At 35.7% G+C, this 116,189-nt stretch overlaps 11 protein-coding genes and 2 pseudogenes across 13 annotated transcripts; 6 read left to right on the forward strand and 7 right to left on the reverse strand.

The window, feature by feature from the left end:
• The first annotated feature begins 13,484 nt into the window (after positions 1 to 13,484).
• On the forward strand, positions 13,485 to 24,497 carry LOC130717066 (rhodanese-like domain-containing protein 6). Its single transcript, XM_057567172.1, has 9 exons — positions 13,485 to 13,805; positions 13,895 to 14,059; positions 14,400 to 14,505; positions 14,665 to 14,845; positions 15,003 to 15,084; positions 15,384 to 15,466; positions 16,525 to 16,657; positions 23,092 to 23,257; positions 23,426 to 24,497. Exons 1-9 carry the CDS (start codon positions 13,629 to 13,631, stop codon positions 24,172 to 24,174), a joined length of 1,842 nt encoding a protein of 613 aa, XP_057423155.1. The 5' UTR covers positions 13,485 to 13,628; the 3' UTR covers positions 24,175 to 24,497.
• A 729-nt stretch (positions 24,498 to 25,226) lies between these two features.
• On the forward strand, positions 25,227 to 35,318 carry LOC130718415 (intermediate cleaving peptidase 55, mitochondrial). 2 transcript variants are annotated; one of them, XR_009012621.1, is made up of 14 exons: positions 25,227 to 25,381; positions 25,530 to 25,607; positions 26,223 to 26,486; positions 26,910 to 27,002; positions 27,238 to 27,444; positions 27,593 to 27,696; positions 27,873 to 27,939; positions 28,013 to 28,120; positions 29,143 to 29,235; positions 31,012 to 31,102; positions 31,250 to 31,315; positions 32,229 to 32,284; positions 33,456 to 33,516; positions 34,803 to 34,882. XR_009012621.1 is itself a non-coding variant. In XM_057568999.1 (14 exons), the coding sequence occupies exons 1-14, from the start codon at positions 25,331 to 25,333 to the stop codon at positions 34,914 to 34,916; spliced, it is 1,458 nt and encodes a 485-aa protein (XP_057424982.1). In that variant the 5' UTR covers positions 25,227 to 25,330; the 3' UTR covers positions 34,917 to 35,318. The 2 variants fall into 2 exon arrangements, 1 of the variants encoding a protein (XP_057424982.1); XM_057568999.1 differs by having other exon boundaries at positions 31,250 to 31,320; positions 34,803 to 35,318.
• A 6,877-nt stretch (positions 35,319 to 42,195) lies between these two features.
• On the forward strand, positions 42,196 to 43,015 carry LOC130720299 (uncharacterized). The gene has a single exon (XM_057570927.1). The coding sequence runs from the start codon at positions 42,205 to 42,207 to the stop codon at positions 42,811 to 42,813; it is 609 nt and encodes a 202-aa protein (XP_057426910.1). The 5' UTR covers positions 42,196 to 42,204; the 3' UTR covers positions 42,814 to 43,015.
• Positions 43,016 to 45,429: 2,414 nt separating this feature from the next.
• LOC130720680 (protein AGENET DOMAIN (AGD)-CONTAINING P1) lies at positions 45,430 to 49,278 on the reverse strand. 2 transcript variants are annotated; one of them, XM_057571359.1, is made up of 3 exons: positions 48,713 to 49,278; positions 47,969 to 48,583; positions 45,430 to 45,713 (listed from the first exon to the last, which is right to left on the reverse strand). In XM_057571359.1, the coding sequence occupies exons 1-3, from the start codon at positions 49,169 to 49,171 to the stop codon at positions 45,696 to 45,698; spliced, it is 1,092 nt and encodes a 363-aa protein (XP_057427342.1). In that variant the 5' UTR covers positions 49,172 to 49,278; the 3' UTR covers positions 45,430 to 45,695. The 2 variants fall into 2 exon arrangements, with proteins under 2 accessions (XP_057427342.1, XP_057427341.1); XM_057571358.1 differs by having other exon boundaries at positions 47,938 to 48,583.
• Positions 49,279 to 60,941: 11,663 nt separating this feature from the next.
• On the reverse strand, positions 60,942 to 62,399 carry LOC130718659 (uncharacterized). The gene is made up of 2 exons (XM_057569282.1): positions 61,755 to 62,399; positions 60,942 to 61,592 (listed from the first exon to the last, which is right to left on the reverse strand). Exons 1-2 carry the CDS (start codon positions 62,323 to 62,325, stop codon positions 61,447 to 61,449), a joined length of 717 nt encoding a protein of 238 aa, XP_057425265.1. The 5' UTR covers positions 62,326 to 62,399; the 3' UTR covers positions 60,942 to 61,446.
• An 11,281-nt stretch (positions 62,400 to 73,680) lies between these two features.
• LOC130720413 (putative pentatricopeptide repeat-containing protein At1g56570) lies at positions 73,681 to 76,901 on the reverse strand. Its single transcript, XM_057571055.1, has 2 exons — positions 75,600 to 76,901; positions 73,681 to 75,512 (listed from the first exon to the last, which is right to left on the reverse strand). The coding sequence occupies exons 1-2, from the start codon at positions 76,200 to 76,202 to the stop codon at positions 74,301 to 74,303; spliced, it is 1,815 nt and encodes a 604-aa protein (XP_057427038.1). The 5' UTR covers positions 76,203 to 76,901; the 3' UTR covers positions 73,681 to 74,300.
• On the forward strand, positions 76,236 to 77,383 carry LOC130719795 (sucrose transport protein-like; annotated as a pseudogene).
• Positions 77,384 to 77,452: 69 nt separating this feature from the next.
• LOC130720414 (sucrose transport protein SUC2-like) lies at positions 77,453 to 78,735 on the reverse strand (annotated as a pseudogene).
• A 5,788-nt stretch (positions 78,736 to 84,523) lies between these two features.
• LOC130718017 (alkaline/neutral invertase A, mitochondrial-like) lies at positions 84,524 to 88,708 on the reverse strand. The gene is made up of 6 exons (XM_057568448.1): positions 87,852 to 88,708; positions 87,036 to 87,195; positions 86,668 to 86,879; positions 85,855 to 86,348; positions 85,670 to 85,718; positions 84,524 to 85,233 (listed from the first exon to the last, which is right to left on the reverse strand). Exons 1-6 carry the CDS (start codon positions 88,470 to 88,472, stop codon positions 84,904 to 84,906), a joined length of 1,866 nt encoding a protein of 621 aa, XP_057424431.1. The 5' UTR covers positions 88,473 to 88,708; the 3' UTR covers positions 84,524 to 84,903.
• A 1,199-nt stretch (positions 88,709 to 89,907) lies between these two features.
• LOC130720343 (Golgi apparatus membrane protein-like protein ECHIDNA) lies at positions 89,908 to 93,660 on the reverse strand. The gene is made up of 6 exons (XM_057570968.1): positions 93,522 to 93,660; positions 93,234 to 93,290; positions 92,946 to 93,149; positions 92,775 to 92,834; positions 92,148 to 92,274; positions 89,908 to 90,328 (listed from the first exon to the last, which is right to left on the reverse strand). Exons 1-6 carry the CDS (start codon positions 93,534 to 93,536, stop codon positions 90,240 to 90,242), a joined length of 552 nt encoding a protein of 183 aa, XP_057426951.1. The 5' UTR covers positions 93,537 to 93,660; the 3' UTR covers positions 89,908 to 90,239.
• A 6,488-nt stretch (positions 93,661 to 100,148) lies between these two features.
• LOC130721105 (galactinol synthase 2-like) lies at positions 100,149 to 101,734 on the forward strand. The gene is made up of 4 exons (XM_057571841.1): positions 100,149 to 100,591; positions 100,696 to 101,016; positions 101,108 to 101,242; positions 101,319 to 101,734. Exons 1-4 carry the CDS (start codon positions 100,265 to 100,267, stop codon positions 101,514 to 101,516), a joined length of 981 nt encoding a protein of 326 aa, XP_057427824.1. The 5' UTR covers positions 100,149 to 100,264; the 3' UTR covers positions 101,517 to 101,734.
• Positions 101,735 to 103,379: 1,645 nt separating this feature from the next.
• On the forward strand, positions 103,380 to 106,661 carry LOC130718188 (ABC transporter I family member 20). Its single transcript, XM_057568704.1, has 7 exons — positions 103,380 to 103,738; positions 103,835 to 103,968; positions 104,932 to 105,051; positions 105,478 to 105,573; positions 105,705 to 105,857; positions 105,937 to 106,014; positions 106,267 to 106,661. Exons 1-7 carry the CDS (start codon positions 103,564 to 103,566, stop codon positions 106,504 to 106,506), a joined length of 996 nt encoding a protein of 331 aa, XP_057424687.1. The 5' UTR covers positions 103,380 to 103,563; the 3' UTR covers positions 106,507 to 106,661.
• Positions 106,662 to 106,807: 146 nt separating this feature from the next.
• LOC130718187 (WAT1-related protein At1g09380-like) lies at positions 106,808 to 110,330 on the reverse strand. Its single transcript, XM_057568703.1, has 7 exons — positions 109,910 to 110,330; positions 108,696 to 108,758; positions 108,351 to 108,467; positions 107,906 to 108,158; positions 107,641 to 107,799; positions 107,406 to 107,557; positions 106,808 to 107,287 (listed from the first exon to the last, which is right to left on the reverse strand). The coding sequence occupies exons 1-7, from the start codon at positions 110,086 to 110,088 to the stop codon at positions 107,119 to 107,121; spliced, it is 1,092 nt and encodes a 363-aa protein (XP_057424686.1). The 5' UTR covers positions 110,089 to 110,330; the 3' UTR covers positions 106,808 to 107,118.
• Positions 110,331 to 116,189: the final 5,859 nt, after the last annotated feature.

Raw genomic sequence — 116,189 nt, forward strand, 5'->3', positions numbered from 1 at the left:
AGTAGAAAACCTCATGTGCTATGGGGCGACAATGGAGCACACTATCGGGTACTTGATTCTTGAAATCCTCCATGAGGGGGCTCCTCCCTCCTCATTGAGGCTCTTTCCTCTATGTGAGCTTGTTTATCTCCCTATGTGGGATACTTTTCTACCCTATTTGAGTTCTTTCCTCTCCTATGTGAAACCTTTTCTATCCCATTTGTGGAGAAAAGCCAAACTTGGGGAACACATCCTCAACCCATATAACATCAGAGAAATTAAAAGCAAATTTTGAAAGAAAATCAATTGCTCTATTGCCGGCTTTTTTAACAAAATACAAATTAAAAGACTCCAATCAAGATGTTAAGATACGACAGTCACTTAAAACAACGTTAGAATAAAACACATTAATTCCAGATTTACGCCAAACATTGAACAAAACTTTGCAATCCATCTCAAAAGTCACCTTTCGGAAGAAAAGATCCAAAGCAATCCCAAGAGCCTAACGGAAATATAAGACCTCCGCCATGCGAAGGGGACGAGACACGAACCAGAGGACCACACCAAGCAACTATGGGGAGTCCTTCTCCATCCCGTGTAATCATAGCCAAACCCGCATCGCCATAGTCCCTTAACCTAAGTGACATGAATCTAATCATCTTAGTAAAAAAAATGCCCCATACCGCTTCCTTTGGATATAACTAACCCACTATCATTTGCTTCTACATTTTTGGTTTTATATATCATTATATATTGTTGTCGTAAACAACAACACCTTGCTTATACTACTAGGTAGTGCAAATCTAAATGATAAAACGTCATTAACAAAAAAAACTAGACTCATTTAAAGTACTTGGTAGTTGGTATCCACTTGTAAAACCATTTTTGCCCAAACATCAAGACTTCCACTATAGATGTATGGTAAATCCGTTATTGGATCATTTGTTATTTTATTCTCTACAATTAAACTGCAAGCACAATCAAAGTTATTTATATCATTTCATTTCAAAAAAAAAATTATTTATATTATATTTGTTGAAATTGCAAAGTTGAAGTATCACATTGATCACAAAATAAGGTAAAAAAAAATTTACAAGAAATATGACTCATAAACTCAATATCTTAAGGTTTTGGGTAAAATTGTGGTGTTGGATTCTCTTGGTGGTCTTCAATGTTGGCCAATTAATGCATACTCTCATGCTTTGAGCTCGCCATGTCTCCCCAACACAATAAATTTTCACTTCTTTTTTCTTCACACTACCGGACATGAAACTTGGAATTATATTAAGCGAAAATTCCAAACACACTTGTAGCATGTTTGGATGATTGGATATAATTTGGGTAGAATCAATTCCCCCTTACAAAAGTTGCTCTTTAATCGGTAAGTTTGGATAAGTTTTTTTTCTCACAAATCAATATTTCTGATCCCAAAACCTGCCCATATAAACTTCTCCAAAAATTGATTTTAACTTCAGCACTAATAACTTTTATTAGAATTACTTATTTCTACAAACATGAAAACATACCAATCTTCCAAACACACATTTACCTGAGCCTGATAGCATGTGCCTTGGAGGACCTACAAGATCAAGTGCCCCGAAACCTCGCATAGTGGCTTCTATATGTGACTATGAGAGTAGGGGAAACTAATACAGTTTCAAACTTTCATTTCACTTTGTTCTTCTTGAAATAGACACTTACACTATGTTTGGTAGAGAAGAGAGTGATAGAGAAGAGAGAGTAGAGAAGAGAGAAGTTGAGTAGAGAGAAATATGTGCGAAATAGAGTAAATTTATAGGTTGTTTGGTATGGTAGAGATAAAGGAGAGAGAGATGAGAAATAATGAGGTGGAGGAGAGAAAAAAATTTAATTTTTGATTAAAAAAACATTTTTTTCAGCTTTGCTAACTTTTCTGGCGGTTTTGTACAGATCCCTGGCAGTTATAAACCGCCAGTATATTATAAAATCTGGCAAAAAAAAAATTAAAGACTCACGGCTGCCCCATCTCTCCTCAATTTGAGGAGACTCTAAAAAGGTGATTTTTTCCACCTTGCAACTCCCTCTCTCTTCCTCCTCTCTCCCACCAAACAAGGGAGGTGACCTTTTCTCCTCTCTATCTCTCTCTCTTGCCCAACTCTCTTCAAACAAACATAGTGTTAATTAAGGGTCATACCACACTTTGTTTGGTAGGATAGACAGAGATAGAGAAGAGAGAGTAGAGAAGAGAGAAGTTGAGTAGAGAGAAATAGGTAAGAAATAATGTACACTCTGTTTGGTAGAGAAGAGAGAGATAGAGAAGAGAGAGTAGAGAAGAGAGAAGTTGAGTAGAAAGAAATATGTGAGAAATAAAGTAGACTTATAGGTTGTTTGGTGTGATAAATCAAACCTTCACTCATCTCTCTTCAATTTGGAGAGACCAAAAAAGTGTTAGGACCCACCACTTTTTCTCCCCTCTATCTCCCTCCTCTCACCTACCAAACACACATACTTTATCATTCCTCCCCCTAACTCTCTCTTCTCCATCTCTCTATCCAAACCTCTCTCTACCGAACAAAGTGTAAAGACAATAGAGTTGGGACCTACCTCACCTTAGTGGGTGAATTGAGCTACTTTTAAGGGATGCCTTTTCCCCATTAAAGGCTGACACGTGTGGAACCTTGACGTCAAGTTCCAGTTGACCATATATGGTGACATGTCCATGCGCAATTTCTTCACCATTAATTAACAATAGAGTTCATTAACAATATAAACTATACATATCTTATTTTTTCTAATTAGTTATAATTAAATAAATTTTATATGAATTCTAATAAAAATCATAAGATAATTTTTAAATGGACTTTACATGAAATATAATTATGTAATAAGGATTGTGATTAAAAGTTAAAAGATATGTCAAATAATATATCATGCACTATTAATTAAACACTTATTCTACTTAGTTTTTTTTTACCGATGTTGTTATCCCTTTGGAAAACAATTGTATATATGTAACTTCTCATTAAATATCTTTTCAAATTTAAACTTGTGTTCTCGTCATTACGAAATCTAAACATCCTAATATCACATTCACTTTTTATGCAACTCAGTTTTGTTATTTTTCTCTACTATCACTTTTTATACAACGCATTTTTTTTATTTTCCTCCGTTACTTATAATCTTATATGACCGCATCCCCAATCAAATATCATGGATCATTTTCTTTTATGTCACTATTCAACAGGTAAGACATGCCTCTTCTACGGCCACACTATAATTACCATAAATTGTTGTGTAAATAATTGTGAAGAAACAAATTAAAGATGGTAATACAATAAATAAAAAAATTACACCTTAAAATATACAAGTTTTACTTATATATTTTTTATTTTTATCAAGGTATCCACATAAGCGGTGGTCAGAAGATTAATTTATTGTCCTGCTACTAAACAATTGAATACCACTATTAAAAAAAAAAACAATAGAATACCAATTAATTGAGTTTTTTCATTTACAAAAATTAAGAATTAAAGTAGGAATAACTTTGTAACGTCAATTTACTCAATAGATGGTTTAGTTAGAAGGACCACCCACACGCATGATTTGTATTTTGTTGGCATGCCCATTTCAGCTTCCACGAAATCACATTATTTGTCGGTTTTTCTTTGTTCTTTTTCATTACTCCCTCCCATTAGTCACCACATTTCACATGCATCCATGTGCCTCCATTTAATAAGTGATGTCTCTCTTTCTCTCTCTACTTTTTTTTTTTCTTTCATCATCTTTATCTTCTTTAATTTCTTAGTTTTCTTGACAAAAGTTAAATTCATATTACAAACCCATATTCAAGCCACGGATTTATGGAAATTTGCTCAAAGGAAAATATTAAGATTTTTTATTTATAAATTTATTAGGATCAATATACATAAATAGGCGTCCATAATTTTTTTTTATAGGCAAATGTTAGTGGTTAGTTGTTAGTAAGTTAGAAATTCCCTTCAAAGTTCCCTTCCAGGATTCGAATCCTGGACCTTCCTCTCCCCACCCTTATGTCGCCTAACTCTTACCACTTGAGCTAACCCTCGGGGACGTAGTCCCTAATTGGATTTTTCATATGGGAAACACGTTCATTTTTTTTAGGGATGCACCCGCTTTTTACATTCAAACTGAGAGTGGTCCATTTAGCTAGAAACATAGTTAGCTACGTAAATTCGAGCATGTTCCATCAATGCATTCGAAGTTTGAGTTTACTTTAATTTATGCCATTTTGAGAGCTGGAATTAACTTCGTTCAACAAGGTAAATGGACCATAGCTTCTTTCTTGGATCTTCGTTGTGTTTCAAGTAGTTCACTTTTAATTTGTTGCACGTATGTTTATCCAATTTAGTGAAGTAATCATGTGTTTAGGGGGATGTAGTCCCTAATTGGATTTTCCATATGGGAAACACGTTCATTTTTTTTAGGGATGCACCCGCTTTTTACATTCAAACTGAGAGTGGTCCATTTAGCTAGAAACATAGTTAGCTACGTAAATTCGAACATGTTCCATCAATGCATTCGAAGTTTGAGTTTACTTTAATTTATGCCCTTTTGAGAGCTGGAATTAACTTCGTTCAACAAGGTAAATGGATCATAGCTTCTTTCTTGGATCTTCGTTGTGTTTCAAGTAGTTCACTTTTAATTTGTTGCACGTATGTTTATCCAATTTAGTGAAGTAATCATGTGTTTAGGGGAGCTTTGGGGCCTAAAGCATCATAATTCAATTTAGTATCCCCTTTGCAATTGAAATGTGTTCTTCTAGTTGTCAACTCGCAGGTCATAAATCATAATCTAACTTAATTTGATTTTTGGACCAAATTATTGAATATACATAGAGAAAGATAGACAATTAATGATTAATGATTATGACTCCAAAAAAATTGGAAACTCAGCCTCTCTTATCATAATATTTTTCTTTTTTTAATTGTTGAAGATAAATATGCAAACACGTGGTGACTGGTGTGCAGAAATGTCCTGTTTTGTGGCGTGTCATTTTCTGTTGAGAAATTCAGATGATGTACCTGAATCTGAAATTGCATAACTGGATCCATGTGCCGCCAAATGGCATATCACAGTTGAGTTCGCATATTCCTTGGTCATGAGCCAACCACAGAGGCAATAGTCTAGTGTAGTATATTTGTTACTCTTTTCCTTCCTCCTCCCTGTGGTCATATCAAAATTAAAGCAATTGGACAAAAATGAGAAGAAGAAAACAACAATCACCCTTTCAATTCAACGACCCAATAATTGAATGCATCTATTTGTGTCTTTTTTCTTTCGTGTCTGCTAGCAGTTCAATTTACCTATCTTGAAATTATTATTTTTTAAAGAAAAACTGTAGGGCTTAGAGAGGTACCTTGAGACCTAACAAATATCTAGGGGCGTCAATAACATACTAGAGATCTTCGGCATGAAAGAGTTGTCTCCTCTATTACCCATTTGAAAGCTAATAGTAGCTCATTCTAGTATGTGGCATGTTGGAGCGTCAAAGGATCTTTCAGAGTATAAATATATATCCACCAGCTTGGAGTTCTTGTGCGTAGGGAATTCAAACCCACATTCTTATCGTCCCGATACACAGTGTGTCGACCCATGCATAATGGCGAAGTTACATTTAGTGTAGTGTGAAATCTTCGATGTAGAAAGAGGTTCTAACCATACCATGGTACGTAATTCTTGATAAACAAAAAAGAATTTGTAGGCACTTAAAGGATACATACACTCCACGTACGCCTAAGTTTACCACTTTGTACCTTGTTCTTCTTAACATCGCATTACAATTATATTAATTGCTTCCTTTTGTCCTCTTACTTTCTCAATTTGAATGTCTACACATTTACCCAATATTTACAAACATAATACCTAAAACTGTACTCAAAAGTAACACCTTCGGGGGCAGCAAAATAAAATGATAAATGTTTTAAACTTATGACTTAACTTTTAATCAATCAATCTGAACCATTTAATGTAAAGATCAAGAGTCAATAATTTACTTCTAGGAATTGCGGAGGATCCATGTGCTGAAAAAATAGCGCAAATCGTCAATTAAAAACATCGTTGTTGTAAACTAAATATATTTGATTTATCGTAAACAAGAATCTGAGACTTGTGAATAGGAAAACAAAAATCAGCTCAAAGAACTAGTCTGATCGAAATATGAATTATAAACATTCTTGACACGAACAGTACTACATACCTTCATACCTTGTGTACACGAAGACTTTGGTGCTCAAAAAAATATCAATGGCAAATATCAATTATGCACTTGCAGCAGCAAACTAATAAGATTAGTTTGGTTTAGCAATAATGAGTAGTAGTTTAAGACTTTAAGTTAAGCCCAGCCTTTGCTTTGATTAGAATTTAGATTTAGATGGGGGAGGCGCAGAAGAACAGTACAACCAATAATAAACGATAATATAGTATAAGAATTACTTTTGAGTTGCCAGGGATATAAAATGACAACCCCCTTCCTCTTTTGGATCAAGTAAACGACAATGGTCGCATAGAGTTGGGTCCAAACCTAGTTATATGACAAAACCAGCTTCACCCATTTAATCATCTAATGATCATCGTGTCGAGGTTCTTGTGTTTGGCGCACTATTGCAAAATAATATCTATCAAAATAAATAATATCTATCAGTTTTTTTTATTTGAACCTAACCCGTTTGAGAAATTATAATTGCCTCTTCCAAGTTCTATGAATACAAAATTTAAACTTGCATTCTCAATCGTATAATGGTCTAACTTGCTTACTAATACATACTACCATGTTGATAATATAGGGTTAAATATATTTTTGTCCCCCTAAAATTGTGAACTATTAATTTTTTTTGCATGTTTTTTTACTCCTAAAAGAGTGAATTATTAATTTAAGTTCCTCTATCCATTTTTGTAGTGGTTTAAACCGCCACTAAAAAATTTATATCTGTTAAAAAAACATCACTAACTTAAACCGTCGCAAAATGTATTAGTAGCGGTTTAAATTGTCACTAAAATCGATGAAGGGTTCAAAATCAATAATTCACTATTTATGGGAACTAAAATCAATGAAAATTTTAAGGAGAGTAAGATCAATGGGTATATTTTTCTATAAGATTTTACATGCGAATATAAAAGTGATCATACGCATAATTCTGTTTGAAGTTTCACTATAACTACAAAGACAAAGGCTATTAATCATTGTAAAATAAATACAAAAAAGAAACAAAGCTTGTTGGGGGTGGTGGCTTTGGTTCAGTGGTGGTTATGGTGCTTGAGAAAAAGTCAAGAAAAACGATAGAAATCAATGGTAAAAGGGTTGCGGAACAGAAACAAACAACAACTACTACTATTTTCGGAACGGGGCCCTATAACTCTATAAGTGTCACTTAACACACGTGGACTTGGAGGATGGACAAAAATTATATAATGCAGGGGGTCCCCCTTGGCCACCCCTGTGGGGGCCCTATAGTCCTTCCTGATTTCTATCAAGTACTATCAACTATTATTTCATTTGTCACAACAGAGAAGGAGACTTTGCACAAAAAAATACAGATTCATATATGTTTTCACAGTACTTTATATACACTTACATTATGAGAGATACAGAAAGAAATATCAAAAGGAAATGAAAGATATAATCATATCTAAAGTCTAGACGTTTAGACGCATGCAGTATCAATCAATCATTGGATTAAAGGAGACGGTACGTATTTAATCTTTATCATTTAGATACAAATTCATGCTAAGCATATGAGTGTGTGAACATAATTGAATCGGCGAGGATTTGTGAATGCAATATTGTCGATTATGGCAAATCGAAATTCTGATGAATAACATGATAAAAAGAGAAAGATAAAAGAAAGTGATCGAGTGGAAATGAGATTGAAGAGAAAATTAAATGTGAATGAATAAATTTCGAAAAATAAAGAAATTCGGGCAATCCACAAACTATGTAGTCAATCTATGCTCGGAAGGGTGCTAGGGAAATCACCATCCAATAGAACGAGCAAATCATAAGTTAGTGTGTTTGGATACGAGTATATAGTCAACATGAAAACACATTCAAGTGTGAATCCATTTTTTCATTCATCTTATATTTTTTCATCACATTCTCGTATCGTCGTTAGATCTCCACAATAATGGAGCACATCATTTGACCACCATCACTGTGAGGAAGTCGATACGTGGAACCTTCACATCATGGTCACCATCTGCCTCTCATTAAGGTCATACTATATGATCTGATACCACTGCTAACACAACATGCAGACTATACAATCATTTTGTGCTCATGAGGGGCTAGCTAGGGAGATCACCATCCAAATAGGACTAAGAGTATATCACAAGTTAATTGGACATCATCCAAATTCTTACACCCAGGCCCGTGTATAGACATTTTTAGGCCTAAAGCAAAAATGTTAATGTAATTTTCTTTTCACAAAAATCTTAAAAAGACTTAATATATCTATAAATTATCAAATTTTATATTAATCTTAAAGAGACTTAATTTTTTTGTATAAACTCTGATATCAAGTATCTCTTTTAATAATTCACTTCAAGGTACGTAGAAACAATGAAAACAAAATAGAGAAGAAATAGTGATTTTCAATACTACATAAACATAAATATGATATAATTGCACTTTTCACTAATAACTTGCAAAATTGCACTTTTTCAGTTCTCACGTTGCAATTAATATGATATAATTTTTCATTGTTCCATCATTACCTCTCTCAAGTCTTAATAGTATATGTAAAATGTAAATAATAATTTTTTAGGGGCCTAAGGCAATTGCCTATTTGGCCTACCCCTCTCCATGACCCTGCTTACACCACAAAATCTTAGTGCTTAAGGCTATAGGTGAGTGAGCCGTTTCACTTATATGTTGCTCAACAATTGCATTTTCATCCAATGTGAGACTTTCTCATTCACACTTGGCACTCCAACAAGGGCTATTGGGCTTGGTATTTTCAACAAGGGCTATTGGGCTTTTTACATAAAAATCCATATCTTTATTAAAAAAAATTAAGTAAAAATAATTTGAAAGTGAACTATTTTTTTTCTTTTCATGGAGACTATTGAGTTTAGTCTTTTGAACCGAGACCTTAATTTTTATTTGAGTCATTCTTTACAAAAAAAAAAGGTTATTGAACTTATTACATGAATTAGAGAGGTCTTTATTACTTAGTAAATTTTTTTTTGGGGGACTAAAGCCCTTACTTGACCACATGGACCTTGAGCCGGCCCTGGGGCAAGGTATCCTCTTCTATTCTTATCGAATTTTAATTTATTCTCACTTTATTTTCTCTTTCATCATATTCAACTCAATTTTTCTTCATGTCTCTTTTATTTTCTATCACATGACTTATTATACTTTCATTTCTTTCTCATTGGCTCCGGTTGGAATTCCTATGGATGAATTGTTATTGATTTTTACTATCCCCACTTTGTCTATTTACATAATTGTGTAATTAACATTAACACCTTTCACCCGCTCACTTTCACTCAACATACTTCAAAATTTCCTTCCTCCCTACATCGAGTTTTCATGCCATGATATTTCCAAAAATCTTCCACGGCTAGGCATGCCAAACTTTTCCATGAAAAATGTGTAGAAACTAGGAAGCCACATAAGTGTATGTTTGGAGTGTAAACACTAACGTGATTTGACATATCTCAAAGTATCAACAAAGAATTTAGAATTTGTCATGTTGAATTTTATGTGGATCAAAAAAGCATAATTTTGGCCCATCGAGTTCTACGAAAAATTAAAGGATAAGGTTTAGTACCACTCTAAAACCACCTCCAACTCATGTGGATAAGAAGATAAAAGAGAAAAATAAGAGATATGATGAATGATGCGATAGATTAGTAAAAATGAGATGAAAGAAAAATTGAGATGTGAATAAATATAACTCAATTTAAAAACACTTGTAAAGAGTAAAGCGAAACTCGAATTAAGGCTATGAGACTTAAGGGATTTGGATCATCTCCATCCAGTCATGGGATGAAAACTTGCAATAGGGGTGTGCAAATCCACAAACCTCCCAATAATCATGTAGAACTCTTTTTTTTTTTGTCAAACTCTAAACCAAACTTGAAGAAAAACGGGCCTATACGAAAGGAGCAAAACGGCCCATAAGCAATGTAATAAGCCCATTTATAGTTTCTGTCCATACCCGACCGGATCCAACAGTGTTACAATCGGTTCGAACATAGACACACAATGTTGTCTCGCTGAGCTAAACGAATCTCAAAATCGAAATCGCCGCCTCCAAAATCCATCGCTCTCATCAATCAAATCGTTGAAAACACCAGAAAAGCTTGAGATCACAGTAGTAGCCAAAAAATTAACTTATATTTCATTACGAAATAAACAGAAACAGTTTAACAGGAACAAAATCCCCCAAGATGGAGAAATTACAACTTGAGAAGATGATGAGAAATACTACTACTAGTACTACATTTGGCTTTGGCAGATCAGATTCAGATGGTACAGCCATAGGACAAGAAGAAGAAGCAGAGCATGGAGACGACAGCCACGGATTCGAACGCCGTCACGATCCCCCACAGCAACTCGTCGACGATGGAGACAGTCATGAGCTCCGACCACCGCCGCATCAGCGATGAAGGGCCTGCGAACTTCAACATCACCCAGCGGAACACCGATGCCATGAATGTGGTTGGTTTGGGAAATTGAAATAGCAATTGCAGAAAATGATCACATGTGATGTGCTGCTTACAAAGTTTAGGACCTTTTGTTGTGTCCTTTGCTGATCTGAGAGTCTGTCTGAGACTGATTGGTAACAGTCATGGTAGATATATAATTCCAAGTGTACAGAATGGAGTGGGGTCCACTTCCATTTCAATAGCGGCAAAAACCAAAGAGCTTATATTTTTTTTAAATGTTTAAACTTTTGCTACAGCTGGTGACCATTACACTATGGGATTGGGAGGGAAGTAACTCAGATCCGGACATTCAGCATTAATCGGGGAAAGTTTTATTAATGCTCATTTTTAGGTTATGTTTCTAAATGCAATGGAAGAGAATAAAAATTATAATAGAATGGAAAACACAATTTTTCTTCTTATTTGGAAGGGAAATCTCAAATTTTAAACTGATTTGATTTCAATATGAATAATTGTTTGCTAAAACTCAAAATCAGATGGGGAAGAAACTTAAAAAGAGCAGTCATTGTCATGTGCCGATAAGGAAATCCTTTTAAAATATGTTGCTCAAGCTATGCAGACCAATTATTATCAGTTTGCTACAAAATTTCAAGTTTTGTATGTCATAAAGTGGAACTCGTGTGTGCCAATTTTAAGTGGGGGAAATTGATAATGAGAAGAAGATTGGATAAGTCAGAACAACTTATGTAAATCAAAGTCTTATGGTGGCTTATGTTTATGTGAGCTGGAGGATTTTAATTTGCCATTATTGACCAATTTTTTTTTTGAGAATGTTTGTGTATTGAGAAATCATTAATTTGGGCCTTTGTCCTAGTTATGCTTGGAGAAGAGTGTGGGCCGGTGAACAAATTGTTTTGGGTGGAATGAAATTACGTGTGGAAACTGGGAAGTGGATCTTCTATCAAATTTTAAGAAAATCATTGGCTACCAAGTTCTACAAATGGGAGAATTTTATCTGCCCCTAACTTGCTTTTTACTAATGTTGTTGCAGTTAATCTCTTATTGGTTAATCCTCTGCAATGGAATTTACAGTTTGTTAATGCTACATTCTCCTAACAAGAATCAAATTTTATCCTAATTATCCCCTTAAGCTGGCATGGTATGAAAGATGACTATGTGGAAATAGAGCAGATATTACAGGTTTACAGTCAAATCTACATGCCAAATACAACATCCTTTGTAGATTGGGTAATCAATCCAGCTCATTAGAAGGTCCTGGATACCCTTTGAAGCTTTGTGGAATCTATCCAATCGATCCAAAGTTAAACACTTTACCTTTCGAGTGATACCTAACACACTCGCATGCAAGCGCAATCACATGTGTAGGGGACTAAAATTTCCTTATGGTTGTGTTCTTTATGGGTGCGCTGCAGAGAAGATCCAGGAGCAAGTAATTGGTCTTGTTTATGTTTGTTTTCTTCTAGTTTGGGAATTCGCACAAATATTTTTAACTCCTGTAGAGATTGTTCGCTTCTGTTCTAAGAGACTCTAACAAGGAATGCAAACATAATTTTATGTTAGCATGGGCAGTATAAAACACATAAATGAAGATGTCTACGATAATCTAGGTGCTTATCTTTATGTCGCTTCTGAGTTTGTTGCAGTCCCATACAATTCAATAGTGGTAGGTTGCACACCACTACACCAGATTGGTATTGAAGAAGAGATATTTGAAAGAAATATGTGAATATATAGTAGATATTGTGTTTGTTATGATACTGAGAGGAAAAAAAAGTTAAGAAGGTGAAAATTTATTTTAAAAATACAAATTCATTTTTAGTGAATGATTCACATATTTACTCTATTTGCGTTGAAATTGTAACAAATTGGGGGTTGCACTTATGCCTCTTTTCAAACTCTAACTCTATCACATCTTGTGACAAATAGAGCTTCACTATTTGCCTTCACTCTTGGCCAATTGTTTGGATCAATAGGATATCATAATGTATTTCTAGGTAACACACACATATATATATATATATATGCTTGTTTCTTTCATCATAACATTCAAGCAAATAGACTTATTATTGACATCATATTTGGGGTGTAAATAAGCGTTTTATAATTTGATTTTACATGAATTTTTTTTGTCAATTCTACAAATTTCTTCTGAATTGTGAAACCATTATCACACTTGAAGATCATTAACAACCAATCTAATTACATGCACCTTCATAATAATGCACTGCTTCAATTTAGTGTTCCATTCATAATATTGAAAGTACACAGTCACCACGAGTTTGTATTCTGAAAGACTTGCAGAGTCGTATAGGGAGCTTGAAATCTTCATAGAAAAAGAGAAAGAAGATAAGACATTCAACAATCTATTTGAGTTGGATGTGTCTTGGAAGTTACCATTTTAATTATGAGTTTGATTTCGCTTATCTTGATTCATATTATGACTTTAGATCTTGGGGTGAACTACTTTGTATGTTTGCTTGTGATCATCTATCTGACTCTTTAGGTTAGAAATGACTGAAATGTACATAACCTACCCAAGAACCTATGGTTGGAGAAAAATTTGTATTACTTGCTTATGAGTTGCTTATATCATACATGATACTATATGTCCACATGAATACTGTTAAGAATCTAAAATAAGATCTCATGGATGAATTCTTAAAACTATTAATGTGAGACCAAAATATCACGTATGATATAAGCAACTCATAAGCAAGTGATGCATATTTTACTCAAATCACGAGTTCTTATTTTATACTTATATATTCATTGATGAATGAGGGCTGAAATATGAATTTTTTAATCTAAGAACTAAAAAAACATGTTTTTCATGAGACTCCCACAGTCCCACAGATTTAACCAATGGTTGGGGATGTAAACCGCGGTTAGGCTGTAGCACTGGGTAGCATTACCGTGCACCCGCAGTAGAGAAATATCGCCTCCCACTTTCACCGCGCAAACTGCGATTGAGCCGCCACAAACAAACCCTCACCACCACCATGGAAACCATGTCCGGCGACAAAACCATCGCGACGGAGCAATACGGTGTCCTCCTGTATTACAAGTACGCCGAGATCCCCAACCTGAACGACGTCGTCACATTCTACCGCTCCAACTGCTCCTCCCTCGGCCTCCTCGGCCGCGTTCGCATTTCTCCCCACGGCGTCAATGTCACCGTAATCCCCCCATTCCTCACTCGCTTCCGCTCCATAATCTCTCCATTTTTCACTCTCAACTCAACTCACCCCTCTCTGATTTTCTCTAGGTTGGTGGCAACTTACACTCTTTGGAGAAACACATTGAAGCCCTCAAGTCCAACCATGACTTATTTGAAGGAACTGATTTCAAGCTTGCAACCTGTCATCACCCTTCAAATGACAAGGTTGCTGAGGAATCTGGTTTCACTTCACTCTCCATTCGGATCGTCAAGGTCGGTTTCTATGCATTTATTTACTAACCCTTGTTTTTATTGTATATAAGTCCGTTTGGGAAAACAGCTTAATTAAGCGCTTATGCGCTTATTCATAAGCTATTTTAAAAAGTTTATTGAAATAAATTGAAAATAAGCTATATTTAAGCATAAGCTTTTTTTCATAAGCTATCCTGAATAGCTCATGAAAATAAGCTCAAAACAGCTTATGGTAGGACCATAAGCTGTTTGCATAAGCTCTCTCAAACACTGGCATAAGCGCTTATGCTATCAGATAAACTCAAATAAACTCTTCCAAACGGGGCCATAATGTTGTCTTATACTTCTTCTGTGTTAATAGGAACTGGTTACTCTTAGTTCTCATCCACTTTTGAAGTCGCCGGAAATATCAAATGCTGGAAAACATCTATCTGCCACTGAGTTCCATTCTTCACTTCACAATGCTAGTAAGCTGCAATAATTAAATACCATTGCTGTATATGTTATATTTTCCATTAGTTCAGTTTTGCTTGTTCTTGTTTATTTGTTCACATTTGTGTTTTAGTCTCTAGAGGGTTTGGTTATGTTTAGGGAATTTTTATTGAAATATGAATCTTCTTTTGTAGACAGTGAGAGTCCGGAAAAGAGCCTTGTTTTACTTGATGCGAGGAATCTGTATGAAACAAGAATTGGGAAATTTCAGGCACCGAATGTTGATACTTTGGACCCGCAAGTTAGGCAGTATAGTGATATGTCGTCATGGATAGATGCTAATGGTGAGCAGTTGAAAGGCAAAAATATCCTCATGTATGTTCTCCTTTTAAAACTCTTTGGGTTGGGGGGTTGAATTGAGGTTCATTGGTTGCATTCTTATACTAGTGTGATATAGTAAATATTGCTTTCATTTCTGTGTTTGAGTAACTTATAATTACCCTTTGTGTGTAATTTCACTTATTGGTTACAGGTATTGTACCGGTGGAATTAGGTGTGAAATGGCATCGGCATATATTAAGTCAAAAGGTGCTGGGTTTGAGAATGTGTTTCAGGTAAACTACTGAATTTCTCTTCTCACTACACATCCATCTTTTGGAAGGGAGAAGAAAATTTCAATAATATGTCATGGATTTGTATTATATTCATTAGTTTTTCCATATTGTTGCATCGGCAGAAAAGAACCTACTAAGTCAGGACCTTGGTATCAGTTTGCAATGAAATATGATGATCTTTGAGTTGGGAGATCTTGTGTTAGTCTATCCTTCTATAAGAAATAGTCATGAAATATGGTAAAGAACATCTAAATTATGATTTATTAATAGTATTTCTTGTAATTTTGTATTAATTTCAGCTATTTGGTGGTATACAACGGTATATGGAGCAATTCCCAGATGGTGGTTTCTTCAAAGGAAAGAATTTTGTTTTTGATCATCGGTGTGTCTTTGTTAATTCTCTCATTTCTTTCATGTATGAATTTATATAAATATCTTGTAATCTTGTCAGGATTGGAATATTGGTATTACATCAAATTCTTTTATTGCCATTCTTTGTCAATAAGAGTCATAATAATAATTTTTTTGAAAGTTTAAAGACAAGAAGACCTGCAAATGAAATTACTTAAGCTTCAGGACCCTCTAACCTTAACAGTTTGTATTTGGACTGATGGCATAATTAACTTTATAGGGTAAAATTGAATTTGTGATCTGGTCTTGGTCGGTTGGTTCTTTAGGTCCTTCACTATCAATCATGTTCTTTTTTTGCCCTTGATATTGATTCTCTTATGTTTTTATTATGAATGAATAGGTGATCTTGCTAGATTATTTCTTGTTAATTTTTTTTTTCTGATTTTGGTGTCTTGTAATTAATTACTCCCTCCGTTCCTATTTATAAGAACCAAATAGAAAGTGCACTTGGTCCTTTTTATAAGAACCAACTTGGTGTTTGTGGAGAATTAATTATTTTTAGACAAGAATGCCCTTATTTAATTGAATTTCTCTCTCTTTCCACTTGCTATAGCATTAATGATGCATAGAAATTAAGAATAATGGGTGGAGGGTAACTTTGAAAAGTTGATATAAATTGAGAACAAATTTAATGCAATTATCTAGATTAGCTAAATTTCTTAAAGGGTGTGAAGTGGTTGTTTGATTCTTATACTAAGGAACGGAGGGAGTACCTTGTAGGATTTACATCCAAATTTTCGTTTTCTTTGATATTGAAGTTTTTTGGCTTTTTTTGGGAAACTTTCATTGCTATTGTCATCAAGTCACCTTTATTCCTCTGTTTCTTATAGCTCACAATTTCCAGACTATTAAATTAGTTTGCTTATCTTATGTTAAATTTCATCGAATAACTTAATCTAAAATTTATCCATGTAAGTGTTAAATCCTCCCAGACAAGTATCTTGAAACCTGGTCAACATAATACATAGTATTACTAGTTACAACAATATAGTGAAATGTATCCTTATATCATTTCTTCTGTGGCTTTAGGATATCAGTTGGAAGTTCAGATGCTAATATTATTGGTACCTGCCTTATTTGTCACTGCTCATTTGATGATTACTCTTCACGCTGCCGATGTACGCATTGCAGAATGCTTGTCTTGGTTTGTCATGGTTGCCAGGTATAACATTTATAATATCTGTGCCTGTTGGAAACCCAACAATCTGGATTCAACAATGAGCAGAAAGAACTCAAAATAACCAAGAAATGCAGTTGATTGTTTATTGAAAGTAAATGGAAAAATACAGAGAGGGAGTAGTAATCCCAGATTCTGACCAGAGCTCAGCTCCTATAGGAAGCTCATTGCTTCCTATTCATTCTAATTCCTCGAATGATCAAAAGATACCCTCAACCTCTCACTCTATTCCTTAATATCTAGACGGTTACAACCAACTCTACTGTGGGGTCCTTAATTCTGATTGACCTTCCTACCCTTTCTGGAATATACCTTCCACACCTTAGGCCCAGCTGATCCATGTAGTGCTAATGGGCCTTCCACTGGATCGCAGGTCCTAACAACACCCCCTCCTAAAACAGCAACCTTGTCCTCAAGGTTGAATGCAGGAAACTGACTGCTGATTGTGAGTGTGTCTTCCCAAATAGCCTCCTCTTCAAGCTTTCCTTTCCAATGCACCAACACTTGGTGAACCTCAGCGCCCTGCTGTTGCACTGTACGCGTTGCCAGAATGTTGTCAGGTTCAATCAGATCAGAACTTTCTCCTTCCAATTGCGTAGGAAGTTCTTCCTCCTCTGTGTACTCCCCTACCGCTTTCTTAAGCAAAGAGACGTGGAATACTGGATGAACTCGGGAACCTTCTGGCAATTTCAACTTGTAAGCCACTGCTCCTATGCGTTCTATCACCGGATACGGCCCATAATATCGAGCAGCCAATTTCGCGTGAACTCGAGTCACCACCGATTGTTGCCGATGGGCTCTTAACTTAACGAAGACCCACTCCCCAATGGCAAACGAGCGGTCCACACGCTTAGCATCCACCTGCGACTTCATACGAGTTTGGGCTCGCAGGAGCTGAGTTTTAAGTTGCCGGAGAGCTTCGTCTCGATCAACCAGCTCCTGTTGGACAGTGGCGACGCGCGTTTCTCCCAATCCCCATCGCGCGAGAGCGGGAGGCTTGCGGCCATAAACAACTTCAAATGGGGTGAGCTGGGTCGCGGAATGGTACGTGGTGTTGAACCAGTACACCGCCCAGTGCATCCACATAGCCCAGGTCTTAGGTTGATCAGCGGAAAAACACCGAAGGTAGGTTTCAAGGCAACGGTTGGTCACCTCCGTTTGCCCATCCGATTCCGGATGATACGCTGAACTGAGCTTCAGTTGTGTCCCTTGGAGCTTGAAAAGCTCTTTCCAGAAGTGACTCATAAATATGGGGTCGCGATCGCTTACGATTGTGGACGGAATTCCATGTAAGCGTATAACTTCCTTGGTGAAAATTTCTGCAATGCTACGAGCTGTATAAGGGTGTTTCAGAGGAATGAAATGGCTGTATTTTGACAAGCGGTCGACGACGACAAGAATCGCCTCATAGCCCCTCGATTTTGGAAGTCCTGTGACAAAATCGATTGAGATGTCTTCCCAAATCCGCTCAGGAATCGGAAGAGGTTGCAGAAGGCCCCCTGGAGAAGTAGCAAGATACTTTTGTCGTTGGCAAATGTCACAACGTCGAACAAATTCCTGAATAACATTCTTCATTCCCACCCAGTACAAGTTGGCCGCTAACCTGCGATATGTTCGCAAAAAACCCGAATGCCCTCCCTGGGGAGAGTTATGGAACTCGTGGAGCATTTTTGGGATCATTTGAGAGTGCTTGGACAGGACCAAGCGGTCTTTGTAGAACAGAACACCCTGTTGGAGCCTGAACTCGGGGTGCGACATTAGGTCCTCTTGCTTCTCTTTAATTACTTGCTGTAAGTGTGGGTCAGCAAGGATCTCTTCTTGGACCTGACGTTGTTCATCCCAACTTGGGTAAGACAGCAGGGTCTGCAACTCCATTCCTTCTTGGATTCGTGAAAGAGCATCCGCTCCCCTGTTCAATTTTCCTGGCTTGTAGCGAATCTCGAAGTCATACCCAAGCAATTTAGCAGTCCAATTCTGTTGATCTCCTGTGGCCACTCGCTGCTGTAGTAGTTCCTTGAGACTCTTCTGGTCGGTAGTAACCACGAATCTCCTACCTAGAAGATAAGGCCGCCAATGTTGTATGGCCAACGCGATTGCCATCAGCTCCTTGTCATACGCTGATTTAGCCAAATTTCTCACCCCAAGTGCCTTGCTATAATATGCTATGGGATTCTTTCCCTGCATCAGGATTGCTCCTAATCCCGTGCCCGACGCGTCGCATTCGATTAAGAATTCCTTCTCAAAGTTAGGAAGTGTCAACACCGGAGCTGTGGTGAGTTTCTCCTTAAGAGTGTCAAATGCTAGCTGTGCATCAGAGTTCCAGCAGAAGGCATCTTTCTTTGTCAGGTCAGTGAGTGGTTTTGCTACCTTTCCGTAATCCTGAATGAATTTCCGGTAATAACCGGTCAATCCCAAGAACCCTCTCACTCCTTTCACAGTTTTTGGGGTTGGCCACTCACGCACGCTCACTATTTTGCTGGGATCAACCTCTACCCCTTGTGCTGAGATCAAATGCCCCAAGTACTCCACCTTGTCACGAGCGAATTGGCACTTCTTCTTATTTGCGGTCAGCTGATGTGTGCGCAAGGTTTCCAGCACTGTGCTCAAATGTTCCATGTGAGTAGTCCAATCCTTGCTATATACGAGTATGTCGTCGAAGAAAACAAGGACATACTTGCGGAGCATGGGCCTGAAAACTTCGTTCATCAGACTTTGGAAAGTTGACGGGGCGTTCATCAAGCCAAATGGCATGACGAGGAATTCGTAATGCCCTTCATGAGTGCGGAAAGCGGTCTTGTGTACATCCTCTGCTTTTACTCGCACTTGGTGATATCCAGATTTTAAATCAAGCTTTGAGAAGAAGCTTGCCCCATGTAACTCGTCTAACAATTCCTCAATAACTGGTATTGGGAATTTGTCAGGTACTGTCACCTTGTTCAAGGCCCTGTAGTCAACGCACATTCTCCATGTTTGATCCTTCTTCTTGACAAGAATGACAGGGCTGGAATATGCACTGGTGCTGTTGCGTATGATCCCAGATTCTAACATCTCCTTCACTTGCTTCTCGATTTCATTCTTGTGCAGGTATGGGTATCGGTATGGTCGCACACTAATTGGTCCATGTCCTTCCCTGATATTGATACAATGCTCTTTCCCTCTACTGGGTGGTAAACCAACCCGTTCAGTGAATATGTCAGCGTACCGTTCCAAGACACACTTCAACTCTGTGTGTAAGGCTACTGGCAGAATTGGCTCTTCTGGTTGTTCAATTCTGCAATTCCCCACTGTCCGCAATTCCCCTTGTTCAGTTCTAGGGACTCTCCTGACAATGCTTTGAAGGGCTACTGGAGCTTCTTGCCCTGCTTCGATTCCTAGTAGCGTGACCCAATGTGTTCCATCCCAGAACTTCATTGAGCGTTTGCTCCAATTGATTAAGGTATCTCCTAGAGTCTTCAACCACTCAATCCCCAGCACGAGATCCGGTCCTCCTAACTCGAAGAGATATGGAGTGCATTTGAGTGAGTATGACCCGAGCTCCAACTTCACCAATTTGCTCCTGCCCTGGGTGTGTGTTCGATATCCATCCCCGAGCTTGATCGACATCCTGGGAGTGTCTTCGGTTTCCCATCCCATCCTCTGAACTAATTTTTGCTCGATGAAGTTGTGAGTGGCCCCACTGTCCACTAGTACTAGCACCGGAACCCCATGAATCTTTCCTTGGAGCTTCATGGTTTGAGGATTGGCATCGGGCTCGTGAGAGAGGTTGAACAAGCCCATTATGCTCAGCTCTCCTTCCAGATCCCCTTCTTGTTCTTCCATCTCCATTGCCAAAAGCTTGCTATCTTCTGCATCATCGTCGCCGTCTTCAACAATAAGCACGCGGAGCTGCTTATCGGGGCACTGATGCATGGGATGGTAAGGCCCACCGCATTTGAAACATTTCCCTTTTTGCTTACGGTCCAGCAGTTCTTGGTAAGTGAGGTGGGAAAAACCACGATCCCTTGGCCCAACACGACGCGTTTCACCTTGGGCCTGCTGTTCAACCCTTGGCCCATTTTGTCCAGTTTTTGTTACTGCGGCCCCATTGTCTTTTGCCCCACGTACCCAGATCCAGTCACTCCCTCCCGGTTTACTTGACCCGTTCGCTCCGGGCCGAAAACCCGGTCCGTTCCCTCTGGATCCCCGAGAATAACCCGATCCACTATCCCCTTTCACCTCCTTCTCTACCACACGCGCAGCCATCAACAGCTTTGATCGACTCATACCCTCCATTATCGCCAAGCTTCGAACCTTTCCCCTAATTTCCTCCTTCAATCCATGAAGGAAATACCCCTGGAATTGCTTATCAGGCAAACGAGGGATCTGGGCTGTTAAATACTCGAACTCGGTGATGTATTCATCGATCGACCCACGCTGACGTAACTCTGTCAGCTGTTCGTACACGTCGCCCTCCCCATGGCCACCGTACCGCTCCAGAAGTGCGTCACGAAGCTTCTCCCACGACAGTGCAGCATCGGCTTCCAGTAGTGAATTGAAGAAGTGGATGGTTGGGCCCTCCATGCTCAACTGTGATAGACTCACCTTCACCGCCGGTGATGTACCTTGCACCCGGAAATAGACCTCAGCTCGTGAGATCCAACCGGCTGGGTCCTCTCCGTTGAACATCGGCAGCTCTACCTTCTTGGCAGAGTGTCGAAATTCCAGCAATGCATCTCCCTGCAACCCACTTGATTCTCCGGCGCTGGGTATAGCTCCCATCGGTTGTGGTGTTCCTCCGTTCCTTTGATTCACGCTCTCTTCTCCGATCTGTACTGATTTTCCCATCGATTTCTCCAGCATAGCAACCAGCGTTGCAGGTAAGTCCTTGACCGCGGTGGTCACCGCCGCGAGAGACGATCGCATCTCCGCGAGCTCACCCTCCAATGCATCGACCTTGGCCTCCATCTTCTGACCGGTGTGCTTGGTCTTCTTCGGTGGCATTCACTGATTTCGGAATGGGTATCCGGCAGGTCGGACCAGTTTGTTGGAAACCCAACAATCTGGATTCAACAATGAGCAGAAAGAACTCAAAATAACCAAGAAATGCAGTTGATTGTTTATTGAAAGTAAATGGAAAAATACAGAGAGGGAGTAGTAATCCCAGATTCTGACCAGAGCTCAGCTCCTATAGGAAGCTCATTGCTTCCTATTCATTCTAATTCCTCGAATGATCAAAAGATACCCTCAACCTCTCACTCTATTCCTTAATATCTAGACGGTTACAACCAACTCTACTGTGGGGTCCTTAATTCTGATTGACCTTCCTACCCTTTCTGGAATATACCTTCCACACCTTAGGCCCAGCTGATCCATGTAGTGCTAATGGGCCTTCCACTGGATCGCAGGTCCTAACAGTGCCACCAATTTTTGGTCGCATGTCTCTGAGTTTCGGGAAAGAAGTAGAAGAAGGAAGTAGTGTAAATGTATCTTAAGATTATCAACATGTTTGGATGCAAACCAAAAAACACTTATTGGAGCTTATCTAGTGCTTTTTCTAGAAGATAAGCTCCAATAAATCCGTATCCAAACAGACTCTATATACTGGAGCAGGATTGTCTCGTGTGGAGGACACCTGTGGTCTTTAGACCAAAAAGTTCATATACTAGATCTACCAGTCTCAAACATTCTGCTGGTTTGGACTTTGGAGAGCTAAACTAAACAGTTTTGGGCTGTAATATATGCTAGTTTTTCAAATGCCCATAAACATCTAATAAAACTTGGTTTTGATTGTGTTTGTTTATTAACTTAGCCTAACTGAAATGTTGCTTTTGAGCCGGTTTAGTTCTAACTGGTTCTAGACAAAAATAATAATGTGACTCACTTTTGGTCTAGAATTTAAGTTTGTTGTTGGGAAGAAAGTCGGGTTTTTTCTCAAATGAGATTCATGAGGATTGTGCAAATCCTCTAGCTATTACTGTGGTCATTAGACCTCAAAGTTGGCCTTCAATCTACTTGAATTTAAATAACATTTATGCTGAAGTCCTACAACTTAAGTTAACTACATTGCTGAATTGGTACTTCTGTACTTGTTAGAAGCATAATATAAAATCATTCTTCTTCACCCAACAGTTTATGTTTCTGTGATAGTTGTTCAGGACGTAGTGTTAAAGCTTCTTGGACCAAGTGGTCTAATAAAGTTCAAAAATGCAAATAGCTATTGTATGAGGGGGCGTTTACTAATATAATATAAAATCTTTTATTTGTCTTTACCGAACAGATCAAACTTTTAAACTTTGAAGTAGTTGGTTCATGATAGTATTCTAGAACATCTATCCCTTCTTCACCATTGTAATTTCTTGATTTAATTATTTTTCTATTTTGTTTTCTGGGTTTTTTTTTTTTCCTCATTTCCTGCTTCTGATGTTATTGTGGTCTACCAGAATGAATCTGCACTGTATGTTTGTGAGCTATGCCAAAGACAGGGAAAGACTGTCAGGTCAAAGCAGTTAATTGAAAATGGTGAACCAGAACCATCATTACCAGATCTTGAGATACATAATTTTTCTTCAGACACTATAGTCTTACCTCAAGTGCCTAGAGAAGATGGTAAGTTCTGTGATCCTGATTGCTCTGACAAGTGACAAACCTTACTTTCACATGCCTTTCAACAAATTGTCACAAACATTTTCAAGTCTTATAAAATATAAATTGTTGGCAGCATTTATAGTTTATCAGAAGTTGTAATCCCTAACATCCTAATGAATAATGTTTCAGATGTAAGGACCTCAAGAAAACTGAGAATCTTATGCTTGCACGGGTTTCGGCAGAATGCATCCAGTTTTAAAGGAAGAACAGCATCACTAGCCAAAAAACTAAAAAAAATGTCTGAATTTATTTTTATAGATGCCCCTCATGAATTGTCATTCATATATCAGACCCCCATGCCAGTGCCCGACATGAATTGTGCATCGCCATCGTTACCTCCTAGTCCCCCACCTTCGCAGAGTTGCAACAAGAAGTTTGCATGGTTTGTGGCACAAAATTTTGACAGAAGCAGCGGTGTTGATTGGAAGGTAGCAGATGGCCCATTTGATCCGCTTCAGTACCAGCAGCAAACTGCTGGATATGATATTTCACTATCACACTTGAAGAAAGTGTTCTCCCAAGAAGGGCCATTTGATGGAATCTTGGGATTTTCACAGGGAGCAGCAATGGCTGCCTTAGTCTCCGCACAACAGGAAAAGCTAAGAGGTGAAATGGATTTCAAATTCGTAGTCTTGTGCTCAGGCTTTGCTCTACAAGTGAAGGAGATGGAGTTTGGTCCTATAAAGTGCCCTTGTCTTCATATTTTCGGCAATGAACAAGGTAAAGACAGACAGATAGCCAACCAAGCTAGCAAGGAACTTGCTTCTCTATATGATGATAGTTGTTCTGTAATAGTTGAACATGATTGTGGTCATATAATTCCTACTCGATCTCCTTATATTGATGAGATCAAGGATTTCCTAGGCCGTTTTCTGTAATAGGCCAAGTGAAAAAAAAAAACAAATTTTTGATATCATGTCTTCTACTAGCCAAAATTTGCAACGTTCCTTGATATCATGTCTTCTACGTGCCACCTTGCCAATAAAATTGCGCAGTGCTTTAAGGTTGTGCAATTGTGTCATTGGATATTGCCTCATTCAAATGCAGTGAGCACTACTTTCAGACAATACTTGGTAGAGACTGACTGTTGGAAATGGGTGCTTTGCTTTTGTCCTTTGCTCTGTCCAATATGAATTGTAGCTCTTAAATAAAACAAAAATATAATTAATATTCTCATTTTATTTAAATTATATATTAGATATTCCATATTCTAAATTTTTATTGTGTATGGATAAATAATTTAATTTGGCTTATGTCAATAAGTATTTATAATATAAGTTTTTATTCATAACTTTTTTATGAACTTTTTTAAATAAGTTTAAAAGAGCTTATAGAAATTTATAAATGTTTGCTGATAAGTTTGAGCTTTTCAAATGAGTTGAAAGGATTAGGTCATACATTATTTGTACAAGTTAATCGAACATAAAACCCCAAGTGGTTGGTTAAGTTCAGCATGACAGAGTTATGATATCTGGTATCTGACGCGTTTTCGGACTCATACTCTTGGAGTGAGTAAAAGTAACTTTATTGTGAGTGTTATTTGAGTCTGATTGCTTTCTTTGCCTTTGACTGAGACAACAGTCCCCTCATCCTAAATTTTCATATAAAAAATTAATCAAACATACGTTTAAAAGTGTTTATAGGTCTTAATATACTCTTGCAAGTTGTATGTAGTAATATATATATCCGTTCAAGCATAAATTACTCATTACTCATTGATGGAAGGAATGAACACATTACCAACCATAAACTTCTATGTTCTCATGAATCTAACATTGTCACTTGAGTTATGACTTATGACCACATTTTTAGAAAAGAAAAAAAAAACATTTTTAGACTTATTTTTAAAGCATTTATTTTTTTTTTCTCAAGTTACCCATATGTTCAATGCTCCATATTTAACTTTCAAAAAAATAAAAATGCTCCATATTTCATTATCAAGCGATAGAAAAACTTGAGGCCTGTTCTTTCTCTTAAACCCTTAAAACCTCTGGTATTGAACAGAACACGAAACAAGTACCATCGAAATCGAAGATGCAGGGTGTTGTACTAAGAAAGCTACCCAGGGCATTTGCATACAAACAAGTATGTCTTCCTCGTATTCTAGTTCAACTGGTTTTTCTCACCGGAATTTATATGATTGATTCTATTCTTTATGTTTGTTTGGCTAAATCAAGTGAATAATCCACTTGAATTCCTCTAACTACTTGGCTTTTGCAATTTCCGCTCGCAGGTTCTAGGTTTTCGTTCCTATTGCACTGAAAATGTTGTTGTCGATATTGGACAACCAACCTCTGCTTCTCATCCTCAGGTAGTAACTCTCTCATGTTGTTACCTCTTTTTTCTTTTTTCAGAATTTGATTACATTCTGATTTAGCAATGAAATTTTAGAAATCACAACACAAGACATGATAAGACTGTGTTATAAGTTATGACATATAAAAATAAACAAATTTTGCATTAAAAGGGCAACCTGAAGCTACGAAGCTCGTCGGAAAGGGTTCGACTAATTATGGATATATTGTAGGCAGCCTTAGCTTGAATTTGCAAGAGACTAATTCCATCACGCAAACATGTGAACTCCTAGTCCTAGTCACATGGTAGCAAGTAGCAACTTCAACCGTTGTTCAAAGACTCTCTATCTAATAGTATAAAATTTGCATGAAAACTCGACTTTTTAAGCAAGGGAGATGATTAAATGTTTTTAAAAGTTATAGTTTATTTAATTATTATAGCATTAGCATTTCCATTTGTATATGTATAAAATTCAAAGCATAAAAAAATGGTAAAACGTAACTAGGGCTTTGAGTATCCCAAATATTTATTAAGTTTCTGATATTCGTGCAACTATGGTTTTTTAGATTTAACTAGGATACGTTTTTCCAAAGTCAATTAGCATTTTTTCTAATGTTATGTTGTGTTGTAGCTACTAAAAGATGGTGAGATTACACCGCACATATCTAGTGAGGAATACATTCTAAGAAGAAAAAAGTTGTTGGAACTTCTCCCAGAGAAGAGTTTGGCCATCATTGCCGCTGCTCCAGTAAAGATGATGACAGATGTCGTGCCTTATACATATCGACAAGATGCGGATTACTCGTATATCACAGGCTGTCAACAACCTGGTGGTGTGGCCGTTTTAGGACATGATTGTGGTTTATGCATGTTCATGCCAGAAGCTAAACCTTATGTGTGTCTGCTATGATATCTTATACTTCTTAAGTATAGAACTTTCTTTGTTGTTTTTACTGGAAAATGTTCTGCAATACTTATTTGCTGTAAATTTGACTTTTATTATCTTAGTTGCATAACTTTGTATTTCACATCTGCTATTTGTTTGTTAAATGAATATCTGCTATTTGTTTGCTATTCACATCTACTTGCGTAACTCCTAGTCCTAGTCACATCTGCTATTTGTTTGTTAAATAAATATCTGATAGTTCAGGTGATTATTAGTGTGCCATGTTTTGAAATCTATTTAGTATTTCAATTGTTTTTCATGTTAGATTCAATCATCCTTGAAGTTGGTCATCATGTGTGTTTTTCTAATGGGACTTCTTCTAGTTATAAGATAAAGAAATAACTAACTTAAAGCTAACATAACTTTGTCTAGGATGTGACTTGGCAAGGGCAAATAGCAGGGGTTGATGCAGCATTAGATACATTCAAGGCTGACAAGGCTTATCCAATGCGAAAATTGCGTGAGGTGAATCACAGTTATCAAATATTAAAAACTTCTACTTTTATAGCAATTATATACTCATCTATTTTGCTTTCCACACCTGAAATATGTCCATTGATGAGCCTGCTAGTGCTGGTAGCTGGCAGCCAATGTTGCCACAGCTTTGCTGTCTAAAATGGTTTTCATCTTTCGGGTCAAATAGTTATTTTTGTTCTTTATAATGGTGTTTTAGTTTTAATATTTTTGACTGCTGATTCAGATCCTTCCAGATATGATCGGGGGGTCCTCAAAATTGTTCCACAACGTTCAGACTGCAACTCCAGCATATATGGAACTGGAGGCTGTCAAAAAGCTAGTTTACTGTAGCAATGTCAGGGATCTGTCTGTTTATACCCATCAGCTCCGATTGATAAAGTCATCTTCTGAGCTCCAGCTGATGAAGGAATCTGCATCTATTGCTTGTCAGGTACAATCAAGTCTACAGAATGGCTAACTTGTCAATGAATAAAATTCCAGAACTCCCAGTGAGGCTGATGTATGGATATTTGGTTAGTTGTTCATAGATGCAAAGTGGTAAGAGCTTGGTGATTGTAACATTTTTTGGTTTCAAATAGGCTCTTTTGTTGACAATGCTGCATTCAAAGACATACCCTTTTGAAAATATGCTTGCTGCAAAGGTTGAATATGAATGCAAAATGAGAGGTGCCCAGCGAATGGGGTGAGTATTTCTTTATTGAAGGATTTGACCTCTTCAGCAATTGTCATTTCTTTCTTGTGTTTTGTCATTGATAATTTAAGAAACTTCCACAAGAGCAATGGAGAGGTTCATTAAGCATTACTTGTGTCCAGAATTTATGATGTAATTTTTTTTCCTTCTTTTTATCTCTGTATCAGATTCAATCCTGTGGTTGGTGGCGGGCCTAATGCAAGCGTAATACATTATGCTAGGAATGATCAGAAAGTAAACTCATTTACTAAATGCCATCTCCTAGTATGTATAGTTTCACATTTTTGATCTTTATCATGTTTGGCAGATTAAACATGGAGACCTTGTTTTGATGGATGTTGGATGTGAGTTACATGGTTATGCCAGTGATCTAACTCGTGCCTGGCCTCCTTGTGGTAGATTTTCTTCTGCTCAGGTATTCATGATTTAATTCCTCTTAGAAATTCTATCTAGGTAATTCAGGAGAGGATTTATTTTCATTTTATCCTAGGCACTAAATGTATGTTTATATTTCTTCTTGATTTTTCCTCTCACTCGATATCCAATTTATTGCTTAATTAATAGCAATCTGAGAGTAGAAGACTGCATAGTCTCAAATTTCATTGCAGAAATGATTCCATGATGGGGGTATGATTGTATGTGTATTAAAATTTCATTTATGATTGTATGTATATTCTTCTGGGTCAGGTTAGAGCAACATGGAAGTGATGGAAATATGAGTGGGAAACTGGGAATCAGTTTGGGAGAGTGTATTGTAATAACCTGCAAAGATGGCAGGTGGAGCATGAACCTGATTCTGTTAGTGAAATGCAATAACAATGAGTTTGGATAATTGGGTCCATGATTAAACTTTCCAGAATCACTTCTCCTCCCTCAAAAGCTACACCTGATAGCTTCTTCCAGAATCACTTCTCCCTCCAAAACTTACGGGTCTCCAAACACACAATAAGAAGAGAGGAAACAAGGGGGGGAGGGTAAGGAAAGGGAGAATTGACAACGGAGGAAGCAGACCTCTGGCCGCTTACAGTCTCCGTCCTTTTCCTTTTTTGTTTTTTGTTCATCTTTAGGATTCTGGACAAATCTTTATTTGATGAACTGGTACTGATACACCGGCAGAAGAAGGAACTCAACAAGGTTTCTTCTATGAAACCGAGTTCTACTTCCACTTTGTCAGGATGGGCATTCAATTTGGGATAGATTTCCCCTCCCCTCATGGCTCTTTATGTAGGGGACCTAATTGGCCTAAAGCTTGCATCTGCCAAAATAGGGGACGTTATTATGTAACATCAATGTAATATAAATGTTCAAAACCTAGTTTTTGCTATGGATTCATGCCAGTGAAATATGAAATAAAATGAAATTGCTCATTCTGTATGTTGCTTTGTTCTTCTATTCTTAACACTTTTCAGATAAATGTCATGGTTACTCATATTTCAGGAAGAACTTTATGAGCTTATACTGGAAACAAGTAAGCGTTGTGTGGAACTTTGTAAGCCTGGTGTCAGCATTCGACAAATACACAACCATTCGGTATCTCCTTTTTCTTATCCTTTTTTCAGTTTTCCAGGATACGATAAAGATATTTTCTTTCTTGAGACTTTGCCTAATAGCTTAAGTTTTTAGGAGAACATGTGATTGGCATGGTATATGTTGCCCCATGCCTCTAGATAAAATGATTTAGCTTAAGGTTGTATCATGTATGGGCCTGTGATTGCTCATATTTCAACATGTGGATTTGCGTTAGAGATATATTAAAGCCATTTATTAGTCAATATTATTAGAAACTGCGTCTGTCTTCTATTGCTCTTATATTTTCCTATTCCTTATGGGCTTGAAAGTAAATAACCAGTACTTTGTCAAGTGCCTTATCAACACTTTGAAATTGTTTAGGAAATATTTAACATGTGAAATGTTATGGCAACTAAATAAAAATAAACGTAACATTAACAGCTAACAATTTACATCAACATATACTTCATAGTTCATAATAACATAGGACGCACACCTGCTTATTTAAATAAGAAAAATTGGTTGAACAACATTTGCAGTTGTTTCTGTTCTAGTAGTAGAAACTAACACTAGATTATGGTTTACCTCAAAGTTGGGTCCTGGCCTAATGGCCTTTGCAGTTATATTATGTGGGTACAGAAACACAGAATTCGTTAGAATCTACTTTTCATTTGAAACACATAAATCTTCTAAACACTGTCGTTTGACTAAGTCTTATTTTATTCTATAATCAGTTGGGAAGATATGACAGGGAGAGCAGAGGGAGTTTATTTATCTCTGGTTTCTGTCATAGGCTTGTAGAAAATTGTTATGTTCCCTCGTATAGGATCTAGTTTCCTGTTTTTCTTGTATTCCAATCCTTATAAAATAAGGGGATTGTTGAATGAACGTTATCAATAAAGAATATTTTCCTAAGAACCCTAAGGTTTGAAGAGGCTCTGTCAAGGACGAGCCACTTCTTCTTTCTCCAGTCTGGGACGCAAGAAGAATTATCTTGTGTCTAGACCCGTGACCAGATCCTACGCGAGGGAACATAACAAAAATGTCCAATAATGTATCTATTGCCTGAAGGTGAATTCTGTGTCACGATATTAAATGTAACTCCATTATATATTATTTCTGGATTTGACAACTAGCTTATTTGATGTACAATTTTTTTCTTCCTGTGATTTGTATTACCCCCACCCCCACCACCACCCCAAACAAAAATGAAAAGAAAAAGAACGATATTCCATATTTGCTTCACTTCACGCTATGCATGATAAACAACCATTCCAGTGTGCTAGTGGCCTGAATACCAATTTGATAATGATAGAAACTGGATCAGATACAAGAAGAAGAAAGGGAAGAACGAACAGAGAAAGGGATTCTCTTAATGTGAAATTAAAATGTGTTTACAAGTTCTAGCTTTCGAGAGGCTAGTCTCTCCCAAACTGATCCAATTTCAGAATGGCTCTAAGCCTCTAACTACTAACTGACTTTCCTATTTATGAGGAAAGCTAACTTCCCAGCTGTTACAACTCCCTAACAAACTAATAGCTGGCCCTCTAACTGTTTCAGAATAACTATTGGGTCCAACAACAGACCCAACAACCAGGCCCATTAGCTGGCCTGGCCTAAATCTAACCCTCCTTGATAGGAGGCCTACATTTATTCTATCAGATAAACCCTTCTGTTTTTGTTGTGTCCTCATGCCTTTTCTCTCTTGAATGCTAAATTATTGTTTATTCAACTAGCTGCTTGAAGTTTCCTTGCATATAAAAAATGTGAAACGTGTGAAATGGTTTGGTTGCATAGGTTGAAATGCTGCAGAAAGGACTCAAAGAGATTGGAATTTTGAGAGGTGCTGGAAGCAGTTCATACCATAAGCTAAACCCAACTTCTATAGGTAGCTATGTGCACCAATCTTTTTGCCGACATGCACGTTATGCATTAAAAACATGATTTGTTAGAGAATTCATAAGCTAGTTTGAAACAAAAATATGGTGATGATACCTAATAGAAAAGATGTATTAATCATATTTTATTGGTCCAGGTCACTATCTAGGAATGGATATTCATGATTGTTCAACGGTCAGCCTTGACTGTCCTTTGAAGCCAGGTGTTGTAAGTTGTTTCCTTGACTGAGCAACAGTTTCATTTTCTTCAATCTATTTTCTATAAATTTGAGATAAATTCTACCACTGGCAGATAATATTTAATTGTCTTCCCATAAAATCATGATGCTGTTGTTTTTGTTAAGATTCATATCATGGATAAATTGAAATAAAAGTAATCGTAAATTTTAGAATTTTAAATTTTATTAAACAAGAAGTTATTAGGAAATGTGTTTGCGATTAGTGTGATTATGGTGAGCATTTTCTGTTAGTTAGTTCTGCATATTGTTAGTTTGTTAGTTCTAATGTTAATTAGTAAGTTGAGGTGCTATGTTGATTGCTATATAAATGCCCAATGCTTCTACTAATATCTACATCTTTGATTCAATAATGAAGCCACCAACCTTGGTTGTACTCTCCTTCTTTCTCTGATGGGAGCTTTTCTCCTCATATCTATTTTTACTGAGGTTTTTCGCAAACTATCTTTAGGATAGCAATTCCCCTCTTACGTTGCAGATGTTGACTGAAATTCCATCCCCAGAATATAATGCCATTATAAAAGACAGTCTACAATTCTTACATTCTCATAACCAGATCAGACAAATAAAATAATAAAATACATAGATGAAAATGTTATTTATAGAAAAAAGTTGCTATTAGTTTTCTAAAAGGAAGTAACATGATGGAGAGAATAAATGCATTTTGCACTTCTAGTTCTACCAAGTCTTTAATTCAAAACTGATTTTCACCTAAGGTATCTCTAATAGGTCTTTATGCAAGTTTAAAAGGCATATTCGTCCTAAAAGTGTTCAGTTCTTTCAGTGGATGAACACTGTCACGATATGCTTTCGCGATGCCTATGGATATCATGCATGCCCATATGAGCTGACAGCCTGTTCTTTTTTTATTTCTGAGCAGGTAATAACTATTGAACCGGGAGTATACATCCCATCTTCTTTTGATGGTCCAGAGAGGTAAATATTGAGGTTCATTAAAGAACTTGTTTTAATAAATTGATATTTAAGAATTGATAAATCCATTTCTTGCTCCTTTTATGCAACTTTCCTGCTTTACCAGCTATTTCTTCAAATTCATCAGTTTTCTTTCACTGACCAGTTTCATGAATTTTGTCTTTCATTTTCCTTCCCGGTATTTGGTTGCATATGTATGCTAAAGCCTGAACTGGGATTGGATAACCCTGATTGCTTCTAATTACCAAGGATATTTAGCACTGATTTCCCAGAATGTTAATTATCTTTCTGTACTGTAAGGTCTTGTTGGATTCAATCAAATGGGGTGATATGAATGAGTTATGAGAACGAGTTAAGAGTTTGTTTGGTTGGAATTTGGGAATGAGATTAGTCATTTCCAAAGGAGTTCTTATTTCATTGTAAGAGCCCAAGAGGGACTAGCAATTCCCTCCAAATGGAACTGTTTTTTTCATTCCATCAAGACTCGAGGAAATTACCTTTTTACCTTATATCTTTTCTGAAAGTGCTAAAAACATCATGTCCAATCAGTGCGCATCATCATGGCCCCTACCTTCATCACCTCCCCAACTGCCACTAAACCTTCCCCATCACTAGGGTAGTTTTGTCATACAAAATGTTATATTTGTACTATTTGATCTGGCAGACCATGCAAAGGAATGGAATGATAGTCATTTAATCATATTATACATCCTAATGGAAATGGCTATTCCATTTCATTCTCACCCGCATTCTTATTAAAATCATTCCATTGAACCCAATGGGACATGAAGTTTTGAAAGTTTATTGTTAAATTATTTATTCCTTCTGTATCCAGTTCTGGATCTTGAATTTTTACTTTGGGAGTTAGGAATATTTATAAGTTAATCTGTTTTAGTTGTTGAATGACAAGTTGTAGGGCTAAAGTAATATGAATCTATTTATTTCTCGTCTGTATTCTACTTTACTTGTCATATATCTTTCTAGTCATTCACTCTTCATAACTTCGGTTACATTATGGGTTGATTGATTGATTGATCTCAAACTCACGCTATTTCTTTACCATATATTGATTATATTCCATGTGAGCATTTAAGTTGGTCTTCAATCTTGGCATTACATGTTTCAGTTTCATGTGCGATTGTAATCAATTTTGGAGGGTGTGATAACCATGCAGGTACCGAGGCATTGGGGTAAGGATTGAGGATGAGGTGCTCATCACAGAAACTGGTTACGAGGTAGTACTAGTAACTTTCGATCTAAAAGTATTGCTATTAAAACTAGTGTATCAATGGTGACAACTAAACTTCTAAAGGAGATTTTCTGATTGCACTTCTTTTGCACATTAAAATAATGAAGGGAAGGGAATGGATTCTCTCATGTTAAATTTTTTCATGACCTTGACAAGTGTTCTCTCTCTTAATTACAAAATTTTACTAGACTCTGACTCCCACCTATTTAGTGTTACTAAAGAGAGACAAATGCACAAAATTTTCAGTACACAAGGTCATGTGAAGTTTAACATGAGAAGATCGATGTATTCCCACAAAGATTCAAGGATATTCTTTAACCTTAAAATGAAAAAACTAAGCACTTACTCTTTGAAATTATTGCTAGCTGTTAAAAAAGACGATGATTCCTTGCTCAGCATCAGCTATACTTTCAACTAGATTTTAGCTGGAAACAAGCATTTATCCTTAATTTCAAAGATTAGTTCAATTGTAATCCATCAATTATTATAATGTGGGCCAGGGCCATTGTTTTCTAACTAGAAACTAGTGACTTGACATCAAATTATGTGATTGGTACTATCGAAAATAATTAAGGTACCGAAGTAATCTGCATGTGTAATGCTCCGGTACCTTAATCTGCATGTGTAATAATTAAGATAGTATCAAAATCTACTATAGATCCGTTTATTGGAGACCACCCATATATGAGTCACCTGCAGATTTTCATTCCTGCAAATTTCACGTTAGATGTATAACACTTGCGTGAGGTTGAGAAGTCCCGCATTGATTGGAGATATGACCAAACATGTGTTTATAAATGGTAGAACACCCTCACCTCTAGGCTAACTTTTGGGTATAGTTAGGTCTAACCCGAATTTTAAGATTTCAAAACTAAATCTCTTGAATGTTTAAGGACTTGGATGAACCGGGTTTACTCAAGTATTTTCTCTAGAACCTAATTGCTTCCATGACTATCAAAATAAACAATAGAAGCAAAAATCTGACAGTGACTTTTTCTTGATGTGTATGTGTAAATTTATGGACAAAATTTGGATTAAGTTTCTAAGATGCTTGTGTTGATGTTCACTAATAAAAACATAACATGTACATTATATTTTACACCTCATCTACATCTTTGAAAAGTTCACAGAAGAGGATGTGGTGGCTAAAAAATGAGATGTTATATTGTAATTGCAAATATTTCCACAAACACCTAAATAACTTTGCCTAACTTTTGAAACACACACACTCCTTCCTGAAGTTGAATTATTAACTATTATTATGCAATACAGGTCCTAACAGCATCAATTCCTAAAGAAGTGAAGCAAATTGAGTCCTTGCTCAACAACTTCAGTCATGGAATGGGGATGGATGCCCAAAATAACTTGAGAGCTACATCCAGTTGATGTTGCCCATACACATTCAAGAACCAGGACAAAGAATCCTTGAGATGTGCATTGCATTGTCATAATTCTAGGTAACTCAGAGGTCTCCTGCATAATAACTTCAACCCTGGCAACATGAATTCTACAATCTTGAAAAAGGGAGAGGAAGGGGAAAATGTATTTACTATATTGCCATCACTTGCTTTGGCTTTGGTTTTGGTTTTGGTTTGTTCCCCCATTTATGGTGATTGGTTGATTGTGGTGTTTCTTGTACGCAATTGTTTCTCATTTCTTGCCTGGCATATCATTGCTGTAAATGATTGATGATATTATAAGATGGCCAGCTGCTGTAATTTTTTCAAGAAGTTGGAATGTAATCTTTTACACAAACTTTGTGACAAATATAATAATAATCTTTACAAATCGTCTATGAGAAGATTTTAATAAGTCAACCACTTCATATATTAAAACATTTGAAAGCCTAATATATACTCCCTCCGGTCCTTATTATAAGAAACATTTGACTTTTTTGGTTCATTATGTAATTGATGTATCTAGTCTATATCTATAAAAAGATACATTAATTATTCTATGAACCAAAAAAGTCAATTGTTTCTTGTAATAAGGACCAGAGGGAGTATATAAAAAGGAATCAATTAGGTCAGTTAGAAGATTAATCTGGATAAATCATCACCCAGAGTCTCTGAGAGTTTTAGGAGTTTTTCATGTATAATTGTCGGGGTAGTATCTGAATTTGAATTAATTTGAAAAATCAATTATTTAATTTTGTGATTCATTAAAAGTAAACTGATTAATTTATATTGTTCTAAGGCTCGTTTGGTACGTCGTATTAGGCATGAAGGTTATGTAGGTTATTAAGGATAAAATAGTTTATCTATTTCGAAACCATGAAATTCACAAAGTTTCAAACCAAACCATTTCTTATATATTAGCATTTACTTCATAAATCATTGTTTCATTGCAGAAACACATTGGCGTCTATAAAATAAAAAGAAAGATCAAAGGTGTCCGAACAATTAATGCAACAAATGCTTAGGCTAGTAGTATAGGTTTTGCTTAATCTGTAAGCAAAGGGCACCAACAAAATAAGGAAGCCCAGATGATAGGTACTCGCAGAAAATGATTAAGCGAGCCTAACTATATTTATTGAAATATGGTGTCATTACGACATTACCCTTTGTCTTGTTATGCGTTTGCTTTTATTAACTTCATTCTTGCCCCGTTCGTCGGTTTTTCTTTTGTTGTCGCACTAATAGTGGCTAATTCACTCGTCTTGATTTTTTTGAGTGTTTGCGTAAGATGATAAATAGTTGATTATAAAATATATTTCATTTCAAATGTCAGTGTTACTTCATTCTTAAGAAACAACGTGAGCAAGTATCACGCCACTCCTGCATAGAAATTGAAATATAACTAGCATATGGTTATACCTTCATTTCATCTATCAGGTTACAATATGTAATATGACTATGATATTAAAGAATGAGAAATGAAATTTAATATATAAGGGTAGATAAAATCAACCAAGTCAGTTAATAAATATGTTTTAAAAAATTATAATCATATATAGAACTTATAAATTATTGTCTCCGTTCTTTATTAACTATCTACTTTGAAAAAAAAATTATTCATATATATCTGCCCACTTAGCATTGCAAGAAAGTTTTAAATGATGTTTTTCCAAGTAATACCCTTAACGAGGAAAGATAAATACATTTTAGAGGGTAAAATAGGAAAACAAATAATACTTTTATGAAAATTAACAAGATTAATTATGTTCCTTAATATTAATATGAGTGTTTTTTCCTCTCTGTACAATTAAATAAGAACATAGGTAGGTTAGAGGGTAAAATAGGAAAACAAATAATACTTTTATGAAAATTAACAAGATTAATTATGTTCCTTAATACTCCCTCCGGTCCTATTTATAAGCATGAAAAAGAAGAAAAATCTTGGTCCTTTTTATAAGAACCAAATGAAAGTTTGAACTATATTAATTAATTTTTTCCAATGATGCCCTTATTAATTCTAACTTGTAAAATGTGTCTCATTAATTATTCTCTCTCTTTTCCACTTTCCAAAACTAATAACAAAGGGTAATTTTGGAAGTTCATTTTAATTTAAGACAAATTTAATGCATTTTATCTAGTTTAACTACATTTCTTAAACTATGTGAATTTTTTTTGTTACTTATAAATAGGACCGGAGGGAGTACTCATATGAGTGTTTTTTCCTCTCTGTACAATTAAATAAGAACATAGGTAGATTTGCTTAGTACTCGTGCAAGCCTCGGATTATTATCCTACTAGTATTATCAAAATAGTAGTAGTTGTGAATATGTGATAATAATTATGAGAAATGGACGGCAAGCAGCTAATGTTTGATGACAAAAATAAAGAAACTTATATTTTTTTAAAACTATATATCTTATAAATTCTTAAAAAAAATCTTACAAATAATTAGTCATGTATTTCTTATCTACTGACCGGCTGGTATATGTTATTTATTTCACTCTGAAAAATATTGAAGGATGATGATAAACTAAAAATAATTAAGACTTTTCAATTTTTAAAATGATAAATAATCCAAAATAAATAAATAGAACTAAAAAATGTAGCTATCCAAAATAGTAAGAATTAATTAAGTATGATGTGAGGGGTGAAGTGGTTAGGCATATAGAAGATGGACAGTGATTTATTGACCAGAAACGTATCATCCCAAAATAAATAATTCACCAGCTTCCCAACTACATTTCACGCCAATCACTGTCTCCAACTCAACCCTTCCCTCTTTATTATGCATTTAATTTTCAACCGTTGTACAATGAAAAGAATCTGTTCCAGAACTTTCGAACAAAAAAAGAAAAAAAAAAGAAAAAAAGAATTACTAAAAACGATAAAGATTTTGTGAATTGTAACTCTACTCCTTCTAATTCTGAATTCCGGGCTACAGTTCAATAAGTTTTGAAATAGAAAGGAAAAAAAAGTATTGTATATATATATATATATATATCTCTTTTCATGTGTATTAAAAATGTGAGCTCTTTAAATATTTATGATAAAAATTTATAATCACCTGACATACGAGGTCCTTTAATCACGAAGTCGGAGTTTGATCGTCGCTTATGAAAATAAAATATATTTTGTGACCAACCATTATCAGTATGTGAGAGATGCTTAATCACATTAATCAACGAGTAATGATTCATAGACATAGGAATAGTAGAAACACCCCAAACACCCCTTTTTCCTGCGGATTTGGCCAAATAATACACTGAACTAACCACCTAAATACACATGACTAACCATAAAGCACATAACCGTGTAAAGTTGAAATTCCTAAATTAGGGATTTGGCCAAATAATACACTGAACTAACCACCTAAATACACATGACTAACCATAAAGCACAGAACCGTGTAAAGTTAAAATTCCTAAATTAGGGATTTGGCCAAATAATGCACTGAACTAACCACCTAAATACACATGACTAACCATAAAGCACAGAACCGTGTAAAATTGAATTTAGGAATTTCAACTGAGTTTACACGGTTATGTGCTTTATGGTTAGTCATGTGTACTTAGGTGGTTAGTTCAGTGTATTATTTGGCCAAATCCGCAGGAAAAAGGGGTGTTTGGGGGTGTTTCTACTATTCCTATGTCTATGAATCATTATTCTTAATCAACGGTGCCTGGTCTAAACAAAACAAAAATAGGTTCTTTATCGCGTCTTGTAATTTATTTGTGCCCACATTGAAATTTTCACGTTACAAGGTGTTTATTAGTTTTTTTTTACTAAAAGGTTAAGAGAAAAAAATTATGTTCATGTTTAAATAAGAAAAAGTCAAATTCTGATTTTAAATAAAATTTAGTTTATCCCTGTAGGATAGCTCAAGTGGTAGGAACTGACGGATAATGAATAGGGTAGGGGGAGGTCCAGAGATCGATTCCAAGCGGGTGCAATTTATCTTTCCGATATACCAAAAATAAAATAAAATATAGTTTAGGTTTAAACCGTACTAGTGGTTAATTAAGATAGACCATGTAAGGATTGTAATTAAGATAGACCATGTGAATTTTCGGAAAAGATGTATAATTGTTAGGAAAAACATGTACGGTTTCCCGAACAGATGACGACCTCCGTAAAAAAATTGATAAATTATGTTATTTATAATTATGACTGTAAAATTTAAAGATCCATTTTTTTTAATACTCGGAAAGATTAATTGCATCATCCAGGGATCGATCCCTTGACCTTCCCCTTCCCAACTTATATGTTATCTCAATTCTTACCACTTGAGCTATCATTCAATGATACATCCAGTTGTGTTTGAAAATGTTTAATTAAATTTATTTTATAATATAAATATTGATGTAAGTGTTGAAATAAGCATGCATAAATCAATTGGTTTGAATTGTTGATCGAGGTTAAGTAGAGGAATCAATTTTTTTCCTAACCACATGCATCCTCCATGCATGCATACACCACTTAAATCAAATATTTATTGGTTTATTTTTTCTTTGATATATTGGAAAGATAAATTACGGCCTCCAGAAATTGATTCATTTCCGATCTATATATGTCATCAGCCGTAACACTAAAGTTATTCTTCAAGAACAATCATTTATTAATTCTAGTAATACATACTTAATTTTTTTAAATAAATTCTCTATTATACATGAAAAAGAATGCTGGAAGAGCAAGTCCAGCAAATGACCAAAATATAAAAACATGATTATGAATGATATATACTTCTAAAAAAATAAAAAGACATACGGTTAGGTGAGCTAACACTTCTTGCCTTGTTAATTAAAGGTCCAACAAACAATATAAGAAGTACTCCCTCGATTCCTATATATAAGTCACAAATAACTAATTCTCTTAGATTAAGAAAAGTAGTTACTAGTAATAAATTTGTAAAAAAAATGATTTACTTTCCTAGATTACCCTTATTTACTTTCCTATGATTTTCTCTCTCCAAGTTAATACTTCTAAAGTTTATCATCTCTTTCATATTAAATATGAGGGTGAATTTGGAAAAAATTATTTAATGTTTCCTAGATATTAGAAAGTGACTTATATTTTGTAACAATTTTTTTTTCAAAAAATGTGACTTATAATAGGGAACGGAGAGAGTACTTAGGATCATTAAATTGTATTTTAAAATTAAAAGAGTGACGTAATACTAGTATTAAAATATAACCAAATGAAAAGAATATGGGTAAGTAAGCTAGACCCCATAAAATTGACAGTACAAATTTAAATTGTGAAAAAGGATGATGCACCGATGGTGTAAAATTTTTTTACACCGTCAACCAATCAGATTTGAAGGATGTGTCACATCAATTAATGAAATTGAATAAAAAAGAGATTTTCTCACATCTTTGAAATCTGATTGGTTAACGGTGTAAAAAAACTTTACACCGTCAGTGCATAGAAATTAAACTCATTTAAATTTTAGAAAAACATGTTGGGAGAGACATGCATGCATTACAAAAGTTTCATAACATCCGTAAAAAACAAAAAAGAAAACTAAATATAAAGAATGTGACACTTATTTCTTGTATTTAAAAATTAAGCAAAATTAAAATTATATATTTAAAATAATTTTTTGCACCATTTTATTTCTCTCCAACTTTCCTTACAAATGTTAGGATAATTAGATTTATTTTTTTGAAATTTGGATAATTAGATACTTTTTTTTGACAGTGGATAATTAGATACTTATTAGCGAATCAAGAAATATAAGACATTTAATTTGATGTATATATAAGAAATAGAAAACATTTAATGAGCATTGCAAACTGTACTTTTTAATAATTAATTATTAGGGAAGTCATTAACATTTATAAGAAAATAGTTTAAAAAAAATAAAGGAAATAAAAACAATTAAAGATGATATTTCCTCTATTCCTTTTCAAAAGAAGGTTTTAATTAGAAGATATTTTCTATTTATGCACGTTTTAGAATTTCAAAATAATACTAATTGCTATTTTGTCAGTAATTTCTTTATTTTTAAGAATACTTATATCTTCTTATCTTATTTTGATGCATTACTTAATGATTGCCTTTTTTAGGGTTTATTTCAAAAAATGTAAGACATCATATTTTCATGAATAACATTCCCGAGATACTCTTCTCAGTTAAACTTATAAACATGTTTCGTATGCATTAATTGGAAGGGTAGCTCACTTGATGAGTTAAGAAAAATGAATTGCGGGGTGAAGGGTTAGAGATCCTGACGAATGAACTAATTTATTAACAATTAACATTTGCCTATAAAAAATGTTTTGTACGCATTAAGTATTTTTAGGAATGATTTTAAATTCTAATTAATTAATTCAAAAACTAAAAATAGAAAAATATGATAGAATATAAGGATAGTATTAGAAAAACTATATTTTCCACAAGAATACAAGATTCTCAATCTATTTTATGGAAATAAATTAAAGGGAATGAGCGGCAGAGATCGAACTCTAGATCACTTGGTTATTGAGGCTCTGATACCATGTAAAACAACCAATTATCTTAAAAACTTAAGTTGTTAGATAAATGTCACATTAATGATTTTATATTATACTTCCAACAATAATAGAGAAAATATTTCTACCTTAATAAATCAAACGACCCCATAATTTTTCTTCTTTCTTATTGGTCTTCACAGCAAGAAGCTGCAACAGGTTGCTACTGCATTGGTAAAAAAAAAGCTTTTCTTTTCATCACATGTATGGCTTGAGGGATACCCTCATGATATCAGTCATATTCTTATAAACAAATGTTATGGATGTTATGAACTCCTATTCTAATGAATGAAATGCTTATCTTTACCCTAAAAATAAAAGCACCAAAACCGAACGCCAATAATTACCCTCTAAAAATGTTAAAATCTGATGTAGCAAGGACAACAAGAAATGGAGCTAGTGAGACAAATTTAGACCTGCTCCAAACAATAATTCAATGACTTTCTAAATTTTTATCGCAATTCTAACTCCAATATGGTGAAGACTAATAGTTTAGTCAAGCATCAACTTTTTACCTACAAATTCAAGCAATCACTTTTAACCATTGCGACCATTTTTTATTGATGGCAAAAGTAAATGTAGATAGACACATTTGATTACAAAGAGTATCATAATTAAGAAACATGTTTTCATATCCTCTCCTTTAATTGCAATATCTTACAAATTAATGGCACATTATGAAGGTCAGTGGCAGTTGTTGAAGTTTGTGGCAGAAAGAAGGGCAATGCCAAACACTCATAACTATAAATCAACCCCACCTTTCATACCATGACCATTCACAATCAAACTAACTCACTGAGCTCATTCAATATCAGAATTCAGAAACAGAAGAACATAACAACAGAAACCAAGATGTCTGTGGTCATCACCAATGAGATCAGAGCCAAATCAGAGATCTACCATGGAGACCTTCTCTGCCAAGAGAAATCCAAGGAACTGCTGAAGGAAATAGCCCTCCCCAATGGCCTTCTTCCATTGAAAGACATAGAGGAATGCGGTTACCACCGTGAAAGCGGTTTCGTGTGGCTGAAGCAGAAGAAAAGCAACACTCACAAGTTTGAGAAGATTGGCAAGCTGGTTTCTTATGCTACTGAGGTCACTGCCTATGTTGAGGTTGGGAAGATCAAGAAGCTCACCGGTGTGAAGACCAAGGAGCTTTTGGTTTGGATCACACTCAATGACATCTATGTGGATAATCCTCCTACCGGAAAGATCACATTTCAGACTCCTGCTGGGCTTTACAGGACATTTCCGGTCTCCGCTTTCGAGATTAAAGAGGAGAAGCCGGTTACCGGGGTGGTTAAGGAGGAAGAAAATAAACATGTGAAGGAAGCTGTTGGTGCTGCTGCTGGTGCTGTTCAAGTTAAAGAGGTCTGAAATATGAATCATGAGTATTAATCTAATAAGTGAAGTTGTTATTATTTCCATTCCTTGCTCTACTGCTAGCTAGCTATATCTTTTTCTTATTTTTCTTCGGAATCAATTCTGACACTAAGAAGGTACTGACAAGTGCTGAAGCTTCTGCTTAGAATTGATTCTGGCTTTACAAGTAATTGAAGAATGATTTCCATTTTATGTACTCAGTGATTCTGCTGCTCTGAATCTGATGGATGGCTTTACTTTAGATTAAAATATATAAAATGGTTATCGTTTATTTGAAAATGAATAAATTAGATTATGGTCCAAATAAAAATTATAATTACTGAATTGGGGATCGCTATTTCCTTCAGCAGTTTATGAATAAATTGGATTCTGTCTGAATTTTTTTTATTCACTTCATTCTAATTTTTTTTCACTTTGGTGTGTATTATTCCAGATCAAGAACCTTGTAATGGAGCTATATAATTTACAATGCTCCTGAATAAAAGAAATTAATTCCACCAAAAGATTGAATATGATATCCAATATTCCATTTTTTTAGGGAAATTTCTCTTGTGCTTATCTAAAAAATGCAGTAAAAATAAAGGGATTTCATAGCTTTTACCTTGATTTATCATGTTTTCATTTATAATTTACAATCTAACCATTTGTATTTTAAAAAATGAAATGAAAGGTTTTAAAACTTAGTTTCCTCTTCCTCATATTGAGATGCAACATGAAGAAGAAAAGAATCCTAGGCCTCTAAATCCCTGCATATTTTTGCAGTTGACAAACTAAACCAGTAAGCAACAAATCATGAATAGTTGGGTCTTAATTTAAACCATGTTGAAATGGAATAGTTACTTATTGAAATTGACCAGTCTTTAGTTGTCCGCATGTAAAATCACCTATAATCACATCTAAATAAAATACATAAGCAAATTAATACATTTAATAATAAATATTTTAATTTATACTATGGCTAATGTTTGATTTCTGAATTTCTTATGTTTTTAAAGTGTTATAATTCGAGAACTGTCTTTAATTAATTTTTTGGTGAAAATAAACAATTATTTATTAACAAAATCAATATCAACTGAAAGTTTTAATACAACAGATAATAAGATATAGTTTAGTTATTTACTCATTATACACTAAAAGTGTAAATACTCAGAAGTGTAATATCATCTTGCAACTTCATAATGAAATTATAAAAAAACAAAAATGTGAGACGGTGAAATACTGAAATGTAATTGGACGCTATGTAAAATTCATTCACATTGCAAGTGCATCATGGAATTTGCAGTAAAATCTTCAAAAGGGCCTATTACTAGAAGTCTAGAACCTTCAAAGAAATGTTCATGCGGATAACGGGCCAGTTTGTATTTCAATTGGGATTGGATTTGGAAGTCTTTTCATCCAATCCTACTCTTTTCTTCTGTGAGAAAATGTGTTTTCCCTGTTTTGCTTTCGGCTTTTGTACCCAAATGGTATAAGTTTATTTTGGAAATTACAGTTTTGAAGTACTTTTTTTTTTAATTTACCAAACTAGTATAAATCGCCACTGTCAGTGGCGATTCTATTTTTTTTTTTACTTTTTTAAAGAATCGCCAATGCTATTGGCGTTTTTGTTTTTGTTTTTTTCGTTTTTTAAATAAATCGCCAACCATGATGGAGTTTTCTTTTCTTTTTTAAAATTTTTTTTTCCCTTAAAATCACCAACACAGTTGGCGTTTTCTTATTTTTTATTTTATTTTATCTTTCTTAAAATCGCCAACAAAGTTGGCTTTTTCTACTTTTTATTTTTTTTAAAAATAGTAATTAGAATGATATTTAATCAATTTTAAAAGACCATATGAATATTTTTATAAATATAAATGAGAATTAGAGTAAAGCTAAGACAACTATGTATAAACAAAAGTCACAATTTTACCTTGGAAATTTAAGAAACAACTCAAGAAATCTTCTAGTAAACAGAAGGAGCTCAAGTGTTCAATCCAAACATTTGTATGTATTTGTTGTGTAACAATATGCTTATGAAGGCGCATATTTATAGGGTCTTAATATATTAAAAAAATATAAAATAAAAAGCCAACATGATTGGCGATTTGAAAAATATTGGAAGAAAAAACAAAAGGTAGAAAACGCCAACCCAGTTGGCGATTTTAAGAAAAAAATAAATAAAAGGAACAATAAGAAAACGCTAACTGTTTTGGCGATTTTAAGAAAAAAATTTTAAAAAAGAAAAGAAAAGAAAACGCCAACATGGTTGTCGATTTATTTAAAAAACGAAAAAAAAAAAACACCAATAGCATTGACGATTCTTTAAAAAAGTAAAAAAAAAAAAAATAGAATCGCCACTGACAGTGACGATTTATACTAATTTGGTAAATAAAAAAAAATACCCAAAAGCTGTAATTTCCAAAATAAATATACCATTTGGGTACAAAAGCCCTTGCTTTCTCATTCAAAGTCACATTGGCAAATGGGAAAAACTCACGTAAACTGTACCTGCAATGTCAAGGACCTGAATTCGAAGTCACTATTCCAAGGAGGGCTTTATCTCCATCATCATCGGTTTGAGGGTTAAACACACACTTCCGTATGTGGGGATTTCCAGTAAAAAACCAAACAAAATGAAATACTACTCGCATAGCTAAAAGCACAAGTTGCAATTCCATAGCATGATGTAATGAAACTAAAATCAAGGTCCAGCCTTAAAAATGCTAAGCTATACTTGATCTGCAACCTACAATGACCATTAGCATAGCAAAGATGAGTTCAAGTTTTAAACTATACAGGAGTTCTATTCTCTTTGCAATTATTCACAACCGTGGCAACTAGCTAGACCAAAACAGAGTTTCTTCTTCTTTCTCTTGCTATCTTTGGCGTTCGCAACTTCAACGCGCCTGAACAACCTGAAACCAATAATGATTTCCAGATTACTATCTTCAAAACAAAATATTTTTGCATGCTTAAGAGTCGAGATTACAAGGTTTAAAGAGAATGTCATATTGATAGAGTTAGAGAAAGAGAAGGAAAGAGAAAACAGAAGACGGAGTGAAATGTGTAATTTCCATTACGTGAGAAACTGTAGAGATACAAGGTTTATACCCCAGTGAATCTAAGTTATCTAGCTGAGTCAATAACTGAATCAGTTAAAACTTGTAACCGGCTCAGTACTGCACTTAATAGACTAGAAGCTGTCTTTACAATATACTCTCACATATAAAGGAAGAGAATCTTGTGTGACGAGTTAATATAAAACAAGCAAGTAAAAGTTTATTTGTTTTTAAATATTAATGAATTAAAATCACAACACAATATTTTTTAAGAGCCTTGTCCATCAAGTCAACATCAAATACTGATCAACAATGTTAATAAGTTGCCAATAACAACATGAACAAATGCCAAACAACTACTAGTGTGCAATATTGTAATGACTTAATTAAACTTTGGATCCATTTAGTTTGAAATTAATGCAATTTTTATGGTACAAAGAAGTTGGGAATCAAAATCAAGAAAAGCTGAAAGTGCAATTAAGCATGTTATAATTTGATTGATGTTACTTAAACATTACATAACACTACCGTTGATACCACACCCACAAGCATCCCAATCTAAACTTCTATTTTGACATACTTATTAGTTTCAATTGTGACTTTCAAATAGAAAGCATGGCTCGCTAGACTGATATTTTCCAGTCTGCACAAGTTTATGCTTTCACTCGACTTGTTTCTTCTATGGTTTACCCTGTACTTTAAGTGAACTCCCCTGACCCCATGATCTCAATTCACAATGAGAATGAGGGTGAATATGGCACCGAAGTATTTATTCAATTACAATTCGTTCACACTCACTTTCTTTTGTACCTCCAAATTTCTTCAATCTCTATCCTTTCACACTGACTTTCTGATAAACTCTGAAGAAAACTGAGAAGAATTGTATTGAAACTCACACTGAATCCAAGAAGATTCAGAAGAAACTCACAAACTACAGAAGAACCCACTGGTTATTCGAGAGACCAGACTCTCCACTCTTCCTAACAACTCAGAAGTGATTCTAACTACCCTGCTAACTACCCTTTATAGTAGGTAGTTGTCAGTTACAAGGGACTAACAGACTAACAGAATCCTAACCCCCCATGAAGTCAGTTAGAGTCAGTTACAGGGTTATTATCCCCTGCTCCTCCCCTCTTTCTCCTAACATAGACCTTCTTGACTAAGGGTCTATACTTATCACTTTCTTGGCCAAATAAGTCTTTATAAATGGTAGCTCAACCATCACTTCTAAGCTAGCTTTTAGCCTAAAGTTAGACCTAACTCGAATTCTAAGACACTCTCCATGATCCCACATTCCCACTAAGTTCAACAATTATACCAACCACATTTCTCTCCATGCATGTCTATGTAAGTGCACTCCAGTCATTTTTTTTTCACTTCTATTAAGATTGCTAACACTTCCTTAAAGAATGACTTAAGTGAGAGAGCCTCTTTTGCAAATCCACATTTATGCACTCCTAAATATAAAGTAATCATACCATATAATGGAGGAATTGAGGTTTTGAAGGCTAACGAAGTACGGACTGTCAAGCCTCTAATCTAGTTCACTGAAGCAAAACATTGATCTCAATTGTGAGAAGCGGTGAACTCCTACTTCAACCAATCAAATATGGATGATCAGAGCATGATTTCCCAAATATATAATGAGGCACCTCCACTCTCCCATGATCCTACTAAGCTAAGTTAGTTTCAAGTTTTTCCCCTTCACTTCCTTTAAGATCACTCAAACTCTCTCAAAGAAAGACTTGAGCGTTAGGGTCAATTTTCCACGCACAGCCACGCCGTACAGTCACTCACAATCAAGTCAACAAAACAGACAGGACAAGAATTGAAGGTTAGAGATTCACAAACTGTCAAGACTCAAATTCAATTCTTTGAAGAAAAATGTAACTCGTTTCAGAAATCGTTGTTTGAACTGCCTTGATAGCTGGGGTTCAGTAACAAAAATTTAAACTAAATAGTAGATTACAAGAAGAGGATTGAATGCTTGAAGCCAATCCCAATTAGGGGACTATTTTGACTATATATGTTGCTATGTAAATAAAGACTAGTTATTAAGGGGAAGTTCAAATGTGCTTACTCGAAAACTAAAAACCAATGCAGTCATATACCTTAGCCATAACCCATTTGCCACCAATGAAGTCCTGATGCACCCTCAACTCGGATTGCTGAAACTCCAATTCTTCATTGGTGCCCCTGAAGTAAACTATATACTTGGAGTCACCAAGAACCTTAGAAATCACACCGACCCACCAGCCGTCATTGTGCAGAGCATCAACTTCGTCAAGACGACTAAATTGAGCAACAACACCATTTTCTGGCGGAGGAGGAGGCCTTATGTGCAGGGAATCAATCTCCTCTCTCAGAAGTTGGCCATCGTCATCAGTCAGGTTATGGTACTCAACCAGGAACTTCTCCTGTTCCATAACCTCGACAATGGTGGCAGAAAACCAAGCCCCTTGGAAACCCTCTTCGTCACTGCTAACCTCAACCAACGCCCCCACGCAAAACAACTCCTCCTTCTTCTTCAGCTTCACAGCTTCCTCAGACTCCACATTTGGTGTCAACAACACCTTGTTCACAGCTTCCTCAGACTCCACATTTGGTGTCAACAACACCTTGTTCACAGCTTCCACAGACTTCGCTTTCGGTGTCAACAACACCTTGTTCACAGCTTCCTCAGACTTCGCATTCGGTGTCAACAACACCTTGTTCGATTCATTCACCTATTAAATTAATTAACAGCATTACAAATTTACAATCAGCAACATCCTAAGCCATACAATTTAACCCTAAAATCCTCCTAATTCAACAAATCATAACAAAATTCAACTAAAATCAACACAGAAGCATACCTGCTCCTCCTGCTTCGGCAATTCGAACGGCGGATCCCAATGGTCATCAATCCATTCACGGTGAGTCCTCAGCTCCTCTTTCGGAAACTCGATCCGCTCCTTGGAGACTCTGAAATACACAGCGAACCTACCATTCCCTAATTCCTCAGTTATATGACCCTCCCACCACCCGTCGTTGTGGTAAGCGTCCACCTCGTCGCCGAATTTGAACTCATGTTGAGTCTCCGGCAAGGGGAGTGGCCGGAGCTGGCGAATGTGCAGGGTTTCTTTCAAGGGCTTGGTGCCTTCGTCGTCCTCAGTCAGGCTATCATACTCCACCGAGACCTTGTTATTGGCGAGACGGCGGACGATCTTGCCGGTGAACCAGGAGCCGCGGAAACCGTCGTCTTCGGAACAGACTTCCACCGCGGTACCGGGTTTCAGGAAGGGCGAGACGGCGGTGGCAGATTTGGGTGCCATCGGATTAGGGTTTCACGCACGCACGCACCTGTGTCTGTGTCTGTGTGTTGTGTTGGCGGGAATTTGAAACTCAATGGATTGCTACTATACTACACAAAAAAGAGATAGGGCATAATGCCACCAATCAAATATATATTTGTGTCTATCCGACCCGACCACGTCATGTAAAACGATTAACACCGTTCTTCGTTAATTTTGATGAAATCTGACGGTGCATGTAATTTCAAGTGTTCAATACGTTACAGGTTCATTACATGTATGATCGAATTCAAAACCAATGACAAATGATTATTTGGTGCTTACGTGTCCATGTTTTGTCATAGTCAAACATTTTAAGTGACAAATCACTAAATCGAGATATGGCACCCACCTTACTTCATTCTCTCTTTTCAGACTGCACACATGTTCCCCTTCCCTCTTCGGCTCTTCGCCACTGCCATTAGCGGACCTTGGAGGAAAATTTCCAAGGATCGAAATAAAAGTTAATAAAAAACTAATTTTTTTATGAGTAATACACATATAGTCATAAAAATCATATAAATGAATATTGGAAACTTATTATAGGTTAGGTTAACAATCTTTGAAATTTTGTTTTTTCAATTTTTTATTCTTACAAGCATTTCTCTTGATGATTAGTTTTGTGCGAGGAATTTATCACATTTGTATAGTGTTTAAGCTAAATATAGTGTTATATTCTAAAATTGTTGAATTTCAATTTTTTATACGAAAGTAGATAAGACGTCGTTTTAATTCATTTTAAACTTGTATGATGCAATAATAACATGGCATCGTCGGGTGGGATAGATACAAATATATTTGATTGTTTAAAATTTTCACACCTAAATTCAAAATGTGAAAATATTATAGCAAAAAGAAGAAAGCACGGTTTGAACCTTGAACCTTTAAAATTTGCTCATATATAAAATGTGCAACAAAATGATATATAAAAAAAGAAAAAAAAAATTATAGTCACATTCACTTTAACATTGAGCTATAATTTTTAACATTCACATTCACTTTTACAAGAAAAAAAAAATTATAGCGTTGAGCTACCTACTGCAGGCTTAGATATGAGATGAAGTTGGAAAAAACAAACAAAATTCAGGTGTTAAGGCTTTGTTTGTAGGCCTAACCAGTCATATGTTTCAGGTTGTAGATCATCTGCTTTTGTTATTGTGGTTCTGATGTGAAATTTTCTGTCATCCACTTTTTCCTGAGTAAGAACAGAGATGAGTTAGCATTCACTTTCACAGTCCTATAAACTTGTATTGCTTATAGGATCAAAAATTGATAAGAAGACAAATATTTGGAAGGAGTTATGTCAACAAGAGATCTTTTGAGTAGGTACCAGGTCCCTTTTGTCTCTGAAATCGCCATAGCATGAATCCACTGATGCTGCTGTTTTAGAATCCTTGAGGCATATTTGGTCTGAAATTGTTTATTGCTTTTTGAAATGACACTGAACTGAACTCAATTGTTTGAGGGCTTTCTCTTGACCTTCATATTCAGCAATATCCATGAAACTTTTTGACTCTTGTCCGATTGTATGCATCACATCTTGAAGATCAAGTGACTGAACCTTCTCATAGTGGATATTCAAATCATAAAATTCAGGGAAAAAAAAGGAGGGAAAAGAGAAATTGTGGACATATATATGAACTAACACTCTACGTGGCCTATTGTATATTGTAAAAATTGGGAGCGTTCGAGTGAAATGAATTAGCTATGCTAGTAAGAGAAATAAATAAGAGCAAAGCTTACCGTATTGCAGTTTTTGAATCTTTGTACATGTTGAACTGCAGTGGAAGATACACTGTTGGTATTTAGTATCCCTATCCATAACTCCATATTAGTAAGTCATTTTTAGATGATACCATAATGCTTTGGCTTCAACAAAAAGTGCTTATGTATTTCTTAGCAATAAAATCTTTATGTTCTCCTCTTATTAGGATTTAATCATTAATTATTAGAAAAACAACTATGGATTGAAATGAAACATTTCTATATCATGCATGTTTGTTAGCATTGTGTATGAAACATGCAAAATATTTCAATCAACAATAACCAAAATTAGCTGCAATCCCCCCCTCCCCCCCGTCCTCTTCAAACCTCACCATTTGACAGGAGTTCTTGAGTAGTATCATTAGAAACAGTCTAGCTCTTAAAAGCTTAAAGGATTGAAGTCCTGTGGAACCTCATGGGCTACAAGTCCATACCTATAGAAACTTGAATTTCACTAAAACGCCTCAATCCACTTAACTTTTTATGTCAGAGAAAAGAACACTGCATTTTGAGATTCTAGTTTCTAGTTTCTTCCTTAAACTATTCAACTTCAGTTCAAAACACATGAGGTTGCTGTTATCAAGTATTGTTTTTAATGTGAATTTGTGTTGAACAAACAGCAAGAATAAATCTTACATATAAGTAACTGATTGTTGGTTGCTGCAATAACTGCGCCACCATGGAGTCTCTCCATAAAGCATGACCTGGTAATACACAAGACATTCCTTGTACCTCCTTGCAACCTCCCTAATTGCTTCACTGGTTTCATCCTCAGAAGATAAATCACAAACAGCTTCCAGTGTTCTACTACCTTTGTTTTCCTGCTTTTTGGGTGAAAAGACTTTCACAAAACTCTGATGCAAATTCTGTCGAAACAACCTTTGGGGAGACCAATACTGCTTGTAGAAAATGAAGGGCTGCTTGCCATTCATCTCCTTGCACCTTCCTAACCACAGAGAGTAAAAGTAGGAGCAGCACACCAAGTAGCTATTTGGAATTGTGGCTGTAACCTCTTCCTCATCAAAGCATTGCAGGAACCTGAAGCATTTGCTCTGATCTTGTTAGCAGTAAGGATTTTTCCTCTTGCTGTTGTGATTGAATTGCAGTTTCAATGCTTTCAATCCCCCAGTAAAAATTTGACAGCACTGACTGCTCAGAAAGTTCAAAAAACTCCTGCTTCTGGATCCTTAACTTGGAGGTGCATCTCAATTTTAGGACTTTCCTGGCTTTTTCATTCTCTGTGATGCCAAGAATTTACCTGTTGATTGAAACAAGCACCCATATGTATTTGAGGTCTAACATCTCATAGTCTTGAGATGATATCAGTGAGAGTAATGTTGAGAAATTGAGCAATAGTGAACAATAACACATGAATGATAGTGAACAATCTATATGATCATTAGAAATATGTATAAATTATTATTAGTAAAAATAAATAACTCAACACTTAAATGCAACATCGTGTATAATGGAAACACATGAGCTAGCCGCATTGCAGAAAGAGTGTTAGTTGGATTAATAAAAAAGACAAGTATATAACAACTGAAAACAAATAAAGAACTGTATTAATAAAAAACAATATTCGACAATTGAAATTTCCTAATCCAACATTTCAGATTTTGTTCAGTACAAAGTAGAGTTTGGTATTGACCCTAAAAGACCAAATTTGGAGTTCATGGTCTTCTTGGAGCTCATTATCAGATACAACCTTGTTCCAATTCTTGATCAAATTGTAGACAAACACACTGTTCATCTTCCACTTCTTCAAGACCAAAGAAAATTCTCTCAGGCTTGGGTCCAACACAGTCACATCCATACCAACCGATTCAGCAGTGCATCCTTTTTCTGCTTCAGTGAGGAACTTACACTTGATGCTGTTTTCTGGTAGTGATAGACGATTGTTGTTCGCCTTTACATCAGTGCCGTAGAGTTTCTTGCTCATGAGAAATTGAGTATTGGTACCATTAAGCTCTGCAATCCTGTTCCTGGTTTCTACAGGCAACTCTTGCACATTCTCTGAAGCAATCTTCTTTCTTGATTTTTTCTTGGCAGGTTTGGGTGGTGCTTCATCCTCTTCATCATCATCAAGAAGCATTGGAATTCTGCGCCTTTTTTTAGTCACCCTCTGAGTGTGATTATTCTTTGCCTTTGTCGCTTCAACCTGTGAATGTGAATGTGAATGCATTTCTCCATCAGTTTCTGTGATCACCCTCTGATTCTGTTTTTTCTCTGTAGTAGTCTTTGAAGTTTCTCCTCCCAATCCAACCCGTGATTTCAGTTTCTTGATCTGAGTCAATTCTTCTTCACTGTAAAACTGTGCTGCATGCTGTGAATCCTCTGATAATACCATATCAAGAAAGCCAGGCTTGAAGGGTTTGGAAGAGAACTTGTGAAGTGTCTCCCGGTTGGTGATGCTGTTCACCAGTTTCCATAGTTCTTTCTTGTTCCTCATGATGATCGAAGAGAAAGAGGTAGCAAATGAAATGGATGAGAGAGTTGAATGATATTGAAAGAAAATTAGGAGTGTGAGTGAGTATGTGAGTGAGAGTGAACAAGTTGTTGTTCGCTCGTAATATATAGTTTAGGGAGTAACTAATGTGAAGGTTACTTGAAGCCAAAGTAACAAAGATTTGAGTTAAATTCATGCTAAAAGATATCTGTTAAGATTCATTCTAAAATTACAACAGTTGAAATCAATTTAATTTAAACATAAATTGATCTGAAGATAATTAATAATAATATAAAAATCAAGAAATTAGATATGGAAGAGAGATTTCAATTTGATTCTGAAATACTAGTGCGATAGCCCGTGCGTTGCACGGAATTTTATGTTATATTTTTTTAATAAATAAATTAGTTTTCATATATAATTAAATAATAAATAAGTCAATCGTGTATAAGTCAACCGTATAATAATATATGAAGAGAAAAATGAAATTATGTTGTATACATCAACAATTTCAAAAAATTTCTTAAACACTACATTTACAGTACTGGTCTATTGTTTGCCTGAATCATCCAGTTAGGGATGACAATTTTCACCTGCATGTGGGGATTACCCCATTTGAGGACCCATTATATTCTTGGGGAATTTTTTCCCGTGATGGTGGCGTGGGGACGAAATCCCCCCGAGATGAATTTGGGGATGGGGTGGGGATCACCCTCCCCGCCCCGCAGGATCCCCGCCTCATGTGCATAGGTAAAAATTCAATAATACCCTTGATAATAAAGTCAAGTAGCTAATAAGAAAAAATATAAAGGATCATAAACGTAGCTGATTCAGTACTTCAAAATTTCAGTTTGAACAACATATTTCTAATGAAGATAAAGATGTTATTGAGGTAAAAAATATGTGGTTTTTATATTTAAACATTTGTGGTCCAGGTATAAATTTATGTATTTTTTATTTTATTTTTAATGATCCCTATGGAGATCCGTGGGACCTGTGGGGAGGTGGAAGATGTAGTAAAAATTCACCCCGTCACGGGGATAGAGAGTGGGGATGGGGACAGAGAAGGGATGCGGGGATGGGGAGTGGGGAGGATCTCCCCGCCCCCACCCAACGCGAGTGTCATCTCTGTATCCAGTATACAAATTCTAAGACTCTTTCTTGAGCGCATTGCAGAGAGAGGTACATATAACTGACCATGAGTGAAGACGGACCTCAGAAAGAAGAGTCCAACCTGAGATAGTGTTTGTCCTTGCTTTTGTTTATGGTCATCGCAAAGCATACTGCAATTGGAAACTGTCTTCTTCTGAATTTAACTGGAGATTTGGAATTAGAATGGACTTGGTTCCTTCTTGAAATGTGTACTTTATCATTAGCATGTGTTCCCGTGATAACAGTTGCACCAATAGCACGTTCACCAAGTTCATCCACAATTAACCTGGTTCCATTGCTTAAACCTGCTGCTTGGTCTATATTTCTCAAAAGCATGATTGGAGTACCTACTTTCAATAATAGTTTGTGGTTAGGGATTCCTGAACTTTTAGTGTCGTTCAAAATTCTATGGTAAAACCACTCACCCCAAATTTCAGAATCCTCATCAGATCGAAAGGCAGAGTCGGAGCTCAGATATTCATGTTATGGTGCAGCTACCATGCCAAACATGTAAGTGTTTATCATTTCAACAGTCTCTAGTGTAGGCGCAAATATTGCTCTATCTTGAAAGAATTGCGGGTCTTTCATTTTGCGTGGAAGGTCAGGATATGTATATTTAATCAATTCCATTAATGGGTCGGGACTAATTGGGATGAGCAGATATGGCGAGATTTGAACATCATACTTTCATGCTCTGGAATCAGGATGATCGTCATTTCCAATTTTAAGAATCCAATCTGCAAACTCTTTGATTTCTTTTACTTCATCAGCCGTCTCAGCTGTGCTTAGACGCATGTTCTTAGACAATTTCATAACTTTAAAATGCTTCCACAATGATGAAGAATTTACAGTAGCTTCCACAACCTACTGTTTGCTTCCTCTAGTTATTACATGTAATATTGACTAAAATCATCTCCAAGTATTAATATTTTTCCTCCAAAAGGTTTATGTACGTTGTCTTCATTTTTCAACCCCATTAAATCTCGGAGTGTAACGTCAAAGAGTTTCGAAACCAAACTTTTTCAAGTGACGCAGATAAAGTGCTCCAAACAAAAGTCTTTTAGGTTCCACCATAGCCATATAAAAAGTAGAAGCCTCCTGAGTTTGACAACACAGATGTGACAACCTTATCATATACAGACTTCTGCTAAGGTGTAAGCATACACAACAACTTTTCATATTGTACCTTTAATGCATCTTTGTCATAGTTTAGTTCATCGACAATAAATCTATTATCATATTGCAGGACTTCATCATATTCTAGAGATGGCAAAGATGAGTAATCATTTAATGACCTACCATTTCTTTGGAGCAACTTCTCAATTTCAATGACACATAAAATTTTTAAATTAGCATTTACGATTCGTAGTCCAACAATCGAGAAGGAATATTCACTAATTTTTTTTAACTGTATCGAATATAACTAATGATGTTCACACATTTTGCATAATTATCACGCGCAAGTGATTTTCTAAACTTTTGAATTTCATTTATATTAAATCTCAAGAAATAATTATATTATTATGGCAACATTTTAAATCTTAATAATATAACTTGAAAATCTACATACCTGGATCATGAAATATTTTTCTTTTATGGTGTAGAATGTCTTCTAATAAGAGAAGTCAGCATACGTCACAAACATCATTAGGTTTTGAGATTGAATTTAGCATTAACATTCTTACAAAGAGTTTGCTCATTTGTTGTTCGGAAGCTAAATCAGAGACTTCTTTAATTGCATATATATATTCTTTATCATCTGTTAGCAACCCCAATTGATCGCATGCTTCCTTAAAAGTATCATATGTTATTCCTTTCACCGTTATGATATTTCTATATAATGTACAACTCTTTAGCATAATTAGTAGGATTCTTATGTAATATAATTCTTCGATGCCTGGATGGATATATTGTAGTCTGCCAATTTTAAAACCTTTATTTCTTGGTTTTCAGATTTTATCTTTTTTATGATAAACAAATCTACTGAAAAATTCAGCTTATGTTCGATTCCGCTCGTCCCGGTATTTCTCATTAGCTGCAAACCAAGCTATAAACATTGTGGATTTTTTACCACTCTTTTCAATAACATCTCCAACGTCTTCATCATCATTATAATATACCAAATATTCATTTGGAAGAAAAAAAAAATAGTTTTTGCACCGACGGTCATCGTTTGTATATGGTAAAGGCAAATGTTCTTCAAGCTGCCTCACACGGAGAAATATAACGACAATCATAATATTGTTTTACCTTGTACACATGCTCTTTTGTTTGATCTTCGTTGTCCTTACAACTATAATAAATAACATATCTGAGCTATTTTTCATTTTTCACGAAGTTATGTTTCTTCAAATTTGGTATCAATTTACTGTATTCGCAATGCATATCACAACTGTAGTAAATAACATACTCGTTATCAATTTCAATTCTAAATAGTAAAAAATTTAGTTAGGGTTTGGGTCTAAAATAAAAATATTTTTTAATTTGTATAAATTTCAAAAAAATCAATGATGCACAATAATATTTTTATCTATTTAGTAAATAAAATTTTTATTCCCGATATTGGTTTAAAATTCATATCTAATTACCAAAATATTTAATTTCAAAATAAATATGAATTTTCTCAAACAAACCTTAGCATTCATGAGGAGCATGTCGATAAAGTCGGGTCGATCAGGCTACTTTGCGTTAGGGACCCTCCATAGTCGTAGTATTCTCACAACTATCTTCCAAGCTTTTGATTCTGGGGATAGATTCGAATTTTGAATTCATAGTGTGTTATCTCTGAAGTCACTAACAACATGAATAAAAAAGATAATATTTTGCTCTAAATAAACACAATATCAATGGTTATGTTTATATTTAATTGTGATTGACTTGTATAGTTTTTTTTTTTTGACAGCAAAAAGAAGAACTTTATTAATATTGAAACCTCCATGAGAACAACACCCTCATGAAAACTTGAAAATCATCCAAAAGCAACCCAACTCTTGTCTATAGTTTTATATTGTTCTATCAAATCAATCTTTAAGTTTGGCAGTGGCAGTGGCTAAGTGTTTTTGTGCTGGTAGTTTTGGTGCATTCTATGCGTGAATAGCTTGGAAGGATTTTGTTTCTGAATTGGCCTTTGAATGGGGAGCTTGAATGTGGGGCATTGGTTACTTTAGGTGATATTTTGTGACATAAAAAGGGGTTGAATACAGGCTGTTTGCTTTTTCTTGTTCAATTTTTTTGGGTGGATTTAATGGTATGGCATGATGTATTGTTCAATTGCTCTTTATAGTTTGATGTACTCTTTTTCCTACTCTAGGTTTTTTTCCCAATGAGTTTTACCTAGAGAGGTTTTAATGAGTCTCAAACGATTGACTTGTATAGCTACTAACAATTTTCGTTGAATTTAAAAAGAAATGATAATATACCAATCACACTTTTACTTCACCAATTGGAAAAAAATGTATCAATTATGAGCATTTAATCAATGAGAATATTACTTGCAGTAAGTCATTCAACAATTGGAATAAAACATGGTATCTTTTTTGACATTTTATATGTGTCATTTAGGTAGCAATCAGAAATTATGAGCATTTAAGCAAAATTTTCTATTTTTGGCATTTATCACAATTTCGCACTTAATTCAAAGAAAAATTATTTTTAATTTTTCGTTAATAATGGTTTGGGTCTAAATTAGGAAATAATTTTTTATTTGTTTAAATTTGGAAAATTGAAAATTAAATAATTAGTGATGCACAAAAATTGATAACATATATACATATATATATATATTCATTTGATTTGAAAATATTAAAATTTAAAATAAATATTGAATTCTGATTTTTAATTTTGTATTTGAATTTGAAAATTGTAATTAAGTCTATTCATTAATTTTGGATATCTAAAATAGGAAATTTTTATTTGTTTTGAAATAATCAGATTTCAAAAAATAATGATGCTTTAAATAAAAAAAATACCGATTTTGCTTAGAATATAAAAAATGTTTTTGAAAAAATAAATAAAAATAAAACTATTATTGAGGTTGTTAATTTAAAATCAATATTTATTTATTTATTTGCTCATCTTACCCATTTTAAAACCAATCTAATATTAATTATATTGTAAAAAATTTAAATATTAAACGAAATTTATATTTTAAATGTAAAAGTTTGAGAATTTATTTATTAATGATAAAAAAATTGAATATTAATATTTCATTTCAAATTTAAAATTTTCAAAAATGGAAATAAATTTTTATTGGAACCGTATAAGTAATTTGGAATTTTTAATTTATTTTTTTATTATGAAATTTTGCATTAAATAGTAATAATAATTAATTTCAAATTTGAATAATTTTTCATTAATCAGTATGATCTTCTAAACATTTCAAGTTGACTGCATTAAGAAAAGTAAATGGTTTATTTTGTTTAGTTAATGAGATGTTGAAAAGTTTAATTAAGAATAAAAAACCTATATATATACACACACATTTAAAACAGGTTACCTATTGAATTAAATTGAAAAAATTCGAAAAAATCAAAATTTAAAATAATTATGTTTTAAAATAAAAAATGTATCCGAAAATAGATTAAAAATATCTATTAGATTTAGAAAATAAATAGCAATTAACGTGATTGACTATTCTGTCAATAAAAAAGTCAAACCAATGGTATCAAATTAATTGATTCCACATGAAAGGCATCATAAGGTATCAACTATTAATTGATTAATTTATTGATTTATTTAATTATTGATTTATTGACTCATTAAATTCGATCAATGAAAATTAAATATGTGGACCAATCAAACGATGTTATTTGGAAATTCAGTGGTAACAACTAATAGAATGCAAACATGTGAAAATTATGTAGCAATGTGGCCCACTTTGGTGGATGAGCTTTATATATTATTAAGATTAAGATAAAAGAATTATGCTCGAAGTGTTAAAAAAAATTCCTAGCTTTAAAATAAAAACTTTTATTTTGAGTTAATAAATATTTTACACTTTTTATGGAAAATTTTGGAGTAAACAAAAATATTAATGTATTGAATACAATTATAAATAGTATAAACCTCAAAATTAATGGGCTAGAAAATTTTCGAAGAAATTGGATTAATTAATTGAATATGGTCAAAATTAATGTTTTCCTCTTGTAAAAAAACCTCAAAATTAATAGGTCAGATTTGTTTTCGAAGAAATGAGTTTTTTGTTTTAGAGGGAAATGAATGACTTAGAAGGTGACATGAACATAAATATCTAGAAAATGAATGATCGGACAAAAATGTTTTGAGAATGTAAGTCAAATATGAAGAGTGAGATTTCAAAACATAAATTAAGAAATGAAGAATAGAGACACCCTATGTAAAAGCAAGTCTGATTGCCGCGGGACAAAGAAATCATCAAAGAGAATAAGACTTAAAAAACTCAACGAAATTCAAAAAGAAAGGTGAAAATGCATGAAACAAAAAATTAGTTGAATACAAAGGTACCTAGAAGAGAAAACACTCCTGGTGTACGCCAATATGGTTGAGAATATATAATTCTTTATATAGTGTGTAAGAGCATCTCCAATGCAAGATTCTTATTTCTTATTTTGGAGTTAAGAACTAAGAAATAAGAACTTTACCATTGGAGGTGCTGACATAGACTCCTTAGTTCTTAAAAATAAGAACTCAGTTCTTATATAAGGAGTTTTGCTTTTTGAGTTCTTAGCTTAAAATATTAGTTATTTCTCTCTCATCCAAATTACTTTATTACTTTATGAGTTTTGTTTTATTACTTTATGAATATAAAAAGTATAAATAATGTGGTTGGTGAGACCAAATGAATAGTGGTAAGAACTAAGAACTCAGAACTAAGAACTCATGGTTGGAGCAAAATTGCTTGAGAGTTGCTTAAACACATGTGGCAATACGGGCCCACATGAATAGTGCTAAGAACTAACAAATAAGAACTAGCATTGGAGATGCTCTAAGAGCAACTCCAACCCCAAAATTTTTATCTGGTTTCTTAACACACTATTCAGCACTTTTCAGCACTATTCCTGTGGGCCCGTACTGCCACATCAGACTTAAGAAACTCCTAAGAAACTGAAGCAGATTTTGCTCCAACCCATGGTTTCTTAAATTACTATTTGAAGGGTCTCACCCGTGTCCCACCATACAACATAAATTAATAATATTTATTTTCACTCAATTTAGATTTAACATTTAATACTAAATCAATACTTCAACTTAAAAATAATTTAATTAGAATTAATACGAATTTAATTTAAATTTAATTTTACTTAATATTTAAAACAATTAAATTTAAATATCGGCATGTTAACTTTAAACAAAAATAAAAAAGTACATTATGTTTTTTATAGCAAAAACAATTTTATTGAATGATAGAAATAAAGACGAAAGAAAATACATGACAATGAAAAATAAGCAACAATACATTTGAAATGAAATACATAATAACACTTGAAGGTTAATTTTCATTATTCTCGTTTTCAGGAAGCTGCCAAATATGCTCCACCAAGTCTGCTTGAAGTTGGTGATGAATTGACCTATCAATTTGATGTGCTCTTCTTTCCAAGATATTTCTAAAAGCGGGAATAGGACCACTTGCTACTTCAGCATCCAATATGTCATTATTGACCTGATCATAAACAAAATTACCTCGGTACGTGTTGCGCTCATCTTCAACAATCATGTTGTGCAATATGATGCAAGCATACATTATTGACTTCATCTCATTCGGATGCCAAAAGCGTGATGGACCACGAACTATTGCAAACCGAGATTGGAGAACGCCGAATGCACGTTCAACGTCCTTTCTTGCTCCTTCTTGTCTTTTCGCAAATTTTTGCCTTTTTTCTCCTTGCGGCATTGGGATGGTCTTCACAAATGTAGCTCACGGGGGATAGATACCGTCTGCTAGATAGTATCCCATGTTATACATTGTTCCATTCACGCTAAAGTTCACCATGGGAGCATTTCCACTCAAAACCTCATTAAAAACCGGAGATTGATTTAGCACATTAATGTCATTGTTAGAACCTGCAATGCCAAAAAATGCATGCCAAATCCACAAGTCTTGTGATGGCACTACTTCAAGCATGATTGTGGGCTTTCCATGATCACCTCGGGTGAATTGACCTTTCCACGCAACTGGACAATTCTTCCATTCCCAATGCATACAATCAATAGAACCCAACATACCTGGAAATCCACGAGACTCGCCCCATTGAAGTAAGCGGGTAATGTCTTCCTGGTTCGGGCGCCTCAAGTATGTTTCACCAAATACTGCACACACACCTTCCACAAAATTCTTTAAGCACTCAATTGCAGTACTTTCACCAATTCGAACGTACTCGTCAACACTGTCAGCAGGTGATCCGTACGCCAACATACGAATAGCGGCGGTGCACTTTTGTAATGGTGACAGGCCTTGTCTTCCAACTGCATCGACAGACATTAAAAAGTACGGGTCATGAGACCCAAGGGCCCCTACAATTCTGAGGAACACATGCTTTCGCATTCGAAACCTTCGTCGGAAAAGCTCTTCCGTGTACACAGGATTTTCGGAGAAGTAGTCATTCCACAACCGCTCGTTCCCAGCTTCACGATCTCTCTCTATCACCTTTCTTGTTCGCTTGGGCCTAACGGTGTTGGCACGTCGTTGATAAAACTCCATCTCCTCCTGCATCATATCTTCTATAGTCGTGTCATTGATAAGTTCGTCAATGACAACGTCGTAAATGTCCAAGTCGGCCATATTGTTTGGATCCATTCTATGACACAATGAGAAACTATCAGTGTAATTGGATAGGAGGAAGACAATATGAGAGGACAAAAAACCTCTTGAATGTTGAGATGAATGAAATATGACATGTATAAATAAGAGAAACAACAACGGCTATATTCTCCAACGGCTATATTCCACAACGGCTATATTCTCCAACGGCTATATTCCACAACGGCTATATTCCCCAACGGCTATATTCCCCAACGGCTATATTCCACAACGGCTATATTCTCCAACGGCTATATTCCCCAACAGCTATATTCTCCAACGACTATATTCCCCAACGACTATATAGAACACATAAGTAGAAACGCAGTACACATTAAGAAAAATTCGAATACTGAAATTACAACATTAATGCAGAATACATAAGTAGAAATGCTAAAATTACAACACTGATGCAATACACATAAGTAGAAATGCTAAAATTACAACACTAATGCAGAATCAATAAGTAGAAATGCTAAATCACAACATTGGCACACGCTAAGAAAGACAACAACAAGAATTAAGACATTCCTAGTTCTTTCATGGCGAATTCAACTAGGCGCTGATGCGTTGCTAACTGCACCTCGTTCATTTCAGATGTGTCCTCCATAAGGATATATTTGTATTCCTTCAATAACCGCGCCTTATGAAGTTTGTTTTTTTCCTTTCTCACCTCCAGTTCTTCGGTCTTAAGCTTCTCAAAACTCGCCAGGAATCCCAGTTTAGCTTTCCCGATGGCTATCATCTCGGAGTTAGGAACATAATCGAGATCACTTGAAGCTGTGTCTCCTACTTTGGCTTTCCTTTTCTGGTTCTTTTTTCCCAACGGGCGGGTTGCTGGTTGTGTGGCCTCATATTCGTCGCCCTCGATTGATGCACTCCGGTCAGACGATGTTGCATACACCCCATCTCCTGACTTCTTCTGCCTCGTTGAACTGGTTGTCATAAATGTTCCCTTCCACTTTGGTTCATCCTTCACCAACAGTCATTCATCCTCATGTTTGAAATCTTTACCCGTATCTACATGATATAATTGATGCGCCGTAGCCATGATGTCCTTATCTGAGTGTCCACTTTTCCAATGATTGACAGCTTTAGTGTGGCAACCGACAAATTTTTGAAGATCAGCATTCAATTTATTAAAATGAGATTTCAGGGATAACCATGTCCTCGAAGGAGAGGCATCGTCGCGGTACTCCTCATATTGGGCTCGAATCTTATTCCAAAACAAATCTGACTTTTGCTCATTTCCCACGACCCGATCGGTAGAAACGTTGAGCCATGATTGAAGAAGAAGTATATTATCTTTACCACTCCATTTGGTGCGTTTCTTTCCGGATTCTTCAAGATCAATATCATCTAGACCCCGTTGAGTAGAAAATTCAGGCTCATCGGGCATAGCCTCACATTGTGTACTTGAGACTTTTGAACTACTGCTGCTACCAGTAGGAGGTGCTTGGTATTGTGGTGGATACATGCAATATTGTGGATTGTTTGGATAAGACATTTGTGGTGGATATGGTCCCATTTGACCCTGAGGTTGGTTTTGATGGTAGAACGATTGTGGAAACATTTGATACGAAGGATTTTGAACATTACCACCGGTGTGAGGAGGTTGGTTTTAAGGGTGACACATCTGCGGATGTTGGCTTTGTGGTTGATACATTTGCGGATGTGGGTTTTGTTGTTGGAACATCGACATAGGTTGGCTTTGCGGGCGAATCATCTGCGAATGTTGGTTTTGTTGTTGGAACACCATCATAGGTTGGCTTTGCGGGTGAATCATCTGTGGAGATTGGTTTTGTGGCGGAAACATGATAAAGGTTTTTTCCTCGTTGTTTGTACTGCTTTTGGATAAACCTTTATGATTCAATCATAGTAAAGCAGATACGGGTTTATCGTCCTCAGGGATTGTGTGAACATTAGTTCCACCAGTTAAACATTGATCTGAGCGGATACAAAGATGTTTGATAAATTGTTTTTGTGATTTTCAATATAAAGAAAGCGGTAAAAGAAGGTTTACAGAGATAACAAAGAAGAACACGTATTCAGAAATGCATTCACATAATCCTTTGATTGCTTTGAACACAAACACTTATGTAAAGGTTCATTTCACTTACGATGTCGAGAGCTATCCACCTAACTATCCCTAGCCTAGGTGAATCTATCAGTTGGAATTCCTAGACGTAATCCCTTACCATCTAGAAAACCAAAAGGAACATTAAAACTCAAATTCTCTCTCAAAGACATTCACAATAACAAATTTATCCTAAGACAAGGTACCCTAGGCTTGCAAATCTCCGTTGTCACCCCGGAAACTCCTGTTAGAACTCAAAACCCCACCTGTCACGTGGAAGCCCACTATTGTTCCTACCTAAGATAATCTCACCATAAGACAACTAGTTCATTGAGTGGTTTCTCTCTTGAACCGGACCCGCAATTATCTCCCGATCTCATGCTAGTCCATAAAAATCTAACACAAATCAATGATACTTGAAGTGTAGAAAGCAAAACTTTAACACACGGCGTGACCTAAGACATAGGCATTCTACTTTCATTGATCTAAGCATACACCAACTCATATCAACCTCTCGATCTATTTATAAATTAGTGAAGCTCTTTTGATTATCAATTGATTGGTTAGAAGCATGAAGTACAAAGAGAAACAACATACATGAAAGATTTCCATTTACATTAATAATTGAGTTTACAACAATCAAAGAACCAAGCTATAACATTCTAGATACAAAAATAGAAAAGAACATATACAAGAGATAAGAAAGGAAGAGATGAAACCCGAAGAATGGAGACGAATCCACGGCGATGGAAACTTTCTCAAGCTTTCCATAGCCACCAAGAGGTTGTCACCATGCTCCAAAGCTCCACTCCATCAATTCCTAGCCCAAGGACCCTTCCTCCATGAAGCCCAGCCTCCTCTGAATGTTTTAGGGAGGAAAAATTGTGAAGAATGGAAGAGATCCCGAGAAAAATCGTGTTCGGGCCTTTTATAAGGGTCTAAGGCGGTTTGTCTCGCTTAAGCGAGCCTCAGATTCGCTTAAGCGAGAGCCTTTTCTTAACTCTGAAGTACTCTGCTCGCTTAAGCGAGCATAAGTCTCGCTTAAGCGAGGGTTCACTTTCCTTCTATGCCACTGAATGGTTCGCTTAAGCGAGAAAGAATTCGGCTTAAGCGAGATTGTCTTCCAGAATAGATACCCTCTGCCATATAATTTCGCTTAAGCGAGTAAACATTTGGCTTAAGCGAAATTCTTCATTTCTTGGCCTTTTGACATCTTGTGGCACAGATCTTCATAGACTTTCTCCTATCATTGAAAACAAAAGATTAAATGTGAAAAATATAATAATTACTATATTTCTATACTAAAATTAAGTATTTACTAAATCAACTACTTATGGGGATAAAATAATCAACAATGCAAGCATATAGGTCAAATAAGTGCTTAAAATGATATTTAAAAACACGTAAAATTGGCACTTATCAACTCCCCCCAACTTAACACTTTGTTTGTCCTCAAACAAAAGGTAATGACTTTCATTCAAGCAGACATGGTATCTGAATCAATAAAGCTCAAACTGCATGATTTCTCTATTTTTCAAATAAGTGATCCAAGTCAGAGATGTGATGCCCACAAAAGAAAACATAACATCGATACAAATGCACATCCACTCTGAAAATCAATAGGCATACAATCCATTCCTTTCCAACCAGGGATACTCATTCACTCAGCATTTCGTTATGTTCAAAGTAAGGCGAGTGTTTCACTCATTTCACTAACTGAATCACATAAATGAATTTTGTTACCCGTCTCCGCAGTTATCAAGGTTGCATGTTCAATCAAGGATCTCTAAGGTCTTTGAGGGTTGTAATGTGGTTAGGCTTCAAAGAAATTTGGTTTTTCTGGATATGCAAGATACTCAACAAGCTAAGAGAGCAATCACAGTTCAAACCATTCACAAATAATAAATCACTCTCATGCTCTTACCAACTCTCTCATTCACCTTTTTCAATTATGCTCACCCTTTCTTTTCTTTCTTTGTCAATCTCTCTTATTTTCTTTTATTTTTTTTTTCTTTCTCTTTTTTTTCTTTGCTTCTTTTTCATCTTTTTTTCTTTTCACTTTCAAGTATGTACAAATAGATTGATACACAAACCACACAAAAATAGCACTATTATCCTTCTCCCCCCAACTTGAATACAACCATATCATGAACAAATGCTCTCTTAACCTATTCAGCTTAGGTGGGATCATTGTCTTTCTTTTTAAGCTCAAGGTTATAAACAAGAAGAAATCACATTTTTAGGCTCAAAGGGGTAACAATGGAATTTAAATGAAAAATGTAGGCTATTTGGCTAAGTAGATATATATATATATATGCAGAACAAAAAAAATGCCTTGATCATTTCCAAGAAATTCCATACAACAATGATAATTTGGAGACTCAAACAAAACCAATCATGTAACACAGTGAGGATTCTCTCAGCTCACAAGTGTATAGGCTTCACTCCCTCACATGGCTTAGGTTCAAAGCAATCCCTGATTTTCAAAAATTTCATGTTATGCCTATGAATTACATGTGAATTATACAATCATATCAAATTATGCTATCTTTGAGTGAAAACATTTGATAAACCCTGGAATCAACAGTTCAAATCGCATTTTAACACATTCATGCAATTCAATTGATATTTCATCAACCATGCCATATGAAATCAGTCAGATATCAATGAAATCTATCACAAAGTGTTAATTATTCACATACTAATGTACTAAAAAGAAATTAAAAACAAATGAAAGAAGGACAAAAAGTACTCCCTCGTGATACTTTGCTTTCAGTTCAGGATTGCTCATCAAACTTCTCACACCCTCCAAGAAAATTGGACTGTCCTCAGGTCAAATAATACCAGCAACAAAAGATTCCTGCTAACAGTCACTTAAAATCAAATTAGTCACAAAGAGGTGAAAAAATTTCTGGGGTAGTTCTCGCTTAAGCCATGGTCATTTTTGCTTAAGCCAAAATCTTCACAGAGCCAAACATAGTCAATTTCGCTTAAGCCAACAGAATCTCGCTTAAGCGAAATTCTTTGACAGAATCACTGATCTTTCTTACACAGGTCTCGCTTAAGCCAGATAAGTCTTCGCTTAAGCGAGACTCACTAAACTTCTGCATAATTTTGACAGTTCATAACAGGGGAAATTGCCATCTTTTTACAACCTCATCCCCCAATTTCCATTTCCATCATAATTCAACCTTCAAATTCATTCAATTGCATGTGAAACATCAATCTAAACTTGAGAGAAGCTTCAAATTAAACATGCTGTCATTAAGAACATAAGATTCAATTCAAGTTAATTTGCATGCAATTTTCACAAGTGCCATACCCAAATTTTAATCCTTTCACTTTCTAGGCCTTATAGGTGAGCAAACCTTCTATATACATCAAGGGAAACATGTGGAGAACTTAAAATCACAAATTCAAGCGCTCAATCTACAATATCAAAATATCACTTCCTAAGTACTAAAACTTTAATGACATGAACTTGAAACACAACAAACCTAAACACTAGCATACCAAACTACACATACATAATTCAAAGACACAATTACATCAAACCAACACTTAAATTAAATAAACATGTTAAAATTCAAGAGTTATGGGAAGCAACCTGCATAATTATGCAGAAGTTTACAAAAGGGACTTACTTCTTCACAAAATTCATCCAACCTCATACCTCAAAATGAGCTAAACTTAGCATCCATTCTTTTCATCATTCCATATGCATGAAAAACACTCTTTTGGACCTGTCTCAAGTCTCAATTGCAGATTGTTAGCATCAAAAGCACATAATCCAATTCACATTCCATTCTACATGCAAATTCAACAAGTCACACCCCCAAATTTTGATTTTATCATATTTCTTTCTTCCAAACTCATTGAACAATCTCAATATGCTAAATAACACTTGTGAAGCTCATAAAAACTAAACTTTTGGCACAACTTCACTAAATCACATATACTACATAATTTAAAAAGAGAAAACAAGCACACCAAAACACATGGTTTCCAAAACTCTTGGTTCTATCTTGATTCAAATAACTCAAAAGAGGATTTTAAACATGAAAGCATACAAAGATCATTCAAGAACCCAAATTGAGGAATCCTTAGGAAATTTAAAAACAAAAACAAGAGAACAAGAGAAAGAAAACACAAACAACTATGCACAAGACAACACCTATATACATTATCCTATGCATCAATTCATGACTAATGAACCTAAATTACATTAAATTCACTAGCTGATTCATTCCAAGACAGGTTCACAGAATTCCAAACCACAAATCATGTTATAGTTGATCAGGCTACAACAAGCATTAAGAACAAGAATAAACTAGAGATATTGATACACAAGAACAGCTATGTACACTATTTACAACTCAAATCAACATTCCACTAGTTTCACCAACATTCCCAAACACAATCCCCGGCAACGGCGCCAAATTTGATAAAGGTTTTTTCCTCGTTGTTTGTACTGCTTTTGGCTAAACCTTTATGATTCAATCATAGTAAAGCAGATACGGGTTTATCGTCCTCAGGGATTGTGTGAACATTAGTTCCACCAGTTAAACATTGATCTGAGCGGATACAAAGATGTTTGATAAATTGTTTTTGTGATTTTCAATATAAAGAAAGCGGTAAAAGAAGGTTTACAGAGATAACAAAGAAGAACACGTATTCAGAAATGCATTCACATAATCCTTTGATTGCTTTGAACACAAACACTTATGTAAAGGTTCATTTCACTTACGATGTCGAGAGCTATCCACCTAACTATCCCTAGCCTAGGTGAATCTATCAGTTGGAATTCCTAGACGTAATCCCTTACCATCTAGAAAACCAAAAGGAACATTAAAACTCAAATTCTCTCTCAAAGACATTCACAATAACAAATTTATCCTAAGACAAGGTACCCTAGGCTTGCAAATCTCCGTTGTCACCCCGGAAACTCCTGTTAGAACTCACCCCACCTGTCACGTGGAAGCCCACTATTGTTCCTACCTAAGATAATCTCACCATAAGACAACTAGTTCATTGAGTGGTTTCTCTCTTGAACCGGACCCGCAATTATCTCCCGATCTCATGCTAGTCCATAAAAATCTAACACAAATCAATGATACTTGATGTGTAGAAAGCAAAACTTTAACACACGGCGTGACCTAAGACATAGGCATTCTACTTTCATTGATCTAAGCATACACCAACTCATATCAACCTCTCGATCTATTTATAAATTAGTGAAGCTCTTTTGATTATCAATTGATTGGTTAGAAGCATGAAGTACAAAGAGAAACAACATACATGAAAGATTTCCATTTACATTAATAATTGAGTTTACAACAATCAAAGAACTAAGCTATAACATTCTAGATACAAAAATAGAAAAGAACATATACAAGAGATAAGAAAGGAAGAGATGAAACCCGAAGAATGGAGACGAATCCACGGCGATGGAAACTTTCTCAAGCTTTCCATAGCCACCAAGAGGTTGTCACCATGCTCCAAAGCTCCACTCCATCAATTCCTAGCCCAAGGACCCTTCCTCCATGAAGCCCAGCCTCCTCTGAATGTTTTAGGGAGGAAAAATTGTGAAGAATGGAAGAGATCCCGAGAAAAATCGTGTTCGGGCCTTTTATAAGGGTCTAAGGCGGTTTGTCTCGCTTAAGCGAGCCTCAGATTCGCTTAAGCGAGAGCCTTTTCTTAACTCTGAAGTACTCTGCTCGCTTAAGCGAGCATAAGTCTCGCTTAAGCGAGGGTTCACTTTCCTTCTATGCCACTGAATGGTTCGCTTAAGCGAGAAAGAATTCGGCTTAAGCGAGATTGTCTTCCAGAATTGATACCCTCTGCCATATAATTTCGCTTAAGCGAGTAAACATTTGGCTTAAGCGAAATTCTTCATTTCTTGGCCTTTTGACATCTTGTGGCACAGATCTTCATAGACTTTCTCCTATCATTGAAAACAAAAGATTAAATGTGAAAAATATAATAATTACTATATTTCTATACTAAAATTAAGTATTTACTAAATCAACTACTTATGGGTATAAAATAATCAACAATGCAAGCATATAGGTCAAATAAGTGCTTAAAATGATATTTAAAAACACGTAAAATTGGCACTTATCAAAACATAGGCGAAGGTTGCAAACCTTCACTTGTAGGAGGTGTTTCATTGTCGAGCAGTGGATAGTATTGCTCATAAGGATTAGACATTTTGAGAAATTTGAGAATTTTTGGACAAGAGAGAAATTGTGGGAGTAAATGCTAGTGTTTCAAATGCTAGTGTATAAGGTAAAGAAGCTGGGAATTGAAGGTTAAATAGTGGTTTGGGCCAATGAATGCGATACTTGTTGTTGTTCTTGTTATTGCTAATACTATATATAAGGTAAATATGCTGAGAATTGAAAAAAACGGTAAGAAAACCGGTCAAACCGGCCAATTCAAAAAAAATTTAAAAAAAAAAAGCCCAAACGGGCAGAAAATCGGCTCCAGCCGGTCTAAACCGGTCTGGACCGGTCCATAACGGTGGGATGACCGGCTCAGCCGGTCACCCACTATAAATACATTTTCTTTTCTCCCATCTTCAGAACCCTAGCCGCTCCTCACCCTCACCCTTCTTCCTCCTAACCCTCAAGCTCTCTCCTTCACCTTCTTCTTCCTCAAGCCCCTCCAAACGACCTCCACCGGCAACAAACACCCACCACCGCCATCTCCACCTCTGTCCCTCCTCTCTATCTCTCTCACCCACTCGCTCTCTCTTTCTCCTCTCCTGTTCCTGTTCGCGATCTCCTCTCTCGGTCTCACTCACGCTCGCAGGAAGAAGAAGAGTCACGATCCACCTCAAAAAGCCAGGCTCCGCCACAATCCGCCGCCAAACAGCCATGCTCCAGGCCTAACTCCCCCAACCCGCCACCCTCCGGCCACGATCCGGCAACCACCGGCCTTGTTTCATCGTATCAAGGCCTTCAATCTCGCAAAGAAGCTTCCTTTCCTCACATGCAAAGTGATCTGAGGTGAGTTCGTGTTGTTTTCTCTTTGTTTTGTTGATTTTCGTTTGTTCATGACCCTTCTATTGAAACTCTCTCATCTCCCTTTGCAGATCAGAGCTTCTGAGTCAAGATTTGGATTATGATTTTTGTTTTGTTTTTTTTTTTCATGTAAATTTTAACCTCTGGTCTGTAAATTTGAGGTTCTGTTCATGTAAATTTATTGCAAAAAAATTATGTTCATGTTCAATTTCATCTTCTTGCCTTCTGTTTTCCATTCTGTTGTTTTCCCACTGAAATCAGTTGGGTTTCGGTGAGAGAAAATATCATTTTTTAACTTAAGAAACCAAAAAGCATAGTTGCTTGCAGAAGCAACCATGCACTGTAGCTAAGAAACTGAACCTGCCAACTGAGCAAGCTCCAATGCTGAAAAAAATAAGAAACCGTATCTTAGCAATTCCAACTGGGTTAAGAAACCAGCGTTGGAGTTGCTCTAAGTGAACCAAAATAGAATAAGGCATAATTATGAAATTTAGGAATTTGAATGGGGATTGAGAATTTGGGTGAAAATTGAGGAACTAAATAATTTTAGAAGTTAGAAGGGAGGAAGAAAAAGTCAAGGCGAAAATTAAGAAATTAAGGTAGACTTTGCTGAAATAAAAACTCAAAAATAAATTAATGTTTTTATTGTAAAAATTGATAAAAAAAAAATTTACTCTTTATTATGAATTACAAATTTAATTTTTTACGGTAACATTTAAATTGAAAAGTTATATAGTTGTATAATCGAATATCTTAAGATGTTGTATTAATCGAATATCTTAAGATGTTGTATTAATTTTTTTTTCAAATTTTTAGTGGATAATGATAACTTTTTTAAGTTGATAATAATTAGACATTATATATAGTATTTGACTACATTTTAGTCATCCTATTTAGAAGCACTGGTATAGTGGTATTGGTATCAGATCTGCATCTCTTCAAAAAAGAGTAGACATTCACGTTCAAGTTCACAATTTTTTTAATATGCTTTTTTTTTTTACTTTTAAAATTTTTTAACGGTTAATTGCAAAAAATATAGAGTAGACATTCACGTTGGAATGATTCATCATATGCCATTATCACTATCTATATTCATAATTAGAAATGATTCAAATTTAGGAATTTCAAACTTTGTTGATTGAATGATTAAAATTTGTAATTAATAAAAATAAAAAAAGTCAAACCAATGGTATCAAATTAATGGATTCCACATGAAAGGCATCAGAAGGGATCAACTATTAATTGATTAATTTATTGATTTATTTAATTGTTGATTTATTGACTCATTAAATTTGACCAATGAAAATTAAATATGTGGACCAATCAAATGATGCCATTTGGAAATTCAATGGTAATAACCAATAAAATGCAAACATGTGAAAATTATGTAGCAATGTGGCCCACTTTGGTGGATGAGCTTTATATATTATTAAGATCACACGGAACAAAACAAATTAATGGAAGGTAAAATCTTGGTTTTGTGCTATTGAGTACGAGAGAATGGTGCACGAGAGTGCACGAGCATCATTTAGTGGCGGTTTCAAACCGGCACTAAGTTTCGGTGCCAGGAAAGAAACACAAATTGTAACATTTTTTGCGGTTTAAAACCCCCACTAAAATTGGGTACCAGAAAAAACGGAAAGTTTTACAAGTTTCTAGCGGTTTTAAACCGCCGCCAAAAACTGTCTCGTGCACATTTCACGAAAAACTTATCGTGCCCTTCAGCATTTTCCTTTTAGGATATCTTTATTATCTTACACAATGAGCTTTTTTTTCATATCTTTTTTATTGTAAGAGTTTAATGGATATGCACTGACAGTGTAAAATACTTTTACACAGACATCCAATTGAATTCCGCCAAATCAGAAAATATCTTATTCTTTTAATTAAAATTAAAGTCAAATGTAATTATCTCTCCTATGTGGCATGCTTTGATTGGATGACTGTGTAAAACTATTTTACACTGTCAGTGCATATCCATTAAACTCTTATTGTAATTGCTTACAGATTTCAATCCGTATTATTGCAAGTTGCAATTTCAATCTTGGAGTATCTTTTTAAATAAATGATTAACGGTCAAAAAATAGATGGTTGTCTCAAATATTTTTATTTTATTGAAGCATAGGTATTAAGCTTTTTGAAGATTCAATTTGACAATTTGGTCTATAATTAAATAGTGCATCGGAATGACACCAGGTGTAGCTCATGCTATAGAAAAACTCAATGGATTGCAGAGGGTGTGGAAAAATTAATTTTAATAAAAATGGGCACATAAGCGAAAATCATGTAAAATGGGCACAGGTAAAATAATGGTTCATGTGTGGATTAATGTTGCACATTGACATGGCCACCATATATTGATATATTCCTTCTAAAGTCGTAGTAGTATATTTTACTTTTTGAGATTTAAAAAATATGAACTTTGTGTGAGGGAAAATAACAGTCTACACGGCTATGCTTGGGAAACATGCTGGAAGCAAATACACCACAGACGAGTAGAGATATTAACGATCTCCACCAACAAAGCTCCCAAATGCGAAGTCAAATGAGGAGATCCAACATCCTAATAGCATCGAATCATTCTCATAAACGACATGCCGAATACCCAATTCTCCCAAGCTAAGAGAAGATCATGCTTGATGGACGTTAGCTCATCCGAGAGCACACGACCTGTCGGAGCAGCCAAAAATACCACCCAGCCAAGAAGCAGAAGCATTGTGAACAAGGCCACTAAAACCAACTAGCTGCTTCTGTACATCATAACCGCGAATAGTCTACACGGCTATGCTTGTGAAAATTTGAGGGTATATAAGCTGAAGGATCAGCTATAAAGCATTTAGCAATAACAATATCGTCTTTTCAGCTTCTATTCAAGTTTCATCTTCCAAGTCATGTACAGAGCAATCTAAATCAAGGACATATCCTGCATCTTTCAGATGTATAATCAACAATTTCAGAACTTCACACACCTTCTCATTCGAAGAAACAAATCTATCTCCAACAACGAAACTGTGAACCTGGTTTTTCAATTCAATCCAGCTCCTCCCTGGCTCCTTTTTACTTTTAGTACTTCTCATAAGCTTCCTCAAGCTGGCAGAATCTGCCCAGTTACCTTCACTAGCATAAATATTTGATAACAGCAAATAAGTTCCAGCCTTTTTTGGCTTCATCTCCAAAACCCTCAAAGCTGCTAATTTGCCCAAACTTTGTTGCTTATGTGCTTTACAAGCTCCAAGAAGGGCTACCCATATAGACTCATCTGGCTTGAATGGCATATTCTCTATGAGTTGATAAGCTTCCTTTACTCTTCCAGCGCGTCCAAGCAAATCCACCACACATCCATATATGTCTCGATCGGGTGCAACATTGTAATAGCTGGTCATTAATCTAAAATATCTCAGGCCTTCATCCACTAGTCCGGCATGGCTACAAGCACTGAGAACTGCCATAAACACTATCTTATCCGGTTTAATGCCTGATCCGACCATCTTATTGAACAACTCAACAGCCTCTTTTCCATGTCCATGAGACCCGTATCCAATCATCATGGAAGTCCATGAGACCAAGTTTGTGCACGACATTTCGCTAAATATCTTATGTGAATCAGCAACATTCCCACACTTGGCATACATATCAATGAGGGCATTGCATAATTCCAAGCTGTTATCGAGGCCTCTACAAACAGTTGCACCATGAAGTTGTTGCCCACAATACAGAATTGCTAAGTTAGCACACGCCGCTATCACACTAGTAAATGTGAAGCAATTTGGACTAAAACCTTCCGAAACCATTAGCGAAAATATACAGAGAGACTCTTTAGAATCCAGTGTTTCAAATCCAGCTATCAATGTATTCCATGTGATTGTGTCTTTCTGCGTCATTTCACAGAAGAATTGCTTTGCCTCAGATGCACAACGACACCTGCAATACATGTCCAGTATGGAATTCATCACAGGAAGATTGGACTGAAATCCATGATTAATCACTGCAGCATGTAACTGCTTGCCCAAAATACCTGAGCCAACGGAGGCACACGCGCTAACTGCAATTGAGAAGCTGAATGGACTCAGCTCACCTTCTTCCTGTTTGTCACCAAGCAACTACGTTACACTTATTTCATCTCAAATAACATGGTTTTACACTTATTTCATAATAAAACAGAAGCTTACCAGAACCATTTGACGGAAAACTCTGAGACCACCAAAGGCATCACCTCTATGAGTATACCCAGTGATCAAAGTAGTCCATGAGACAGCATTCTTGGTTACGATATCCTCGAAAACCATTCTCGCGCGGTCCATGCTATCGCAGCAAGTGGCATACATGTCCATGAGTGCATTATCAACATAAATGGACGATCCGCGTGCACCAATCTTCACCGCCAACCCATGCGCTAATTCACCACAGAAAAGAGCTCTCAACCCTTTACACGCCTTCAAAACCGCGGACAACGTGAATGCGTTGGGCCGCACCCCGTCTCTGAGCATTCGAGGAAACACCTTCCATGCACGGCTGTGATGGTTGCAGGAGGTGTAGCCAGTGATCATGGCGGTCCAGGCGACGACATCTCTGTGGGTCATTTCATCGAACAGTGTGTGTGCTTCTTGAATGGAGCCTTTGTCGAAGTAGGACTTGATGAGATCGGTGGTTAAACCGGTTAAGTCCTTGGGGCGAAAGGGAGAGTCGTTCAGTTGGGTGCGGTGGTGAAGAACAACTGATGGGGCGGGTCGGAAATCAATACGGGGTAGAAACTTTCTAGCAGCATTCGCCATTGTAAGCGTTATTTAAGCGATTCTGATTGAGACATGCTTGCAAGTTGGGAAAATGGAACACTATCGTGCGATGATTTCATGAACTTGCTGTTTGGTTGAGTTGACAAACTCGGTTCTGCTCTCACTTTGTTGCAGACAGAGATTGAAATAAGAAATCGATGAATGAATTTAGATTAAGGTTAAAAACAAATTCATTCAATTTCCGTGTCTTTCCTTTTCCTTTTCCTTTTCCTTTTCCCTCCCTCCAACCAAATAAAGTAGTGTTTGGTTGAGTTGATATTTACACGGTTCCTAGCAAATTTTTAATTCCCACAAATCTCACAGCTAATAATTTCAGAGCTAATTAGCTCTGAAGAAGCAGCAGTTCAACTTCGCGCAGGAGTCATCACAGGCGATTGTTTTTGTGAAGGGGAGAAAGTGGCGGTAGAGGTAGTCGTTGGTGCCGGCGGCTACGCAGCCGACATCAACCACTCCGCTGGCGACTCTCACACCGAAAAAGCTCGTCCCCGCGCCATCGCCGTCTTCGTCGTCGGATTCTGGATCTTTGACGTCGCAAAAAACATGCTCCAAGGCCCACTCTGCGCCTTCCTCGACGACCTCACCGTCAGCGACCGACGCAAAACTTGAACAACAAACTCCTTGTAATTCTTCTTCATGGCAATCGACAATGTCGGTGGTTACGTCGCGGGCACCAACGACTACCTCTACCACCACTTTCTCCCCTTCACGAAAACAATCGCCTGTGATGACTCCAACGCGAACCTGAAGTGCTGCTTCTTCATCTCCGTTAATCTTCTCTTGATTCTCGCCACCGCGGCCATGATCTACGTGAAGGAGCAACTGTTTCAGGAAACCGAAGGTGGTGATGATGGTGATCACGCTCACATGAGTGACATGCGTTTCTTTGGGGAATTATTCGGTGCGTTTCGCACACTGATGAAACCCATGTGGATCCTTATGTTGGTGACGTGTCTGAAGTGGTTAGTGTGGTTTCCATTTCTCAGTTCGACGCTGATTACTTGGGGAGAGAGGTGTACGGTGGAGAAGTTGGACAGCGAATTTTTGACAAGGGGGTGCGATTGGGTACATTCGGGCTCATGCTTAACTTGGTGTTCCTCGGTGCGACGTCATTAAGGATGGAACCGCTGTCGCGTGGAGTTGGCGGAGTTAAGCGGTTGTGAGGGTCATTAACTTGCTGCTTGCGGAGTGAGACAAGGCGTTGGAGTTAAATCAAGTATTGGTTGATACTCTTAGCAATAAGAATTTGGCTCACTCCGCAAGCAGCAAGTTAATGACCCCCCCCATAACCGCTTAACTCCGCCAACTCCACGCGACAGCGGTTCCATCCCCAACAACGTCGCACCAAGGAACACTGAGTTAAGCATGAGCCCGAATGTACCCAATCGCACCCCCTTGTCAAAAATTCGAAGTCCAACTTCTCTACCGTACACCTCTCTCCCCATGTAATCAGTGTCGAACTGAAAAAACGGAAACCACACTAACCAATTCAAACACGTCACCAACAGAAGGATCCACGTGGGTTTCTTCAGTGTGCGAAACGCACCGAATAATTCCCGAGAAATGCATGCCACCTGCGTGAGCGTGATCACCATCATCACACCGTCGGTTTCCTGAAACAGTTGCTCCTTCAAGTAGATCATGGCCGCGGTGGCAAGAATCAAGAGAAGATTAACGGAGATGAAGAAGCAGCATTTCAGGTTCGCGTTGGAGTCATCACAGGCGATTGTTTTCATGAAGGGGAGAAAGTGGCGGTAGAGGTAGCCGTTGGTGCCGGCGGCGTAGCCGTTATGCCGCCTACATTGCTGATCGCCATGAAGAAGGAATAGAAGGAGTTTGTGTTGTTCAAGTTTTGCGTCAGTCGCCGGCGGCGAGGTCGACGAGGCAGGCGCGGAGTGGGCCTTGGAGCATGTTGTTTGCGACGTCGAAGATCCAGAATTCGACGACGAAGACGGCGATGGCGCGGGGATGGGCTTTTCTGGTGCGGGAGTCGTCGGTGGAGTGGCCGATGTCGGCGGAGTAGGCGATGAGGAAGGTGGCCAATGCTCCGGCGGTGATGAAAGGGCGGCGGCAGCCGAAGCGGGATGTGCAACAGTCGCTGAGGTAGCCAACGATGTGCTGGACTAGAATGCCGGAGATTGGGCCGCACAGTCATATTAAGTTGGCCTGGTTGTGATGTATTCCGAGTAGCTGAACGTAGGGGGTGAGAAGTGATATATAACTGCAGACCCTGGACATGGAACCCACCACCAGCTCTGGAAGAGGCTCTAAACAAGGATCGCATAGCCTCAAGTGCAGACCCTGTTCTCGTTCTACCTCAACTCCAACCTCGTGATCGAGGGCACACTGCTCAGAATATGTAGAGACAACGCCCACCGCCAAGACCAGGTGAATTGAGAGGGTAGACATGATAACCTTTGTGCAGCTTAACCTCTATGAAAGATATCGCAGGATAGCTCGCTTCTATGAAGGTTGCAGGTTTTTTTGGTAGTAGTTAGTGCCTCAACCTTTCTTATCTCATCCTTTATTGCTCGGGATCGGGGTAGGAAACATGTTTTAATCAGTGGCAGGTGAGTCTTTTTTGTGTAACCACCTTGATTACACACTAATGAGCTATCTTTCCTAAATTGAGTTACTAGCTCAACTATCCATTGCTTCTATATTCTACACGGCTCTTCTAATTATTGCCAACCTTTCAACCATTTTAAATACTAACGTACCTTTTCATGATTTCCTCTGCAAACTTGAAATTGATCCATTTAAGTGATTTAGCAGACTTTTTTCACAAATAAGTGCAATATGTGCTTACGTAATAAATGTTTATTAACATCAAGTGCTTAATTAGTTACAAAACGTATCCTGTACTAATTTGTTAAGTTATTTTAGTTTAGTCATTAAGTTCTCAAAACACTTGAGTTTACCCCAAACTTCATTTTCCCTCTAGAAGATGGCTCCAATAATATTAGCCAACAAAAGTACATGAAGCCTGGAGGAAGTTGCTCCAAAAGAATTAGCTGGAGTGAAAATTGTTGGTATCTGTCAGGCTTTCAACTTTCTTAAAATCTAAGAACTCCCAAAAAACTAGAAGCTAATAAGAAACAAACCCAAAACTGATAGACCCTTGCTTATTCAGATTTTTGTTTGACCTCAATTACAAACAATTTAAAGCTAAATATAATTAGTAATTTTAATAGAGAACAATGAGAGGGCAAGGGAATTATATGTCGATGTCAGAAATACTTGACGGTAAGTTCAGATTAATATTCTGATAGTTCACTGGAAAGACAATGAAATTGTGCTGCTAATTCACTTATTCAGTAGCAGAGATTCCTAGCTAATTTACAGTTAATATTTTCGCAGCTTATTTTCACAGCTAACGGGCAGCTAAAACTTTAACAGCTAATTTTATAGCTAGCACTGCCGTTAATTACATACTAAATTCCACAATTAATTCGAAGCCGATTGTGGTTGTTGTGAGTAGGTTGTTGTGTCCTTGTAGCCATAAGGAGTTAAGAGTAGGTTGTTGTGAGGTACCTTGTACAATCCACAACCATAAACACTTTTCCATGGTTAATTGGTGTCTTTGATGCTACAAGGGGAGCTTCAACTCCAATCGCACAGAAGCATCAACGGCTTGGACCTGTTTCGCCTTCCAAATCCATAAAATGCAGAGGAAGTTTCTTTCGCTAAATCCTCCCATAAGTTTCGAACCCAGGCGTCCTCAGCGGCTTCAACCTTCTTCCTCGCGACTTGCTTCTCTTTCCTTCTTCCTTGCGACTTGCACAACCTTCTTCTTTCCCCCTTCAATGTCGCGTCTTCGTTTTTAAGGAGGAGGAAGATGACCATTGGAGGGTCGTGAGAGGCATGTGAGTCTCTCTCTCTAGTGCAGTGCCACGTCCCCCGAGACTTGTCACATAAGCCTCTTCCGTTAATAATTAGGCAAAAAGACTAACGTTGCAAACGGGAGGGAACGTAAGGGACTAAAACTGTAGTTTTTTTGTAAAAATCAGGGACTAAAGTTGCACTTAAACCTAAAACGATTATTAAACCCAAGGAAAGTGCTATACTTTATCGACATTTAAAAATTATGGGGGTTGAATTGTTGATTCAAAATCGTCTCAATTTGCATATGAGCAAATTCTTGTGGATTCCCAACTTAACTGAAAATTGTCACGGTCAATTTGTGAGGTTTCACAAACTAAGGATGTGTTCACGTAAATAGTATAATTATATGTTTATTTTAGGCTTAATCCAATTTTTGGTCCCCATCCTTTGTCATAAATATGGCTTTAGTCCCTCGCTGGAGTAAAGGTAGGGATTAGTCCTCAGTTTTTTGCAAAATAGCTGGTTTTGGTCCCTCCGGTCGTTTGGGTCAACGCCGGAGCTCCGGCAAGCTCATGTGGCATTGCCACGTCAATTAATGAGCCTCGGTGGAAATTTTTTTCATTTAATTTTTTTATTAATTAGATCATTAATTATTTAGAAAACTAAAAACAAAACTGAACATCCTTATCAACATCATCTTCAACCTTGTCGTCTCAGGAGACTTCCTTGAAACCCTTTCTCTCTTCCTCCGTCAAGCAAAGCACGCTGAGCGTCCATGGCTATGAGATGAGAGTGGAGAAGATGGTGAGTGAACGGAGCCAAAGGTCACCATCACTCGGCTATCTTTCTTTATGTTCTCCATCTTCTCTCACGCACCGTAACCCTAGATCTGCAATGAAACCAAGAAGACCCAGATCTAAAACCCAGATCCAGAAATCATAACCAGAAAGTTCCGGTGTCGCTGCTCGCACACTCTGCTCCCGGCGCCGCCACCCTCTCTGTTCTCGTCGCTGATACCAGAACCAGGTCCGCCGCTCATCCTCCCGGTTTCCAACGTTGGTTCTAGCTTCGGTTTTTACAGCGTCGTCGTTGTCCCTTTCGATTCATGCTGCTACTCTTTGATGTGTGTGGCTTTGTTGATTTGGGTGTTTCACATGAGTAAAAGGTACTCTTCGTTGATTATGTAGAAGAAATTCTTGTTGGAAGGGTGTAATTATACAGCAGAATTTTTGGAAGGCCGATGGTGAAGGATGTGATTTGTGGCCCTCTGTTGTGTACTCACATGGCGCAGACCAGTATGAAAAGAGTAATGATTTGCTAAAAGAAAAGAAGTGAGGAGGAAAATGGGTTTGAGTTGAGGAGAGAGGAGAAAAAAAATAACAAGTTTGAAATTTAGACTTTGAAGTTTTGGGTTTGTATGGGTTGAAGAGGATTGATGAACATAGGTTGAAGATTGTAGTTGTTGGGTTTTCTGGAAAATCTGGGTTGAAGAAGATGATTAAGAAGATGAAGAAGAAGATGCTGATAAGAAGAAGATAGATGAGTTTTTTTAAAATTAATTAAGAAGAAGGTTAATTAGTGAGGGTTAATAGTGTTAAAAATTTATTTTTTTAAATGAAAAAAGAAAACAAAAATCCACCAAGGTTCATTAATTGACGTGGCAAGACCACATCAGCTGCCGGAGCTCCGGTGTTGACCCAAACGGCCGGAGGGACCAAAACTAGCTATTTTGCAGAAAAGTGAGGATCAATACCCACCTTTACTCCGACGAGGGACTAAAGTCATATTTATGACAAAGAATGGGGACCAAAAACTGGATTAAGCTTTATTTTAATACACATATCACATAAAAGCTTATCCATAAACTTATTTGAGAAGCTTATTAAAGTGTTCATTTATAAACTAATATATATATAGGGAGCATATCAGGTGAGAGGAGTGATTTATGGTGAGAGATGAGAGCATTAAATGATAGCCATTGATTTAAAATATATGGTCCAGATCTAATCTCATTTAAAACTGTCACGTGCCACATTCCTCTTTCTTCTTCACGGTTTCTCTTCTGCACAAAACCTCTGTCAAGAATGAAAGCCTTAAGCCAGCAATTCTTTTCCATTTGGTCCAGATTCAAAATCTCAACTAGCAATTCCAAATCTTGATTGCAAAGCCATCAATTTTTTTCATTTGTTGACAGAAGGAATTTTTAAACTTTGGCCCTAATAAAATCCCTTGTTTGTTTCTCTCTTTTTCCAGTTTTTTCAAGCACACAGAGGCTCTTCTCCGCCCACTACCTGATCGGAAAAATCCAGTCACCATTCTTTCCGACGACACCTCCACCGAAAATCCGTAATCTCAGCCTAGCTCCACAACCAGCCTTCGATTATCAATTCAACCTACGATTGCTTGCCATGTTTTCGAGCTTTTCCCATTCCATCCAATTCTGAAGATTTTTTCATTTTCATCAATTCAACATATATCTCTGTTATTGTAAATTTTTTTTTTTCCCTTAAAAGCCAAACACCTCAACTCTGAATAAATTCACTTCAATCACATGTACGCGTTAAAAATTGTGGGGTTGAAGTATGGTAGGTGCTTTCCAATGATTAAGAGAAATTCAGGGTTGTTCGTTGACTGGGTGGCTATGTGATTTTGAGGCTGGTTAGATTGCAGAGTTGATGGCAATGGAGAACAGAGCATTGGGGAAGAGTGGGGTTGGTCGCTGAACTGTTTCAGTGGGTGGGTGCGCCAGATCGGAGGCTTTTGGTGGCGGAAGTGCCACCACTTCCCATGATCTCCATCTTCAGATCCTCTACTTTCTCAACTTCTTCTTCGCCGACGCAGTCACACAATTCGACTTCGCCACCATAACCGTAAGAACCCTCAAGCTCCTCGGCGATGCCCACCTCACCGGCGACCCCGCCGTCCCCAATTCCACCGCCGGCAGGGCCCTCTACACCACTCCTGTCAGATTCCGGTAGCCGGGGAACCCCCTTCCGGCTGGGTCTGGGTATTGAAGAGGAAGAACATCATCGTGTTTCTGGGGACTGAACAAAATGAGAGAGAATAGGGAAAGCGAGGGTCACGTGAGTCTTTTAAGAGTGAGAATTAATCTGAACCCTTTATTTTAATCCAAGGGCTATTAATTATTCCTCTCATCTCTCACCATAAACTACTCCTCTCACTTGATACGCTCCCTATATATATATATATATATATATGGGGAATGCTAACTTACTCCTTCTAAAAAACCAATTCTTTTATTTTCAAACTAACACAACTATGTGGGTATTAAAGTAATTTGCATTTTATTTTTTTTAAATCTGAAAAAAACACAATCTCTCTCCTCCTAATCCCTAATCCTTTTGCTTCTCTCTATTCAAACGATTTCACTCTTCCTCCATTATCACACTCCTCTTTTTCATTCCCCACCGGCCACCATTATCATAGTTTCAAATGACAAAAAATATTCTTAATTGGCCACAATTCCTTTATTTTTTCTTCTTCTTTCTAATGATGCCGATCTTAACAATGTGGACAAACACCACTCAATTTTCTTTCTCGCACAGTACGTCTCCGTTTCCTTGAATTTTGTTTTCAAGTTATTGAAATGAAAATGAAAAGTAGAAATAGATTTGTTTCTTTGAAGGTAGGGAGGAAAGGCCACACATGCTTGAAGAAAGAGAAGAATTAAAAAAAAATTGAGTGATGGTCCGATGGAGTCTTTGGAAGTGGTTGGAGGATGAAGAAGTTGGGGGAATAAGAGAGAGAAAATGGGAGAGAGAGAAATTGAGTTTTTTAATTAAAAACAGTAATCGAAATTACATAAACACCCTGCAATTTAAGTTGACTTTAATATGAGAGTGTTTGGTTTTTTTGTCCAATTAAAAAGGTGTTGGTTGCTAACTTACTTCTTCTAAAAAACAAGTGGGAGTAAGTTAGTATTTCCCTATCTATATATATATATGCTTATCAAAATAAGCTCACCATTTTCATAAGGTTAACCAAACAGCTGTTTAAATGCTTATGGTATCACTGACAAAAAGAAAAGAATATAGTATAAAATAAACTCAAATAAACTCTAAACGCAATATAACTTCAAACCAGGTTAAATTTTTAAAAAGTGAAGTTATATTAACTCAATACGACAAGCTCAAACCTGTACTTAAGAAATAGGATAAATCAGATCAAAGAAAAGCCTAGTGCATATTTAGTTTAATGTTGAGCATTCCCAAAATCAGGGGTTGATTGTTTTTGGCAAAAACCAAACACATCACTAATCTAAGTCATACATTTACACCCCTCCTCGGACATTTTTACAGGTTACTTTAAGGCAAGTTAGTATTACAGTGACTTCATCTGCAAACATAATTGGACAAACTATAAGGTAGCCTTGAATACATGAATATTGATGTCGTCCTTTAATCTCAAGATCAGTGAAATATAAAGTCAAAGACACAAAGAAGAACGAGCCAAAATCATATAGGAACGCTCAGGAAGAAACTCATTATTATAAAATGCTACAAAGAAGCAATTGTATAATTTGAAAAATCAATGTGAATATTGTTAATATACAAATTTGTAAGTGAAAATCTTAAGTAGTGAACAATGCTATTATAGATATGGGTAAGGGAAAATCCTAAGTAGTGAACTAGGCTATAAATAGGTGAGGGATTTAGTTTGTAAGAGGTGATAAGTGAAACCTCATTGTCTAAGGTGACAATTGCCCGCCAATACAAAGGAAAGCCTTCTTACCATAAATACAGCAATGTGGAACTATTATTAATTTTCCTATTTATCTTATACTCTATGGTATAATAAATGTACAGGTAGGCATTCTGCTTCCAGATAAGGCAGAGCCTCATCGCACTAGAATCTGAGACTTGGCAGCAACACGGGAGCACTTTCTCCTGCCACTCTTCTTAAGCCCACAAGCACAAATATCAAGAAGTTCATAATCCTCCTCCCAGAATAACATGGATGCCATTTCAGGATTCTTCAAAAGCATCTTGGATGTGAGGAACCCAGCTATGGTCCATGTTTGATACAGCCGCGCTTGCTTTCCAACAAATTTCCCAGAACGGGTATCATAATACTCGGGCCAAGAATCAACTGGCAGCCTTTTCTCAGCCAAATCAACTGCTTTCTGGGCTAGTTCAATTCTCCCCATTTTGATGCATGCCAGTGTGAACTGAAGATGATGTATAAGGAAATGCATCAGATTTTAAATCAATGCTGAGACTTGACAGTTGAAATGCAAGGTCTCACAAACAAAATCAGCAATTTTTTTAATCAGGAGCAAACAGTTGGTTTAGTTGTGAAAATTTTCTTTCTCACAAATAACAAACCAAGAAAATAATCTCTCCTGATCTTTTTCTTATCAAACTTCAGTTTCTGTGGTATGTGAATTAATTCCCAGTTTTCTATATATTAGAGTGAATTTCTGTCTGTGGCCTAAAAACTGCTACTTCCACTGCCATGAATGTTACAACACATATATTGTCATCAGAGTCACGAGACTTGGGGGTTCAATAGTTGAGGTGCTAGGACACATGACAAAGTGAATAACCAAACAACATATCTAAGCTTTTCTTAAGACACATATATTGCGATCAGGAAAAATTTACCTGCCACAACAGTGTTGGCCAAGATCCACCATTGTGATATGACCAGGGGCTGCAAAAGTTAAGCATATTGTCTGAGTTTAGTAACACACCATAGAAAAAGTTGTACAAAATAGATCAATGAATTCAGTATTTTTTAAGTCAAAGATACGCAAACAGCAGAAACGAGAATTACGGAGAGAACTTACGTATTCTTTGGGTCGCTCCCGGTAATTATGCGCCACTCTTCATTTTCCACGGCAGGATAGCATATCTTAAGAGGGATATGACCCACAAGATCATCCCATTTAGCTTCTATCAGATTTAAAATAGCATCATTCTGTCTTGGGGTGCCCAAAGATGAAACAATAGACCAAAGATTTCCAAGTGTAAAAAACCTGAAATCCATGTGAGCTGGCTGCAGATTTCCAATCAGATATCCACCCTTTTCTGGAATCCAATCCATTACCCAAAAAGGAATTTGTTCTGGATAGATGTTGAATTTGTTGATGGCATCCAGAGAGTACTCTTCTGTTTTATACCTATATATTTCATTCAGCTTTTTCATATCCACCCAATAATATTCTCTAATGTGGAATGATAGAGCACTGAGTCTATTGTTAATGGCTCGAATGAGATGACTGGTTCCATCAGTTACAGCAAGCATTTCACGTGAGCAGCGAAGAGCTGAGTAAAACAATGCCTGTCAAGTACAAGTTACCATGTATGAATAAAAACAATAGAAGAGTGGAGGTAGAATTTAGAGGTCACACATAACCTGAATGAAAAGCTTCATCTCATGTTTAGCAAATATACATATATGCATACATGAAAAGAATATATATCAAATAGAAACACGAGCATATAAAGTGATATACCTATAGAGTAGGGCAATTGAAGTAAATAGAACATCCTTCAAATTTAAATAGAACAGATCACAGAAAAGGCATAGCTTCCAAATCCATATAGAACCTAGTGCAAAACACAGAAGAAGGAGAAACATAAAGTTTAGTTACACTCACTTGGATTTCAAGTGGGTGACCATGAATGCCCATTCGCCTATCTATCATGCAAGATCCATCAGTGACTAGCAGAGAAGGAAACATGTCAAAACCATCAGTTAAACACAAGTTAAGGATCATTTTCAAGCCAGTTTGAAAATCCACCCTTTCTTGCAAGCTGTAGTCACCAGTGAGCTTCCCATAAGCCCGCAACAGGATGATCCACCACAACCCTGTTCAAAAAATTAAATGAATAGAGGTAAGTTATATTTTTATGTTAATCAAATAATAGTTTTGAGAGTGCCTATGGTTTACATTACCATTTACAAGTAGTTTTCCAGAACATTATTTTTCTGTAGGCATGTAATAAGAAAGTGCAAAAAAACAACCTGAATCCACAGGTGCAACACGGCCAATAGCCGACTCCCCAAAATCAGGATCTAAAACTTCTTCACTATTATTTTCATCAAGAGCTACGGTTCTAACTTTGAAACTAGCAGGCATCAAACCCTGTCCAGGACTGTAGCAGTCCACTGTTTTCTCCCAACTCTTTTGCAATCAAATAGGAAAAAGAAAAATATCAGCAATCAATATACAACAAAGTTTCTAAACGGCAACGCTTACGGTTTATGTAATCATGAGTACACTTTCTTTTGGGCTAAATCATACTAAAAACATTAAAGTGAATTAGCATTTAGGCCCCGTTTGGAAAAAAAGCTTAATGATATAAGCGCTTATTCATAAGCTATTTTAAAAAGTTTATTGAAATAAATTAAAAATAAGCTATATATAAGCATAAGCTCTTTTTCATAAGCTATCTTGAATAGCTTATGAAAATAAGCTCAAAACAGCTTATGGTAGGTCATAAGCTGTTTGCATAAGCTCTCCCAAACACTGGCATAAGCGCTTATGCTATCAGATAAGCTCAAATAAGCTCTTCCAAACGGGGCCTTAATCATCATAATAAATACACTTTCTCTAAGCATTTCCTTGGATTCCATTGATCATCAATATTTAGTATCTTCTACTTACAATGGTTACTTATCTAACTATTGATTATACAGCCGGGATTAACAAATGACATGAAAAGACATCAATACTCAACCGATAAACGGTTCAATTAATGTTCAGCAAGACATTTATAATAGTTAGACTTATAATGCACATGATAGGATCCTTAAGTCACACTCTAAAGAGTAAATTACCTGCAATTGCAAAGTATGAAGAAGAAAGTTCTTAACAATCTCACTTTCTCCTCTAAGCAAGAAGGCAAGAGCCGAAGGCACGAAATCCCGAATAAAGACCTGATCATAATTCAAGGGCATCTTATCCCCCGGATCCTTCGCAGCCATAGTCCCCACAGGATTACCACAATAACTCACAACAGAATCCCTCAATAACTTCCATGCTTGTTTCTCCACATCTGTTTCCTCCTCTATGCTCTTATGAACACCTGTGCTACTGCTAGCATCTTCAACCACAACATCTTCACCATCCTTATGAACACTTTCCACCTCCAAATCCAATGGTTTCACATTCACACCACCACCCTGCATATAAATCCTCTGAAAATTGCTGTCATTGACACGGGTCTCAACAGAAGTTGAGAAATTCCGAACGGCGAATCTGGTAATGTCGAAGATATCCCTATTTGCCACTGTGCAGTGATTGGTGCGGTCATGGTTGAAACGAGGTTTGCTGGAATTAGCAAGAGCATGGTGGCATCTTGCAGGTGGGAACACGAAGTATGATGAATTTCTAGAAGCAGTGAAAACCCTAAATGCGGATTTTAGAGTGCGGTTGCGAATATGGGCGATTGTGTTCATGGTGGAAAAAATTGAGTGTTGAATCTGGATAATGGTTCTTTGGCTCAAGTTTTGGTGGAAGTATAAAGAAGAGTGGTGGATGGTTTAGTTGACTTGTTTCATGTGGGCTGAAGACGGCGGTGCAGCCGCCGGGGAAGAAAACAGGAAACTTGGAGTTGGATGTTTGTGGTTGGATATGTTGGCAGTTAGCAGCTTGCAAAATTAGTTGCTTACACTCCACACCTATTATAGAGAGATAAGAAGAAGAGTAGAGGTAAAATATTAAAGCTATGTAACCTAAATTGCTAAAGTATCATATCTATATTCTTTTTAATGAAGATTGTTAACCATGAATCCACAAGTAAGGTTGAATTGATCCTTAAGTATGTAATTGTGTTACAAACTTGAAGGAAAAGTTTCATCGCCTATAGTAAGTTTACTCGACTCATGGAAGAGTATCTCATGCCAAAAATATTTATGACCCTAAAAATTATGATTTTTAATCAAATAAAGTTCCTTTTTTGACTTAAATTCTCAACCAAAAAAAATATTTGTTGTTTTAGAAAAATATGATATATTATACTCTAAGCCTATGCTCTTCTCATTTCCGATGTTTTATTTTATATGTGATTAACTTCATTTTTTTCAAAGAAAAACGTCATTCTTTTCCAAACAGGTCTATATAATGACGTGTGAGTAAGATGTCACCACATTTATTACATGTCAAACAATCTATTCCTGAACACCAATGCTGCTTATGGGTTGGGTCGACAATCCCACCCTTTTTGAAGCAAATATGGGTGGGTTGGGTTGGGTAAATGGGCTAATTCGGTTTTAGGATTAATGAATTTGAGCACGTAAGTTAGATAGTAAGTTATGAAAATTAAAACATGTGGACTATGATCCAAATTGAAATAGTAAGAACCGCATTTTAAAACTAAATCTATGAAAACACACGACTCTTCTTCGTTGGTCCTAATCTCCTCTTTCCCCCTCCGTGTATTCTTCTCCAGCAATCGAGTTTTCATTTGCTTGTTCCTTCGTTTTCTCATGTATGTTCTTTTCACTCCCAATATGTGGTGCCTCCCTTCTCCACTTCTCTTCCAGCATAGGGTGCCTCCCTTCTCCATTTCATGCCTTCTTCTCCCGGCCTCCATGGTACCTCCCTCACCACTTTATCGTTGTTGTAGTTGGTCTTGGTGCAGTAGAAAGCATAAGGTAAGGATCAGTCAGTTCTAGTCTGTGAAAATAGCTCCATTCATAGATTTCGCTTTTTCCTTTAGCTCGAATGCAATGTATTTTAAAGCTTCCTCTAAATGTACGAGGCATCTCTCCACTATTACAAATTGGTTATAAAGGATATTATTAAATGCGATCTCATAATCGATAAGGCATTTGCGGTTGTATATATTTTGGTCAGTCATCAGTGAGATGAGTGTGCCCCCGTCTTCTAGGATGATACAACATCGTGATTTATATTATCCACCAATTTTCATGAGTCAATATTTTAGTCCATACAGAATATAAATCATAGAACACCAACGCAAAAGAATACAAGAAAAACGATGTACACCTAAAAATAACAGTTTTACTAAGTAATTTGTTTATCGAAGTCTCACTCAACCCATTTCTTGTAAAGAGAGTACAAAATTTTGCATTTGCTGTATCAGTAACTATGCAAATTTGATAGGTAGTCAGAATTCAATCCGATGCTGGCCAAAATAATCATCATGTACAAACCTCCACCACATCTCAATATTTCCAATAATGCACATGTGCATTTCCATCTTAGACGACACTGAATGCTGACTGTAGGGTAGATGAGAACCGAGTGGCAATTGTCTGAGAGGCAAATTGTTGAAGTTGCTTCTTAGCATCTGAAAAACAACCAAACAGTTTTAGCCAATGCAAGCTTTTCCATTGAAAAGCATGTTAAGATGAAATGGTAAATCATGTGGGGGACAAAGGGAAATCCTTCCTGTTATGTAGAAATACTAGTCTCAAGATGTTATGAGCTTAGGAAACTCCTACATGTACGTTTCACATATATTGCAGGATCAATTAGACAAGATGCAATGAAGAAAATATTAATAAGACAAACAAAAAAAAAGATGTCCCAAAGTTCCCAATCTCACAAAAACAGGGTGCTACTGGCCTACTGCAAGGAGTTGTATTAGAAAACCACAATGGGTATAGAGCAAATAATGAGTTTATTCATTTTTTGTATAACTGAAAAATAAACAGAGTAGGAGCAAAATCTCTCCTTTCTCCTTCTATAACTGAGCCACTGCTCTGTTAAAAAACTAGCAACATCCTTTCCCTTCTATCCATACTCATATTAAGCTAAATCGCCTGTCATTTCCAACCTCTCTCACAAACTAATTGTTCTAACCAACTATTGATAATACACGGTAACCGGTCTAAAACTAAATTGATATTTGGGAATCTCTAACCAGTTGACCCTTCAGCAAACCATTTACATTTTCATATAATGTCTCTTCTCTTGTTACTTAACCAATTCCACCAAAACTATTTCTACTACTACTATAACAACAGGAATATCAATAATAACTTCCAATTTGGTGGGAGTATAAATTGAGGATATCCTTATGGTTTTCATAAAGACAAATGTTCACCGACTTAAGCCCAATGGATGTGTTGCAGGCACAAATACAAGAATGCAGGAACAAAGAATCAACGATCACAGGATCCTACATTGGTATACAATATATTAGCCTCCAAAGCACCTAGGAACCTAAGAATAAGATCATGGCCTAACATAAGATATTAAGCTTCAGTGATATAATTGCTCGTGCTGAGGCCTCATAGAATCCTTTGCCACACAGGAATTGACAAATAAAATCATAAACTGCCATTTCACTTACACAATGAACTCTAAACCCCTTATTTAGTAGTCAGTATCTTCATATGCCTACAACTTTACATTAAGTGGGCAGCATAGTAGTCAATAGCGGCAAATAGCGGCGCTATAGCGGCGTAGCGGAGCGGCTCCCTGCCGCTATTGAGATGAAATAGCGGCCAACTTCACAATAGCGGTCATAGCGGCGCGAATAGCGGCCAAAATAGCGGCAGATCGCGGCCAATAGCGGGAAATAGCGGCGCTATATGAACGAAGGAGAAAATGACTCAAGCCCCTTCGTTTTAAATCGTTGGGGAACCTTTTTATGGGCATGTTAGGACTTCTCAGGGCCATTATAGGTCAAAATTGAAAGAATTAAGCTTCATTCTTCATTCAGATTTGCAAATTCGACTTCTTTACCTTGCTTTTGAGAAGTTATTAGTTGTGTGTTATTGTTCAAGACTTATGATTTTTATTTCTATTATGAATGTTATGAATTTTAGGCAATATTTGACATTGTTTGCTATTTATATGTATTTAGTATTAAACTATTAATGATATAAAATTACATAAAAAAATTCAGAATAGCGGCCATCCCGCTATGCGCTATCACGCTATCCCACTTTTGGGGCCGGCCGCTACGCGCCGCTATCCGGGATTGACTACTATGGTGGGCAGAATACAACAAATTATAGTTTGCATTCAAAATGATATGAGAAACAGGTGCTACACAATGTTTCCAAAACTCCAATATGAAATGCTACACCCAAACCAATTTTGCATATCAGAATATACATGGTTTAATTTTTAAGAATATCATCAATAAAGTTGCGCACCTTTTTTGCATTTGGTAAAACCAACAATATTTGCAATGCTGAGTGTCAAACAAACTCCAACAACAAGGAGATAATCAGCTTGAAGCCTTATGAGCGAGAATATTCCAAGCAGGATCCATAAAATTGCCTGTAGTACCAAAGAATAATGATTATGCTTTTTTTAAGACAAGTGTGGGGGTGGTATCTAACCTACAAGCAGTGAAATAACTGTGCCATGTTATTTCATTAACCATTGTTCTCCATGCAAATCCAAAACCTGTAGAGAACTTATCACTTATTTTGAACATTACAACCAATTAGTGTACTATTTACTACTACGTACTAAGCAATATCATTGCTCTGCCTATATCCATTAAATAACCGGCTCCAAGCCCAGAGAAAAGAGTAGAGTTGTGTTAGGTGGCCGATATCTAATGTAAAATCTTGTTGAATCTTGACCACATGGATCATAGACGTAACAATAATTTACTCCTACACAACAGATGCACCATCTGAATAAGTCTGATCAGGCCATAATTTCCCCCTTATTGACTCTCCCCAAAACCCACATTTCAACTCTTGCACTAGAAGAACCTAAATGAAAACTGGAATGTCATTGCATGCTGTAATCAATCCATATTCTCTTACCGTAAGGTAAAGGGTCCACCAGAAAAGCCACGAGTCCTTTTTATTCATCCGAGCCAATGACTGGAAAGAAAGACAAATCAATCAATACATGTAAGATCAGAGCAAGTATCCAACAAAGGAATTTGAAACCCATTCTGATGCTATTGAAGGACTAATACCATTACCACCTACCTCTTGGTCAAGACATTCAAATTTCCAAACACTCTCACCCAGATCATTGATTTCATTCCACCACCTCAACCCAACTAAAATCCGGCCACTCACATTCTTAACCACCCAAAAATCAAGCGCCGCGAGAAGCACGGTGACCACGAAGATGATGACAAAGTTAGCAATAAAGAGCGTTGAGAGAATGTAAAATGCCAACGATGCAGCCTGCAATACACAAAAACATAACCCCTTTACAAACATGAACACCACATATTCATTGAAAGAGCACAATTGGATGATAGAGTAAACCTTGAAGAGGACATGGAAGAAGCAAGTCCTTGGATTCGCGTAGTTTTCTACTACTTGCTGCAAACGGAGGAAGATTCAATCAATTCAATTCAATTAGCTAATTTCATAAATCTATAACGAAACAATAGCATGAGTATTCGAATCGAAGAAATATGACGATTCTATGAAGGAATGTGCGGAGGAATGAAAATTCAACGAAGATGGAAACCAGATCTGAGATTTATTTTATGCAGAAAAGCGAAGATGAAGAAGAAGAAGAAGAAGAAGAAGAAGAAGAAGGTGAGTTACCTGGTTGGGATCCATGTGAAGATTGCGAGAAGAGAAATCACAGAGGATGGAGCATAACAGTAGCGATCCAAATTATGTTAGAAATATAATTTGATGTGGGAGTGAAATTCCATTAACTGTTCCTCGAGTTGTTGAAGAAATGCAAGTTCTGGGCTGTACTGGGCCAAGAAGAAAAAAACAATCTGAAGGTAAAAAGCCCAAGGCCGGCCCAATAGTGGAGAAGGTAAAATATGACGTTAATATAGTTGTTTCAACCAGGTTAATAACAGTTACGACGTCAATTTCGATTATCATTTAGCATTGGATTTTAACTCATTAGTATCGGATTGACACTACTTGCAGTGAAATTGTATGTTGTTAAGATGTTGTCATACATGAGTGACAAACAATAAAACAAAAAACTCTTCTTCTATATATGGGTAGAATAATAAAAAAACACACAAAATTAATATGAGTCCAGGAAATAATAGTCATAATGAGAATAAGCTAACATACGTTAATACACTTAAAACAGTACTATAAACATAAACTCAAACAAGAATAAAAAAATCTAACATAACGATAACCATAATTAGTAAGAAAACTCATAATCGTCATCCAATCATTCTTGATCTTCTACTCCCAAAACGAAAACTTGATTTTATCATTTTGTGTCGCTTTTTCTAATTTTCAACTCATAATCGTCATCCAATCTAGCTCACTCTTTTTATAATTGCAAAAGATCGCATGCAACAACTCCATCATCAACAAATGGTATTCAATAAGCACCACCAAAGCATCTAAGAGGAGTAGAGGGCAAGCTACAAGCATGTTGGATAGAGATGAAGTGCACAGCAGCACAAGACTAAAGGAGAGTGATGGTGGCTCACAACCACAGGCGATGGTTTCGAGTGATTCCTAGTGGTTGATGCCCGTGAAAGGTGGTGTGGAGGCCGGCTAAAGATCAAGCTGTGAGGTCACTAGCATATGATGATTTAGCTATTGAGGGTAGACCTAGTGGTGGTCGCAGATCTGTGATGAGGAGAGAAAGGAGAAAAATGTGGATAATAGGGATAAACAGCGAAGGAAGGACGACAGTGACCAAAAGGAAGGAGAAAGCAAAAACAACTCCACTTAATTGTGTAATAGACCTTCTAATGTGGTAGAAACCTCACTCCCTTCGTTAATCTATGACACATATTGACACCATCAACTTAGGCATCCTGATTCTTGACCTTCGCATTGTCCAACAAGCTCCCAAACTTGTTTCTCTTAAACCTTTTTTTTTGGGTCAACTTTCTCTTTTTTTTTGTCAATTGTTTCATATTGCATAGATGAGAAGGCCTGAAAGCCAAAGCCCACTAATGGGGAAAGTACAAAGTCAACAAACTGGCCCAACTGAACTGGAAGGACAGAAAAACAAAGAAGCAAAAAAAAACCATGGGTAAATAACACAACCGACAAAGGAAGAACCAAAGTGGCCAGTTTTCACATGCTAATGACTTAACTTTAAAGATTCTCACATGGTGGGGAAGCTGAAGTCAATAATGCCACCTACCCAAAGTTAAGATAGTTATGTTTCCCACTCAAAACACTAGCTCCAAGAACACTAGCAAATGCACGACACTATAGTCCAGAAACATCTTTGCTGATTCAAACTGTTGCTTCTCTGTCTATCAAATTTCTTTTTTTTTTTTTTTTTTGGTCAATATCAACTTTCTCTTAAACCTTGAATATGTGACTTCTTTTCTTTGGGGCACAACAACTTTTTTTCTTGGGGTACAACAACGTTATAGTGCCCTTGGGCCAATGAGTTCATAAAGGTCCACATAAATATATTATATATGAGTAATGATATATACACACCTCATTTTTGAAACACTTCATTTCCATATTTTTTTATTTCTATCTCTCCTCTTATCATCTATCACATCTAATACTTTCTTTCTTTAACTTTTTCTTTTCTTCCTATTTTTCTCTTCATTTCACCTCTCTCCACTTCAAAGAAAGGTGTGAAAATAACATTATTGATTATATATTTGAAAGAAGTTTGGGTTTTCTTCATGAAGAGTTAGGCGGGTCTGAGCTAAAAGGCAAACACAAAATAGCACAAAGCCCAAAATTGAATTCCTTCACGGATCACCCTTCTACTATGGATCAGAAGAAATTGTGAAGTTCATAAAAGAAAAAATAAAAAAGAAATGGAGAATCTCATTTTTATTAAAGCACCACAAACAAAAAAAACCCTTATTTTATTTTAAAAAGAACGACAAAGTACGCTGTCCAAATATAAAATGAAAAGAGTAAAAAAAAAACGCGTGGAAAAAAAAACATATTGACTTTTTTTTGGTACAGAAAACATTTTTTTTTGACAGGGAAAACATATTGATTTTTAATGAGTATCCACCGAGATTTAAAATATTATTTTGTCCTGTTAATATATATTTTTTGAAATCGTCCTATTTATGATTGACTTTATATGATTCGAACTTAAATCTTCTTTCTTACAGATAAAGGAATCATTTAATATTATGTAAAAATCCCATTTCATTTAAGTACAACATTTTTTTTTTTGCAACAAAATGACAATTTCTTATTTAATGACTCAAATCAATAAAAAAGAAGAAAAACACCTAAAACTCTCATTGGTTAATTTTCATTCAAAATAAAAGATCATATGCTGATACTAGAGATAAATATCAAAAGATAAGAAATGTATTAGAAAAGGAATCTGGAATAATCGGAGAATATTCTCATGTGGATGTTTCCTGCATGGTGCCAAGTCCAGTCAATTTCTCTTGCCGAAATTAGTCCTGGTTTATCCACTCCAATTTAGAAACAAAAGTAGAAAGAAAATAAAGATAACTTAATCTATAGATCTAGCTATCTAGAAACAAAAGTAAAAATAAAATAAAAATACTTTCTTTCCACATTAATTTAATTTCATATATTAAAAACATGACCAAACCCCAAACGTCAAAACTAGAGAGGGATGAGTGTGAGTATGTGTGTGCTTGGATAAGCGTTATTAGAATTGAATCTGATCATAATTGAATTTTATTAGAATTAGATCTTATTAAAATTGAATTTGGTTATGCGAGTTTAAATGACGTGATTTTCGTAACTGAATTATATAGTAAAATACACAAAATTAGATCAGTCAGATGGAGAAGCTATCCCAGATCAATTTTACCAAATTCAGATCAAACTCGTAGAATCAATTCTCAAAATGGGTTTTCAGACATTTTCAAAATTTTCAAAATGATGGAAATCAACGTTTGAGGTTGTGATCCATTTTTGAGAATTAGAACCAAACACGCCCTATAATAATATATGTACTATCGGTCTATCATTCTTCGTGTTAGATTTTGGACCAACTAAACTAACCAAACCCCAACCGTCAAAACCAGAAACTCTGGGTCTCAGCTAGCTAGGAAGCTGCACGTATCGCCACGTGGCTGTCAAAGAGAGCGTGTAACCTCGCATAGTCGCATTACACACTCAAAAGGATTTTGTGGATCCCACCAATACAGTTCACTTATTAATAGAAAGCCACGTGTATTAACGGTCGACGTGTGGAGTTAATTACGTAGGGCATGCATGTCGGCGGTGATGGTGATACTATCAAGCCAGTCCTGGGCGGTGGAAGTTAACCACAAGATAATGAGGATTAATTCAAGGTAGTATTATACTTGTCGCTTATATATGCACCACAAATTTTTATCCTACATGTGGCTTTCCCACTTTGAATCAACAAATCAATAAATAATGAAATTTAGTTTGGGTCAGGGTAGGTTTAGTATGAATATTGAATATTACTGAATACTGATGTATATAAAATGTCGTTATCTGATTATATGATGTATTAATGTCAATATGTAATTTTTTCCAAATTCATTTTACGAAATTATTTGTGTCAAATAATATGGGCTATGGTAATATAATGAGGGATTTTGTGGCTCCGGGCCCTTTTGGTCTCTTGTTGGGAAACAAAAAGGCTACATAACTGATATTACTTCAACGGTTCACGTTTTTTCTTATCATTTTAAAAAATGTTAGAAAAAATTTGCCATTATTGAATTTTTAATGTTCTCTTTGAAGAGATTTTTGGTGAAATAATTAATAGACTTAAAGGTTGAGAATTTTAGGTGAGAAAATGATTTAAATGGTATACATACTTGATTGAATCGTATTGATCAAAGATACCTAATTGTAAGTTTAGTGCTATAAGAACACATGTTTGGCCGTTTATTTACACAAATATTGCTCCTTTCTTATCACATTTCTCTTACAAGACTTTGAGATTTTCTCTTTACGCTGATACATAAACTTGAGTGTTGGAGTCCCTTTACAAAGTTACCTTCTTCCGTCGTGTCTCACACTATACAACTGTGTCGAAATATACATTAAGAACTGTACACCACCACCAAAGATTGAGAGAATTCCCCTACTCGTATCATGGGAAAATATTTGGGTGTTGTCTATGGGAAAGAAGTTAATTCCCAATGTAATGTTAGAAACACGAAGAAGACAAAGTTCCAACAAAGACCAACGCCGAAGTAACATTCAGGTAGAATGTTAAAATCAGAGCAAGTCAATGATACAACTCCTACATAGCAGATCGAGAACCATATCCAAAAACTAGACAAATTTGTTAAAGAGAATTGAGCAACAAATCAATAATTTGCAGAAGTCAATTCACACATCACGAAATGGTAACCATAATCATCATGTGGAGAAGTCTACATAAAGGAATGTTCGTTATGAACAAAGAAAATGTCATGGAGTGAGAAATATCCCTCACTATTGTAGCATAAGAGGAGGCATGGGTGATGAGTTTATATATTTTTATAACCACACTGGATGAAGAGCAAACCACAATAGCGAATAACATGACGTCTTTCACAAAAAATGCAACGTACATAAGAATAATTTCACTTATATATTATTCAACACTTTTTTTTTTAAATTTTGTACCCACACTTAGAGTCTCAGGAATCTCTACCTCATGTGTGAGTCATAATCATATTATCACGCATCCCTTAACTTAGCTTGTTGTTGTCGGTCTTAGGGTTGTAATTATCGGCTTTACACCAGTTGTTATTATAGTGTGAGAGATATCTGTCACATTTATAGCATGAGAGATGACACTAATATATCATTTTCATAACCACATTGAACGAGGAGTGAGTTATCTGTCACCCAAAATCTTAAGATAATTGGTGTATGAGTCTTTTGACTTATATATTATTCAACATTTCCTTTTTTCATTCAATGTTAGACTTGCTATTTATCATTATACACACTTAAAGAATCAACAATCTTCCCCTTAAGTGTGATGATAATCATATTACCATAATCCCCTCAAGTGTGAGTTATCGTAATATTATCATGTTCCCCTTAGTAGGTTGTTAATTAATTGTCAGTGATCAGGACATTTTTTGGTGTGTTGGCGAAGATTTGAAATCCATTCTCTACAAAGATAATTGTGTCAGTTGACGTCTCAAGGGCTTCAAGATGCCAACATAGACGTATTCTTATGTTGGAGTGACTAATCCACCAAAACACTTAAACGCTTTCCTCATCTTTATGTTCTCATGAGAGCTTCTGATGCTTTGGTGTGTCATGCATTTCCCCAACTCTATGAAATGAGTGGGAATTCCAATTCACATTTCTTCTGTAAAATAACTTGCTTTAAGACATGGGCGAAATACATGAACATAGAAAATAGCTTGGCTGAGCCAATGAGACAGAAGGGTGAAAATGGCGAGATATAGAGATGGGGAAACGTATTTCCTAGTAATAAACTTGTAAAATGTTTTGTTAACTTTCCTAAATGAGCTTTATTTAATTTTCTATGAATTTATCTTTAGAAGTGAATATTTTAAAATTACACTATCTCTTTCATATTAAATACGAGAATAATTTTAAAAAAATATTAAATACTTCATTAAGAGTGTAAAACAATTTTTTTCTTTACATAGAAATAGAGAGGGTGTAAAATAACTAAATAAGAATCACAATTGTTAACTTATATTTTAATCACTTAAAAAAAACTTATATTTTAATCTAAATTTTAAAGTGACTTTCTTGAAAACAAAATGAAAATTGACCATGTTAAAGTTTGCAATTTTACTATTAATTTTCGTGTGTTTTTTAATTCAATAATAAAGAAATTAAATCGTTAACGACGGTAAAACTTAATTTTGTACATGATTTATTCACGACTTTCTCACTAATCACTATATAGGGGAAAAATCTAAAAATATCATAGTGATACAAGAATTTTAATGCAGTTATACCAGTGCTTACTACTTTTATAATTTATCAAAAAAATTCGGTCTATGAATATGATGCGCAGTAATTTTTTTTACATTGGTACATATGGCTTAATTATCGGCCATCGCTATCAAGATTCAAGATTTTATTACAATCTAATTAAATCATGGCAATAATATCTAAATCTCACCTAATTTACAGGAGTAATTAGAATTAAGTAATCATGAGTCAAATAATCAAGTAAGACTATCCATGACCATTGGATTCTAAAGTAAACTCCTCAACCGTTGGATCACATGTCAAGCATAATGACGATAATACCCTCCAGAACTCTATATAAGCATGCCAACACCATTCCCATTTTCACTCACCAAGTCACAACAACAAACACTAAACTACGAAGATTTCCACAGTACTTCCAACTTCTCAAGCTTTGTTTCATTCTCTTCCTTCTTTTTTCACAACACTACCACTCTCAAAACACCATGGCTCCTAACATCACCACCGTTTCAACCAAAACCACCACCGCTCAAGCCAAAGGCACCGGTGACCGTGCTTTTGTGACCTTCCTGGCCGGTAACGGTGACTACGTGAAGGGGGTTGTTGGCTTGGCCAAAGGGTTAAGAAAAGCCAAGACCATGTACCCTCTTGTGGTTGCAGTGTTACCTGATGTTCCGGCGGAGCACCGTAAGATCCTCACCTCCCAAGGCTGCATTGTTCGAGAGATCGAACCTGTTTACCCTCCAGAGAATCAGACCCAGTTCGCCATGGCGTATTATGTCATCAACTACTCCAAACTACGTATATGGGAGGTACGTAAATATAATTTCTCAATTTCTTGCAAATTCAAATTTAGAAATTTATTTTTTACCTTATAAATCGAAGAGATAAAGACTGAATCTCATTTCATGTGCAGTTTGTGGAGTATAGCAAGATGATTTACTTAGACGGTGACATCCAAGTGTTTGAAAACATTGATCACCTGTTTGATTTGCCCAACAATTATTTCTATGCGGTGAAGGACTGTTTCTGTGAGCCCAGTTGGCGCCACACCAAGCAGTACCAGATCGGTTACTGCCAGCAGTGCCCTGATAAGGTTCAGTGGCCTAAAAATTTTGGGCCTAAGCCTCCTCTGTATTTCAATGCTGGCATGTTTGTTTATGAGCCCAATCTTACTACCTACCGTGACCTCCTTCAAACTGTCCAAGTCACCAAGCCCACTTCATTTGCTGAGCAGGTAGCTTTTGTCTTTAACATGTCTCTCCATATTTGAGAAATTGTAGCAATAGCCGTAACATGTGTTTGTATGTATTATTATGGTTTTGTAGGATTTCTTGAACATGTACTTCAAGGACAAGTACAGGCCCATACCAAATGTTTACAATCTTGTGCTGGCCATGCTGTGGCGTCACCCTGAGAATGTTGAGCTTGACAAAGTGAAAGTGGTTCACTATTGTGCTGCTGTGAGTGTTCAATTCAATGCTTAAAATTAAATTTATCCAAATTCTAAGTTTTTTACTAATGGTACTTAATTTGCAGGGATCTAAGCCTTGGAGGTATACTGGAGAAGAGGAGAACATGGAGAGAGAAGACATCAAGATGCTGGTGAAGAAGTGGTGGGACATATATGATGATGAGAGTTTGGATTACAACAATACCGTCAATGAGGATCGTTTCACGGCGGCGCTTCTGGAGGCTGGTGGTGTCAAGTTTATCCCCGCCCCATCCGCCGCTTAGTGTGCTTTTATATACTTATCAAGCGCAAAATATGCATCAATCTCCTAGGATAAGGGAATATTATGAACAATTAAGCTTAAGTTATGTATTTATTAGTAATTAAGAGGACCATTTTTACGAGCCCTTTTTATTTTTCTTGTATCAACTTGGTGTGAATATCCTTAGTTTTATAAAGGGGATATCTTTATTATAGATTATATATATGTTTTATATCGGTACATTTTCTCCTTCCCCGTAATTCATATCTATCTTCACTTTGGCGGTGACCGGTGAGAGTTTATCAGTTTGGGCACGCGGTTTCGGTTCATTGTATCAATACCTTATAAGCACGTTACCTTATACTCGCTGTCGGTCCAATGATCTATTTACTAGTGCAAATTAAAAGTATCCTTAATTAAATTGTTCCAAGTTCTATGATAACCAATGTCTGAGAGTTCGGAAAGAAATGGAGACAAGCGAGTAATTTACCTTTTTTCTTTCTCCAATACTCCCCTGATGTGGAAGAAATTCTAAAAATATGTATAAGATTTATTTTCATTTCCTGTTCTTAATCTCCGGATCTCATCACAATACCATGTATATGTCTTGTTTTAATCTCGTTTTCTATTTTTTGAAACAAGGAAACAAATCAAAGATGTCTTTTATTAGAAATAAAGAAATTGGAATAAAATTTTCTTCACACACACATACAGATAAGGTCTAAAAACCATTAAGTAAAGAAAATAAATATGACATTGTGAGTTACACTAAAAATTTATATACTCCATCAACGGCTAGTATTGGTTAACAATATTGGTCGACAAACGTTTTATTTGTTTGTCTCTTTGATTCACAACTCTGCAGCCTATCTCTTTGGGATAACTTTCTTTATTTACATTCCATTAGGCATTAGGTCAAGTTTTAATATTGTTATCGTCCAGGAAATCGTTAATGGCCTCACAAGTGGAGCGATTTCATCATCACTATATATTATTATACTACTCCACATGGTTTTCATCAGATTTAAATAAGTGAATTATGTAGCTTTTCACTCCACACGTTGATTGCTGCTAATGTTTTGGATGTCGACCAAATTGCATCAACCGCGGGGCACATAAAAGCGTGTCTGGTAAGCATGAAATGGTGATTAAAAATAGTCAAGTCACTTATTCCAGAGAGCTATCGACATGTCCCTTTATTTAAAAGGTTAGACTTAAAATTTTAAAAAGTTTGATAAAGTAAAAATATGTTAGACTCAAATTATTAGAAAACTTATCTGATCATAAAAAGTCGATTTGTTTACATACTATTATTTTATTTAATAATGTAAAAAAATAAGGTTTATTTTATCGGCAAAGTTTGAACCCTGACACTTCACCTTTCAATACTTTTCATTTCCCTTAGTTCACCGAAGGAGAGCCACTCGTCTCCTGTAAAAATAGAAGGTACAATGATATGTAGAAAATTAAAGTCTAGTAATCCACTGCCTATTGGTTCGCGGCCTATTAAGTAAGATAACAAATTTTTTGTTTTACTCTTGATCTTAAAGGCCAACCAAAAACCCTCTAAAAACCTCAAAAACCAAAGAAGCTAAAAGACTTCTAACCGAAAAGAATACATCTTAACTCAGTCTAGCCTATTGAGTTGTTTGTTTTGGGAGCACTGATCAATAGGCTAGACTTTTTTTTTTGTGGAATCAATAGGCTAGACTTCAACCGGGCAATTAGAATGAAAATTAGGCATGGGCCGCACAAAGTCTGACCTGGCCCATTTCCACTCTACCCTAATGGGCCTGACTCGGGCTAAAAAATTGTGCACCTTATGGGCCTGTTCCAAGTCGGCCTGGTTATTAATTACCAGAAAACCATGGTAGTTGAGAGAGCGCGCGTTTGCGCTTGTGAGCGAGAAACGGCCACGCTTCATCTTCTCCAAACTCCCTCTCTACAAATTCATTCAGAATGGGCCTGTTCCAATGTGACTGAAGCTACCAGAGGCGCACACAGAGAGAGAGAGAGAGAGTGAAAGCGATTTCAATTTGGATTTTCTGTTTCATTGAAGGTTGATTAAGATGAGTATCAATGGCAATTCAGTTACAGATGCAACGGTTGTGATCAGAGATCTGAGATTCACATACCCTGGCATCGACGGCCATCCACCGCCGGGTTCAACTCCGCTCATTCAAGACTTCTGCCTCACTCTCCATTCCGGCGATCGCTGCCTTCTCGTCGGATCCAATGGCGCTGGTTGGTTCTCTCTCTCTCCCTCTCTCTCTCTCTTGAAGCTTTTACTCTTTTTTGTTTTTTTTTTATTGATTTGTGTGTTTTTGTTTTGGTTTCTAGGGAAGACGACGATCCTGAAGATATTGGGAGGGAAACACATGGTGGAGCCGGAAATGGTTCGTGTGCTCGGAAGATCGGCTTTTCACGATACCGGTTTGTCGTCTTCTGGTGATCTCTGTTATCTTGGTGGTGAGGTCAGTGAGGTTCCTCCTTCATTTTTTTTTATATTTTTCCATTGATTTTGTGATATTCTTAGAGCAATTATAGGAAAAAAATTGAAAATGATGATGCTATCTGCATGTTTAATCAGCTTATTTTTGTTCATGATCAATTGTAGAAACTAGAAACATTCACTAACATGCTATAAGTAATAGCCATCTCAAAATTTCCAAAAGCTCTCTTATCTAATAATAATCATAAGTGTCGGGGTTCGAACCGAGGAGGGGTGGGTAGCTCACATGGTTGAGCTAAGGGTAATTGTAGGTGTAGGTGAAGGGCCATGGTTCGTACGCTGAGGAGGGATAATTTGTACTAATTTACTAACAACTGATATTTGCCTATTAAAAAAAATCACAAGTGTCTTAAAGAAAACTTTCTTCATAAGTAAGTACATTTAAGGGGGTTTTCATTACTTAGAATAGAAATCAATAACTGATCTCATTTGAGAAGCTCTAATAAACTAGATGGCAAGCCAAATTATCAGGGAAATTATGTTGTGATTCTTACTTTTTTGGTTTCTGTCTGAATGGTAACTGTTAGTGATTGGTTCCGTCATTTTATCTTGCTAAATTTAAATTAACCCAAAAGATCAATCAAATCATGTAGAGACAGATTAATCATGTCATGATTTAGATATTGTAGAGGACCTGGTGTAATTAGGGATCCATGGTTGTGTTAACTATTTGTAGTGGAAGCGTGAACGCCATAAAGAGTGATCTGCTCTCTATCTGATGAGTAATATGTTTTCAAATAACAAAAGCCCAATATAGACTAATTGATTGATTAATGTTAATCTACACGACCGAAATAGAGATATATCTAAATAATACAACAAAATAATCAGGGAATTTATGTTGTGATTATTATTTGTTTGGCTTCTGTCTTAATGGAAACTGTTAGTGATTGGTTCCATCATTTTATTTGGGGTTGGGGCACAGTGGAGGCGGGATGTTGCTTTTGCAGGTTTTGGGGTTTCGATTCAAATGGACATTTCTGCAGAGAAAATGATATTTGGTGTAGGTGGGATTAACCCAGAAAGAAGAGCGGAGCTAATTAAGGTTGGATGAATCTTTTCTCCATCTTTTATAGCTTAACAACACGGTTGCTTGGTTTGTATGTCAGCATGCATTTTATGCTTTCATTTTCCCTCTTTATCCACTGTTGTTTTGTGATGGGATTGACTTTTTTTATGGATTTGTTTTGTGTATATGGGTTGTACATCAGCACATGCATGAGGTTTCTTTTTATACCGGATATAATTTATGTAATGAAATATAAAGGAACTTACTGGGGTCGAAAAAGGTGAACCTAAATGCATTTTTTTGATACCCTCATCTATATCCATGAATTAAACATCGGTAGATGACATAAAGGCTGGACTCCCCCATGCATGGCTATTTTCTGGAATGTTTCTTTAGTTATGCATATGTAGTTGTCTCAGGAAAATCATTGCTTAATTTCTGTTGTGCTGTTCAACTGGGAAGGTATTAGGTATCGATCTTTCCTGGAGATTGCATAAAGTATCTGATGGTCAAAGAAGAAGAGTGCAAATTTGTATGGGTCTACTTAAACCATTCAAGGTATGATAATCTTTTGTTGATGTATTGAGAAGTCCTTACAGCTTCTTCCTTTTTACAATGCAATATATTCTTCTATTTGCGGCTTCATTGCACTAATGAATTAGGATTGCTCCTTGTCCTTGTTTATCTAGGTTCTTCTTCTGGATGAGATAACAGTTGACCTTGATGTTCTAGCGAGAGCTGATCTTCTGAGTTTTCTAAAAAAGGAATGTGACGAGAGGGGTGCCACTATTATCTATGCAACTCACATATTTGACGGTCTTGAAGATTGGCCCACACATATGGTGTGTTGAATTTCCATCCTGAACTATTTTATGTCAATATTTGGCATAACCCTTAGTCTTTTTTGGGTTCTCTTGTCAGGTTTATGTAGCCCACGGAAAGCTCCAACTAGCTATGCCTATGGACAAAGTCAAAGAAAATAGCAAATTGTCACTGATGGTTTGTTTTGTTCCTAATCTTGGCTTAAAAAGCTTATGATCAATTACTTGTTTGTGTCACCAATTATATCTTACTTATCTTTAGTAATATGAGCGCTGGTTGACTGTTAAGCCTTGAATAGCATCAAATGGTTATGGAATGAAATGAACAGGATTATAGAATATGTAGCGAAGCTGTGAAACTGTGCAAATGTGCAATGTTACAATTTAACAACAAAGAAGATAATATAGTTAATTGGTTCTTAATGTGCAGAGAACAGTAGAAAGTTGGCTGAGGAAAGAACGAGATGAAGATAGAAGAAAAAGAAAAGAGAGGAAGGATGCTGGCCTTCCTGAATTTGAAAAGCAAGTTGAGGGAAGCCGTGTAGCAGGAGGGGATCCAGGGCGTGCTGCTGTTCGAGCAGTGAATAATGGCTGGGCAGCAGGACGATTGCATTCCACCATTGCTGGTGAAGAAAACTTTCTACTAAGCTCTAACCGAGTATTGAGATAGTAGACAAGTATCAAATTTTACCAGTGCTTTTGTTGTTTATTTTTATGAGCTTAAAATAAATTTTATTTGCCAATGCGTAATTATATTCCTCTGTAATATGGAAAGGATCACATGTTATGCAGTAAAAATCAAAGCTAATGTATTTACCCTTGATAGTGAGGAAAAGCATACCCCAATATTCATTAACTTACACCAAGATACCAATTTATGTAGACATCATCATGAAAAAAGATCTATCAAGGGAAGATTTTTCTAAAATATCAGTCGTTGATTTTATTTTATACTTATGCTGATTGTTTCAATTTATGAGCATCCGGATCATATAAAGAAAAAATGAAAATAACCTTATTACTAAGCAGGGTAAAATTCAAATTGGACCCGTTTCCACCAGATATCAAAGGGATATTATTTAAGATGATATATGTGTGTCCTCTCTTTTTAATCTATGCTCTACATATATCCCACGGCTTGGGGATCATCACTCTCAAATGTGACACAAGAATAAAAAATTCACCAACAACAGAAATTTCTTATGCAAATGGTAGCTCAATACTCCTCATGCTCTTCATCTGTATTGAATTCTCTACCTTCCACTTCCTCCTTCTCACGGCTTCAAGCACAAGCATGGTTTGGAAGATTATAGGGTTGCAATTCCAGGTCATTCATGTCATCCTTTTCATCATCCGTGATTGTTTCTTGCATGGTGCCACTTTTAATCTCCTTGCTCTTTCCCCACAGAGCAGAATAGAGCCCAATTACTATCACGACAGAACCTATGGCACTGAACCAAATCCAAACATGGAATTAATTAAAAACATACCAACTTGTTAAGAACCATAATTCATGTACAATTTTCATTCACCAGGCACAAAAAAATAAAATCAAAGGAAATTTCTTACGTGCCCATGTATAATTTCTCGTGAAGCACAGCCCAGCTTATAACAGCAGTGATGACAAGAACCAAAGGGGAGAATATAGAGGCATAAAGAGCACCTTTCCTCTCAATGGTCCATGACATGAGAGCATACGTTAGCCCCGTCGAAATAATTCCCTGAAACCAGCATTACGATTCAACTATAGAAGGATTTTCAAACACGCACTTATGCAATTGATGAAACATATATATCGTGTTACCGCGTAAAGTGCAGAGGTGAGTCTCATAGTGTTGTGAAGTGACCAAGCTGCGAGATTGTGTTGAAAGCCCACTGCAATGACCACGCTCTGAATACTTGCCAAGAAACACATGTAGAAGCTGCTTGTGTAAGGAGCAGGGAAGTTCCTGCTAATGTTTGCCTGAACACTCAAAACAAGTGTATATATTAATCTAACAAATTAATGTATTAAGTGAAAACGAAATAAATATAATAAAGAGTTTTCTAAATTATTCATGTGCACTTACTTGAACTACGAACCATATAGCCCAAACAAAAGTACTAGCAATTACGGCAAGCGGGCCTAAAAGCCCGATTGATCCGCCACCGGAGGAGGTTGTTCCATTCAATTTATCTGCATATCCCCAATGAATCTTTGACTCTCCTAGATCAAGAACTTTTCCATTGTAAAATGATAGAAGCAGGGCTCCTCCCACACTCAGCAATGTGCCTAACACCTTAGCTATCCCGGCCTTCGTCTTAAAGCTCAAATACTCTTGTCTATCCATGGAAAAACAAAATTTATCAATTACTATATAGGTTTGAATCATCGATATGCTTTTATTTTATGATAATCAATTCTGATTTTTAAAAACTACTCATCAAAAGAGTTTTTCACCAAAATTGACTTTGGCTTTAGAAACAATAGAATGTACGCTAAGTATTGGGGTAGTGTATTTGGTCCTTGCTTACCTGAAGAGGACAGCAAGGATGATTGTGAAAGCTGGTAGCAAATTTGTCAGTGCACATGTAATTGTAGCGGTTGTGTATTTAAGCCCCACGAAGTACAACACTTGATTTGCTGTAACTCTGCACTCTTGCTCAAGTTAATTAGTAATTAATTAAAGTGATGGTTTAGTTGAGCAAAATATGAATAAAGATTACATGAGATAGTCATGACCACATGGATCAAAGATCGAACTCATGACCACATGCTTAAGAGGTCCGACCTGCTTCTATTTTAACGGTTTGACAAGAGAGAATGTTGCAACTTGAGCAAATAAAAAGGGTAGAAGGAAAACAAAAAATAAAGCTTACCCTGTTAAGGAAGATAGTAATATCTGGAGAAAAATCGGCATTGTCATCCGAGGAGCCGTACTTCTGTAGAGGAGAGAAACAAAAAATGAACGTGTAAATCATGATGATATGTCATCCCTTGTGATGATAGTTTTATTTCTTGTTTAGCTTCACGTGTTCTGGCTTTTTTTCATGGGTGAAAAAGTGTAAATCAAGACGCAATTACAGTTTTCTAATTTCTGTATTCCTTCACGCAATCAGGGTGTTTATGATCCCATGTTTTCAGAAAAAGTATTCAAGGGCAATTTCTCAAGAGTACTGATTAAGGGGCTGTATGCACAAAAGAAGAATGAGCGAAACGTATAGTTCCACATGTCTTTGATTAAGCTTTGACTTCCCAATCTTGTTAATCATCACAAAGCATTCATTAGTTATCCTAATAATCAGATTTAAGTCAGGTAAAGTAAATCATCATAATCATTCATTAATAAATCAACAGTTAAAATTGTAATCATATACTTACACATGCATAAGTCATTCTTTTAACTTTTTTATATTCCTTAATATATATCATTTTCAAATATTTATGTAGTACTAAATATATTTTTCTTCCAAGTATGCCCTTACTCCATTTTCAATTATCCAACACCTACAATCAAATTCTTAGTTTTTCAATAGGGTTAGATTAGGAAAATTGACATTACTTTTGATAGATTTGAGAGAAAAAATTAACATTAACTAATTTTCATAAACTATGTGAGTTAAGTAAAAATGACCTACAAATAGAAATAGAAGGAGTATTGTATATGTGATTTAAATCTCAACCGTTAATTTCTCAATCAACGGTTATAATTTATCGGTCTTTCACTTTAAATAAGCTAAATTCAGAATTCTTGTAATCAATACAATGTCTACTATTACTACTAATGATAAATCAACAAAATCTTTATCAAAATTATTCTAATATCATCTCCAAGTTTTCATAATGTTCCTTAGGAAGCAAGAACAGGACCATTCATGATTCATGAATTAATTACTGCGTCTAACCATTGGGAAATTTTTGTTCAAACTTTCAAATGATAAGATTCAAGTGAAGTAAAACTGGCAGAAAATCTTTTTCCTTTTGCCCCTTACTCTTAGTCTTCTATTTTGCTTGTGATATGTGTAAAACTAAAACCAGACCACAGTTAATAAGACCTTGCATGATGAACAATCTATGAATAAAATGTATATACCGTTCCAACCAATAAGCGAAGGGAGCAAGGGACAGAGTAGCAAAGATTTGACGATAAGCAACAAGGACAAGAGGGTGCATGCCAGATTCAATTGCAAGCTTTGAGGTAATATTCATCCCTGCATAGCTAAACTGCACTATCACCATGGCTATGAGTGGAACCACATTACTCATCGTCATTCTTAATCTCTTCTCTCCAAATTAAATTTAATTCTTCTTTCTTTCTGCACTGCGCTAGCTAGCTAGCTCTGTCTTCAGAATTAATTTGGAGAGATAATTTTACAGGGTTGGTCTCTGATTTATTTATAGAACGGGATGAGGGAAGTGGACAAATGATGAGAAGTGAAATTAATGTGAGGATTCGTAGTTGTAGTTGTATAGATACCTTTTGAGAGAAGCAGTTTTATAGAGTGGGATAACATAGCTGGACAAAGGGAGATGCGTGTGAGTGATGAAGAAACCATACCTATGGGAAATCGTGCTTCAATATAATCAAGTAACAGACAATGGTGATCTATACACTTATAATACGTACACATCTAAATACATGCTACTCATACTTCGATCATTTTTTATTTTTTCTATCTTTCTCCGCGTAATTGTTGCATCACATCATATATACAATACCGTATATTTCATTTCTCTTAGAAATATAACCATTAATGTAGTCTTTAGCCAATAATTTAGGTTTTTAGTTCTTATATAATATTAGAACCTCTATAGTTAAGTGGTTCGGAGTTCGATCGTTATCGCCCCATTTTTTATAATAAAAGAAAAACAGTTAAATTTCAGAAGATAATAAAACATCGATTAGTTTAAAAAAATGGATAACTAATGAAATGATTCAGATTCTGAGATAACTAATGTCAGAGACATGAATCTTAATCATTTCATTCAGTACCTAAAAATAAAATATGGATTAGTTTTAGTAAGACATATTTTTTTTTTTAAAATCAACTTAGACCATTAAATAATTTTGGCTCATATACAAAAAAAGACTAGTTTTAGTAGTGTTTTACTGTACAATTAACGCCATCTCGATATTGACACTAATTTTTACCCTATAGTATCGGGTTAGCCGATGCATACAATAGAAAATTAATCAGCCTAAGGATAGTGTTGGGTAAGACACTGGCTAAGTGTTTTTATCTCCGCCTGCCCTCATAAGCCCTATCCCCCTTAAACCCCATCACACTTTAATTTCCTTATCCCTCACCCCACCGCATCGGCCCTGCCTCCCACAATGTTGATGTCCTGCCGCTTCACCTCACCTTCCCCCAACACCCCTCCTCTCCCCTCCCCTATAAGAAACATGCTCATTAACATCGACCGAAGACCAACGCTAACAGGACACAAACAAGTTGACGTAATCGCTGATTTAGAGTCGCTAAGCGTCACCATCGAAGTTGTCATTAATGTCTAACGTTGGCCACACGATTGATGTAATTATTGGCGCCGTTGGTTTAGTTGACGTTACACACTTCTTTTCATTGTCGACACTAAACTGTAACTTATGGCATCGACTGTATAGATCGGCAGTACTATTACACTATTAGTGTCGACCATGGACGAAACAAACCTTGTAATGATTTTCACCACAAACAACATTAAAACCATATTCAAATTGATAATTCTCAAGTTCGTGTTTGATTTTTAGTTGTTTCTCGAGCTGAATAGTTCTAAAATTGAGATATATATACATGTTCTCTATTTGTCGCCAAGTATCATGTATTATTATTTAATACTTTGAATTTAGTTATGTATCATTATAGAAAAGAAAATGCTATTGGAAGAGACATTGAGGATCAAAAGAAATAAGCTCTTGAAAAGTGGATTTTGAAGATTGTATAAATATGAATTTTTTATATTGTGAGTGCATAATAATTAAATTCATTAAATTAATTTGATTTTTGTGATCATATTTATCATAACACTAGTGATGAAATACACTTGTCATCAATCTGCGTGTAGCGATAATTTCTGTGGGTCCCATTTATTGTTTTTGCTGATATAGGCATGGTTGGAAACATAACAATCGGGTTACTTCGAAATTCTGAATGCACCAAGTGCTTTCCAACCAAAGACAAAAAAACAAAAACAGAAATGACATTTGCACAAGTTTTAGTAAGCTATATATTGCTTTAATTCTTTTGGCAGAAGAAAGTCTAATTTCATAAGCAAGATATCATCATCACGTTTGTTTTAGTATGATATAGTATTAAAAATCCTATAAATATGGAATAAGATTATTATTTTTTTACATCAGAATCATAAATTGCACCCGCCAGAAATCGATCCCGGACCTCCCCCTACCCAACCCATATGTTCCCAGAAACAAGATTATTCCTTGGTACACTTTTTTTTTCCTTCTAAATTTCTTGAAAACACTTGCGTGGTTAGAGACTCGTATCATATAATCCTAAATTAGAATCCTAACTCTTCTTTGATTTTAGTGTTAAAATGATATTTTCCTATGTATAAAAAAAAGTGTTAAAATGATATGATTCTCATCCTACATGATCCTATTCAATAATTTAACATGCATTTTTACAAATAAAAACAAGCTTCACTTAAATTTCGCCACTTCACACAGTTTCTTTGTCGTCATTAGTTGCTTATTAGTATAAACCTTATTTATGAGAACATTACTTCTTTCATAAGAATTTTCGTGATTTTTATAAGTTAATTATTCAATATTTATTATTAATATATGGAGTAGTATTCAATAAAATGTTTAATAAAAAGAAGATGAAAATTCAAGAGACTATTAATTAACCTGCAATCGATTTAATTTCTGGAAATATTCTTTACAAAACTCACGTGGGAACAAAACGGTTTCAGTTTTTGGTCTTATGTAGCCTTGAAAGCTTTGTCTGCATTTGCCTAGCCTTGAAGCAACCAAATGTGTTCATTTCTAGCCATCCTTATGTCAGCAAAAATTAAAATTGGGATCATCTCACTTCTCATTTTGGGAAATTATTTAGGACATAGCCCTTGGAAGTTACATTCTCTGGTTCATGCTTTAGTCGTCCAACTCAAGAGCCTAGATGTACCAAAAATAAAATTATATGACGGTGACACTTATGAGCATTTCAACCCACAATTGCTTATTACGTGGACCTAAAATGTCATCTATATATAATATAAGCAATTGATGCAAATTTTACTTTAACTATTGATTTTTATTTTACTTTTTTTGAGTCTCACAACACCTCATATATATAATGAAGCAATTGAAAAACGAGAAACTGGGTTAATGATCGTTGCTTGCAGAAATAATCGTTGCTTAAATTTAAGCAACTAATAAGATCTCTAATAGATAGATACCATCAATGCACAATGCACTCTAGAAACATTTACTTTTATATTCTTCAAAATAACACAGAATTAGGTACACTCATGATATTGAGGCCCGACACTCTTCTTTTCAAGTAATAGGACGACCTTCAATCTTAAGCTAATTTTTGGAATAGAGTTAAACATAACACAAAATTTAAGATAGTATATATTAAAATCAATTCTAAATTTATTGTTGGGTTACTCGTTAACGTGTGAGAATGAATTAAAATCTTAAGCTTCCAGATGACTATGTTTTCAATTTTGTTCAGATGTATTGATATGAGTCAAGCAAAGATGTTTGACACGAACTGTCACGATTGCCTTATTTTCATGCAATGGTTGCTTTCAATAGCATTCAAAACTTTTCCCAAGCCTATGTGGAACACGGGTACTATATTTTCTCCAATTTGGAGAGGAATTACTTCATCATTATTGATAGAAAGTAAATTACACATGATGGAGAAAAACATTCCAATAATTATGCGCAAATTAGAGTAAATAAAATATTTCCCCAAAGTTTTTATGACTCAATGGAAAACCTCCCAATTCATTTAGCATATGAACTAAGAAGCAAGAGTGAGAGGTCCTGTTTAGTATAGATAAATGTATCCATTTGAGAGGTTAGTTCAAAATTATATCTTATTTCTTTCAATTCATTATTCCTTTTTACTAGGATCAATCTTCAATTTTCTTAATAGGTTGATATGAACATTAAAACAAAAAGATAATGAATATGTAGAAGGCCCAATTTGTAAAGCGTATTTGCTAGAGGAGATGTCCATATTTGCTTCATGTTATTATCCTTCAGATGTTCCATCAAAAGGAGAACAAGAGTGCAACAAAATGGTGGAAAGGTTCTATTGTGAATCCTTCATTGTCTATTTTTAATCATCCAGGTCATGGTTATGGAAAATGTATCATCTATACCTTATATGAAAGAGTAACAAAAGTTGCACATTTGTATTTTTTTTAATTGCCATGAGGTGGCAACCTACATCAAGAAAGTCATTCTAAAACACATATGGTGTATCACTTTTATGAAAAGTTGTGTTTAATCGCTTGTGTAACTTATACTCAAATCTGTTACAGGTCCTAAGTTAAACGATGTAGATTTGGACAAATAAATTTCTATGATGTTTCCTACTTGGATTAAAGCATATGTATGTGAAACTATTAATAACCTTTATAAAATTTAGTGTGCCATATTAGGTTGTATTAACATAATGGAAATCAAATTACTAATGTGGTCCTAGAAATGTCAATAAGTGCTTAACCACTCTCTTGTTAGGGAATAGCGAGGTGATATATAATGCTCTTAGGACAAATTGTTAGGTGTGTTCTTGGTTAAGCCTCAAACTTCGGACTTGCGTTCATTTGACGCGTTAAGATGAGTTTTCCTTAATCTTAACTTATTAGATTTTTTTTATGCACCTGAACATGATCCCTCACTGCGGCTAACAAATGTTAATTATTGTAAGGGGCTCAGCTTAACAGTAATGGTGCTGCCAATGCAAATGACACTACCACTATCGCTCACATTTCAATACATAGAAGGACCTATGCATTAAAATGAATCTTAAGTGATTAATCTACACTCATTTTCGTGTAGGATAGCTCAAGTTAAAACGAGTTGAGTTTGAAACCTTAAGCTGACAACTAACATGTAAATTACTCAATTTATTTATTTTTTTCTCAAAAAAAATTACTCAATTTATTTTAATAAATTTTAGAATCAAGTTTAGAATCACTTATCCGTGCATTGCATTTGTGCATTACTTAATTCATTTTATCATTTGTGTATTATCAACAAATACTGTAAAACTAACGCACGAGTTTATTTATAACATTTTTTAACATTATATAATAATGATTATAGTTTAAATTATTAAATAAATATTAAAATATTTTTTATTTTAAAATAAAAATAATAATTGTGTTCAACATTTCAATAATTTCCAAAAAAAAGAATTTCAATAGTATTGGAGTTCTCTTTGTAAATAATTAATATTACTCAAATTTAATAACTAATATTTAATAATCAGCCTTTGATCATTTTATAAATTTAATTATTTATTTTTTTAATAATGTAAAATATAATACAATCCATTTGAAAAAATAACTAAGCAATAAGTTTTTAATACCATCAAAAAAAGTTGATTTACCATTTTTTATACTTTTTACTGAGAAAGGAATTTTTTGGGAAGGGCAATCCCAATTTCCCAAACAGGTTTACACATGTTAAAATCGAGAAAAATAAAGTAATTTTATTTTTTTCAACTATGATAAGATATAATTAAATAGATTATGTATTATGTAGTAAATTTATATTTATTCAACTTTGGTCATAACTTTTTTCTACTAAGCTTGCTCAAAATCGTTTTTACTAATGTATAATAAGATCATAAAATTATATTGAGATTGTTTCTTCAAGTAAAACACACATATGTTATAGTTAATGGTAAATAACTTATAGCGTTATTTCTAAATTTAAACTATTTTATCTAAATTATATATTGATAACATTATATTGTCATTAAACAAGTTTAATTTTTTTTATTTTCCCCTTATGCAAAATTCAAGTAAATTTTTCAATTTAGGCGGTTGAATTACTTTTGACAATACAATTTTTTTCAGTTTTTAATTTTATTATTCATATATTAATTACAAAGAAATTTGTTATATATTCCTTTATTTTAATACAAACGTTGGAAGATTTTACTGCTTAATTATTTAATTAAATTTTTTATGATAATTAAATTAAAAAATAAATGCATATGACTAATTTTTTTTTTTTGAAATATTTTGTATCTAATTAAATATTTTATTAATTTATTATATTAACTCGTATTAACCTTCCAACCTCAAATAAAAGTGTAGTTTTTGTTTATTAGAGTGTCTTGTTCGTTTTTTTCACTCTTTTTTAGAAAACTAAAGAGTTATGT

Source organism: Lotus japonicus, chromosome 5 (assembly GCF_012489685.1).
Source record: "Lotus japonicus ecotype B-129 chromosome 5, LjGifu_v1.2".
Lineage (NCBI taxonomy): Eukaryota > Viridiplantae > Streptophyta > Magnoliopsida > Fabales > Fabaceae > Lotus > Lotus japonicus.

Coding starts and splice junctions, on each gene's coding strand:
- LOC130717066 (XM_057567172.1), top strand. CDS start 13,629: ATGGAAACCATGTCCGGCGACAAAACCATCGCGACGGAGCAATACGGT. Junction 14,506..14,664: donor TTCTTCACTTCACAATGCTA/GTAAGCTGCAAT, acceptor CTTCTTTTGTAG/ACAGTGAGAGTCCGGAAAAG. Junction 15,467..16,524: donor AATTTTGTTTTTGATCATCG/GTGTGTCTTTGT, acceptor CTGTGGCTTTAG/GATATCAGTTGGAAGTTCAG.
- LOC130718415 (XM_057568999.1), top strand. CDS start 25,331: ATGCAGGGTGTTGTACTAAGAAAGCTACCCAGGGCATTTGCATACAAA. Junction 29,236..31,011: donor GACAAATACACAACCATTCG/GTATCTCCTTTT, acceptor TTGGTTGCATAG/GTTGAAATGCTGCAGAAAGG. Junction 33,517..34,802: donor TCACAGAAACTGGTTACGAG/GTAGTACTAGTA, acceptor TATGCAATACAG/GTCCTAACAGCATCAATTCC.
- LOC130720299 (XM_057570927.1), top strand. CDS start 42,205: ATGACCATTCACAATCAAACTAACTCACTGAGCTCATTCAATATCAGA.
- LOC130720680 (XM_057571358.1), bottom strand. CDS start 49,171: ATGGCACCCAAATCTGCCACCGCCGTCTCGCCCTTCCTGAAACCCGGT. Junction 48,584..48,712: donor TGCCGAAGCAGGAGGAGCAG/GTATGCTTCTGT, acceptor TTAATTTAATAG/GTGAATGAATCGAACAAGGT.
- LOC130718659 (XM_057569282.1), bottom strand. CDS start 62,325: ATGGATCCAAACAATATGGCCGACTTGGACATTTACGACGTTGTCATT. Junction 61,593..61,754: donor CGAGTCTCGTGGATTTCCAG/GTATGTTGGGTT, acceptor TTGGCATTGCAG/GTTCTAACAATGACATTAAT.
- LOC130720413 (XM_057571055.1), bottom strand. CDS start 76,202: ATGGCGAATGCTGCTAGAAAGTTTCTACCCCGTATTGATTTCCGACCC. Junction 75,513..75,599: donor TTTTCCGTCAAATGGTTCTG/GTAAGCTTCTGT, acceptor GGTGACAAACAG/GAAGAAGGTGAGCTGAGTCC.
- LOC130718017 (XM_057568448.1), bottom strand. CDS start 88,472: ATGAACACAATCGCCCATATTCGCAACCGCACTCTAAAATCCGCATTT. Junction 86,349..86,667: donor GTCACCCACTTGAAATCCAA/GTGAGTGTAACT, acceptor TGTACTTGACAG/GCATTGTTTTACTCAGCTCT. Junction 85,719..85,854: donor GGGAGCGACCCAAAGAATAC/GTAAGTTCTCTC, acceptor TAACTTTTGCAG/CCCCTGGTCATATCACAATG.
- LOC130720343 (XM_057570968.1), bottom strand. Junction 93,150..93,233: donor TCTTCCATGTCCTCTTCAAG/GTTTACTCTATC, acceptor TGTGTATTGCAG/GCTGCATCGTTGGCATTTTA. Junction 92,275..92,774: donor GGTGGACCCTTTACCTTACG/GTAAGAGAATAT, acceptor TTGGTACTACAG/GCAATTTTATGGATCCTGCT.
- LOC130721105 (XM_057571841.1), top strand. CDS start 100,265: ATGGCTCCTAACATCACCACCGTTTCAACCAAAACCACCACCGCTCAA. Junction 100,592..100,695: donor CCAAACTACGTATATGGGAG/GTACGTAAATAT, acceptor TTTCATGTGCAG/TTTGTGGAGTATAGCAAGAT. Junction 101,017..101,107: donor CCACTTCATTTGCTGAGCAG/GTAGCTTTTGTC, acceptor ATGGTTTTGTAG/GATTTCTTGAACATGTACTT.
- LOC130718188 (XM_057568704.1), top strand. CDS start 103,564: ATGAGTATCAATGGCAATTCAGTTACAGATGCAACGGTTGTGATCAGA. Junction 105,858..105,936: donor AAGATTGGCCCACACATATG/GTGTGTTGAATT, acceptor TTCTCTTGTCAG/GTTTATGTAGCCCACGGAAA. Junction 106,015..106,266: donor ATAGCAAATTGTCACTGATG/GTTTGTTTTGTT, acceptor CTTAATGTGCAG/AGAACAGTAGAAAGTTGGCT.
- LOC130718187 (XM_057568703.1), bottom strand. CDS start 110,088: ATGACGATGAGTAATGTGGTTCCACTCATAGCCATGGTGATAGTGCAG. Junction 108,159..108,350: donor ATCCTTGCTGTCCTCTTCAG/GTAAGCAAGGAC, acceptor TTCCATGGATAG/ACAAGAGTATTTGAGCTTTA. Junction 107,288..107,405: donor GAGAAATTATACATGGGCAC/GTAAGAAATTTC, acceptor GATTTGGTTCAG/TGCCATAGGTTCTGTCGTGA.